Here is a 127,643-nt window from a genome sequence, read left to right as displayed (position 1 = left end):
CACACACACACACACACACACACACACACACACACACACACACACACACACAGCAGAAGTTGGTGTGTGAACCCTGCCTGACTCCAGCCATTACTCAAACTCTAGTGGTAACTCTGATGAAATAGGTAAATCCCAAAGTAAAAGGATTTATCTCTTCCACCTCCTTTGGTAACTCTTGCTACCAGGTATAATGGGTAACTTTCTGGTGTAAAGACAGAAAAAAAAAACCTTCTTTTTAAAGACTGGATTTTTTTCTCCCCACTAGGGTGAATCATAGGACTCATTTTACTTTTCTCTGGCAGCACCTTGCCCTGATGTAGCCTTCCTTCTCTAGCAATCAATCAACATTTATTATGCACCTACTATGTGCCAGGCACTGTGCTAAGCACTGGGCATACAGGACTTAGGTTTACCAGAAATTTATATTTTACTATAGTATGAAGGAATTCTGGTGGTACAACCTATATATTGATAAGGTCAGTGTCTCATTATTCACCTTGGCACAATCTTAAAGCATTTAACTGTCACTTCTAGGCTGTTTCAGTACCCTTTCATTTGTTAGTTACTCCTAGCTTTGCCCATTGGGGTCACTGTCCTTTTGTTCTTTTATTCTTGATAATAGGTCCTTCCTATCTTTGGACTTAAACTTAACATTCTTTCAACTCGTTTATTGTCCTCGCTGTTCAGTCTTGTTGCTTCTGACCCCATTTGGTGTTTTCTTGGCAAAGATATCAAAGCGGTTTGCTATTTCCTTCTCCAGCTCATTTTAAGAGATGAGGAAACTGAGACCAAAAGAGATAAGTGACTTGCCACATAGCTTGTAAATGTCTGAGTCTAGATTTAAACTCAGGAAGATGAGTCTTCCTCACTTAAGGTCAGGCAGTCTATCCACTGTGCCACCTAGCTGCCCTTTCAACTCTTAAGTTCCTGGAAAAGCAGTCTTTCTTTCTTTCTTTTCTTCCTTCCTTCCTTTTTTGGTCTGGACTTAGGTTTTACTTCTGTGACTCCAGATTGAAACTGTTCCCTTCAGAGCTACCTGAGTTACTTTGACCATAGAAATTCTCTGACCAGACTTTAATCAGTATCTTATCAAGTTTCTCTGAGGTGGATCTCCTACCTTGGTAGGTATATGATGAGTTCTTCCCAAGGTGAATACTTTTCCTCCTCCTCTTTTTCTTCTCCCTCTGTCTCACCACATTCTTTCTCTACTCCCCCTTCTGAAACTAGAGAACCTCTTACTGTCCCAGGAATTTTTTTTATAATTATCTCTCTTCCTCTCCTTCCCCCATCAAAAATAGCTATTCTTAGAGAATTGAATTCATAAGACCCAATCTCTGAACATTTGCACATCTTCAACTCAATTACTTAATTCTCATGGTCCCAATGTGGACAGAGCTCCAAATCCACCGTTCTTTTCTTTTCTTTTTTAGGGCAAGGGGTTTACACTATGGTGTCCTGTAGGATTTGCCTACTGCTGTGGTAAAGCATTTACCACAAGAGGTGGATTGAAGGGAAGTTCTGGGTGGGACCTGTTAAGTTAGGTGTTAGTCCAGGGGCCAGTGTGGCCTTATGGGGGAGGAGTTCAGATTGCTAGCTAAGTCAAAAATAGTTCACTTACTAGACTGTACTGTGGTAGGAAAAAACCAGGAAGTGTGGTGAAGTTGTTATGTGGTCACATAGTTACATCAGCACTTTCTGGTTCCCACATTTCATAAGTGGGAGTCATTTTGGACACAACCCTATCTAACTCAGGAGGCAAAAATCCCCTGATCTTATGCAAATGAATTAACAGTGGGTAGAACAATAAAAATCTAAGGGCTTATAAACTTGATGTAATAAGAAAATTAGATTTTAAACAAAGGAGTGTGTGTGTGTGTGTGCACGCATGTTTGAGAGACAGACAGACAGAGACAGAGAGACAGAAGAACCTTTAGCATGAGAAAAAAAAGGAAGTGAGATGATTACAGGTTTTCTTTCCAAAAGTGATTGCAACCTGCCACTCCTTGAAAATGAATATAGTCTTTACCTAAAGTTTTTATTTAAGTCAAATTCACCAGAGCAGTCCCATCCACATTCTTAAAGCTAATGTCTCCCTCTGTTAGAGTAGTAATAAAAGACAGTCACTGTATATACTGTAGAGGAAAAGTTAGCTAACCTATGGAGGAAGGTAGACTGTTATATCAAGAATTTTTATTCTGCATGGATGAGGTAATATTAACATTACTGTAGATAGAAGGTATTATGTAAAGCTGACTTGGATTTTTCAATGCCAGGTTTCTTCCTGGAGTCATTGAGGTCCCCAGCCATTGACCTAATAAGCATGTACTTATTATTGAAAGCACCTGCATTGCAGGAATGCAGGATTTGGAATTAGAGGATGTTGATTCCTGACTCTACCACTTACTATCTGTGTGACTTTGGATAAGTCACTTGCCCTGTCTAGGTTTCAATTTATTTATCTTACTGTAGCTATCTCCTCATATGACACTTACCTGTTGGATCCCATAGAGCACTACTTCTCCAGTTTCAAAGTACTGGAGTACCTTATGGTCCTCACTTCTAAAATCATATGAGCTTCTACCCATGTATTATTAACCTTTGATATTCAGCTAGTTGACCCTATTATTGCAAACAAAGGCATTTACTAAAATGCCACTGAATTAGCAGTAGTCAAAAGACATTGATTATTCCCATAAATCTGAGGCACCTTTTCCCATAAATACACATGGTGTCATTGGGCAGAATTGGGTGCACACATAAAGAGGACACAGATTTAGCAAAGGCAGCTCACATTTCCAGCCCTACAGGGCCCTAATTTCCTTCCTCTTCTTATGGTTTCCTCATGCTACCCTGGGTGCATTTTCTCTACTAGGCTCCATGAGACTCTTCCTCCTCATGACTGTACTCCCTGAACCTTGTGTCTCCTACTAGGAGACAATTGCTCTACTTCAAGACACCTTTGTCAGTGAGAGGAGAGAGGAGAGAGAATTCCCTTCTGCCTTCACTTCCCTTCCAGCTCTGGTAGCATAAAGGAAAAGGTAAAGAGGGATTCCCTCATAGCAGCTGGGTTCTTCCTCCATAGCTGACTCTCAGCTTCAGAGACAACACGGCTGTACTGATAGTGTTCCCCTTGTATTGATGAACAAGGACTGCAACCTTGCTTTTTAAAGACCACCAAAATATTTCTGCTCCTATAATTCTGCTCTGATATTCCTGATATTTCTGCTCCTATAATTCCATCAGGTTTGAGGAATTCCTTTATACCTCTTAAAGGTGCAAAACAAAAGTACAAATATTTTATACTTCCTTTAAAAGTTATGAATGGGCCATTCCCATTTGGATACTTTATAATGCATGAACAAGATCATTTGGAGTATGAACCACTCAAGATTTCCTGCCTTTCCCAAGCTGTGAATGCAACCACTCATTCATTGCCTCTGTTAATTTAGGAACCAATTGATTCCCTGATCAATCCTCTCCTACTCTCATATACATTAAAATGAGGGGGTTGGACTAGATAATCCTTAAGGCCTATTCTGGATCCAAATCTGTGATCCTGTGTTCTCCCAATAGTTTTTCATTACTATCTCTTATTCCACCAATCACCAGTGGATCCCTTCTTGTCTCTATAAGTTTGGCTGGGATTGGAGGTATTTGGCTTAGTAGGAAAACTATTTACTTCCTCCTCTGGCTAGACAGTATAATGGAGAGAGTACTGGGACTGGACTCAAGAAGGTCTGAATTCAAATATAGTCTTAGATACTTATCTCTCTGTGACACTGGGCAAGTAATTTCAACCTCAATCTGCCACTGTAAAATGGGGGTAATAATAGCATCTATCTCCCAGGGTTTTTGTTAGGATCAAATAAACTTTTCCCTTCCACAAAGTGATTGACATATACTAAGCACTTAATAAATGTCCATTTCCTTTCTTCCTCTCACTTTTTTGTGACTTCCAACTCTTTCCCAACTGCTCCCTTAGGCCAAGGTATAGTCAGTGATTTAGGCTATGCCTTGAGGGGGGAGGTGTTTCCAGATCTGGGAAATGGGACCATAAGGAAGATAGATATAGATATATATATTATGCTGGAGACCACTAAGGTAACTGCCTCCAAGAGAATGACTACACCTCCCTGTCTCCCAATCCTCTTTTACCCTGACATGAACATCATCTCGTTCTTTGCCCAGGGGAATCCACAGTCTGGATTAATTTTTGAACTGTTTGTAGGGAGTTGAATAATATCCTTTCAGTAAAATTCATTGTTTCGTCCAACTCCCAGGCAGATATTCTGGAAAATTGGAAAGAAAATCTTGCTCTTGCTCTCAACTGCCTTTGAACAAATGAAATATATGCAGACTAATAATGCTTTGAGTTAGCAACAATCTTTGAAAGATTAGATGAATAGTAATGAAAAAAATATCAACTTTAAAGAAACAGATAAGCTTTGGAACAAATAAAAATTCCTTTTGGGAGGGAGAAGGGTAGTAGAAGAAGGAGAACAAGCAGTTATATAGGGCCTACTGCATGCCAGGCACTGTGCTAAGCACTTTACAAATAGCTCATTTGATGCTCACAACTCTGGAAAGTGCTATTATTACCCCCATTTTACAGTGGAGGAAACTGAGGAAGACAAAGTAAAGGGACTTGCTCAGGGTCACACAGCTAGTAAGTATCTGAGGCTGTATTTGAACTCAAGCCTTCATGACTTCAGGGTCAACAACTCTATCCATGGTACAACCTTCTATTTTCTTCTCATTGTCTCTAGCTGAAGAGGGTTGAGGGACATGTAGGGAAGGCAGTAGCCTCCCTTGCTTATATCCTTATCTTAGAAACAATTTCTTTCTGAGGCCAGCAGCCACATTCTACCACCCCTCCAGCATGCAGCAAGGCACTTCGGATCATGGATTTAGAACTGGAAGGGACCTCAGGGGTTATCCAGTTCAACTTCTTCTGGAGGCCAATCTAGCACTCTTTATATTGATTGTACCATGTTGCCTCCCTTCTGCTCTCTTATTCTCAGTTTATTGTAAATATAAATGTAAAACTAGATGATTGCTCTAAATGATCTCTAAGATCCTTTATAGCTCTAAATGTTTTGATCCTATGCTTTGCAATTTTAAGTGTTATATAAATGCCAGTTATGGCTCCTAAATAAAGTGATCTCCGAATCTGGCTCTTTTAAGAAGAGTTTTTCTGCATAGGGAGTATAGTCTCTGCCTTTTAGAGATGGAGTTCCTATGGGCTTAGGACTCTCTCAACCCTAACTTGGACTAGCAGTTTGGGTCTTCAGAGCAAGGCTAGATATAGGTCTCCTTGGAGTTCTAGGACTTAGCCTGAGATGTTGGGATGTCTTTCTCTAGTGCCGTCACTCATAAGCCCCCACCTGATATGTTCTGCCTTTATCATTTACCTAGGTAACATCCCTCCATTATCCAGTAACCAACCAACCTCTCTATATCTTCTACATCAATTAGATTTTACTAGGTAGAGACATTTACTGATTAAAAAAAACTATTCTTAGAGTAATAGGAATATTTACTGATAAAGTATGGACAAAAGTATAATAATTCTGAAAGTAAGAGTCTACTCCCCTCTATGACACCAACCCCTGCAGTTTGTGGGGAGAGTGAACTCAAGCTTAAAATCGTTACTATCAGTAAGCCCCTAACTCCTACCCAACCTCCAGCCAAGTAAGTCCCATTCTAGGACTGGAATAGCCAATCCCTTGCTTATGGGGTCTCAGGACTTTTGATCACTTCATTACTGGACTAAGTCAAGCTGGTTGCTATTCACCAGGCACAGCTCTCTTATAGGTTCAAGTTATTGGTGAGACTTGAGAATTTTTGAAGTTCATGAGGTTGTACTGGGATACAACACAACAGGGATAGAAAAAACATAGGTTTCATTTGTTCGTGGCCACATGATGACCTGATTAGGCAGCTCCCACCCAGGGGCCTGCAGCATTTTTTCTTCCTCACTTGAGAATCAGAGACAGAGAGAAGACAGATTGTGGCTTTTGTATACACAATCAGTTTCAACTTAGGATCCAGTTAAAAGGCTTTTTGTTACCAAGCTACAGGTCAACAGGAAACAGGAAGCCTGTGCATGATGTGAATTAGGGGGAAGGCCTTCCGATATACATGCTCAGAAGCAAGCTCTTGCTAAGCTTTCATTTGTATTGGTACCAGGTAGAGCATATTCTACATGCTGCAGGCTTTCATTAACCGTCACCCTGTTATAGAAGTAATGGGATGAAATAACTTTCTCCAAACAAGTCAATCAAATAGTAAACCTCAGGGTTCTGGTCCATTGTGTATATTGCTATTCTTTCTCCACCTTTAGAACAATTTTTTTTTTAAATTCTGTTTATTCCATAAGCTAGGAAGCAAAAGTCCTATTGTTCTCTGGGTAAATTCTACAATAAGAGAAATATTAATAATAACAAATCATAGCCAACACATATAGTGTTTCAAAGTTAATGAAGCATTTTCTATAATTCTCCCCACAGCAAAGCTGAAAGGGGAAACATATACAACTGGCATTATTATTCCCATTGTATAGATGATTCAGAAGAAAGAAATGAGGGCCAAGATTAAGATGATACAAAAGCCTATACAGAGGTATAATTACCTCTGGGTCATGAATGAACCCTTACTTCCAAAAAAAAAAAAAAAAGACTAAGTATGCACTGGACATGATGAGTACCAAATAACATGACAAAGAATAATACTGACCACATTTTAAATGACAGAAGAGACATTCATTGACATGGTTCCTGATTCTGCTATCTGTACAATCAGACCATAGATTTGTCAGAGCTAAAATGAGAATTTATAACAAAAATGGAGAAAGATTAATAATGAGAAAAAGACATGGCTTAGAATTAAGAGAGTTTAACAATGAAGCCATTTAAACAAGTTACTGAAAATAAGAAATGGGAAATGGACAATAGGAATGATATTTGCTCAATTATGATAATTTTGTTCAGAAATTTATCCAAAATAAATTAATTAGCAAAACGAAGAAATCAAAAGAGCCCAGAAACCACTTTAGCAAACATTTGACTTGACTTGTTTGCCAAATGGAGAGAGATGACTACTAAGGGCAATGCCAAGTTAGAATATTAACTCACTATAAAATTTTGCAAAGGCTGGTAGACAATTATGAGCAGTATTATAATGCAGAGAGAAGCAGTAGAGGGTAAAATCAGTTTAACAAAAGTTTAGCAAGATATATAAGTAAGCTAGATCATCCCAAGGATGTTCAAGCATGAAAATGGAATAGAAGGAAAATGGAAAAGCTTTGCAAAAACTATTTCACCAGACTGATTTTTTCATCTAGTGGTATCACCATCCTTGGAACCTAATGTCACCTTGAGGTAGGAATAGAACTGTAGAGAACAAGGATGGAAAAAGTAGCAGGATTAAATCAAATAAATGTGTGTATGTATGTGTGTGTGTGTGTGTATATATATATATATATATATATATATATGTTATATGTGTGTATTACCCAGTTGTGATGGCATTAAGGGGTCTTTCAAGTAAGGAAAGCTATGAAAGACATGGAAAAAATTTTCAACCTTATTAATATCTCTTCCCCTGAAAAAGCGAATGAAAGAACATCAGTAATTACTGACTTATATGCCTACTCTCCAATTCATATGAAATCTCTGAAGGCTATCTGTGCATGAACTGAAGCCATTCTCCATGAAAACATTATTAGGGAATAAGCAGGTCTTCACAAGTGATTTTCAACAATGGCCAACATATTTACCATCTCACAATTGACTCAAAGATGTAGTGAATAGAAAGTTCTGTTGTGCTTATTGATGTCTCTGACAGGCTCTTTTTATAACATGTCTCCATTTTTTATATATCAAGATAATTCAAGATTTCTTGGAGGATGTAACAAAGAAATAATCCTGTTCAGTGATCCCCTGATAATGATCATCAGGCAAAGCAAGAAACAAGGAGATGTTATGGTCATCAAAAGTATTTGCCAGCGTGCTGGTAGAGATCCAGTGCAGAATCCAAGTTGAGGTGAATGTGGATGTGAATGATGATGTTCTGCAGAAGTTTATTTTTGCAGATGGGATTGTGTTTTCAGCATCAAACTCTAAGATATTCCAGAGTCTCTTGGAGGAAATCTGTAATCAACCAAAGGAATATGGCCTGTCCATCCATAAGGGAAAGCCTAAAATAAATGAAAAATGTTGGTTACCCAGATTTCAAAATGCATCTGAATAGACACTCATTGGTGCTTGTCCAGTAGCATGTATATCTGGGACAAGGCAATGATCTGGGCTAAGAGTTGAAAAGTACTTTTACTGACCCCCAAGCTTCCCATAAAAGTGACCCCCCACTATCTTTTTTAATGAAACATTTTATGGTGTTGCTATATGGTAGTGAGACCTGAAACACCATGGTCCACCAAAAAAACTAAAAAATTAGTATCATACCATGTTTCCCCGATAATAAGACCTATCCCGAAAATAAGCCCTCCCCTTACTGTGTAAGATTCCTCTAAAATAAGCCCTCCCCCGAAAATAAGCCCTATTGAGATTGCTACTGCGCTACACGCTACATTACGGTACCCTCTGTATGCACCGTCCCAGTCCCCCCCCCGTGAAACGCACGCCGCGCTCTGAACTGCATCCAATCAGAGCTGCAGCAGTAAGCGCGTCATCCTGTTCTTCCCCAGTGATTTGCTTATTGAATAAAGGTACATTTTTTTGTTCACATTTACCTGTTTATTAAAATTGCTGTCAATGTTCATTAAAATAAGCCCTCCCCTGAAAATAAGCCCTCTGGTGTTTTTCTGTCCAAAAAAATTAATAAGACAGTGTCTTATTATCGGGGAAACACAGTACAGAGGGGGAAAAGGAAGAACACACGATAGGTATGGATAGACTGCAATATAAAATCAATGAGGGGCTCAGAAACACAGAGTAGAGAATATCATTGAGGAGTTTTATGGGGGCAAGAGAGGATGTGCTGGTCACTACTGTAAGGAATTACAGGTAGTCAGTGTTACTCTAGTCTCTTGAGATGACAGGGGAAGGGGGCAGCTAGGTGGCACAGTGAATAGAGGACCAGCCCTGGAGTCAGGAGGACCTGAGTTCAAATCCGGCCTCAGACATGTAACACAAAAACTAGCTGTGTTAAGCAAGTCGCTTAACCCCAATTGCCCTCCCCTCCCCAAAAAATATGACAGGGGAAAGTGGGGAAGGTCTCCAAAGTCACACAGGATGGCCTAACATGGAGGGGTTGCTCTTTTTATCATTGGAGAGAATTCCCAAATCAATGAGAGAATGGATCCATTTGAATATCTATAAGGAAACAGAGGCTAAATAAGAGTAGTTAAATGATTTCTCTCACTGTCACACAGCCAGTATCAGTGGAGGGATTTGAACCCAATTTTTTCTGATTCTACTTTCCTTCACTGGCTCTCTTATGCATTGTTGTTGTTGTTATTGTTAGCTCATTTTTCAGTTGGTCCAACTCTTTGTGAGCCCACCTGGGATTTTCTTGGCAAAGATATTAGAGTGGCATGCCATTTCCTTCTGCAGCTTATTTTACAGATGGGGAAATTGAGACAGAGTTAAGTGACTTGCCCAGGGTCACACAGCTAATAAATATCTGAGGCCAGATCTGAACTTAGAAAGATGAGTCTTACTGACTTCAAGGCCTGGTACTCGATCCACTGAGCCACTTAACTGCCCCTCATGCATACAGAGTTTCTTAACCCTTCCCTCAAAAATGCTACATCAATCCACTAAGCTTCAGAAGGATTCTTCACATCTTCAATTGTCCTTTCAACTGTGATGCTTCCCTTAGTGAACACACATTGTAACTGTCTCAGTTCAGTTGTCTTTCTCCCTCTTGTTTACTTATTCCCTCCTCCCTGCCCTTCTACTCTGTCCTTCTCCACCCTCTTCCCTCCCCCGTTCTGGGGTTCTGGGTTTTGCAGAGTCAAACTTGGCTACACCACTAGGGTCTTGGCGGAGAAAGTGCAGAGCAGCACTTCCCTCCACAAAGCTGCAATGTTCAGAACAAATCCTCCCAGGACTGGGATGCATTTTTAAAAAATGAGTCAGTAGCACGTGAGTGGAAAAGGTTAGAGCCCACTGCTTCAGGAACCACCACCAAGCTCTCTGGCAGTGTAATAGCTGCCTGTCCCACAGGGAGGAGGGCATTCATCATCTTGGGCTAGCTGGAGTGTCTCACTGAAAGCAAAACTGGAAGGGAAGGTTATTGGAATCACCAGTGTCCCTGGGACTCCAAGTAGCCAAGAAGCTAAAGAGCCTTATTATATCATTATAGTTTGGGGGTGCCAAGGGATCAGGGAAATATCACTCTCTGTAGGGAAAAAAAGAGAAGTGGCAATGATTCTCCATGGTAACCAGGAAGCCTAGTGAGCAAACAGCTTCCATGTACATGGTAAAAATCCAAGATGGGTTAACTTCCATGAAACTGATTGGGAAAATCTCAATTTTAGACCACTAAGTGGAGTATCCTTCCTTCATTTTCTCCCGGAAAAGTTCCCATTACCCTTTGGAAGGCCCTTGACATCTAATCAGTGGAAGCAGAAAGAGAATTAGAAAGCTGAAAGGGTCTTTGGAGAACAACCGGCCTAATTTATTAATTTTTACAAAGGAAGAAACAGAGAGGAAGCCCACTTCACCCAGGGGCACCCAGTCATTCTGTGGCAAAAGTAGAACTAGAGCCCTGACTAGATCTCCTGATTCCCATGCACCCTCTAAGTACCTCCCTGCTTTTTATTCTCAGCTTTGAGCAATCACTGTTTCTGGCATTTATAAATATTGGCGTTCATGCTGGCTGACTGACTGACTCTTCTTAACTCGCTAGGCACAAAAACCCACTGACTTCACCTCCTTCGATTTCACTCTTTGTTCAAGCCTTTGTTCTCTTCCAAAATAATGTGCTACTCCTTCCTAGTAGCCTCACTAAGTGGAATATGGAAGGAATCTTGTGGCACAGTTTCTCTTTTACAGATCCAGTAAGAAGGGAAGAGCTTCTCCTTAATAAACTACAGAGCTGTTTTTAATTGCTAAATTACAGCCCTGCCCCCACAGACCCTTTTTCTTTCCCTTAAAGGGGAATGAATTTGGAGAGTCCATAGGTCTGCTCCACCCACTGGCAAAAGCCTGATCCCACTATGAAGAACAATAAAGGGCAGAACTAAGTGCTCAGAAAAAAATCCCCATCCCTCGACTCACCCCCAAATTCTACGAGTGCTAAATTGGGGAAAGAACTAGGCAGAAAGTTAGGAAGAAGCAGCCTTTGGAGAGAAGCAGTAGTGGGACACACCCACAGAGATAGCACTAATGTAGCAGCAGATTTAACTTTCTCCCTTCCTTTCTCTATCCTTCTATAGTCTCTCACCTATTTCCTTGTACCCTTAGATGAAGAATCTAGAAATTAGCTCTGAGGAGTCGCTGGCTTCCTAAAGCCAGTTCTCCTTTTTGGTCACTATAGTCACCACTATTGTATACCCTAAGGAATGTTTGGCAATCTCTTAGAAGCAGCAGGGGCTGCCACATCGCCTAAGGGTGGGTAAATGAGGTCAGTATGTCCTATTTGAAGGAGTTAACTCACTCCCTAAGTCAAGATTTTAGCTGTTCTTTATTTTGCCTTAAAAAGCTTAAATTAAATTAATTGTTTAAATTCAAGCAGTTGGATGTTCAGCAGTGATTCCTGAATTTAAGCTGTGTCTTGGACTGATGGAGATACTTGGATCTTTATAGCTTTTATGGGGTCAGACTAAAAACTGACTTTCTGGACATCTGGACTATTTTCAAGGTTCTAAATGACTTGGAAGTTGGGAGGCTGGACATATAGGGATAGAGAAGAGAGGGGGGCAGATCCTTCATGACTGCAAGTGTTATTAAATCCTTGAGATGTTGCTGACATTGTTTCTTGCCAGCTAAGCAAGGTCTAAAGTCCATCCAACTGCCTAGATTTAATTTTAACCTAATGTGCTCTCAGTGTCCACCAAGGACAGGACAAAAAGGAATATACTTTAATTACGCTGAGACATTAGGGTTAGACATGAGAAGAGCTTAAGATGTAAGTGCTATAAGAAACTGAGAGAGTGTGATGTCTCCTGGAAGTTTTTAAGGAAGAGTAAAATACAAAATATAGGTTCCTTGGATCTCAGCGCCAAAAGGGACCTTGAGAAGTCATCTAATATAGTCCTCTGCCTTCAGGAAAGTAAAGGTTTGGTGACACTTTCTGAAATGTTGACTTTTTAAAAAATTTGACTTTTATTTTATTTTTTGCTTTTTGGAGGGGGGAAGGCAAGACAGTTGGGGTTAAGTGACTTGTCCAAGGTCACACAGCTAGTAAGTGTTAAGTGTCTGAGGCCAGATTTGAATTCAGGTCCTACTGACTCTGGGGCTGGTACTCTATTCACTGTGCCACTTAGCCACCCCATGACTTTTATTTTTATATCATTTCCACCCTTCCTTTATAGCAAAGCAAAACCAAGAAATGTCACATTAACATCTAACACTATATGCAATATTCCACACCCATAGGTAGCCCTCTTCCTCTTTTTATGCATTATACAGTATTTGACTTATATTCTACTGATATTTTCATTCATTCATAGTCATAATTACATGGCATTTGAATTCTGTTTTATCACTATTTTCATTTACATTATTGTAGTCATTCTGTATATTGTTTTCCCTGCTCATTTCACTCTGCACGCAACATTTCATAGGAGTTTTCCTGTGCTTCTCTGAAATCCCCCATATTCTCATTTCTTATGGCACATATGAAGTACCCACCCAGATTTAAGGAAGGAAGGCTTTTCCAGCACTGACTTCTTCTTAACTTATAGCTGTGTATGTGTGCGCACATGCACACAAGTGTATATGTATATGTTCCCTGGGTAATAGGGATTTGAGACCTGACTGGTATCCTGAGATTTGTAGTTTAGAAAGACAAGCATTTCCTAAGAGTGATGTGGATTATTGCTATCTCTGAGCTGAAAGGTGGACTTGAATCACATTCTGGAACTTTTAAAGGAATATACCAAATCTATACTGAGACATAGTGGAATGGATGAGGACTAAAAGGAAATCAGGAGACCTAGTCAGGTCTCTAGTCCCATTTTTGTCACAGAATGACTGGGTGCCCCTGGGTGAAGTGGCTTCCTCTCTTAGTTTCTTCCTTTGTAAAAATGAGCAGCAATAGTGGGAGAGAAAGCATCTTCATTCCAATTGAAACTTGAGGTGCCCAGCTAGAAAGAATCACAGGAGCAAGATGCAAGGGAGAAACTGAAAAAAGAGCTGAACCATGACCGAGAAAGGCAAGATAGAGGCTGGTCTCATCTCAGATCATTAGACTCACAGAGAAGCTACCAGGTGAATACATGTCCTTAAGGACTAAGACAAGTTCCAAATGATCTATTTCCCACCCCTCACCCCTAATTTCCCTCTTTGAGTCTATCCAGTAACAGTTACTATTACTATAATATACCCTTCTTACTTCTGTCTAATAATTTCCCTTATCCTGATTTTTGCCTCAAATATGTAAAAGATGGTAGAGGTTAGCTGTAAATATACAAAATTTAAATTAGGGGCATAGTGCCCCAACTCTCTGTGAATATTAAGGATTTTTCCTGAGGGTAAAGATTTGAACTATTATTAACTATTAATTACTTTAAGTACTATTGCTATTAATAACTTTTTGTCTTTTCACCAGTGGACCTGCTCCTGGGATAAATGTGAGCTAATTGTTGCAACTGGAAGAGAAAGGAAAAATTAGTGACCTACAGAAAGATCACACTTTAAGCCAGAGGAAGGAGATAGGCTACAGGCAGGCTTGAAATACATTCATCTCCAGACCCTTCCAGAATAAAGAAAGGAAAAGAAAGGATTGAGACCCTTCGCCAGTTGCACCTATAATAAGCCCTGTTTGCCTAAAATTTAAAACTATTATTGGTCTTAATGGAACATCTAACTTCATTCTAATGGGAATAATGTGATCACTCATTGGTTCATTTTGTCTAGCAAAGTCCTTAGCTAATGCTGAGAAATTGAGATCTCAATACACTGGCACTGGTATAAAGCCTTGGGAAGAAGTGCTTCCATAACTTTCACTGAGGGAAGTTGGCTTACATTTTCCCTCACATTTTCTCTGGTGCTATGAACAAGATGCCCAGTGCATATTAGAAACAATAAATGGCAAATGCAGATCTTCTTGTCCACTTTCACTTTTCCTTCCAGAACAGAGGCTGGAAATTGTAAGATGAGGTGGAGTTAAAATCAATGAGTTGACCCCAACTGGAAATAAATCCCTTGATTTTATCCCAAGGATATCCTACCCTAGGATCCTTTGTACCTAGCATTTGGACAGTCACCAAATCTGATTTGGGTCTTAAACCCAGCTCTGCAATTTCCAAAGGGGATACCATAAAAAAGTAAGGTAGAAATGTCCCCATCCTGGAATGAATTTTAGATTTGGGAGGTCATCAAATCCAACTCTTCTCTTTTTGTGAGCTAGCAAGACTTGCAAGTGATTCTGTTTCATCAGAGTTCTCTTTCCCTGTGAATTTTTTTGTGGGGGGAACAGGAGGAAGGTTTGGGCATATGATTCATTGATATAGTTAATTCCTGGTTTCTTCCACTAACACAGATGGCAGTTTGTCTATAATATGTAGTCATGTAGTCTTAGAGTTTACTGGGACATAGAGTGATCAAGAGACTTGTCCATAATCACACAGCTAATATGTGTTAGCTTTCCCTGACTCTGCATCTGGTCTCTGATGTGCATTCATAGCAGTCTTGAGTATCTTTTAACCTTGCCTTTCTTGGCCTTTCTCCCAGATGTTCATACTCTTGCCTAAGTTAGCAGGTCAACCTCCTGAAGATTATTACATTGCCTTTTACACCTGTCTTGGGAATAACAGAATCTTAGAGTTGGCAGGGCCTTCAGGGGCAATCTTGTCTAGTAAAGAAAGCATGCTAAGTCCCGGCCCTGGTAAGTATAGTTGAGTTTAGGGGCATTTACTTCTGCTAGGGTCTCATGGATTGATTTGGAAGAACTATCTAGCCAGTTATACAACAAGGGAAGGTCTTCAAACTAAACTATGTGTCTGTCTTGGTCCTTATAAGGGAGAAGCCTTTCAGAGAGCAATTGGGCCTTTGTGGCCTGTAGGGGGAGGATATGTTTTTTCAGGTAGGGTTAGTGTGACTTGAAAGAGGGCCAGTGACTTCTGGGATCTCGTTCCCATTGACTTAGCATCATTGGAATCTGTTTGGCTGCCTAACTGCAGTTTCTTGCGGTGGAAAGATCACTGGAAATATCCTGTTTGTAATTTAAAGTCCCTCACAGTCTCCAACCTGTCTTTCCAGGTTGATTAAATATCACTCCCCACTCCTCATTCTAGTTAAACTAGCTAACTTTGTGTTCCCCATATACTGCTTCTGTACTTCTGTATGACTGTCCACCATGCTTGGAACGTTCTTCAACTTTTGGAACCCCTAACTTCTTTCAGGGGTGAGCCCAAGGTCAACCTTTTTCAACAATCCTCTTCTGATTTTTCTCAAAGTTGTTAATGCCCCCCAGTTTTTGTATATTTGAGGGGATTTATAGACTGCATTTAGGGCAGTTAGGTGGCACAGTGGATAGTATGCTAGGCCTGGAGTCAGGAAGACCTGAGTTCAAATCCAGCCTCAGACTTACTAGCTGTGTCCCCAGGCAAGTCATTTAACCCCGTTTGCCTCTTTTTCCTCATCTGTGAAATGAGCTGGAGAAAGAAATGGCAAACCACTCCAATGTCTTTGCCAAGAAAGCCTCAAACGGCATCACAAATACATGACTGAAATGACTAAACAAATATCCTGCATTTACTCATCTATGAGAATGATTTAGAATTTAGATTTAGAATGTTAGCTCCTTGAAAGCAGGGATTCAGTTTTGTGTTTGTTATCTCATATGGTCTAGGACAGTGCCTAAAATTTAGTAGGCATTTAATGCTTAAAAATGATTGATAAAGTGCACTTGGGTAAGGCAGCTAGTGTGGTGAAAGGTCTTGGCTGGTCATTCCTGGCCTGGAGTGCTGAAGAAACTAGAGATATTTAGCCTGAAGAAGTGGAGACATAAGGGAGACATGCTAAAAGAATTTGAGGGGTTTTTATGTGGAAAAAAACTCATTCTGCTTTGCCTAGAGGTCAAAACCAGGAGCAATTGTTGGAAGCTGTCAACAGACAAATTCAGACATATTTCCTAGAACCAACGAAAAGGTTCCTTACTATTAAAACTGCCCTAAAGAGGAATGATCTGCCTCAGCAAGACTGTAGGTTGTCCCTTCATTAAAGGTCTTCAGGCAGAGGCTGAATAGATCATTAATTTGGTATGCTAAATGTAGTAGGAATTCCCTTTAGGTATGTATGGGTTGCCTTAGTACAGTGCCTAGAACTTAGTACGTTAACAAATGCTTCCTGTTGTTGGGTTAGTTTATATATCTGCTGAGATCTCTTCCCACTCTGATTCTGGGTTTTGTGGATCATCTTCCCTGGACTTTTGAGTCTCCACCTTCCTAGTTCTTTTTTTCATTTCAAGTTCTGTTGGCTTTGTAGAAATTGTTTTTACAGGCTTCTTAAGGAGGGAAATGACATCATGTGGTCTTTCTTCAGCTGTGCCAACCCAAAGTGGTGGAGGGGAATGGGTTTCAGTAACTTGTGCTTTTAATTCAGTTGGCGTTTGGCATTTCAACAGCAAACATCTGGCAGTGAATTTGCCAACCAGTGTATCACTCTTGATCTCAAAGCCAGATATTGTGTTAATGGCAAAAATAAGATCTGAACCAACTAAGGGAGAGGTTGTGTTTTTCTGGCTTAGTGCAGCTGTAACAATAGATGGGTTAAGAATACCTCTCTTCCTTCCTGCCTCTGGTTTCTAAAATCATATGGAGCAAGGATTCTTAAATTTGAGTGTGTGTGTCATGGATCCCTTTGGCACTCTGGTGATGTTGTGGACCCTTTATCAAAATGTTTTTAATGTATAAAATAAATACACAGAATTACAAGGAAACCAATTTCATTGAAATAACAATCATAAAAATATAAAAAAAAAACAAGTTAATAGACCACAGGTTAAGAATCCTGGATGTAAAGAGACCTCCCCTGCTTTACCTGTTTTAACTCTGCTCAGAGTTGCTCAACTCAGAAGACACAGTCATACTCAGTCTGGCACCCTGTCTATACAGTTCAGAAGTTCTTGTGAATTGACATCTCCCTGGGTACTGGTGGTTGTTTTATAAAACCCCAGTCTCACTCCTCTGCCAGACACATAGAGGGACCTTTGCACTGTCCTTTCTGTCCTCTCTGTTCTTGTCAGCCTGTTATTCTGGGTTTATAAATACTTGTTGATTGATGGGGCTTCACCTTGTGAGTACCTCTGCATGCACCAAGATTTTCTTGCCTCTGACTCTTTCCTGCCTAATCTGTCTCTCTCTTTTTCTGTTTTATATATATATATATATATATATATATATGGAAATCATAGAAATACAAAATTTTAGAACTGAAAGGGACCTTAGAGATGACCTAGTCCAACTCCTTCAGTTTGCAGAACAAGAAATTGAAGCCAAGATGGGGGAAGATGCTCAGTATAAGGTTATGAAGCTTGCCTTTCTCATTGCTTTCTGAAAGCAGCCTCAAAAATCAGTCTGCAAATTCAACATCATAGCAATAATATGTTTCATAGTCAGTTTTTCTAGTCGATATCTCTTTCACACATATACCCATACTTTCCTTTGTTCTTTCCTTTGTTCCTATTTCCTCACCATCTCCTAATTCACTGATATCTCTTCTAGTAATTCACTACTACCTATCTAACATGCAGTGCACACAAATCTATTTCTCTTTTCATATCCACTCAGCTAATACCTTCACAAATGAGAGAGGCACCATGTTGTGCAAGGCCCGTTGAGTTAGAGGAGCCTACCCCTATGGGCTACAGAGGCAGCTAGATGTCACAATGAATAGAATGCTGAACCTGGAGTCAGGAAGACCCGAGTTCAAATCCAGCCGCAGACACTCGCAGTGTGACCCTGGGCAAGTAACTTAATCTCTGTTTGTCTTAATCCACTGGAGAAGGAAATGGCAAACCATTCAAGTATCTTTGCAAAAACAAAACCAAACCCATATCCAGTCACAAGGAGTCAAACATGACTGAAAAACTGAACAACAACCGCTATGGCCTGCTCTGCAGACCTATGTTTACATAGAAAGTGCTTGGACTACCTATTCTAATACTGTACAGTAGAATTCCATACAATTTGATTTAACAAACATTTACAAAGCACCTACTATATACACATGTGCAAAGTGGTAAGGATTCAAAGACATAAAGAAGTCTGTTCACTTGAGGAGTTTTTATTCTACTGAAGGATATAACATATACACAGATAAAAAATAATTTCAAGGTGATAAAGTGCTAATAATTGTAGTAATCAGAAAAAAAACCTAATGTAGGAGCTGGTACCTGAGCAGCATAAGGTCATGCAGGAGTAATGGGTAAGGGGGATGACCAGGATGGAAAGGATAGTCCTTTCCCTTCTTTTAACTCTTCAGTTCTAGGATTTTATATCTCCAAAGCTTCCCATATGATATTCTGGATAAAAACAGGTAATTAATTAAGGAGGCACAGTAGGTATACCTTCAAAATTAGAAACACTATCAGAGCTAGCACTAGCCAGATACCTCATCCACAAATGGTCAGTTCAATTAGCTTGGGCCCAACCTTGTCCTTTCTAAGCCCTGGCTAGTACATGCCAACAATATCCAAGATCCCCTTATCAGGTAAAAATTTGAATAGTAGTTTTTCCTGTTCTTTTCTATTCATGAATTTTCCTCCTTTGACCCTATTTTTTTGTAGATTGGAGCAAAAACGTCTAACTCTAAAAGACAACCAGAGGATTATCAGGAAGTATCAAGACATTTGAATTGTAGGTCTACCAGCAAAGCCCAGGCAATGCCCACAAGCTACCCAAGATCAACATGAGATTCCTGTTAGGTCAAGGCTGGCCAGCCAATGAGGGAGTGCCTGGATACCCTCAGCTCTAACTATATTTCAGACCTGACTTATCACAGAACCCATTAGTGGAGTGACTAATTTCAGTTTGTTTCTCTGTGTCTCTCAACATCATCATAAGGAAGCATGTGTGAAAGTATAACCTGGGAACAAGAAAGCTCCATTTGTTCAGGATGTTGCCTTTCCATTGTCTATTAATAAACTGTCATTAAATAACTGTCATTAACCTCAAAAATGTAAGCTAGCCCAGAGGTAAAAAGGAATAATTTATTATGCTTGTGGACTCTGGCTCAGTGATCCTTTGCAGAGCTGATTTTTGTGTAATAAAACTTAAGCCATATGGAACCCTCAGGAAATGAGTGAGTTCTCTTAATAGCTAGAGGTTTACCTCTTTAAGCACCAAAACTTTTTCATCTCTTTAACCAATATAGAAGAAAATCTTCCAAAATGTATCAAGTGCTGCCCACCTTTTCTTCTTAAACAGAATATACTGAACAAAATTTAAACTTTTCTTGATGACTCAGGAATCTTATTATGAACATCTTTTTGTACTTAGTTGGAATATGGTTATGTCTCCATGGCCTACTGAAGTGTAGAGAGTCATATGTACCTACCCTGAATGGTCCTTTCCCACTGTGCTTTTTGAGTTCTTAAGTCTGTAGTTTACAGTTTTCCCTTGCTGTCAACTGTCACTTCTTCCTATCATCAGCACAGCTGCCATAGCAGTCCTTCTTCCTTCCCACCCCTTTTAAATTTACTACTTCTAATATGTTATGGGATTGGAAACCTCAGAACTAAGCTTATTTGAATTGTGTGTAAAGTAGGTGTAAACAGGCACTGAGTGAAGGCTTGTCAGGCTCTCCTTTGGGCAAAATGAATGAGCTTTCTTAGTATATAGATATTGTGTCATCTCTTTTGGCTGCCCAGAGGCTTTTCCACTTCCTTCCTGATTCATGCTGAGTCAGCTGGTATTGTCAGGAAGGTGAGTTCCTGATAGGTGATGTGTTACTCCATAACCAGTATTATGGTTGTAATGCTATGTTTATTATCTGATAAGCAATGATACAGGAACCAATGACTATGCTATATGAATAATACATCATGAAGACTGATTAGACAATTTGAAATAAAATAAAATGTCGAGTCCAACACTTTATTCAGTTACAATGCAGCATACAAATTTATTAGGCATTTAATTAGGCATGGATGGTAAAGGAAATAGAAGAGCCCACAGATAAACTTCACTTTGTAGATAGTCAATCCTGCTGGTTTTTAGTGACTCTGAAACATTATTTGGTGACTCAGAACTGTCCTGCTGACAGGCCATTAGCTAAAGTGATCCCAATCAAGCTTTTAAGGCATAAACCTTTTGTTTTAGTAGAGGCACACCCAGACTAGGGCTGGTACTGAAGAGTCACAGATTACTAGAGCTTGAAATGCCCTCAAAATTAGTCTCAGAGGAGAAAACTGAGACCCAGAATGGAGAAGGGACTTGCCAATGTCATACACTTTGTTAGAGGCAGAACTGGGACTCAGGTATGATGAATCTTAGTCTCCCCAGGGTTCAATCAGGGCACCATGAGGAAGGAGTTCTTAGAGCAGGTGAGTTGGTCCCCAGAAACTTGAGGAGTTCCAGAAATTAAAATTATGCCACAATTTCATCCTTTTTTACATATGTTGCTGCTAATCCTCAACCTCCTGAATTAATGATGATCAAATTGTCTCTGATGCTCTTAGACTTAGTATTTTGATCCTTAAATCCTCCTCCAAAGCTGCTCGAGGATTTATGTGGCATCATACAAAGACTGCTAGATTTGGAAAAAGACCTGGGTTCCATTGTCAGCTACCAGGTATCAGGTGGCAGGACATGTGCCTTCAGATTTAATGAGGATGATTTTTTGCCTGTTACTCATAGAATCTTCAAGTTGGAAAATACCTTAGTGCAAACATTCTTATCTCTTTATAATTATACTTTGTATTCGGGGCTTTTAAAAATTACATCACCCATGTTGGTTAGCTTCCTAATTGGACTCTAGTCTGTCTCTCTTCAGTCTGTCCTCTATACCAGTGATGTCAAACTCCAATAGAAATGGGGTCACCAAACCAGACATAAGGATCTCTGCTGGCTGCATATTGACTTAGAAAATTGCATATTAACATATTCTATTGAATTTTTATTTATTTTGTTAAACATTTCTCAATTACATTTTAACCTTGTTCTAGCAGCAGTAAGAGTGTTGCAGGCCTCAGCACAGCAGGCTGGCTTTGTTATGTTCTGGCTGACACCTTTGCCCTACATATCTGCCACTAGTTTTCCCAAAGCATAGATCTGATCTTGTCTCATTCTCCTCCTCAAGAGACTTCAGTGTTTTGCTGTTATTTCTAGGATAACATACAAACTTCCCACCACAGAAACATAGATGTCGTTTGACATCAAGAGACATTGATGCTCTATTGTGTCTCAGATGGTGGGCAAAGAGAGGTAAACTACCACTGCTCCTCGTTTCTCCCTCCATCAGCTGTTTGAACACCCAAATAAGACCTACACTGCTTCTTCCAGCCATCCACCTTGTTGATAGTTTCAGATTTCTAACTATCTCTTTGTCTGTCTTTTGCAGTGATCAGAGCCAAAGCTGTCAGTGGGAAAGAAGTGGACTCTGGAAATGATATTTATGGAAATCCTATCAAAAGGATTCAATACGAGATCAAACAGATAAAGGTAACCACTTTCATAAGACTATACTTCTACTCTTTTTTTTTCTAGCATAGTTGTTAAAAGAAAGGTACTCTTGGGTCTTAGGAAATGGGAAATTAGAAGAATTTCAGAAAACAAGGGGTCTCAATATAGTGGTATTTAGCCTTTTATGAACCCAAAACACTCCCCATGTGATGAAACTCTAACCTCCACAGATAGTACTGTATATAGTTGTATTTTAGGGAATATATGTTATTTCGAAAGATCATTGTTTTCTTACATCATAGGTAGAGCCCTGGACTTGAAGTTGGGAGATTTTTAAAACATTAAAATGCTGTAGAAATGTTGTTGTTGTTATATTTACCCAGCTGCTACCAATGCAATTCACATTCCTTTCTCTTTTCACAATTTGCAAGAACAAAATTTGTCACTTGGTTCTTAACCTTATAGATGGTTGTGGGTCTTCATTTATGTAATATATGTTAAGAAGGGGTAAAGGGGGGTGGCCAGGTAGCACAGTGAGTAAGAGCACTAGCTCCAGTGTCGGGATGACCTGGGAATCGAATCCCGGGCTCAGACACTTAGCACCCACCCAGAAACACCTGGCCGTGTAACCTTGAGCAAGTTACTTAACCCCGAATGCTTTAAAAAACAAAGAAGGGGAAAAGGGAAGGAGAAGGATAGTAGATCACATGGTTATTAGCAGGATTGAATTATGGTATTTATTTTTTAATCAAGGAGACAGGTATATTTGAATGCAAGAGGGAAGAAGATATTGGCCAGAGGGATTGAAGGAAACTGGAGAGGGAAGGGGAAAGTGTGTATCTCTCAGGGAGAAGCTGGGAAAGGATGAGATCCAGAGCAGATGTCAGGAACATCAAGCCCTGCCTCAAACACTTACTGGTTAAGAAACTCTGAGCAAGACACTTAACCACTCTCAGCTGCAGTTTGCTCACCTGTGAATGGAGATGATATCCTTACAAGGTTGCTGTGAGGATCTAATGACAAAATGTAGGTATAGTACTTTGCAGTCATCAGAGTACTATATAAAGGCCAGTTATCATCATTATTGTTATTATTATAGATTATTATATTATACAACCAATCATTGAAGTGCCATCTATGTGCCAGGGAGGCAGCTAGGGGCTCAGAGTGCTGAGCCTGGAGTCAGTAAAACCTGAGTTCAAATCCAACCTCAGATAATTACTAGCTAGGCGAGCCTGGGCAAGTCATTTAACCTCTGCCTTAGTCCACAGGAGAAGGAAATGGCAAACTACTTCAGTATCTTTGCCAAGAAAACCCCAAGGATACCATTAGGTGCTATGGTCAACAAGGTCACGAAGAGTCAGACGTAACTGGAAATGACTGAACAACATTTCCTCTATAATAAAATACATATTCCTCTGTTGGCTATTTAAATACCTTCAGTTCAGACTCTATCTTCTCTTTCTAGAGTTAATTCACATAATTCCCCCTTACTCTGTGTTCCAGTCAACTAACATACTTTCTATTTGTGTGGCATTCCATTTCCAATTTCTCTGCCTTTGGTACAGGATGTACCCCATGTCTGGAACATTTTCCCACCTCCTGGAAGCCCTAACATCCTTCAAAAGTCAGCCTTTCCTGATTTCCCAGCTGTTAGGACTCTCCTCCCACCCCATTGCATGACATACAATAACATGTTAAATCTATTAATCATAATAAAGATAATAAGCTTATATTTATTTTGTGCATACTTTGTGTTACTCTTCAGTGTACATTGTATTTCTCCTGCAGAACATAAGCTTTTTGAGGATGGTCTGTTTCATTTATGTCACTGTGTCCCTAAAACTTTGCATGGTGCCTCAGCACAGAAAATTTGACCCTTGGCCATAATTTGCCAACTCCCTGGACTAGATGATCTCCAAGTTCTGTTCCAGGTATAATAATCTGTGATTCTCATGTGTCTACACCTCCCATGAAATCCTATAGCAATCCACTGAATCTGAGAATAAGTTTTTTTATTTCTTCTGCTTATTCTGTGATCCAGACAAACCGACCTACCAGTTTTCCACCTCCATGCCTTTATGTAGGCATGTAATGCTCATACCTGCAGTGCATTCCCTCCTCTCTGCCTCTTGGAATCCTGAGGTCCCTTTAAGGTTCAGCTGGAGTACCATCTACCACTTTTCCCAGGAGTTAGTGCTTCTTTACCCCTGAAATTACTTCATATCTACTTTGCATTCTTACTAAGTGCATGCTCAGCCCCCACTCCCACTCCTTAGCAGGGCAAGGAAAGGATTGGTTTTGTTTTTGCCCTTTCCTGGTACCAAGTAGTAAATGTTTAGTGAATTGATTGCTGTCTTTGAGGGTTGGAGTATTCAGGAAATATGAGGAAAGCTTTGTGGAAAAACTGAGATCTAAGTTCAAACTCACAGGAGTAGGATACAGGGGGGTAGGAGGGCAGATGTTCCATGTGGGGATAATGTCATGAGGAAGGCAAGAAGGTAAGAACAAGTAAGAGACTGACCTACCTACAGTAGAAAGTGGGGGTTTGTGTGTGTGTGTGTGTGTGTGTGTGTGTGTGTGTGTGTGTTTTTGGAGGGGGAAAAGCAAGGCAATTGGGGTTAAGTGACTTGCCCAAGGTCACACAGCTAATAAGTGTGTCAAGTGTCTGAGGCTGTATTTGAACTCAGGTCCTCCTGATTCCAGGGCCAGTTCACTATTCACTATGCCACCTAGCTGCCTCAGAAAATGTTTTTAGGGAAATCAATGGAAATAAGGGTGGATAAGAAAAGTTGGGCTAGATGATAGAGGTCTCTGAAGGCTAATCAGATGAGTTGGGACTTGCTCCGATAAGAAATAGGGAGTCATTGACAATTTTGAAGCAAGGAAGTAACATGGTATTGTCAGTAGTATTGAAGAAAAATTAATCAGTCTGGTAGAGCTTTGCAGGATGGCTTTGTGAAGGAATAACCTAGAATCAGAGAAGCCAGCTCGGAGGATGTTAAAATAATCCAGGAATAATGTGATAAATTTATATAATACCTACTGTGTATCAGTCACTGTGATAAATAGTTTACTATTATCTCATTTGATCCTCGGTGCCTTAAGGCAGGTGTTATTATTATCCCCACATGAAATTTGAGAAAACTGAGACAGACAGAGGTTAAGTGACTTGCCCAGAGTCACACAACTAGTGACTGGTCTGAGGCAGGATTTGACTTTAGGTCTTCCCAACTGCGGGCCCAGCTCTCTATGTACTGCACCACCTAGTAGTCTGAATCAGTTATGAAGATGAAGAGATGAATGTGAGAAACATTTTGAAATAAAAATCGACAGGACCTGGGAAGTGACAAGATATAGAGAATAAAGAAGTGTGAGCAGTCAAAGATGACCATGAGGTTTTCAGACGGAATAACAGAAAGGCGATGGTGTTAACAAAGATGGGAAAATTGGGAGAGTTATTTCATGGAGGTGAGGAAGGAGGATGACTTTCATTTTGGACATGTTTAGTTTGAAGCAATTGAAAGGTATCAAAGTAAGAATGCCTAGCTGGCAATTAGAGATAAAGAACTAGTGCTTATGTGATTATGATGAAATGATTGTAAGATTGTATTTATTTATTTTTTAAAAGGGTGGGGGGGTGGCTAGGTGGCACAATGAATAGAGCACCGTCCCTTGAGTCAGGAGGACCTGAGTTCAAATTTGGCCTCAGACACTTAACACTTACTAGCCATGTGACCTTGGGCAAGTCACTTAACCCCAATTGCCTTGCCTTCCCCCTCCAAAAAGCAAAAAAAAAGGGGGGGGGGAAGCTAGGTGATACAATGCATAGAGCACTAGCCCTGGAGTCAGGAGGACTTGAGTTTAAATTTGACCTCAGACACTTACTAGCTGTGTGACCCTGGACAAGTCACTTAACCCAGATTGCCTCCAAATAAATAGATAAATAAATACAAAGGAGGTGAGATGGAGATATAATATTAAGAGTCTAAAGAGTGGAAGAGAAATTAATAATCATAACAATAAATTAAATGAATAATATTACCAGCAGCTTATATAACCATAAACAATAAGGTTTGTCTCTACCTTAGTTCTTTCATTCATTAAGTAGGAAGGAGAATCTCTTTTCTTCCTGACCTCACTGAGGTATTCTATGAATGAAGGTAATAATGTTTGGAAAGTACTGTTGGCTCTTGAGAGAGACATCATGTCTAATATTGTTGTCATCAACAACATATTAGCATGATATGTTAAAGATTTGCTATATAGATTTCCTCTGCTTGGCCTCAGAGGGTAGAACTAGGAATGAAACTGCAAACAAGCAAATTTAGGCTTGATTTCAGGGAAAACCTCCTGTCTATTATTATTATTATTATTATTTTCCCATTGGTTAAATGATCATTTCAGAGATTTATTTTTCTAACTTTGTTCAATCATCTAGTAATAATTAGGTATGAAATAGCTAATAGTTAGTATTTATATAGCACTTTAAAATGAGTAAAACTCTTTTCGTATGTTTGCTCATTTGGTCCTCCCAACAACCCTGTGAGGTAGGTTCTATTATTGCCCCTATTTTAAAGATGAGGGAACTGAGGCTAGGAGAGGTTTAGGTTAACTAACTTACCGGGGGCCACACAAGCTAGCAAGAGCAGGAGGCACTCCCCTGCAATGCTGAGCTCTCAGAAGTGCTCTGTGCTTCCCTTGGGAGGTGGTAGACTCTCCCCTCCCTGGAGGCCTTCAAAGATGGGGTACTTTTCAGGTATGTTATTGAGGAGATTTTTGTTCAGGTGTGACTTAAACTAAGTGCCCTCTGAGATATTGTGATTCTGATTATATAATGTAATCTATTGTCAATTTAGAATTAGTGCTGAACATGGTTAGAACCTTGTGGAGCAGTGGATAGAGTGCCAAGTGCAAGACTCTTCCCAAGTTCAAATCCAGCCTCGAATACTTACTAGATGCGTGACCCTGGGCAAGTCACTTAACCTTGTTTGCCTCAGTTCCTCATCTGTAAAATGAGTTGGAGAAAGAAATGGCAAACAATTCTAGCATCTTTGCCAAGAAAACCCCAAATGGGTTCACAAAGAATCAGACGTGACTGAAAATGACTGGACAGCAAAAAAAAAATAAATAAATAATAGCTACATTCATATATTTACTTTGTACCAGACACAATTATCTCGTTTGATCCTCATGACAACCCTGGGATGTAGGTGTGTAATCCCCATAGTACAGATGAGGAAACTGAGGTAAACAGAGGTAAAATGACTTGCTCAGAATCACACAGCTAGTGTCTGAGGCCAAATTTGAACTTGGGTCTTCCTGACTCCAGGCCCAGCTGCTCTACCTAGCTGCCTGCCTAATAGGAATGAGGAAAATCATAGCAGTTTTAGTTCATGAAGGTTTCATGACATGCACCCCAACAATGGCTCCAGTTCTGCAACTGTACAATACAACTGTAACCATCACATGAAGTTCATCTCTTGGACAACTCCAGGACAGTCTCTTAGCTTCTTTCTGCCTCAGTCTCCCCCCGACTCCAAAATCCTTGTGCCACGGGACTGCTTGAACAGAATTTACATTCCTTCCTTTTGTTATGCCTCAGTGTTGAGCAACATGGATGTTTTTGCAGCAGGACCTATAACTATGACTCCAAAAGAAGGATCTGTTCGCTTTGTACAGGTTTGCCTCACTTTACACTATAACTGAATCCCCAAAACATGGCATAAATCAAAGCTGTAACTAGGTCAGGACGACCATGGATGGCACCTAAATTCTGAGGGGACTGAGGACATTGTCCCTGAGTATGCTCCCTCCCCACCAGCAACCATATCCCCAGTTCTTCCTAACCCTTCCCTTGCCCTGCCCCTGCCTTCTTGGAATTACCCACCCAGTCCTTAAGTAACTTAAGAAACTTGTGATGTATGCTTCCTCCCCCTGGTGGCCACATCCCTCAGGTAAGGCCCCTTGCCCAGACCCAACATTCCTAGTAATTCTTCTGCTTTAAAGTTTTATATATCAAATCCTATTTGAAGCAGTTATATGGACTAGGAGTCAGAAACAACGCCTCAGGAAGGATTACTCACCAGCTTCATGACCCTAAGCAGAGTTCATCTCAGTTTCCTCATCTTTGACTTCTCTCTTTAAAAAAATTTTTTTCTCTATATTTTATTTTTCCCTTTTATTTTATTTATTTATGCTTTTTGGAGGAGGGAAGGTAGGGCAATTGGGGTTAAGGGACTTGACCAAGGTCACACGGCTAGTTTTGTATTAAGTGTCTGAGGCCAGATTTGAACTCCAGTCCTCCTGACTCTAGGGCCAGTGTTCTATTCACCCTGCTACCTAGCTGCCCCCCTTTTATTTTTTTATTACAGTAATACATATTTATGGAATAAAACAAGCATTTCTGTAATATAGTACAATATAAAAGATGGGATTGCACATGAAACTGCAAATCTACTATGTACAACTTGCTATTTCAAATATACAGTAAAATTATCATGTAAATTTCTTTGACTTCTCTTAATCTGTTTCCTCCTCTTTAAAATGGAGATAATAACACCACCTAATTCACATGGTGGTTGTAAGGATCAAATGAGATAGATAATGTAAAGTTCTTTGCAAACCTTAAAGCACCATATAAATGCTAGCTATTATTATTATTTTCCCATTGGTTAAATTATCATGTCAGAGATATTTTTTCTAACTTTATTCAATCATCTATATATTCTTTCTTTTTTTTTTTTTTTTAGTTTATCTTCCCTACCCCTTGTTAAGTTCCTAAATACTAGCTACTTCATAGTCCATAAGTATATACTTCAAACCTACCAGAAAAATCTCAAAACCTGTGGGCAAATCCATTGTGTCTCTTGGTAATGTTCACCCCTTAATTTTGTAACCCTATTTTATAAGTTGTATTTCTTTTAAATCTAATTTTCTTAAAGTAAAATACTAATTGTGATAAGAGGGCAAACTGGAGAGGATTGGGCTTGCCCCATGATGGGTGGATATAGAAGTCTCTGATGAGTTTCTTTAAAAGGAGGCCTGGGAAATCCCTCTCAAAGCTTCGCTTTTTTTTTTCCTTCTTTTTTTTTTCCTTCAGATGTTTAAAGGACCTGATAAGGATATTGAGTTTATTTATACTGCTCCATCCTCAGCAGTATGTGGAGTCTCATTGGACACCGGAGGAAAAAAGGAATATCTAATTGCAGGTACGTGAGGCCATTAGTTGGAGAATGGAAGAGACCATGGAAGAGACTTTGGGATAATAAGCTCTAATGTCTGCTACTTCAAAGGATTATAGATCCAGAGCTAGAAGAAGGTCATCTAGCTTCATTCTGAGGCTACCTAGTTTAACCTCTTCATTTTACAGATGATGTAACTTAGGCTGTAGAAGGTTCAGTGACTTGCCCAAAGTCAGATAGGAGAAAGCAATTTAAACACAGGTCTTCAGGGCCAATATTTTGTCCACATACTTAAAATGAATAGAGAAAAATACAAAGCAGTGAGGTGTCAAATATCACAATAATGTCTTTTATTTTTTATTCTTATTTATTTTATTATTGCTTATATATGTACTTATATGGTGCTTCTAAAAGGCTTAATTTACTTAAAAATTTGGAGCCACCTAGCTGCTTTCAGCTAGAGTATTGGGCCTGGACTCAGGAAGTTCTGAGTTCAAATCCTACCTCAGATATTTAATAGCTGTGTGACCTTGGGCAAGTCACTTACTCTCTGCTTAATTTTCTTCAACTATAAAGTAGAGGTAATAATAGCACCTATCTCATAGCGTTGTTGTAAAAGAGCAAACAAAATAATATTTGTAAAGTACTTAATACAATGCCTAACACATAGTTAATAATAAATTATAATATAGTTAATAATAAATGCTTCCTCCCTTCCTTCTTAAATCTTACTGTAACAAAGAACTATATTAGGCATTAGAGATACAATACCTGTCATACATTCTAGTGGGAGCATTCAACTGGAACACAACTAAGTATAATATAGGGTAGGGAGTAAGAGGAACAAAGGAATGATTGAAGAATGCTGGGAACATTTGAGAAGAAATAAAGCACTGATAATTAGGAAAGGGGAGAAGGGAGAATTCAGGAAAGACTTCTCAGGATGCAGCATTTGAGTTGAATCTAGAAGGAAGATGAAGATTCGGAAAGGCAGAGGTGAAAAATGAGTAAATTTCAAGCATGAGGGACAGTTTTAAGTGCAAGTATAGAGGCAGAAGATGTAATCAGGAATTTATTTCTTTACAGCATCCTTTGAATTTAAGAATTGAGATTTGAACCCATATCCCTTTAGTTGAAGTCTATGGTTCTTTTCACTAAATTAAGCTGCCTCTTAGAATGTATGTGTATACTACATAAATGTATACTTATATACATATGTATGTACATATATGTGTGTGTATAAATACATATATTCATACACACAGAGAGAATAAATGTTGTAGGACATCAGATAAGGAAGAGAACATTGTAGCTGAGGCAATCAGAAGGCTTAATGAAGGAAGTGTCTAATTGAACCCTAAGAGGAGTAGCGTTTGGGTAAGTGTACAGGAAGTTGAATCAACAAGATTTACTATGTGCCAGACACTGTGCTGAGCTCTGAGTATACAAACAAAGGCAAAAAAATTGTCTCTTCTGCCAGGGAAGAGGGAGGGAAATTGCATTTATCAGAATGTACAAGCAGAATGAGTATGACGGGGTGCCTTTTTTTTTTCCTCCAATTTCTCTGCCCTTGGAGTCATTTAACCTTTGCTTCTTTAAGGTTTTCTATCACAGTTTTCCTTCATTCAGTACATTAAGTTGGCTTAAGGATCTCTTTCACTTACTTTCTTACTGTCATCCCATCCTGGGAAAATTCAGAGAGACCTCTGGGAAAGGATTACACCAGAACCAATCTAGACTCTCTTTTTCAATACTGCAAAGAATTGAGCTTTTAAATGAAAACTAGAGAACTTTTGCCATCATTTTTACACCTTATCGTGTTGCCCTCTAATGGCTTCTGCAAGATACTGCTTTGCAATAAAAACTGGGGCAGGATGATGTGAGAAACAAAATATATCAAGTCATTGGCAATAATAAAAGTAGTTTATATTATGTAATAGTTATGTGTTTGTACAGCATTTTATGGCTTAAGAACTTTTACTTTGGTTTTCTCATTTCATTCTCACAACAACCCAGTGTGATATTTCTATTTGATATATGGTGGAACTGATGCTCAGATGAATTTCACTACAGTGCAACAGTAGGTATCTTCACTATGTGCAAAGCAACATGAATGGTAGTTGGGATGCCAAGACAACCAGGGAAAGCTCCTTCCTTCAAGGAATTTATAGCTAGTAACTGGCAGGGCTTTATCTTTCTGGTTCCTTACTCTGAAGTTGGAATCCTGGAGCTTAGAAGGATCTTAATGGGGACATTTGGTCAGATCCCCTATTTGTAGATAATCAGAGAAAGTAGAAAGTCCATCCCATTTTTTTAAGTACCCACTCTGTTTTTAATGGGAGATCTTCATCAGCCACAATTCACTTCCAAAACAAAGACTCCTAAGAATGATTTCTTAAACAGCTGCCAGGTCTATAAACCTCATGTTTAGTACTTTGTACCTCTCTCATGTGCTTATCATGGCTTCTTTTACATAATAGTTGTTTGCATGCAGACCTTATCTCTTCTACTACCTTGTAAATTCCTTATGGGCAGGGAGGACCCATCCAGAGATCATAGGACAGAACAGAAAGGGCCTGGAGTCCTGGGGTAGGCTCCAGCTCTACCATTTCAGCATGAGCAAGGCAGGCACTTCACCAAAAGTTATTAGAAAGAAAGTGCTTTGTGAGCCTATGAACATGACTTGAATTTTTATTTGTCTTTGTGTCTCCCATGGCATTCAGCAGGAATTCAATAAATATTTATTCATTTATTGAATTGAATTGAAATAGTCCGTCCCTAAAAGTCTCTGCCACAGTACTCAGCTACCAGTTCTTCATTGCCATGTGTTAGCTGATCCTGTCCTTCTGCTGAGACCTGGGAAAGACCTTAACTTAAAAAAGCCACAGTCTCCCATTGTATCCAGGGCCATCTCTAGTTGTCCTGATCTATAACTTGCCACTGGACCCAGATGGTCTAGAGGACAGAGTGAGGCTGGTGACTTTGTACACCTCACCCTCATTTAAATCCAATTCACTTGCAAGTCATGGTATCATCTTCCTGATGCCATAGTTGTCTTCTAAAATGAGGGACAAACAATTATCCTTCTATAAATTTACAGATCTGAACACTCAGGAAAAATAGGACTGTCAGAGACACACCCTTTCCCAAAGCAATGGTACAGTTGATCACTGTTTCAAATGATCACAGTTCTAAAGAGGTGGGAAAATGATGGCTTCAGGTCAGAAAAATGTCTTTTGTGAAAGAACTTGATTGGGTTGGGCAGGCTAGATTTAGTGAGGTCTCACCAATCCCAGCAGTTCAGATTTGAGGTAAAAGTTCCCGAATTCATCCAGCTCTTTTGTTTCTGGAATTTGAGGAGGATTCAGCAACAGGAGGAGATCAGATGGTCAGGTTGAAAGAGCATGGATGACTTCTTGTTGGATAAAATATAAAGGGAATTCATATTTAGGTGTGGGGTGGAATAGATGGCCTCTAGAGGACCATTCCAAATCACATGATATGATTGTGGTCTGAAACACATTACCAGGGTCTGCCTACCTTTCAGAGCATCTGCAGATCTCTGCCTCTGTTTGCTTCCCTAGAGGAAGGAGTCTGAAAAAGCAATAATAATATATATATATGTGTGTGTGTGTGTGTATAATGTACAAAATAACTAAATAATATATAGCTATATATTTATTACTACATATAAAATATATAATAACTAAAGAAAGTTGGTTCAAGAAATATGTTGGGTTTCTTAAGTTAGATGCAGCTTTTTTTCTTTTTAAAAATTTTCTTTTTATTATTTATAAACTTGGCAGTTATCAACAAACACAAACATTTCCATATACAAAGAAAAACAGGAAAAATAAGAACTGTGTAGTGAAACTGAATTTCCACTACGTTCCACTTGAGTTTTGTTATTGATTTTTTTGCCTTACTTGTTTGTTTCCTTCTAAAATGTCTGCTGTTCTCTGCTATTTACTTTTTAAATGGTTTTTAATGCCATTTTCTTTCTTTCAATTTTTAGTATCACTATGACTACTCTCAACTATTAATTATCTCAGCAGATACAGAAAATTCTGTTGACAAAGAATAATTCTCAATTATGCTAAAAATCCTACCAAGTGTAGGCATGAAGAAGGGGTTTCTAACTTGAGGTCCATGAATTTTTTGGAAAAGTTATTTGATAACTGTATTTGAATATAATTGGTTTTCTTTGTAAATCTTTTGGTTTCCAAGTATTTTATTTTATGCATTTACAAACATTATTCTGAGAAGGGATATGTGTGTTTCACCAAACTGCCAAAGGGATCCATGATTTATCCCAGGATAGGGAGACCTTATTTTACTGTATGACAGAAAGTATCTATCCAAAACCAAAATCAAGCATTATAATCAGTGGGGAAATATTAGGAGCTTTCCCAATAAATGCAAAAATAAAGCAAAGCTGTTCCCCTTCCTTGCTATTATTTGATATATTTCTAAGAAATGCTAGCAATCAGATAAGAAAGAAATTAAAGGCACTAAGCTAGGAAAAGAGGAGAAGAGAATCATCCCTATTTTTTTTTTTTTTGCTTTTTGGAGGGCAGATGGGGTTAGTGACTTGCCCAAAGTCACATGGCTAGTAATTGTGTCAGGTGTCTGAGGCTGGATTTGAACTCAGGTCCTCCTGACTCCAGGGCTGGTGCTCTATTCACTGTGCCACCTAACCGCCCCCAATTATCCCTATTTTTAGATGATATGATTGTTTACTTAGAAAATCTGAAGGAATCAACAAAGAAACTAATTGAGATAATTCAAAGCTTTAGCAAAGTTGTAAGCTACCAAATAAACCCACAAAAATCAACGGGAGTTCTCTATAATAAAGTGAAATTCAAGAGGCAATAATAGAAAGAGAAGTCTCATTTAAAATAACTAGAAATGCACAAAATGCCTTAGGGTCAATCTTTCAAAGCACACTCAATGCCTACATGTGCACAGTTAAAGAAAGAAGAGCAACTTTAGTGTTCATGGCTGACCCTATCAAAATAGTAGGAGATCCTAAAGATATCTATATTAATGGAAATTTAGATATTTCTCTGTGGAGATGTGTATGTCTGTGTCTGTGTCTGTCTGTCTGTCTATATTTGGCCCCAAACCATTCTTAAACACATAAGTGGTCAAAAGATAGAAACAAATAGTTTTTGATAATATTTTTAATAAATTTAATGAATTTTAATAAATTGATAATATTTTTAATAAATATAAAACATAGCTACTTGATACAAAGTATTGAAAATATAAATGTTTTTGTATATATGGATCCTTTCTCTTTTTTATCCTTTTTGTGCTTTGAGTCTAAGATTGATAATACTGGGTCAAAGGATATGCACAGATAAGTAACTTTGAGGGAATAGTTTTAGATTGCTTTCTGGAATGGTTGGGCCACTGCACAACTGCATCAGCAGTGCATCCATGGTGCCTGTGCCACACTAACCACACTACCACCACCCTACCCCTTCAAAAGTTGTCATGGCTTTTTTTGTCATCTTTGCCAATCTGATAACTGTGAGGTGGAATCTCAGAGCTCTTTTGATCTATATTTATCTTATTCTTAGTGCTATGGAGAATTTTTTTCATAAGTTATTGATAGCTTGCCTTCCTCCTTTTGAGAACTACCTCTTCACAACCCAAATGTTCCTCCAAATGAGTTTCGTTAGTATTTTGTTCTAGTTCTGTAAAGTAACCATTTGGGAATTTTAATGGTATGGAACTGAATTTGCAAATTAATTTAGGTAACATTTTCACTTTTATTATATCAGCATAGCCCAACCATAAGCAATTATTTAGGTCTCTGCTTTTGTGAAGTAGTTTGTATTTATATTCATGAAATTTCTGTATATATTTTTGTAGTTGGACTCCAAAATATTTTATACATTATAGTTATTTTGTAAGGAATTTTTATGTCTCTTCCTGCTGTTTTTTGTTGTTAATATATAGAAAGGCTAATGGTTTTTTAATAAATTAATTTATTATAGTTTTCAACATTCACTTCCATAAGATTTTGAATTCCAAATTTTCTCCCTACCCCAAGGTAGCATGTAATTTGACATAGGCTCTATATCTATATTCATATTAAACATATTTTCACATTAGTCATGTTGTAAAGAAGAATTAGAAGCACTGGGAGAAACCATGAAAAAGAAGAAACAGAAAAAAAAGAGAGAGATAGAGCAAATAATATGCTTTGATCTGCACTCAGATTCCATAGTTCTTTCTCTGGATATGGATAGCATTTTCCATCATGAGTCTTTTGGATTTGTCTTAGATCCTTGCATTGCTAAGAAGAGATGAGTCTCTCAAAGTTAGTCATCACACAATGTGCCTGTCACTGTGTACATTGTTCTCCTGGTTCTGCTCACTTCACTCAGCATCAGTTCATATAAGTCTTTCCAGGTTTTTTTGAAGTCCATCTGCTCATCGTTTCTTACAGCACAATAGCAGTCCATTACAATCATATACCACGACTTGTTCAGCCATTCCCCAGCTGATGGGCATCCCCTCAATTTCCAGTTCTTTGCCACCAGAAAGGCTAATGATTGTATGAGCTTATATTATCCAATTTCTTTCCTGAAGTTATTAACTGTTTTGTTTATTTTAGTTGAGTTATTTTTTATTTCAGAAATACTTATTGAACATTTAACAGGTGTATTAGACACATCACAAATTGAACTTTTTGTCTTTCCCCCAAAGCTGCTTCCACTTCAATTTTTCCTAAGTATTTTTCTGTAAATTTTTTTAATTCTAAATTTAAATACCAAAAAAGATATTCCCATACACATAAAATAATAATTTTCTTTGATTCATTCATCTTGAATGAAAGTTCTTACAATAAGACATTGTGCTAAGTAAGGGCAGACCCTTTGTACTTTTAGATGGAGTGATCAGTGCTGCGGTTTGACCTCACCCTGAACCCCGGGATTCTTGCACTCGTTTCTACTTTGTGGGGTTTGGCCCTCCCCACTTTGTGAGTTTCACAGTACTGGGTCTCTGATTTCTCAGGAGGCGGCTCTGAGTCTTTGGGCTGTCCTGGCCTTGGTACTATGATACTAAATGGTTCAGCCACTTGTTGCCTCTCCCTGCAGCTTCCAAGTTACCTATGCTGACACTCTCATGGGAGCTCTTTGCTCTTAGTAGAGCATATCTCATCAGCAGTTGTGCTACTACTGGTTTTGCTGAAAAAGTTCCTTTTCCTGTTGCCCCTGGGCTTCTTGGATAACCTCTGTGGTTCGGGGGAAGAAAAAGTCACTTGCTGTATCTTCTCATTGTATTTCTTTTTTTTTTTTTTGCTTTTTTTATTGGAGGGCAATTGGGGTTAAGTGACTTGCCTAAGGTCACATGGCTAGTAAATGTTAAGTGTCTGAGGTCGGATTTGAACTCAGGTCCAGGGCCGGTGCTCTATTCCCTGCGCCACCTAGCGGCCCCCCTCATTGTATTTCTTTATATCATTATACAGTGGGTAAGAACTTCAAGGGTTTTGTTGGCGCAGGTGTGTGAGAGGATTTCTTAATAGTATCCTAAAAGGATTCGCATGTTGTCTCCTCATTTTCTTTGATGAAATTATCTATTGTTTCTATTTATTCTTTGACCTACTAATTTTTTAGGATTAAACTATTTCATCCCTGAAGATACTCTCAACATAATCTGTGCCTAAATAGTCTCCTTGCTATATAGCCAAGGTAGGAGTTCTCAGAATTCATTTCTAGGACTAGATGTCCAGCTGGATTCTCCTACCCCTACACTCATTGTTTTGAGCTTAACAAAGGCATGTGAAAGAAATTAGTCTACATCTGAAAACAGAACCAAATTAAGAAGTAAGTTAACATAAGAGAAACACATTAAATATGGGCAAGCTTTTAGGCTTTTAAAGTCTGTGAAGATGATTTTTTTAAAAAATTCTTAAGCACAAACTGCTGGTGTTGACAGCTCAGAAAATGAGACTAATTAGGAAAAAACTGCATATGGCATAAGTTATAGTCATTGAGGATTTGGAAATGGAAGAAGCACCTCTTTTTCCTCAGATCCTCTTTTAAAAATGATTATAACTATATCTTATATAGTACCCTTCACAGTTTTTGAAGTATTACACATACATTATTCTCATTTAATCCTGTTCTCTTCATTGTCTGTCCTTTCTTCCTGAGAAATCTATTTCTTATCTACCTGGAACAGTGCAAAGAGATCTGAAATCAGAGACAAGCTGCCTCTGTATAACCTTGAACAGGACACTTAGTCCTCCCCCCCCAGCCTCATTTTCCTTATCTATAAAATAAGAGGATTGGACTAGATGCCTCTGAGGTCCCTTCCACCACAGTCTATGATCACCTACCATGATTCCCAAATCCAGATCTCTCAAATCTCCATCCTTTTGAATGATAAGATAATGTAAAATGGTATTATTGTTCTCCCAGAAACTCATTCCCTACAGTATTTGGTAAATGTTTTTTCTTTATCAAATGGTACTATGTTTGAATTTGTTTATCTCCCAGAGGGTCAGAGCCTATATTCTGGTACAAGTGAGATGAATCTTATTCTTATGTTAAAAAGGCTGTGAATGATAGGAAGAAATCCCAGCCTTGGCCTAAGCTGGTAGGGTTGCTAAGGGCAGCATGTACTAATAAGAACTGGCCTCAAATTAAGGTCATTAAGCTCTGTAAAGTGTAGTGTCCTAAACTACGGGTCATGTTCTTTCTTAGAACTGTTTCTGAGGACCTTTGCCTTCAGACTAGTAACTTTCTTCTTTATTTTATTCTAAAGTTTCTAAACTTTCCTAATCTCCTAACTCTCTAGGCACTGAACTTTCTACATAACCTTGGTCCTTGAGCCTACTTGGATGATTCAGAGATTTGCTCTCCTATTGACCTCTTGCCCCTTTTGCCCCTAACTCTATAGAAGCAAACCGTTACTAGTTTTATTGCACATGCTTCTTTATCCCATCTTGCAGCCATATAATCCAGACAGTGTGTGTGTGTGTATGTGTGTGTATTCTATGGTTTATTCACAGGAGAAATGAGTATATTCTGAAATATCAAGAATTGTGAGATATACATATATATATATATATATATATATATATATTGTTCATATAAATGATCCTAACACAGTATAATCAAAATAGTACCTGAAATTCCTAAGAGGGACAATGTAGGATAGTGTGGAAGGAGCCTGCATTTGGGGTCTGGAAAGATTTGGGGTCTGGAGAAGTCTGGGTTCTAATGTCACCCTTTATAACTGTTAGTTTATGTGACTATGGGCAAAAGTATTTAACCTCTCTCTGTGAGCTTCCATTTCCTCATCTGTGACATAGGAATGAGAATACTTGAAGTATCTACGCCATAATCAGGACCAAATGATATAATACAGGGGATCCCAAAAGCTAAAAGCTTAAAATGCACTAAGACTTTGGGGATCCCCTTTATATGTAAAATTATTAATCAACTCTGAGCTACCAAAATGCTGGCTGTCATTATTCTCTGGCTAATATTCTCCAAAAAAAGACCCAAACTTCTCTTTTGAACAAAGGCCTGTATTTTTACCACCAATATTCTTCTAGTAATGCTCTTTAAATGTAAAGCATGGAATATCACAATCTCCAAAGAATTAAAGTTACAAGTCATGCAAAGAACATTGAAGAGACAGACATTAAGAAAACTGGATTCTACTCCAGCACATCTCATTTGCCCTTCAAGTCACAAGTTTGGTTATGTTATATGTAACAAATCAATCAACAATAAGATCATCTAAGAAAAGTGAGTAACATGGTGCTGAGATCTCCATTTTGTCCCAAAGTCTGCTGAGTAATTATTTTGTCTATACATATAATCCCCTGTTTAGAACACATGACCTAACACAGAAAGAATCTTAGTGTATTTTAGAAGTGTAACTGATGAATAATAGTATTTATTTCCAAAGTTACCTTTTGTACCCATAGTTATACCAAAAGAAAGCACAAATTTCCAATATACTTCTCTCATGGAAAAAGTGTTATTGGCCACCTCAGAGGGCAGAAGCAAAACATGAGTTGGAGGTATGATTTGAGAAGTAGAGGAAGACCTGGAAATGACAACAAAAACATACAACTAACTAGGGCTGGGACAGATTAATGCTCAGTAAAAGTCACAAATTGTTTCCCAAACAATTCTTAGGGAAATGCCTACAGTTATTCATATACTGCAAACCACTAGATAAACAAAGAATATGGGGTGAAGGATACTGTATATATTTTCATATGACTTGTACCTCTCATTAGAATGTAAGCCCATTTTAAATTGGGAATGTTTAATTCTTTGTCTGCATCACCTAGCACCTAGCACAGTTCCTGGCACCAAGGAATGCTTAATAAATACTAGCTGATCATGATTGAGGAAGGTCCCCAGCACACTGAGTACTCTATGAGAAGACATGGACAAGAGGATGAAAAGTCCTCTTATATATAAATGAAGTCCATGCCCAGTCATGCTGTTGCTATTCTGGTCTACCCCCAAATGGCATTTTCTTACACCAGAACACCCTCATATTGATTGGGATTCAGTTTCCTGGGAGCCATGGACTGAGATCATGCTTCCGCCCCTCAAAATCAGGATGCCTCTTCATTTCTGGAAGGCTTTTAGCATTCCATCCACATTTCCTATTTAATCACTGCCCAGAAAAGATATCTGCTACTTTAACACCCATGTTCAAATGTCAGAGAGAAAAATAACTCAAAAGATATTGCTATACTTTTTGTCCTGTCACTCAGTTGAAAGACTAATTCAAATTGATCAACCCCAAAGTTCACAAGGCATCCTGTTTTCCTCACAAGCTTTTACCTGAATGTAACTCTGAGATTCCCTGTGGCTCTAAGGAGCTTGAACTTGGTGTCAGAAAATCTGAATTTGTGTCTCACCTCTACTCTTTACTTGCTATGTGATTCTAAACCACTTGGTTTTACCTCTTTGGGTCTTGTTTTCTTCAGTCACTACCCTAGTTCACCCCCTCATCATCTCTTGCTGAACTATCCATTAGCATGGCATGCCTGCATCAAAGAAGGCACTGTGCTCTAGGAGTGAATCAGAATTGCCGTAACTCAAAAGAAACATGAGATGTGCAAATTTAGATATCTTTGCTCCAAATGTTCATATGAACTCTTTGTGTTCCATCTATGTGTTTTTGTGTTCCAGCCTTCTGAGCTCATATTAGTCTGATCAGCCACAAATGGACACACTGTACCTTGACCCCAACATAGTGATGTCATTTTGTTCCTCTTTGAGAATGAAGAATAACAACCATTGCAACAGTCTCCTAATTGGACTCCTAGCTTCCAGTCTCTTCCCTTCTCCAAGCCATCTTTCTGGCAACAAAATCTCCCTAAAACATATTTCTGACCAAGTCACTCCCCCAATTCAGAGTTCTAATGCCACTAGAATAAAATAAAACTCCTCAGCTTGACATTTAAAGCCCTTCAAAGTCTGGCTGCAATCTACTTTTCCAGACTTATCACATACATTATTATTAAGCTCTTGCTATGTTCCAGATATTGTGTGAGAAGCCTTGGATATGATGTATTTTGTTTTTGCTTTTTTTTTGGAGGGCAATTGGGGTTAAGTGACTTGCCCAAGATCACATGGCTAGTTTTTGTGTTAAGTGTCTGAGGCTGCATTTGAACTCAGGTCCTCCTGATTCCAGGGCCCTTGCTCTATTCACTGCGCCACCTAGCTGCCCCATGGATATGATGTAATGATGTAAATGATCAATGAGTAAAATGATCCCTACTCACAAGAAGCTTATATTCTATCTGGAGAGATAATAAATACATAGACAAGTATAAACAAAATAAATTTGGGACTGGACCTATGATTTTATTGGCATAGAGAAAACTACTTTTACCAAGCAGATCAGCACCTTTCCTGCAACTTATCTTCTTAGAGGATTGCCTAAAACATTGAAAGTTTAAGTGACCTGTCCATGGTCACATAGCTATTATGTAAGAGAGTCAGACTTTCTAGGTCTTCCATACTACAAGGCCTGCTATCTCTCTACTAGACCATATGCCTCTCTATATGACACAAATATAAAGAGAATAAATAGAAAGGAGTCATATACAAGGTAAACTGAGAGGGAGGGGACTAGCAGTTTTAAGGATCAGAAAAGCCTTCATATGGAAGGTGTTGCTTGAGTTGGGTCTTAAAGGAAGGAAACCTTTAGTTCATGTCACATCCTATGGTTAGCCTTTCCTAATACCCTTATTTATTAGTGCTCTCACCTTCATCCTCAAATTATCATTGTATATACTTCTCTGCTTACACATTGTTTCCCCAAAGTAGAATGTGATCTCCTTGAGGACAGGTCCTGTATTTTGTTTTTTCCTGTTTTCCCATACTGTATTCTACCACAGTGACTTTCACCCAGCAGGCTTTTAATAAATAAGCACTTATGGATTGTATTTCTAAAATGAGTTGGATTTAATAATCTGTAAGGTTCCTTTCAGCTCCAACATTCTGTGATTTTTTTATGATCGAAGAGAAATACCTGTGGGAGAAGGCAGTACTCTGTCATCATCTTCCAGTGTCTTACCTGTACTAGGGGCTTTAAACTGAGAGAGGTCTGTGGATAGATTTCAGAGGATCCATGAACTTGGATGATAAAAAAAAAAGCATCGTTATTTCAACCTAGGGCAGCTAGGTAGCACAGAGTGACTAGAGTGCCTGTCCTGAAGTCAGGAACACTCATCATCCTGAGTTCAAATACAGCCTCATATACACTTACTAGCTATGTGACACCCTGGGCAAGTCATTTAACCCTGCTTACCTCAGTTCTTCATCTGTAAAATGAAATGAAGAAAGAAATGGCAAACCACTCCAGTATCTTTGCCAAGAAAACCCCAAATGGGGTTATGGAGAATCAGACATAACTGAAATGACATTTCAATATAATTGGTTTCATTGTTAGTCCTATGTCTTTTATTTTTTTTTATTTAAAAGCATCATTCTGAGAAAGGGTCCATAGGCTTCACCAGACTGCCAAAAAAAGATGAACAATTCCTGATATAGATTATGTCATAGTTCTGCTATATTGTTGACTGCCAATTAAACAAGGAACCTGAGGCATCATCGGCATGTCTACCAATCAGGGAGCATTTTATCACTTGTGGCAGAGTAAGAAAACATCATAGAAAAGACAAGACTAACTTATTCTGTTGGAAATTCAGCCCCGCTTCTCACACAGTGACTTATTTAACCTTCTTTCCCAGGTTCAGTCAGATGACTCTAAATAGAATCTGTTGTTTACTTCCTAAGTAAGTTTTGGGAGACAGTCTCCCAAGTGCTTGTGGCATTGGGACACCCCCTTAGCCAAGGATTAACCAGAAATCATAGGAAACAACAAAACCACTTAGCCAGAACTAGCTGTACTTTAGTGAATGACTGCATTACTCTGTAGAGGGCATCTCCTCTTGGTTTGAGTGACTCAGCTTCACATATTTGGTTTTGGCACTGCACGAGACAATCAGATTCAGTGTCTCTTTAAAGTATTATCACTTCTGTGTTTCACTCCTGATTCTTCCCATTAATTTACAAATTGAAAAATAAGTAGAAAAAAAATTTTCTGCTGTCAGTCAGCCAAGAAGCATTTATTAAGTAGTTTGATGTGCTAAATATTTAGGATACAAATACAGTAGATGAATCAAACCTTACAAGGAAACAAATCTTCTAACTAGGGTATTAAATACTTTATCTTTTTTTGCTTTATGGAGGCAGGAAGGTAGGGCAATTAGGGTTAAGTGACTTGCCCAAGGTCACACGGCTAGTAAGTGTTAAGTGTCTGAGGTCAAATTTGAACTCAGATCCTCCTGACCTCAGGACTGGTGCTCTATTCACTGTGCCACCTAGCCGCCCCCACATTAAATACATTTAAAAGTATATACGGAATAAATACAAATAATATAAGGTACTTTGGGAGAAAAGATACTAGCGATTGCAGAGGTAGGGAAAGATCATATAGAATCTTCATGTAGATGACGGTACTTGACCTAAATCTTGAAGGAACAGAGAGATTCTCTGAGGTAGAGGTAGTAAGGGAAGTACATTCCAGGCATGAGGGACAGCTGCTATAAACTGGAGGTAAGGGTGTTGTGTAGGAAGAAAATAGAGAAGGCCAGTTTGGCAGGATTGGAGAGTAAAGAAATGGGACTAATGTACAAGCAGGCAGAAAAGATGGGAAATCTTGGAAGTGCTAAGGAACCGCTGGGATCGAGTATGTAGAGAAGTGACATAGTCAGATCTACCCTTAAGGAAAATCACTTCTATAGCAGTAAGATGGAATGGAAATGGGGAGACACTTGAGGAAAGGAGGCCATTGCCATAATTTAGGTGATGAGAGATAATGGGGGGCCTGAACTAAGGTGGAGGAAAGGGATCAGATCCTAGAGATTTTGTGAAGGCACAAACACCAAGATTTGGCAATTGAATAGGTGGGGTAAGGGTGAAGGGAGAGTGAGGAGTCAATAATGCTGAGAAAATGAACTTGCATAAGATAGAAAGAATGGTAGTGCCTGTGGCAGAAGTGGGGAAGTTTGGTGAGGGCTGTGATGGGTTAAAGATAATGAGCTCTGTTTTTGACATGTTGAGTTTAAGAAATCTCCTGGGCATCCACTTTCAATGTCCAATAGGCAACTGGTGATGAGTGATTGAAGCTCATAGAAGAGACTGGGGCTGGAACTGGAGTGTAGAAAAAGAACAGAAGAAGGCTTAGGACAGAGCTATAACAGACACCCACAGACAAGGCACATGGTTTGGATGATGAACCAGAAAACCTCAGAATACTCTCTTTTCTCTTTAGTGTAGGTACCCAGTAAGATGTCACAATAGGATCTCATATCTGCTATCGCCAGCTTTCATTCATACCAGAGAAATGTTAAGCTCTGATAACTGCTGCAATTTCAAGGATGGTTTCTAAATTCTTTTTGGCCTGCCAATCAGTGTTGTTTCTCCTTTTTTTTTGCTTTTTGGAGGGGGGAAGGCAGTACAATTGGGGTTAAGTGACTTGCCCAAGGTCACATGGCTAGTAAGTGTTAAGTTTTTGAGGCCAAATTTGAACTTCAGGTCCTCCTGACTCCAGGGCCAGTGCTCTATTCACTGCACCACCCAGCTGCCCTTGTTTCTACTTTTTTTTAAATTATTGCTTATTGACCAAAATCGAAATAATTCATCTTCTTTTCTGGAAATGTTGTAGAAGAGGTTGGACCATGTGGTCTTTAAGGTTCCTTCTACTTCATAGATTCTGTACTTCATTGCTCCTGTGTCTCTTTCTATTTCTGAAGAAACTACTACCTGTCAGTGAAGTATCCAAAAGGAAAGTTGAAGGAAAAAGAATTCTCCCGTAGACCTAATTCCAAATCTCTTCTCTCTTCAAGTCTCCAATTCCATTCCTGTCTCCCATACTTTCAACATGTGCTGTGTTAGCTTCCTACTTTACTGAGATCATGAACAGCTAAAGGAAATTCCTTCCATTCCCTTCCTCTTTTCAGTACCTTGCTGCCTCATTGCCATTTTACCCGGATGTTTTTGGTCACACAACCATATCAGTAAAAAAATTTTCAGCACATACCCCTAATATGTATATATCTCAATCCCTGTGTAGAGGTAGACAGATAGATAATTCACATATGAATACCTAAAAATTATACACATTTTACTCTGCTGATAATTATATACATTATAAAACTTTAAAAAATTAAAAGGACAAAATAAAGAGTAAATAATATTTGATCCTAGGGTTGATAGGAAGCCACTGAAATTTTAATAGGGGGGTGGGCAGTGACATGGACAAACTTGTGTTTTAGGAAAATTGCTTTGGCAACTGTGTGGAAAATGGTTTGGGGAGGGGAAATGATACAGGAAACCTTATTAGGAAGCCATTGTGTGGGGGCCTGAACTAGAGTGGTAGCTTTGTGAATAGAGAGAAGGGGACAGATGTGAGGGATGTAATGTTAATGACAAGATTTGTCAACCAATTGGATATGCAGAGTGAACTAGAATGAGGCGTCAAAGATGGTACTGAACTTGTGAACCCAGATGACTGTAAGAAAGGTGGTGCCAAATATTTTCAGGGAAGTTTAGAGGAGGGGGAGAGGATGAGTTGAGTTAGAGGAAAAGATAATGTGAAAGATGTGGAATGTAGATTGTAACTCATCCAGACTTGCTTATTCTGAGCCACTCATTCTTGTCCCACTGAAAATGAAAAAGGGTTGGCAAGGCCCTTACTTACCAGCCATTGCCCCAGAGCCTCTGTAGCAGGGGGTACATCATGAGGGAAGGTGAGAATGAGGTTGTTCTATGTCTTTCATTCTCAAAGAGGACCATGACATCAGGAAGGTGATGCCATGACTTGCAAATGAATTGGATTAAGTGAGGGAGGGCAAAGTCACCAGCCTCACTCTCTCATCCAGAGCCATCTGGGTTCAGCAATCAGGATGACTGGAGATTGCCCCAGATACAGTGGGAGACCTTGGTCTTTTAAAGCTAAGGTCTTTCTCAGGTCTCAATTTGACTGAGGCAATGCCCAAATATTTAGTGATTAAAGCTAGGTAAGAAATGAAGCAAAGAATGGTCTCTTTTACCTAGTTAGAAAAAAAAGCGCTATAGGAATTTGGGAGAAGCATTGATTGGAAAATCAGCTCTTACATAATCAAGAATTGGCTGAATTTAGAGAAATATTAGGTCTGATGTCTTTTTCCCTTGAGTCAGTACACTTACTGGGTAGGATGCTAAGCTTGGAGTCCAGAAATCTGAGGTTCAAATCTTGCCCCTAACATTTACTAACAGGACTGTGAGCAAGTCACTTATCATCCCTATCAAGGAATTGTCTAAGATTCTAAGTCACAGAAGGGTTTCAGAGTTCTCAAACCAATGAAAGCACAAATTCTTGATGAATGACATCTTTATATATGGGGAAGAGCAGAAATTTGAAGGTCAGTATAAAGAAAGGGATTGTAAAAACAAAGATAAGGGTGTAGGTTAGGTATCATTCATCACTTCTGTTTCTTTCAGTTTTTTTAATCCTCTTTTTAAGACATAACTGAGCCAGGTAGAGGGCACAAGACATCTTATATCATTTAATATATAATAGCTATTATGTATATAGCACTTTGAAATTTGCAAAGCACTGTATAATCTAATTTGATACTCAATAACTCTGCCAGGTGCTATTACTAACCCCATTTTATGAAGGAAGAAACTGAAGCTTAGAGAGGTTAAGTGATTTGTCCAGGGTCATGTTGCTAGTAAGGATGTTAGAGGTAGAATTTGAACTCACGTCTTCCTAAATCCAAATCCGCTACGCTGTGTGTGTATGTGTTTTCTATTTTTTCTCTCTCTCATCACACTTCAGCAAATATTCAGACATGAAAAGAAAAACACAGTGATAATAACTCTTTCACTTAGGGTCCAACACCCCTATGGGGAACCAGATGAAATAAAAATGTTCCTGGAAAGTCAAGCAATTAAAATAAAAACCAAAATATAAGAAGTCCAAATGCCAAGAGAGAACTGCTTGAAACAATGATTTTCACTCATAAAGGGTTTTATTTAATTCAGGCACCCAAGGTTTCTCTCCCACGGTAACTGGCCACAGTTCATTTATTTGTGATGTCAGCATACTTTTCACCAGCTACTCTATTGTTTTGCTATGCTATATTTCAGTTCATGATTTCACTAGATGAAATTTGCTCCTAAGATTACTGAAGTTTGGTCTGTTAAAATCTTGTCAAGTAAGCTATGCTTAGATAACAATTTGAAGGGAAAATGCCACCTTAAAAGCTACTCTCCTTCCATTCCTAGAAAAGCTTTTCTAGTCAGTCTGCCTGTCAGAAACTCTGGCTGCTTAGCACTTGGACATTTTGACAGGGTACATTTTAACAAGGGTGAATACAGTAGTTTCTAAAATGACCACCCTGCCTGAAGTCAGATTCTGTCATTCACTGAATACAGTTGCTTTTTTCTCCTGCTTGTCCAAGACATTGGATGTCACAGGTTTGATGTCTTTAGCAGAGAAAGAAAGAAGGGAGCTGAGTCAGAAAGCCACTGAAAAGTGTGAGAAATTGTTAGGACTCAACCTATGTCTAGTTAGGGATATCACAGTAGATTTTTCTACCCAGTAATCTATTATTAACTTAAATGTCTTCATGATCTCTCCCTCCTCTAAACTCCTGCTGCATACCTCATGTCTTGTCTTGTCTGATAGTAGATGCTTAATAAGAAATTATTGCTTTTCTTTTCTAATTTGATATATGGCTATTTGTGTAAATCACTTGCCTTTCCTCCTATATTTATTGTAAGTTCCATGAGGGTAGGGATCATTTTAATTTACCTCTACATTTCAGTTCAGATAGACCAATACTGATTGGTGCTTACTTTAGAGCCTTACACTGAGTAGAGGTGCTTAAATATCTTTCGGATTCAGTTAAAGTTTGCACTCAAGAGTATGTTGCTCACCCTAGGAAACCCAACAGTGAAACTAAACTTTCACTCTTAAGTGAGTCAAAAAGTCAATGAATGATGGGGAGTGGGAGGAAAAGACAAGTTCACTGTTTTCTTGGGTCTCTTCAGGAAAATCAGAAGGAAATGGCAAAATGCATGTTACTCTCTGTGACTTCATCGAGCCCTGGGATACCCTGAGTACCACACAGAAGAAGAGTCTAAATCAGCGATACCAGATGGGTTGTGAATGTAAGGTAAGCAGATAATTCTGTGACCCTAGGGATCTGATGGGTATGGGCAAGAAAGATTTTAAGTTTTAAAGGTTGTACTTCTGATAACTAGTCCCTAAGTTCCATCACCACCCTGATGGCAGTGTTGGGGCTAAGGGGGCAGGATCCAGGTAGATGCATTTTTAGCCAAGAAGATAAACCTGAAGAAGTTGTTCTGTATTTTTGGATAAGGGAAAGGGTTTGATTAAAAGGAGTCATTTGCTGGTCACAGCAGTACACACCTGTAGTCCCTGCTACCAGGGAGACTGAGGCTGGTGGATCACTATCTTAGGAGTTCTGAACTTCAGTGGGCCAAGCCAGTTAGGTGTCTGCACTAAAGTTGGGCATTAATAGGGTGAGGCCCCTGGGAAGTTGGAGGAGGGGAGAAACCTGGCTAACACACAAGGTAAGGGGGCTAATTCAGCCCAGGTTAGATAAACAAAGTAAGTTAAAGTTTCTGTGCCAATCAGGTGGGATCTGACTCATGAGTGGCCATTATATTTCTTACCTGGATAAGATAGGGAGAACCAGGTTCCAGAAATAAAAATGTATTTTAAAAAACAGTAAATTTCAACATTTGTATATTTTAATTAAAGTTTAGTTGTTAATTTTCTTAAAATTAGGTTTAAGTTTTTGTTTTTCAGTTTGATGAATAAAAATAATTTACTTTATGATTACTCAATAAATGTTCACCTTTTTAAATAAAATGCCCTGGGTGTATATATACCCTTTTGAGATGTGCTGTGCATACCTATGCTATATGGTATCACTCATCTAAATTCAGCAAATTTGCTCCTAAGGCCAGGTTTTTTGTAAGGAGTGGTCATGGGGTAGAAATGGTGGGGTAGCGGCAAATGATGGCTATAAGGAATATAATATGGCTACAGGATTCCAAGGCTCAGCTTTGCCAGGTCATCTTTTAAGGGAAATGGGTATCTTTGGATAGGTAATATAGACAGATCTGGCCATATGGTCTGCAGCTGATAAAGAAGAGACCTGGAAGGGAATTCAGTAGGAAGATGGGAATCTTGTAGATGTTTTTGCACTTTGGTTAAAAAAGATAAGCACATGTATCTTTTCTAACAGAACCACATGAATTAGACCCTTGCCAACATTCAAGTCACTTCCACCTGTAGGCATGTATAGATCTAGGGTCTCTACCTGTTTGAAATACTGTCATGCCTTCCTCAAAATCAGTCCAGAGATGTTTTCACAAACAAACAAACAAAAAACTGACATCCAAACTCAGTCTTTGGTCTCTAAATCCAAAGTTTTTTCTACTTGAGAATACCAGATTGGACTTTTGTAGTACCCTCCAGTAAATGTATTAGTTGCCCAATTGTTTAGCAGGTATAGAGAGGGTCCCTGGAAGGAATCCTTTAGATCTTAGAGCCTCCCCCAGCCTTGGACCTTTGGTTTCTTTTCTTATACTGCCACTATGCCAGTAGGGGCAAAAATGAGTCACAAAAAGTGATGGTAACTACTGCAGGCAAGACAGTAAGTTGAACACAGAGGGGCTAGGACTAAATTTATGAGCTGTGGCTTCCAAGCCGTTTTGTTGTTGTTGCTGCTCTGAAGATCATAAGTTCTTTTCCCATTTCCTAGTGTACCCCCCCACCTTAGCCTTTTGAAATTCAAAAAGGCAGAATGCTGATGTCCCAAATTTAAGCCTTTAACTTTTAATGACAGTTTAGAATGTTATCTATCACCTAGTATAAATTAAAATCCAGTCTTCCGTGATCTATTGGGTTTTTGACATGGTAAAGTATTCACTACCTTGCATAGCCCCAAGTTGCTCTATAAATAGGATGATCATCATCTAATTTCAAGCACCTAGGTTCAACACTGGATCATAATAACAATCTTTTACATTTATATAATGCTATTTTCCATAAAACTTAATACATTTTCCCCCTTTTTCATGCTTCCAATATGACCAGTCTGGAACAGAGGATTTGGAAAGGGAGACAGGCCATATTTATGTGCTGCAAGCACACTAGTAGGGGAATGAAGCTCAGAAAGCCAAGGTATTTGTCATACTGCAAATCACTGACATAGAGGACACTTGGCTTCAGGTTTTCTCAAACAGACCAGACTGCCTCCTTTTGCATTTCAAAATGGATTCAAAAGAGGTAGCCTATCTAAAAACAGTGTGATAAGAAGAGCAAGTGAATCTAGTTCTAGTAGAAAAGTTCAAAATCCCAATTCTGGGACCTGTGTGGCCTTAGACATCACTTAAATTTCTCTGGGCTACTCTTTCTTTATCTATAGAATGAAAGATCTTGGCTACATAGTCTTTTACAGCTTTAAATCCTAGAATCTTCTTCACTTAATTTGGACATTGCCCCTAAATCTATCTTGTGATCCTGTTTTTATTTTCTCCCTAGATTTCTCGATGTCCCATGATCCCATGTTATGTATCTTCACCAGATGAGTGCCTGTGGATGGACTGGGTCACAGAGAAGATCATTTATGGGCATCAGGCAAAGTATTTTGCCTGTATCAAGAGGAGTGATGGTTCTTGTGCATGGTACCGTGGGGCAGCACCACCCAAGCAGGAGTTTCTTGATATTGAGGACCCATAATTGGACTGGCAGAACCCTAACAGCCAATAGAAAAGCCTCCAAGAGTTTAGACAGGTCCAACTCTGACATTACTTCCAAGAAACAGCATGAAAATATAATCATCCAATTGTGTCAAAATTAGGTGTGATTTTTATTTTCCTTTTTTTTTTTTCAAACATAATACTACATCTCTAGGGAAAGGGAGAAGGCGGGCACAGAGTTCCCATCCTATCTAGACTCAGGCTAAGTGCTGTATTTTTCAGTCCTCATTCCTCAGAATGGTTACCACCAGGAAATTCCCTGGAAATCTCTACCCCACCAGCACCCCTATTTTGGAATGTTGCATTTAGCAGAAACCAATGAGGTTCATTGCAAGATTCTGTGTAGCAGGCCTACCAGGTATCTCTCGTCTTGAGTAGCATGTCCCTCATTTCATAAAGTTTCTTTCCCCTCTGTTCTCCCTATGTCAGTCCCTACCTTTCCCAAAAGCCCTTCCTGTTCTTCCTCCCCACCCCCATTTCCCTGTGTCTGTGCCTTTTATAGGTTCTCAGAATCTCATGTCTCAGTGAGTGTCCATGAAATGCCATTTGTACAACCAGCACCCAGATTTCTTGGTTTTGAAGGCACCTAAAAGTTATCACTCGACAGAAAGGACCCCCAGGGACCCTGGAAATATGCAGAGGCAACAACATTTCCAGATGAACACAGTTTTAAGCTTTTGTCTGTCTCCCACAGTGAGAATCTGTTAGATTCCACTCTGAACATCAAAGACTTAGGAGGGAATTGTAATGAAGAATGCTCTGGTCTATATTCTCAGCTTTGCATCCTGAGAGTTCCATGGCATGCCTTTCAAAAAAGCATCTGCAGTTGTGCAGATGACATGGATATCTAGCATTACTATTAAAGTTCCTGTAAACTCCCAAAGAGATTGACAGTTGCCATTTTGCTCTCGGGTTTCTGCAAATGCTATATTTGGCTAGCATCATAGAACTATGGATTCTTATATAGGGAGGAAAGGGGTTTTGTAAGTAAGAAGGCTAAATGAAGCTCTTGTTTCTGCCTGGGTTCCTCTAGGACATCATGGTCTGCTTTAGAGGCATCTCATCTCAAGGTTTAATTCATCGATCCAAACACCAGGTATACCACTATCTGCTTATATTTTCCATGTCAGAAACACAGCATAGTACAGAAAATCAGATGACCGCCAGGGTAGAATATGACTTGCTGTTTCCTAAAGATGGTTCATTGTCCCTAGTAATTAAAATTAAGATAGGCAAATATCTTTACTGACGGCAAAAGGAAGTTAGTCATCTTCTTTTTGCCTTTGTTGTAAAAGTAACCTGCTTCCAGAAGGACATGTATACACACACACACACACACACACACACAAATTGTAATTAAACTAAAATCTGGCAGCCTATGAGTGGTCTTTCTTCTGTAAAACTGCTTCACCAAACTGTCATCATTTGAGCCTATTCTGCAGGGACCCCAAAACAATTAGTGACCCCTGAGTGGCATGGAGCCTCTTTTGCCTGGGATCCCATCAGCACAGGCCTTGATAATTTACCTTTCTAGGGCAAATTATTAAGAGAACATCTAGAAATAATCCCCTGCAGACACACTTTGGGGACATTTTCATACTCTACGTCAGTAGAAGATGTTATATTGGACCAATGGAAGTGATTTCACTCTAGTCAAGCCAATATAACATTCCTCATTTCCTTACTTTGTGGTTAAATCATATGTGACATGTGACATTTACTTCCTTCTCTGATTTCCCCTTTCCTTTTTTTTCCCCTTCTAATGTTTCTGGTTGTTTTGGGCATCAGTTATATCATTACTGTGCTGTGTTTCCACCTCCTAACCACCTCCAACCCCGTTGTTAGGTGTTAGAATTGCACTTTCTTTTAAAAGGTTTCTATAATGGAAGCATTTGACACAGAGTGGAAAGAGTGTCAAGTTAGCCTATGAAGATAGATTCCTCTGGACCTTTTCTTTAGCTGTTTAATTGCCTTTGCTTCTTTCCTTTCCCCTCTTTTTATACCTTCTTGTTCAAATGCCTGCAAAGTCAACAGGTCTTTGAGAAAGTTGTCTTGGGGGGACAGGCTATATATAAATAAATATATATATATATATATATATATTTTTATTCCTTGCTAGTTAGTCTTCTTTCCTTTCTTAATAGGAAAGAAAAAAAAAACCTCCAGTTGCAGGTGAGATAAGGAGCCCTTCCAGTAGCTTTACCACATATATACATACATACACATACATACATACATACATACCTATATGTGTGTATATATTGTTTATGAAGGATCTTCATTTGGCATTGCTTTAATTTATATGTTACACAATCTAAGCACTGTTCTTTCTACCCTTCCTCCATGCTCTTCTTTCTGCAAGCAACTCAAAATATTTTTAAAGAAAGTTTACATTATAGTTATTTTCAAATCTTTGCTTATAAGTATTAAGAAATATCTAAATGGCTGCCATAATTTAAAGCTTTGGGGGGTTTTGTTTTGTTTTGTTTGGATCTTTTTGGGCAATATGTTTTTGCTGGAATATGAAGTCTGAAACCTTCTTGTGCTGGGAACACATGAAAGTTGTTGAAAAATGACAAGCAGTCTGTGCATGTCTCTGACGCTTTGTATCATTCTTAAGTGAACATTCAGTCATTGGACAATAAACAGTATTATCAAATAAAATTTTGTCTCCACTGTATTCAAGGTATCTATCACACAGCCAGTTGATCTCTAACACAATCACAGAATCTCAGTTAGAATAGATTTTATGTCCAACCCACATCCCAAAAAGAATGCTCTAAAATATACCTGACAAATGGTCATCCAGCCTTTGCTCAAATATCTCAAGTGAAGAGCAATACACTCCTTTCCAAAGTAACCCATTTCCCTTTTGGATAGCTCTAAATATAAGAAAAATTTTCTGTATCAAAGGAGCCATTTCACTAAGGAAAACTTGCATTAAATATACTTGGTGTTGTGTACCACTAACTAGGAACATGTATAGTAGAGTTAACAAGGTTTTACTAAACAAGAAACAAGTCATTAGTAATCACAATGATCTATACTAAAAACAATATTTGTATATGGTAGACCAGACCACAATAATGCCTCACTTATCTGGTGTTATTTTAATTAGCAAACTTTATTCTTTGAATATAGACAAGGCCATAAAGATAAAGTGAAAAGAGCTCATGAATAACCAAATCAGATGCCATAATCACATGCCAAGCATTAAGGCATGTGTATTTTATTCTTACTTTAGACCACTGGTAAACAAGGGTATGCTGTAAAGTTCAGAGGCACCTCAAAATGTTGGGGTACAGGGTAGTCTACAAAGTGTTCACTCAGGCTGTCTCTGAATCAAGTAAAGGAATTAAGGAATTTATTGTGGGTAACACAACACACCAAACAGACTCTTCTGCCCCTTAAGGGAGACCCTAGCTTAAGGGGAGGTGTAGCTCCCTTAATGGAGACAGCAGCTCCTTTAGAGAGATAGACCCTTCAGGGAAAAGGGGCAACTCCCCCAAGAGAGGGGGGCAGTATAGCAGCAAGCACCCCTGAGTCCTCAGGGTTTGCTGCTACCACAGGTTCTTGGATCTGCTTTGTTAAAGGAAAGCAACTCAAAATGGGTTAACAAGCTTACTTTAATCAGTCAGACATATATCGTTTACCTTGTTCAGGGGAAAAAGGTCAGCACCCCGAACTTCAAAGCATACAGGCAGAATTATCAAGACAGAAACAGATCAAGTAGACAGATTTCCAAACTGTCCAACCATTACATCCATACCCAGTCAACATCTGGGTTTCCACATCTGGGTTTTTTTTCAAAGGGGGGGGGTGGCCCTGGACAACGGCTTCCCAGAATACAGATCAAATCACAGAACACTTCTCAAAGTGAGCCCCCAAAACAAAGCTACACATCAGGGCTTATATAGCCTTCTCCTGGCTCAGAGAATGTAACAACTTTATTGACTCACTGGCCAATCAAAAAGTATCTACTGAAAAACAAGCCTCCCACCCCAGGCTTCTGGTGCACTTTAGCCTAGGGGCAGGGAAGATCTTCCAAATTTGCATTCCCATTACAGGCAGTTTCCCACCAAAGGAGAGTGCTGCTTCAGGAAGATGGATCCTTAAGGTAGACCACTAGCCAGGAGAGGCTAAAGATTCTTATACCAGGAAAACCTAAGTTAGATGGGGAGGTGAGGTTATTTACCAAACTTTCCCCCACCAGAACACTAGTAGGCTTATTTGTGCCTAGGTATGAAATCAGATTAATTTGATCTCTTCTCTGCTTTGGGGAAGCTAAAATATTGATTATCAATACTATCTCTTTCATTCAACTGAAGCTCCCAGCATCAGGACATCTCCCTCTTTGTGTCCTTAGATGATCAGTCTCTCTCAGCTACTTTTCTAATCCCCTCAGGAACACACACACACATAACAAAGACAGAATAATATCTTAGAGAAACCATTTCTTTTTTGAGAACATATGGAAAATACAGAAAGAAAATATTTTTCAAGAATTGAAGAATGGGTTATAGGTTCAGTCAGAGCAAGGTAAGGGATGGAAACATAGTATAGTAAAGTTTCATCACTGCTATTCTCAGTAAACAGAGACAGAATATAGTCTTTAGTATTTTCCCAGGAGCATTCTTGCTCTTTTGTGGCTTCCTTCCCTTATACTACCACAGGTCCTCAGCATTTTTCCTTCCTCTGGACACCACCCCTCTCCCTGTCCCCTGGACTTTCCCATAAACTTCAGGAACCCAGCCTCTGAACTCAGATCCTTGGCATCAGGCTCCTCCAAGTATAATGCTTTCAACTGTACTTTCATTGTGACCCCCATCCAGTCCAAACCTCCATTCTCTGTTACCTCTTAATCACCTCCAGGCTACTTACCACTCCTAGATCGCATCCAAATCTTCCCACAATCTTCTTCCCTATAAAAATATCAGTCTTGTCCCTATCAAATTCATACTGACTAGGAGTCTGGGCAGCTTGGAAGGCTTGAGTCGAATTCTTTTGAGGCAGATCCGCATCCTGTACCCTTACATTTCAGGGTGCCCAGCACCCCTAGACTGTAACACTATGATATTTAATTCAGGGAGGATGTCATATAGATATACCTGCTACTCTTCACCTTAACCAACTTAGTATCATACATTGACTGAATTGGGTGGTTAAGAAACTGTCCTGTTTTTAAAGTTGCCCCTGCCCCTCCTACTTTCTTCCCAAAGAGAACTACAAAATCTCTTTTCTAACCAGTAACAACATTCTCCAATAGCCATTGTAAAAAAAAACAAAATCCTCCCCATTAATCTAAAAGATAATCCTTCATTTTACAATTTAGACAGTTCTTTCATTATGTCAGAAAATATCACCAATACCAAATCATAAACTTCATCATGGAACGTGGGCTTTTGCCACACAATTTAGGTCACATGGTAAGCCCATCCCAATGATTAACTAGTCTCTTCTTTATGACAGTTCTTCTATGAAATATATACATAACTGTTCCTGATTCATTAAATAGATTTAAGAGATACCCTTTGTGATAAGGTGGTCTTCCTCATACTCACCTTTTGGGATAAAAAGCAAATTGTAAGGAAAAGAGAGGATTGATAACAGGGAGCTTGAAGATAGAGGAGCCATGTGAACTTGAGCCAGTGACTTTATACTTCTTGGCCCCAGTCTGTAAAATGAAGGGAGTTGAGGTCCCTTCCAACTCTAAAGGATCCTCTGAAAACAGTGATTGAATGATTTAGAGTGAGTCCTCATTTCACTCTTCAAGAAACAGTATGGTGCTGTGGAAGGCACTGAAGGGGGGATACCTGGGCTCTAGTATGGACTCATGTACTAAGTAATTGTTTGGTCTTTGGAAAGTTATTTAATAATTAAAAATGATATTTTTATGGTACTTTTAAGTACTTTGTAGAGTATATATGATGTATGAGTACCTCAAAGTATTTATCAAATTCAAACCTTACAACAGCTTTATGAAATGGGTACACAGATATCATTGTGACCATTTTACATATGATGAAAATAAGACACAAGTTAACTGACTTGCCCTAAGTTACACAGCTAAGGAGTATGAAAGGCTGGATTTGAATCTTCCTGACTTCAAGTTCAGCACTTGATTCCTTGATTTGTAAAAAACTGAAGTGTGAATGCATGTTGGAAGAGGGCAGTGTTGTTCTCTAAAGCTCTTTCTGGATCTGACATTAATAATACATGAAATAATGGTGAAGTAAGAGGCTATATTTTTGTAAGTGCACTTTGGAAACATTATTTTTTTTACTCTTAACCAAGACTTAATTGTTCATCACTATCCTGGAAGAGGCAGTGTTGCCCTCCTATCTCCTTTAAGCCTTGCCCAGAATCTGAATGATCAGGAATTGGAATTGAAATATGCTCTGTCATTCCTTCCTTCTAAAACATCTGTGAATTCTTCCCAAAACTGCTGCTGTAGTTTTCCTTACAAGGTTTTCACACCGTGTGAAACACTGACCTTGTATGGAGGGGTGCTATGTGAGTCGATCTACTAAGCATCATTACAGCCTGTCAGCCTGATACCAACTGACTCTAGAAGAAGCACATTCTTCTAATGACTAAAATGCTTTATTTGGAATGGACCATATGACATAGTCAGCAGCCCAGCATCTATGAAATTAAACTACAGTGGAAGAAGGTCAAGTCAATGATTTTTCTGCCAATTTCCTTCCTGGTTGAAGCTGAGATGTTGCTACAGCAAGCATTTCAGCAAGATTCAGTGACACTAACTTGGCCAAAATAAGCAGGTTGTGCTGGCAGCTTGCCAGAGCTCACAGGCTGCATCTAAATGTAAAAAATGATGTATGCAATTTGCCTCTCTACATAACAATAATAACTAGTAATCATTAGTCTCTGAGACTATAAATACATGTTCCTCAAAGAACTTTTAATATTGATGAAATCACAAGTCTTGTAAAAAAATTGATCTCTTAGATTTTGTATACCATTTTAAAGTTTTTACTAAACACCTTACATACATTATCTGATTTATCTAACAAACTGTGAAGTAGGTGCCAATTAATACTAGCACTGTTGTTACCACTTACAGATGAGGAAACGGAGGCCCAAATAGATATAAATAACTTGTCCAGGATCAGAGAGCTAGTAAGGAAGGATTTGAGCCCAGATATATATTGTGTATTTCTGGCATGCTAAAGTCCTAATCTCTGAAGTAAGTGAAATACTGCTAAAAACCCAATTTTTTCCCTTTGTCTTAAGTTGAAAAGATGCCTAGGCTTTGGGGACTGACATTTAAGAAGAGGGAGAGTGGGACATGGTGGCCCTTACATAGTCAAATAATTTCATAGTTAAAAAAGAGACCCTAGAGACATCTTGTCCAACTCGTACCAGAAGCCTATTCTCTTTATTCACCCTTTCCTTTAAGACAATTAGGAAAGACAAAGACAAACTGCCCTATGGCAGTCAATTCCACTTTTGTATATATATAAGCACACACATATACATATATACATAGTGTGTATATATAGTTGCTGACATTTAACCAAAAGTTTTCCTGACATCAAACTAAATTCTGCCCCTCTGTAACCCTCTACAGACTCACTATCACGATTGATTGATTGGGAGATTGGCTGGCTGCAGTGTGAAAGATAATAAACAATTTGAAAATAAGGACCTTGCTTTCAAAGAATTCATAATCTAGTTGTGGAGTCTGAATGTAGATCCACAACTTCAGCAAATATTGTGCATCTACTAGGGCCAAGCACAGTGTTAAATGCTAGTGAGACAAAGAAAGGCAAAAGACAATTACTCTCCGAGAGCTCACAATCTAATTCAGGAGACAACATGGAAACAATTATGTAAAACAAGATATATACAGGATACAAAGGAGATAATGAGCAGAGGGGTGACACTCGCATTAAGCAGGGTTAGGAAAGTAGAAGGTAGGATTTTAGCTAAGATTTGATGGAAGCCAGAGAAAGCAAGACGAAGAAGTAAAATAGTTAGACATGGTGGATAGCCAGTGAAAATGCCCAGAGATGGAGATGAAGTGACTCATTTGAGCAATAGCAAGGAGGCCAGTGTCACCATACAGAGCATATGGTTGGGAGCAAGGGAAGTCTGAAAAGGTAGTTCCTGGGAAGGGAAGAAATCCAGGAGGACACTGGCGTAGAAATCACGTGCTCTGCGGCAAGGAGCAGGAAGAGGCGGGGGGAGAATAGGGGAAGGAGGAGGAGGGGGAGGAGAACTCCTGTGACAAACACGGAGAACGGAAGCGAGTGCGAAGTCGAGCTGCTGACCGGAATGTGAGAAGCTCCGCCTCTTAAAGGAAAACGTACTCTCAAAGTTGGCTGAAGAGCGCTCGGAGGGCACGGCGTCTTTAAGGCCCGCCACTGACACGTGTTTGAAGCGCCGACGGAGCCCCGGATGGTGCGTGTGAGGGCCCGCGAGCTAGTGGAGCGGGCCGTCCCGCTCCTGACAGACTGACAGACACTCTCCCCCCTTCCTCCCCCTGAAGCCTCTGGGGTAGGTTGGGGGCGCGGGGAGTTGGGGGTAGAACGAGGGCGACGGTTGGCCGCGGCGACGGAGGACAGTTGGGGGTCTGCAGCGGCGGGAAGGGTCGTTGCTGTGTGTGGTGTGGGGCCGTGGCCGCAGCCTCTTGCCTCCGGAGGTCGGGGCCGGGGGGTCGGGTCGGTGTAACCTCAGTCCCTGATCTGTATGTGAGTGGCAGCGGTGGAGGGAGAGGATCGTCTCGGCTACGGGGCCTGGGCTCTCGCTTCTTCCCCAGGCCGGGGGATCCAGCGCTGGGGCCAAGTCTGAGGTGGGCGCCGGGGATGCTGAGCTTGGTCCCCGTGAGGGCTGACTGGGGATGGGGGAAGGAGGGTGGAACAGGCCGCCCTTGCAGGTTCTGGGGTACGTGGCGCACACTCGCCCCGGGGCTCCGGGCATCAGCTTGAGCTGGGGGGCGTGCGGGTCTTGGGTAGAGTTTGCGTCAGGGGACAGTGACGATGGTCTGCGTCCCCTTGTACTTCCCTTCCCCCCCCCCCCCCCGGCCCTGTGCATGCGGGTAGGATGCATGGATGGGCCAAATTGCCCACGTGCTCCTGTGATGGGGGAGGGGATTGTCTTTTTCGTTCTGCACTTGGGGTTACGTGAAAGACTCCACTAGATAACCTGGTGGGGAGTCACTGCTGCCTACCAGCGAGGCTTCTGGAGTGCCCGTGTTTCAGGCAGGTCAGATGCCTCCTTTCTCGGTCTGCAGGCCTGCTTTCTAGACTTGGGGTTTTGCTGCAAGGTTTGCTTTTAATACTGTTGTCTAGGCACCCAGGTCTGAAACTTATCTCGTTGCCCAGATTCCCTTCATCCTTCAATGAAGATAAGAGCTAAAATCGATTCTAGGGATGCTGAGGTGGTAGAGAGCTCACCTTCTTCGGGGTCTGAGAGAGACAGCAAGAGGAAAAGCCTATTTTTGGTGCTTAGCAAGACTGCGCCTGTAGGAACATTTCTGGGAGCGATGGTGTTTGTATTTGTTTCTGGGAGGTGACTTCGATCAGTTAAACAGAATAAAGTTGTCATTTTAATGTGCTTTTGGGTAAATGTGAGAAGAAATCACTCCTTTTAAAAACAGGTATTTTGAGGAAGGGAGGGAATAAGTGTTAAGCGCCTGCTAAGTGCTACTTTTACAAATATTTCATTTGACTTTAGAAAATTATTTTCTCTGGGAGAGTAACCTTTCTCTCATAATAAACATTTTTTTCTGAGTACATATTGCATATAAGGGGTAGTATTCAGCTATTTTTAGGATGAAATGGGTTTCTTCTACTTACCAGAGTAGCTTCTTAGGGCAGTTGTTAGCAAACCAATATAAAATTAAGATCCAAGCAGCTTTTTGTTGGAGTGGAAGGGAGTCTTGATTTGCGCTCCTCCTTGCACAGTGACTGGCCCTCTCTTGTAAAGTAGCAGAGTTTCGAATCTCTTAAAGCAAACCCTGGATAGGGTTTGTGCTTTTTCCATAAGGTTAATCCTCCCCTTGACTGCACATAGCAGGTGGAAGTATTTGACACATGGCAATTGGAAAGGACCAAGAGGTGTCAGGCTTGAGTATATATAGTTCACCTCTCTGTATACCCTGGAAAGTAATATAGTCTTGAAAAGAGAATTGTTTGTATGTTTAAATGGTGGATATTTTGAGTATACGAAGTGAAGCAATTTACCATTGGTTACTCAGGACCACTGAGTTTTTCTTTTTAAAATTTTATGCTTTAGTGATAAAGTGACATCCAGTATAGGATAATAGGATACCTTTATTTAAAACAGAACTCTTAAAATGTGTTTTCATAAGTTTTAACACCTAAAATTAAAGTGTGTAATTTTTTTTAAAGCAGTACTCTTTTGGCTTTGCAGTCTTTAGAGGGTGGTTGGTCATTTGTTGCTTAGTTGCTAAAGCTTCTGCTATAGTTTGTGAAATAAATATTGAAGTTGGATAATCACCCCAGTTAAGGCTCTTAAATCCTATGTTTGGAAAGGAAAACAATCTATCCTCATGGTAATGGGTATATGGATTTATTTACTTATTCTTGTCTAGAAGTCAACTGACTCACCTTTCTGAATTGTGTTGCTCAAGTGAAACAACATAAAATGCTTTGTAAATTTTAAAGTAGCCACAGTAAACGTCAGCAGATAATATCCTTTGATATTCTTTGTATTTTCCAGGTACTCATTAATGGAAAGAAAAAATTTGTTAATGTATCTGTTACCTCTTAGTCTTTTCAAGTGATTGATGGAAGATACCAGATTCTGGCTAATGACCTTGTCTTTACTTTTAGGATCTTTTCATCTGAGACAGCCTTCTTGAACAAAAGTTGAGATAACCATGGCAAGAATTCGTATCCAGTCCCCATTGTGCTCATGTTTCATCCTCTTCCTCAGTTAATCTCTAGATTGCCCTTTAGCTTTCATGACTTTAGTTTTCACATACATGGTGAATGATCAGTAGTACTTCTGTGGTCTGAAATGGAAGTTACTGCTAGAAGGGGGTAAAGGCAACGGAAGTTTGTTTAATAATTTTCTGAGCGTGTCTTGGTTCTTCATACTCTGGATTCTCATGGTTGATAATGTTCTGTTCACCTGGCAGTTTTTGCTGACGTGAAAGGAAAAGGAAGAGGAGCTTCCTAATTCAAGGACAGAGGACAATTTTTGACTTGCTGGAATATTCCTTTTCCTCCATAACCTGATCAGATGCTGCTCCAGCAGCTGGTCTAAATCCTGACATCCCAGGTGAGTTTGCAAAGGTTTCTGCACATCCAGTTATAGCTTCACCTTTTTCATGTGTGAATTTGTACTACTGAGTGCTTTTGAAGCCTTTCCTCTAGACCACGTATCTTGTTTTTAGTACATTCAGAGAACTCAGACTTAACAAGTTTTAAATATATGTATATACAGACACAACACAGATACCATGTTTATACAGGGTGTTCCAAAAGTTATAGTGTGGGTTTTTTGGGTTTTTTTGGAGGGCATTTGGGGTTAAGTGACTTGACCAAAGTCACATGGCTAGTAAGTCTGTCAAGTCTCTGAGGCCATATTTGAACTCAGGTCCTCCTGACTTCAGGGCGGGTGCTCTATTCACTGCGCCACCTAGCCACCTCTGTAGTGTGGTTTTAAACCAGTAAAACTCCACATTCATTTAAGACAGTGTGGGAAAGGAAATCCATATAAAAATAGATCATCTATATTGCTATATTCTAGCTTGACCTTGAGGCGGCATTGAAATGGAGGGTGTTTAGTTGAGGTTTATAATATCAAGCTAGATTCCTGAAATTCAAAGGAATTTCCTAGTATAGATTTTTCTCATTAATTTTTCTCTAAATGTAATTCAAGGAGTTTTTGAATCCCAACTAGTATGGCTCAGCATAAGTGACAAAGTTAGTTGATAGTTGGTAAGTTTGGTTGTTCCCTTCATCACGTTAAGGAAAAGAGAAAGACAAAGAAATAGTACCATGAATGTAACATCTCTAGAGTTTATTTAGTCATGGCTATCTGAATTTATTTTATAAGTTACTATTTAACAAGGAGGTTTTTGATAGATTTGTTTAAACATAGCTATTTCGTTGTTGGACCCTACTTTCCAGTCCACCTTCTTCCTTATTCCCATTCTTTTTTTGGTGGGGTAGTGATAAATAACTTTATAAACAGACTTGTACTTTTTTGTTTCATATTGACCAGTTTCTGCCCAGAGATCATTGATTTTCTTGTGTTCACTACAGTCTAGTTTATATTTCTGGAAATATTGCAAGATTTTAGATGTTCATTTTGTAATCTGTTTTCTTTGGGTTATTTTTCTTCCCTACTTTTATTGTGTCTCCAAATTAGTTTGTTACTCTGGTTTGCATTTCTTTATGATAATTGATGATCCTTGGTAGCTTTTTTAAGTATTTCCTTAGTGATCCATAATGATCATTGAGGAAAGTTTAAAGAAAATGACTTTTTATTATCCAGGCATTATTTATTTATTACTCTACCTTTATTTTCAGTGATGCACCATGCCAATTGTTGATAAGTTAAAGGAAGCTCTGAAACCTGGTCGGAAGGATTCAACAGATGATGGCGATCTGGGGAAGCTCTTGGCTTCTTCTGCCAAAAAGGTCCTCCTACAGAAGATAGAATTTGAGCCTGCAAGCAAGAGCTTCTCTTACCAGTTGGAGTCCTTAAAGAGCAAATATGTGCTGTTGAACCCCAAAACAGAGGGTGCCAGTCGCCACAAGAGTTGTGATGAGGCACAGATCAGGAGACAGGGTAAGTAATATATTTGGGAGCAGAGTATGGGTTAGAGGATGGTGGATTTGAAATAATTATTTGAATTATTAGAAATAATTATATAGTATTTACTACAAGGGAAAATGAAGAGATAGAAGTCTAGGTTTCTCAGAACCCCTACACTTATTCAAGTGTATTCAAGATGGGTGGGCTCTTGTCAGTTGTTTTCTTTTTTTTGGTAGTCTAGTTAAGATGCATTACTTCAGAGGTATCATTTCAGAGGATTTTCTTGTGACTCTGTATATCAGTCATATCCTCTTCTTACCTTTGCTTTTTCAGGCAGTGATCATGGGTTTGAAAGCTGTAGTGATGGTGTCCCAGCTCCACAGAAAGTCCTCTTCCCTATAGATCGGCTATCTTTGAAGTGGGAGCGCATTTACCGAGTTGGAGCAGGTCTCCATAACCTAGGCAACACCTGCTTCTTGAACTCCACCATACAGTGTTTGACCTACACTCCTCCTCTAGCCAACTACTTACTCTCCAAGGAACACACTCGGAACTGTGAGTATAATTTTGTGGCACAAAAATGACTTTTCTCTGAATTTGCTACATTGAGGTCATAGCTCTGTGATTATGTGTTAATGGTTTGCAATGTGGCAGTGATCTGTCTGGCCAGAATCAGTATTTAGATTAACCAGAATTTATCTTTGAACATAAGTACTTTTATTTTGTGAAATCCAGAAAATATTTAGTAAAGCAAATTAAATCCCATTATCTTTTTGTTTATACTTTCTTTGCACAAACTGTTACTTGTTCTATATGAGAATGACTGTTCATCTGAAAATCAGGAAGATGCTTAGAGGACTGACATATATAATGTTTTATGGTAAATTGAGGGCTTTTTTTTTCAACTGGAGTTTAATAATTGAGAAAGAGTTACGCTTTTTTTTAAGTTGACCTCTTTAATTGAGGTTTGTGCTCTGTTTATAGGATTTTGGGAAACTGTTCTAAATAGGTTAAAAGTTTTGAGGGTCAACTTTGAAATCTTTGTTGTAGAACTTATGTTCTATGTCTTATGTCCAGAGTTAGTTGAAAGGGTGAATAGAATGCTGTGTTGCATTTGGAGCTTTAAGACCTCAGTATACCTGTAGCTGCTCATAGTAATAAGGAGTTTACTGAAAGTATCAGGTAAGATACTCCATAAAATTCTCTCAGTGTGAATAGTAATCACTATATCCTGACCTATTATAACCCATCAATCAAGTAAATTAAGAGAGAACAAATTTTTTTTTATCAGCTAATACTTTATTGTTAAAGTTTTTTTGAGTTCCAAATTCTCTCCCTCTAGCCCCTCCCTCACCCATTGAGAAGGCAAGTATTATGGTACCTATTATTCATGTCAAGTCATACAAAACATATTTCTGTATTAGCCATGTTGACAAAAAAGTAAGAAAAATAAAGAAAGTGAAAAACAGTACACTTCAATCTGCACTCTGAGTTCATTAGTTCACTAGAGGTAGATAGCATTTTTCATCATGAGTTTTTTTGAAATTGTCTTGAATCATTGTATTGATGTGAGTAACCAAGTCTTTCACAGATGATCATCCTTATAATATTGCTGTTCCTGTGTATAGTGTTCTCTTGGTTCTGCTTACTTTATTTGTATGAGATCATATAAGTCTTGTCATGTTTTTTTGAAACCATGCCCCTAGTCACTTCTTATAGAACAGTAATACAGTAATATTCCATTATGTTTGTATAACGTAACTTTTTCAGCCATTACCCAGTTGATGAGTTTCCCCTCAGTTTGCAATTCTTTGCCACCATGAAAAGGGCTGCTACAAATATTTGTGTACATATAGGTCCTTTTCCTTTGTTCTCTTTGGGATACAGAATTAGTAGTGATATTGCTGGATCTAAGACTCAGCACAGTTTTATTTTCCTTTGGGCATAGTTCCCAATTGATCTCCACAATGGTTGGACCGGTTCAAAACTCTACCAACAGTGCATTAGTGTACCCATTTTTTTCTCATCCCTTCCAGCAGAGAACAAATATTTTTCTAAGATTACTTTTGAAAATGACTTTAGAAATTCATTAAACTAAAAGAAAAAGGACCTGATAGAAATGATAATCTTTTTTAAAAAAATGCTAAAGTGTAAGAGTACTAGAATCAAGGTTTTCATTAGCTCTAATGTCTGTTTAGCACAAAATAGGCTTCTTTCCATAGTGATCATTGATTCTACCCTTTTGGTTGTCTTAGTTCTCAGTATTCTCTTTGGGATTCCAGTTGCTATCTACCTCAATCTTTTGTCATTTATCATAGGACCATCACAGATGATGTTGGACACTAGTCAGCAGTCTTTTTCTCTTTCATATCTGCAGGTCACCAAGGAGGTTTTTGTATGCTATGTGTTATGCAGAATCACATGATCCAGGCCTTTGCCAATAGTGGCAATGCTATCAAGCCAGTCTCCTTTATACGAGACCTGAAAAGTAAGAATCAAATAATATGAACAAATATTTATTTAGATCTAATTGCCAAGAACTATGCTGGGTACTGTGGGGAATGTGCAAAATATATAAGAAATAGGAACTATTCTTAGGAAACTTATGTTCTTGTTGAGGAAACAAGACTTGTTCATATCAAACTGTTAGGAAAAAAATACAGTCATATATAAAGTGCTAAATTTTGTGACACAGGCAATATTTAGCAAAGGCTGCAGAGACAGAAGAGGCTCTAATAGAGTCTTTGGGGGAGACTTAATAAGTTATATTATTTGAACCAGAAGTTCTTGAGAGATTATCTAGTCTAGGTTCTTTATTTTACAGATGAGGAAACTGAGACCCAGAGGGGTAAAACGATTCCCTCAGGGTCATAAAAGTTAGTTAAGTAGCAGGGCTATATCTACAGGTTAGATTTTCTGACCTCTCTAATCCAGTGTTCTTTCTATTACACCATGCTGCCTTTTTTTTTAAGAGGGACATAGCGTGAATAAAGGAGTGGAACATGTCGATAGGTGTAAACCCACTTCCATTCACTGTCTATGGCCATTTACCATTGCTACATACTGCGTTACCCTCTATCTCTGCCATAAGCAGTGGATAGGTTGGTTTTTAGAACAAATTGCAATGTCATAGAAAAATTGCTTTTTAACTTTGTACTGACTTTTCTGAAGATTAATAAGTCAGTAGACTAAATGTTCTTAGTTCCTGTTTAGTTTTGTGGTGTATCTCTGCTTTTCTCTGAAGTTTTAAGAATTAGCCCGCTATTGAGGCTTTGTACTTATGAGTTATTAAGTAATGTTGCAGAAAACAGGAAATAGAGTAGTTGTTTGAAAGGTAAAATTTCAACCTCTCACCTACCTGGCTGACTTTTTTTCTTTCCTACTCTCTCCTTCCGTAGAAATTGCTCGGCACTTCCGCTTTGGAAACCAGGAAGATGCACATGAATTTCTTCGGTACATTATTGATGCTATGCAAAAGGCCTGCTTAAATGGCTACACAAAGTACGTACTTGATTTCTTCACTTTCTGCTTGAGAATTTGGAAGCTGATTTCACTCTACCTCAGCCAAAAATAGAGATGGTTACACACTAGATTTCATTATCACCCAGAAATGTTCCATTTCCTGAATTAAAATCTCTTGACGTTCCTCTCTCCATCCATAACTTCCTATCATTTTATGTCTCCCTAGGCTTCACCCTTCTTAAACATGTTATTCTCCCCTGCCCCCTTATCCCCATCTAGTCCTCTATTGCTTTCCTCTACCCCACAGTTTTTTCTTACCCTTGGTTTGACTCCACTTCCTTCTCTCTAATCTTAACCCTGTAGCTAGCCATTAGTTAGACAATTTAACTCTACACTGTTCTCTGTTTTCCAATCCCTTGTTCCTTCTTCTATTGCTACTTATCCCTTGCTAAACCTTAACTCTAGACTACCCACGACTGAACTCCTCTGTTCCAACTTATATGTTGCTGCATAGAACTGGAGGAAGTTACACAGTTGTGCTGACTAGGTATTTATAAATTCATGTTCAACTTCAACTGGGTTCTCACTGCAGGTATTTTTATTTCTTTTTTAATTAATTCCCTATCTTCCCAAAAAAGCTTTTCTAAACCTCTTCAAACCTCCCACTCTTCTCTCTTCCCATTCTCTCTCAGATGAGGAACTAGCTTCTTACCTTATTGAAAAAATTGAGGCCATTCAACATGAGCTTCTATTCTCTTTCTCTTAACTCAAAACCCCTTGACATCATCTTTTCCTATTCTCTTCTTTCCTCCAGTTTGTAGCAGTATGGTAACCCTTCTTATTACCGAAGTCAGCCCTTCTATATGTGCTCTGGATCCCATCCCCTCACATCTTCGCCAGCAGATTGTAACTTTAGCCATCCCATCCTCTCTACTCCTTAGTTTCTCCCTATCTACTGGTTCTTTCTACATTACTTTCACATATACCCAGGTCTTCCTCATCCTTTAAAAAAAACTTTTCACTAGACTCTACCATCCCCACTCTTTGTCCTGTCTTTCCTAACTGAAGTCCTAGAAAAAGTTGTCTATACTCAAATGTGTCTACTTCCTCTCCTTTCAGTCTCAGCCCTTTGCAGTCTGGCCCCCAACCATATTGCTCAATGGAAACTGCTCTTCCCAAGTTACTAGTGATCTCTTTAATTGTTAATTATAATGGCTTTTATTCAGATAGTACTGTTGACCACATTCTTCTTTTGGATAATGTTTTCTCTATAGGTTTTTTTTATGTTATTAGTGTCATCCACCCACCTTAGCCTCCTTTGCTTACCTATACTAAACCCCCTAAATCTGTGTGTTTCTGAAAGTTCTATCCTAGGCCCACCACTCTTTTCTACATTCTCTTGGTGACCTCATCAGCTTCCCTAGGTTTAACTATCATCTGTATGCAGATGACTTCTTGATCTATTTATCTTGTTCCAGTCTCTCCCCTGAGCTTCAGTTCCATATTACCCACTGCCTACTGAGCATTTCAAACCGGATGTCCCAGAGATGAACTCATTATTTTTCCCCCTAAACCCATATTTCTTCTAAACTTCTTTTTTTCTGCAAAAGCACCACTGTATCTGAAATTCTAGATTCATAACTTTGGTATTATCCTCAACTTCTCTCCCCAGATAGCAGCTGCAAAATCCAGGCATTTCTTTTGTCTTCACCATTTCTCATTCAACCCCTTCTTCTCTGCTCACATAGCTACCTTTGTTCAGACCCTAGATTATTGCAATAGTTGCAGTAGCCTCCTGATTGGTCTTCCTGCCTGAAGTTTCTCTGCACTCTGATTCATCTGCCAAAGTGCAAAAGTCATTTTCCTTACCGATCTAACTATGTCACTTCCCTATTAGTAAACTCTGGTGGCTTTCTTTTGCCTCCAGAATCAAATATAAGCTCCTCTTTTTGGCTTTTAAAACTCATAACAACCTGGCCCCAGCCTGTCTTTCCAGGCTCATTATACCTCACTCCTTATCTTGTACTCTATGATCCAGTCATATTTCCCTTCTTACACATGACACTCCAGCTCCTGACTCTGTGCCTTTGTACCATCTGTCCCCTTGCCTGAGGTACATGCATGCCTCTCTTTTGCTTCATAGTGTTCTTCTTTTCCTTGTGTTACAGATACAGCTTAAGCACCACTACCGACATGGTCGTTCTTGATCCACTCAATGACTAGTGCCTTCCCTCTGAAACTACCTTGTATTTAACTACTTTTTAATTTATTTGTATTTTATTCATTTATATTTATTCCATACATACTCAAATATATCTTTGTCTTCCCCATTAGAATGTAAACTCCTTGGGAATAGGGATAATTTCATCTGTCTTATTTGTATACTCAGAGACTGGCATAGTGTAAGGCACAGTGTAGTATGTACTTAGCAAGTAGATTCTTGTTGATTAATTACTTTGAAGGGAACATAAACTTGTGGTATTTAGAAAGATGTTTTTGTAGTCAGCACCTTTATTACTATATAGACTTAAGTCGTTTTATATTTCTCAGCCTGAATCCAAAAGATCTGTAATATACTCCAAAGAAAGACGCTTCTATAGCCTCTGCTGGGACAACAGTTCTTTAGTATCCACCTTGTAGAGCTGAAAAATTAGAACTGTTACTCATGGAGTTTTGAAGGTGAAGGAAATTTATCTCTGCAGTCTGATTTAGAGAGAAAACCTTAGCACATTATGCTGTTTTGAAATCTAGATTTGTTTGTCAATTATTTTTCCTGCCTTATTTGCCTCTTGCCAGTGATTCATTGTTTTGAGCCCCTTTTAATTCTGTTTTGTAATAATACTCTTAAGTTCCTGCCAGACTTGTTATAAGAGGGAAAAACTGTAAAGAGGCTTATCAGAAAGAATTTCAAATCTACAGAAAATTGGGATCAAAAGTAGCATTTAAATGATATAACTTTATTTGACCCTGTTCTTTATTTCTTTAAATACTCTTAGATTTGGCAGTGTGAAATGAGTAATTATGAATTCTGTGCCCTATGGCTCTTCTGTGCAAGGCAGGAAAAATTCTGTTTAAAAGCCGTCTTGGGTTATTTAGCTGTTTTTAATAAAGAAATTAACTATCTTTTCTAGGGTGAATTTAGAGAGGGGGTAAGTTAAGAAAAGGCCTTTAGAGTATCCTACCCTGTGTTCAATTAGTATACCAATACACATTTATTAAGTGTCTGTTTTGTGTCAGGCACTGTCCTAAGATTAGTAAATAAATATAAATATATGAATAAAGAAAGACAGTGTTTGCCCTCAAGGAGATTACAATCTAATGGAGAGGCAAAAAACAAAAACTGGAAAGCTCCTGTGTTCATATGCAAGAGAGAGTTAAGTATGGCATAGTGGATAGAAAGCTGGCCTTTGAGTCAGAAAGACCTGAAGTCAAGTCCTACCTTTCACACATATTAGCTTGGTGATTCTGGGCAAGTCACTTAATTAACTTCATGCCCTGGGCAATTTTTGGTTTTTAAGGCTACAAGTAGTTGTTGATCTGTATTGATAGAGTTTTCCTTGCTGGGAGTTCTCTGTACCAAAAAAAAAAAAAAAAGCCCCAAAGTACCTTAAATATTTGTGGCAACAAAATCTAATTGCTATTTATGAAGGTAATCTGAGCAATGACTCTTTTAAGTGTGGGAAAATGTTGCTATCAGTAGAAATAAATTAATGTTGTTCACTCCTGCACAAAAGACAATGTTTTGGGGATTAGAATGTTTTGCCTGGGTGGAATAAGGTGACCTGGTCTGTCATGAGAACATTGTAAGAGACTTAAGATAGTCTACCCACAATGCAGGTTCTAGCTGTTTTGTAGGAGTTGGGTGTTACCAGTTATATACTGATCTTGAAGTCTCCCATCGGTGGGTTATGTCATATGCTGTTGATGTCTGTTTTGCAGATTGGATCGCCAAACACAGGCAACTACTTTGGTCCATCAGATTTTTGGAGGTTACCTTAGATCTCGTGGTGAGTAGAGACTTTTTATTCCCATCTTTCTTTGCTGGAGCTTGTAGTAGTAACCAAAAAATCCCTGCTATTTCTTATCATTTCCTAAAACAACATAAATAAACTTTACCTGGAAGACAATAGACATCCAGGATGTCTTGTTTATCAACAGTACAGAAAGCTATTTATTATTGGAGAAAAAGATTCCATTATTCTATTGGAGGAACTCAATTGCTCTGGGGTGCTTTTGGTTGGTTCTCTGTCTTTTTTGTCCTTGAATGAGGTAAGTTCCAAATGAGATCTCTTGCCAAATATAATGATACTTGCAAAGCTAGTTTTATCATAATCTCTTGCTAATATTGTCATAGAGTTGTTTTTTTAAAGGAGCATTTGCATGTTTATTAAGCACAACCCAAACATTTTAACACATCCCCTAAAGGCAACTCAAGAAATCCTTATCAAAAACAATAACTGAACTTAAATATTTGTGTTTATTTACTCAGTAATTAAATGTCTCCATGAATACTAAAGAGGAGATATTTGAATGTTTCTATTATACAATATATTTATAAAATATATACTATTTATATATTATCTATAGCAGTAAAATATTAATATTAAATAACAGCTAGTATTTAAATAATGCTTTAAGGTTTGCAAAAAGCTTTAGTGAAATCAAGATTACCTAAATTTGAATACTGTCTCAGACATTTATTAGTTGTGCGCCCCTAAATCCCTTAATTTCCTCAGGCTCAGTTTGCTAATCTGTAAAATGCAAATAATAGCACTTTATTTTCAGGGTTCTTGTGAGGAAAAATGAGATATCTGGACAATGCTTTGCAGACCTCAAAGTGCTATATAAATGCTATTATTATTATTACTATTTTATAACCTCTGTTAATTTTCCCCTTTTTTCACCCCATTAATAGAATGTTTCATCCAGTAGGATGTAAATTCCTTGAGGTCAGAGACTGTTTTCTTTCTCTTTTGTATGTCCACTGATTAGCACAGTGACTTTGAGATCCAGTCACATAAGCAAGCACATAACATAGACTGGACACCCTAAGAGAGAGCCAGACACAAAGACAGAGAGAGAGCACAGAACTCTGCTTTCTTCAGATGTTCTTCAGGTTTGAGGAGTTTCTTCACTCTCTTCCATCTCTTTGGACTCTGCATTAGCTTCAGGAACTTCTGGCTTCCAATTTTAAGATAGAAGATGGAAGGGGCGACTAGGTGGTGCAGTGAATAGAGTATCAGCCCTGGAGTCAGGAGGACCTGAGTACAAATCTGGCTTCAGACACTTAACGCAAAAACTAGCCGTGTGACCTTGGGCAAGTCACTTAACCCCAATTGCCCTCCAAAAAGCCAAAAAAAAAAAAAGAGAAGATGAAAAATGCCAATCCCACTTAAGTTTGCTGAAGGAAAACACTTCTCAGGCTTCTCTTGTTTCTTGTATCTGAATATCAGATTTTCTATTCAACTCTGGTTTTTTCAAGAATTCTTGAAAGTGCTCTATTTGATTGAATGACCATATTTTCCCCTGAAATATGATACTCAGTTTTGCTGGGTAGGTGATTCTGGGTTTTAATCCCAGCTCCTTTGCCCTCTGGAATATCATATTCCAAGCCCTTTGATCCCTCAGTGTAGAAGCTGCTAGATCCTGTGTTACCCTGATTGTGTTTCCACAATATTCAAATTGTTTCTTCTTGGCTGCTTGTAATATTCTCTCCTTGATCTGGGAACTCCAGAACCTGGTTATAATATTCCTAGGAGTTTTCTTTTTGAGATCTTTTTCAAGAGGTGATAGGTGGATTCTTTCAACTTCAATTTTGCCCTTCTGGTTCTAAAACATCAGAGCAGTTTTCCTTGAGAATTTCTTGAAGCATTATTTCTAGGTTCTTTCTTTGATCATGGGTTTCCAATAGTCCAATTTTTTAAATGATCTCTCCTGGATCTATTTTCCAGGTCAGTGGTTTTTCCAGTGAGATATTTCACGTTGCCTTCTATTCTTTCATTTGTTTGGATCTATTTAATAGTATCTTGATTTCCCATAAAGTCACTAGCTTCCATCTGCTCCAGTCTAATTCTGAAGGAATGATTCTCTTTAGTGAGCTTTTGAGATTCTTTTTTCATCTGGGAAATGTGACTTTTTAAGGCATTCTTCTCATTGCCTTTTTGAGCCTCTTTTGCCATTTGAGTTAGCCTATTTTTTAAGGTGTTATTTTCTTCAGTCAGATTGTTGACTCTCTTTTCCTGATTTTCTTGCATCATTCTCATTTCTCTTCCCAATTTTTCCTCCACTTATTTGGTTTTCAAAATTCTTCTTAAGCTCCTCTATGGCCTGTAAGCAGTTAATATTTTTCTTGGAAGCTTTTGGTACAAGAGTTCTGACTTCATTGTCTTCCTCCTGTTCCATGCTTTGATCCTTTTTGCCCCCAAAATAGGAATCTAAGGTTTGACTGTTGTGCTTGCTTTGCTTCCTTTGCTTGCTCATGTTGCCACTCAATTACTTGACTTTTGAGCTCTTTGCTACAGTGGAACTCTGCTTCCAGAGAAGAGAGCTTTGTCCCAAATCACTGGGGTTTTCTCATCTGCTGGAGCTATTAGTTGGATGCCCTCTCTGAAGGCTCCACTGGATCTGTCACCTGGTGACCTCCACCCTAGACAGTGATCCAGATCCAAGCAGGTTAAAGCAAGAGCAGTTACCTCTCAGATTGGTCTCTTGGTCCCCCTACAATCTGCAGGCCAGGAGCTCTGAAACAGCCACACGGCAGTGGCCACCACACCTCAGCTCTTCTCCCTCTGGTGGCAGAGGCCGGACCGTACTCCTGGACCCCCTGTTCCCAAACTCCACACTGACCTCTCACTTTGTCTTTGGTATTTATGGGTTGATAATTCTGGAAACCGCCACAGCTGCTGGTGCTCCACTCTCCCAAAGTCCCTCCAGCTGCTGCTGGTTGGGGCCACCTTGGGGCTAAAACCTCAGGCTCACATGGGGCTGGGCTCTGCTTGCAGCACACTGCAGTGGACCCTTCCTGCCAGCCTGCTGGGCTGCCTTCATGGTAAGATTTATTTCTCTCTGTCACTTTGTGGGTTCTGTAGCTCTAAAGTTTGTTTAGAGTCATATTCTATAGGTATTTGAGGGGTTATGGGGGGGAGCGCATGGGAGTTCTCCTGCTTCTATGCCACCATCTTGGCTCCGCCCCCCCATCATAGAGTTTTGAAAGATAAAAAAAGCTTGAAGCATAGTAAGCCTTGGGAAAAATAATAAAAAATCTACATTAGTTACAATTAGCTGTATTGCTGATTGACTAATTTCTCTCTGTTTTATTACAGTTAAGTGTTCAGTATGTAAGAGCGTCTCTGATACCTATGACCCCTATTTGGATGTTGCACTGGAGATCAGGGTACAATATTATAATATTGTCACTTACATGCCTGGGTTGGGAAAGTGGGAATTTTTAACTTTTTATAGAAAGAGCTAAATGGGAAATAAGAAATATGTTGCTATTGTGGGGAGGTTTGTTGACAACTTTTCACAAAATTTGGGGGATATTGTAAGTTTTACTATTTAGAAGAACATTCTTTGCTATATTATAACTTTTGTGTTGTAGTAGAAAAGCTGTTATCTAGTCTTCAATAGGATAATCTACAATTTAGAGCAAACCTGAAATCTTTAAGAGCCAAAATACTTGACAGTAATCTTTGACAATTCTGATAACTGATGAAAAGGAGAGAGAGAGTGAGAGACAGAGAGAGAGCGAGAAAAAGAGTGTGTGTGTATAAAATCATTATTAGAGTTCTGTGACAGGTGGAATCTGAAATGACTGAGGAAACAAAGGTTTAAGCTTCTGGGTGTATCAGTTTATTAAGCAGTACATGCAGATTGCATAACAAATTGGGACTAGGCCTTCTTCATCTTGGCACCGGACCCCAAATACAGAGAGAGACAGATTTTTTATGCATTAAAAACAATCAGATAAGACAGATTAATTAAAAGCGAACAACAGGATACCAACCAAGATACAAAATTAGGTAATCTGACTTCTTATTGGAGGAAAGATTAAGGACTTTTCAAGTTGAGGGGGGAGAAAGCAAACAGGTGTAATTCCCTGAAATCAGAAAGAGATGTCTCACTCCTTCCTAACTGATAGTGTTCGGTCAGAGAAATATAGAAATAGTAACTGATTGACCATTACAGAGCCAGTTTTCAGATGAGACATATGGGTTGCTTGAGATTAATGTTTGCATTAATCTTTGGATCTGACTGGGTTTCTGGTCAGCGTAACCTTGGTTAAGCATATCCTTAGTTAAGGATCTCTAAGAAACAGATAGAGGTAGTTTAGCTTCCCAGCCATGTAGTGCTAGGTTCAAACAAGGCAATAAAGTTTTCTCACAAGACAGAAATTGGGCTAGATCCATAATTGAATAGAAACGGAACTTCACTACATCCAGAATTGAGCCACAAGATGGAGTCATTGTGATTCACTGTATTCCCATAATTCTCTCAGTTCACAAAAAAAGGTAACATTATTAGATCTGCTATCTCTCCTGATACTTACCATTTGACCTTGTTAGCCTAGAATTTCAAAACTCAGATTCTCATATAATATAACATGTTAAAAAAAAGTTTTAATTTTGGTATTTCTTGTGTATCTATAAGCTTTTCTTTCTTCTACTTGTCTTTTACAGCAAGCTGCAAATATTGTACGTGCCCTGGAGCTGTTTGTAAAACCAGATGTCTTGAGTGGAGAGAATGCTTACATGTGTGCTAAGTAAATCAGCTCTTGGCTCTTTCTCTGGGGTATTTTTAGAGTCTGTCATCTCTCCTGAATGCAATAATAGTCTTTTTAATTCCACATGCCAAGATGGCTTTCCTCACCTCAAAAATCACTTACTTATTGTATGAAGCATATTTACCATCCTTTTCTCCCTCCTTTTTGTCAAATATGTAGACAATTACTCTGCACATTTTATATGGATAGGAGTCATATAGACTAACAGTAATTGGTGCTCTTTTGGTTATCTTTTTTCAATATCAGAAAGGCCCAATATTTTTTTCTATACCTTTGGTGTCTTCCCCAAGTTTGCATACCTTTTGAATCAATTTATAGTCTTAGAGAATTTATAGTCTCAATTTATAATCTCAGAGAACTGCCAAGAAGACTAAAAAGTTAAATGACTTGTTCAGAGCTTGCTGGCTTTGAGACTTGCTCTCTCTCTATTATGTCAGGCTGCAAGGAAGGGAGGGGGTAGAAGAAGGGAGGTAAGAATTTTACCTTTCAGTCCAAAGGATAAGGGGAGCAGGAGAGTGGGAGGTCATCAACTTTGGATTATTAGGGGAGATAGAAGGAGAGGGAAAAATCAGTTGATTTGGGGTACTGGGACAACTGGGCATGATGAGAGATGGAGGAAAAAAGTAGGCAGTTAGTAGAGGTTCCTATCCCCTGGGCTTAATTTTTGGCTTCCTGACTTCTGGGCTGAATTCACACTCAGTGGCAGGCTAAGACATCAAGGAACTCCGTTAGCACCCTAAGTTTATATTTTATATCAAATATAAACTCCATTGTTTGGTATTTAAAGCTATTTGTAAATATATCTTCCCTGCACATTCTATGGTCCACTTATGCTGGCCTGCTTATAGTTCTCAAACACCACTCCATCTCCCATTTCTATCTTCTGTTTCTGGAATGCTGTGCCTCCTCACTTCTGCCTTTTATTTTACCTGGATTCTTTCAAAAAGTCAGCTCAAATCCCACCTTTTTCAGGAGGTTTCTCCCAGTCTTCCCCCACCACCATCCTTCTCCCTCTGCTACCTCCCACTCATCTGCCCCCAACAAATAGTGACTTCCATTTCAGGTACCTTTATCTGCTTTGTATATAGGTTATATGTACCTGGTTGTTTATGTATTTGTCTCCCTCATCAGATTATATGTCCCTTGAGAGCAAGGACTATATTTTTCCCTTCTTTGTATCCCCATTGCTTAGCATAGCACCTTTTATGCATAGTAAGTGCTCAATAAATACTTGATCATGATAGCTATAGTATGCCAGCCTTCAGGTCATTAGCCCTCTTTTCTCGAGGAGTTCAGTGTCAGGTTCACTGTCTTGTTTTCCTCCTTAACTCCTGCATTTATATGAAAAGACTTTGACTTTTATGTTGACATTCTCTTAAACTCCCTGAACTAATTCCTCAATCTTCTCATTCCATAACTTAGTCTAGTAGGTAATTTTGTTACTTTCTCCTGTATCAGAACATAATCTGTCATTCTATATTTCCCCAAACCCTATTAGCCCTCCTAAACTCAGGACCCCTCTAAGCTCTTTATTCCTTAGTACTTTCTCAGGTCATTATACCTACTATGATTTTGCTTTCTCTTTACAGTCTCTACACTCTAGTTAATCAATTGGACCCCAGATTATCCTCTACCAAAATCCTTTGCCCACTTAGCCTCTTGCCAGACCCCAACCCTATATTGTTCTACTCTGATCTTGTCTGAAGCTGGAAGAAGTCACATACTAGTGTTAAGTATACGACACATTTATATTAACCAACTTCATTTATATTGTCTGAGGCCTCACTGCAACAGGGCATTTTTTATGTTCCTATGCAATTGATTCCCTAGCTCATGCCCATTCTGAATTTCTCCTTAAGCCTCCCTCACTGAACCAGGCTCCTTTCAACCCCTACCTCACCTTCTTGAATAAAGACCTAACCCCTAACTCTCTTGTTTCCTTCTCTTTATCTATAATTATTTAAATATCATCCATCTTTCCTTCTCTCGAGTCTTCTTGCCAAGACCATCCCTACTGCTTTGAAACAAACTCAAGTTACCCCCATGGCGGCCCCCACACACCATGAATGTAGAGCCAGAGTGGACTGCAACCCTTTAGATTCTACTAGTTTCGTTTTCATCTTCTTGATCTGTTTGTGTATCTGATGGTATTGACTGTCCTATTCTGGATGTGTTTTAGGTGACCTCATCAGTTTCCATGGGTTTAATTATCCTCTATGCATATGACTCAAAGATTTATATATTGAGCCCCATTCTTTCCTCTTTGCTTTAATAATTCATCACCAGCAGACATTTCAAACTGGATGTTACATCTCAAACTTAACATGTCTAAAACTAAGTTCATTCAACTACCTCTCTTCTAAACTTCTCTATTCTTATCATTTTTCCAGTCTCCCAGATTTATAACTTTGGAATTGTCCTCTATTTTTCATTCTCACTCATTCCTTATGCTTCATCAGTTACCAAATCCCACTTTTTCTACCTCTGCCACATCTTATATCCAACTCTCTTTCTAATCATACAACTACCACCTCAATTCAAGCATTCATTATCTCTTGCCAAGGCACTTGTAGTGGTATCCTAATTGGTTTCCTTGTCTTAAGTCTTTTTTCCACTTCAGTCCATCTTCTGCACTGCTGCTGAAGTGATTTTCCTTAAACATACACCAGATCTTGTCACTTTCTTGTTTTAGTAAACTTAAATGGAATAGGTGGTACAGTGGATAGAGTACCAGGCCTGGAGCCAGGAACATTCATCTTCCTCAGCTCAAATCTGGACTCAGACACTTAACTAGCTGTGTGACCCTGGGCAAGTCACTTAATCCTGTTTGCCTCAGTTTCCTCATCTGTTAAATGAGCTTAAGAGGGAAATAGCAAAACACTACAGTATCTTTGCCAAGAAAACTTCAAATGTGGTCACAAAGAGTCAGACATGACTGAAAAATGACTGAAAAACAAATTTAAATGACTCCCTCTTGATCCTAGCCAAAAATATATACCCTTCTGTGTTTTAAAGCCCTTTACAATCTGGCCCAAACCCATCTTTCCTGCCTTGTTAAATATTACTTCCCTTTCCATACTTTTGCCAAACTCACTTCAATTCTTTATTGGCAAGGTAGGGTCCTGTAGATGCAAAATGTTACATATATGCTATCAGATGTTGGTTTTGCTTAACTTTTTCTTTGTTACTAAGAATAAAGTGGGACTGGGGAAAGGAGCTATGTACCTGGAAATGACAGTGATGCATAAACAGCATCAATAAAACTTTATAAGTGTGGAAGGTGAAGATTTTATTTTAACTCCATGGTTTGCACTATATTTAATAAATAACCTCCAGTTCCTTATGTGATAATAAGCTATCCAAAAGCAAGGGATGGCTTTGTGGTGATTTGTCCTTTGTTAGTGAAACATTTTATATCTTCTCTACTTATGCATCACTTCTAAATCACATAGATGAGAGGATAGTTCTTTATAGAGTATAAACTAATAGAGTTTTTAATCTGTTTTCCCTATAGATGCAAGAAAAAAGTGCCAGCCAGTAAGCGCTTCACAATTCATAGGACATCCAATGTCTTAACCCTGTCCCTTAAGCGCTTTGCAAACTTCAGTGGGGGGAAGATCACCAAGGTGAGTTTCCTATCAAGAATTATTCAGTAAACATTGGAACTTTGGAAGCTCTACTAGGTACCAGCCATCTGCCTCTCCATTTGAAAAGCAGGTACTAATGACAGATAATATGATTTTAGACAAATATCAGTAAAATTACTTATTATATAACTCTTAAGTGGAGAGTGCTAGGCCTGAGTCAGGAAGACTCATCTTCCTGAGTTCAAATCTGGCCTCAGATACTATGTGACCTTAGACAAGTCACTTAACCCTGTTTGCCTCAGTTCCTCATCTGTAAAATGAGCTAAAGAAGGAAATGGCCAACCACTCCAGTATCTTTGCCAAGAAAATCCAAATGGGGACATGAAGAATTGGCCATGACTGAACAACAACAACAAAGTACTTGGTTTCGAAAATGAAAGTGACTGAAGTTTTGAAATATTTTTATTTTATTTTTAAATAATCAAATATTTTTATTGTGTTTTGAAATTCAGTAAAATTTAGGGAAAATGTTGGTATGTTTTATTTCCAGTCATTCTTTAGAGAATACTTTTTTACTATAATATTCCTAGGATAAATTGCAGTTTTTTTGAAGTCTCCATTTTTCACCTCATTCTGTAGAAAGCGATTTTTTGTGGAATGAACTTAGTCCTGATCCATTCTATAAAAATAGGATTTACTAGAAAAAGTAATAGTAATCCATTTTGTTTTAAACAGCTCAGGTTAGCTATTATTATCTTCATAATATGTCTATAGAATAGTAGAGAAAAACAAGGCTTATTCCCATTTTGCTTTTCAGAAAAGAGGTGGTGAGAACTGTTGCTTTATATCAGGACCAGGAATAAAACTGAAATCTGATGTACCGTGTTTCCCTGATAATAAGACCTATCCCGAAAATAAGCCCTCCCCTTACTGTGTAAGATTCCTCTAAAATAATCCCTTCCCCCCGAAAATAAGCCCTATTGAGATTGCTACTGTAGTGAAGGTGATCCCCTGCGCTACACGCTACACGGTACCCTCTGTATGCACCGTCTCCCCCCCCTCTCCCCACCCCGGAAACGAACACCGCTCTCCGAGCTGCATCCAATCAGAGCTGCAGCAATGAGCACGTCATCCTGTTCTTCCCCAGTGATTTGCTTGCTGGCGCCATTGAGAGCAGTGCTGCGGAGGAGAGCTGAGGCAGGACAACATAAGCCCTCCCCTGAAAATAAGCCCTCTGGTGTTTTTCTTTCCAAAAAAATTAATAAGACAGTGTCGTCTTATCGGGGAAACACGGTAGCTATAAAATCACATCTTAAACTAAGGAAGAATTGTTTTATTCTTTTAAGCTTTTACCATAAATTACCGCATGCGCAATTGGATTTGAACTATTTAGTTGTCATGATAGAGATAAAAGAGAAAGTGACCTTTTATCTTGATATGATTTCTAATTTCTAGTTTCTTTTATAACAGGATGTGGGATATCCAGAATTTCTCAATATACGACCATATATGTCACAAAGTAATGGTGACCCTGTCATGTATGGGTTATATGCTGTACTTGTCCACTCAGGTTATAGCTGCCATGCTGGACATTATTATTGTTATGTGAAGGTAAGTCGGTCTTTTTTTAGGTACAGCCAATGTAGTTGGTAATAGATTCTTGATAAATAATCATTGATTTTTGGCACAAGGACACCGTCTTTAGAGGTTATATAAGCCCTACTTTAACCTCTATAAAACTTTTCTTTTAGGGAAAATAGGAAATCTTTCTAGCAAATACATAGACCCAATTAGAACATAGAGGAAGTGAGTAACTTTTTTTTAAACATCTATTAGAATCTATGCTATTATCAGACATGTAGAGAAAGAATTGGGAAGGTAGGTGCTCTAAAGGTAGCTATAAAAGGCTTTACCTGATAAATATTTAGAAGAATCTTAGCTAAGGGAAGGTATTTGCTTGTGGTAGACAGTAAAGAAATCAGTCTTTCATATCTTTGGAACAGAGAACCTGAGGAATAATGAGATGAAAGAATTAAAAATTATTGTTAAAACCTTTTAGGGCTCACCATTTGAGGACCGCTTCTTTAAATTGTTAATATTTTCTGAGCACCTAGTTGCATATACTACAGATAGTAGATTTTATTACTCAAAACAGAGAAGGGAGTCTAACACCTTTAGTGATCTTCTTCCTTTTTATTATTCATGATTTTAGGCTAGCAATGGGCAATGGTACCAGATGAATGATTCTTTGGTCCATTCTAGTAATATCAAAGTGGTCCTAAACCAGCAGGCCTATGTTCTGTTTTATCTCAGGTAAGTCTTTTGATGTTTTGCTTTAGAACTTTCCTTTAGGTTTGTCTAAGTCCTTTTAATGGAAATTAATTGGAAATTCCCCAGGGGAGGGCAGATATTTTAACAAAAAATTTCATTTGTTATCTCTAAAAACATGCAATTTCAAATTGACCTCAGAAGTTCTAACATGTATCCCAGATGTAAAGAGCCTCCTAGGTACCAGTAAAGTGGGATATTAGTTTTAGTTTGACCTAGAACTTCAAGGGCCATTCCCAAATGGATATACCTTAGAATTTCCCTATATTCTAGGAGTATCCTTTTAAGCTAAAGCTATGTCAGAATGTACCCTTTCAAAATTAAGCTAACTTATGGGGCAGCTAGGTGGCACAGTGAATAGGGCACTGGCCCTGGAATCAGGAGGGCCTGAGTTCAAATATGGCCTCAGACACTTAACACTTACTAGCTGTGTGACCTTGGGCAAGTCACTTAACCCCAATTGCCCTGCTTTCCACCCTCCAAAAAGCAAAAAAAAAAAAAAAAAGCTAACTTGTTTGTGAGCTAAAGTCAAAACATTACCTGGGGAATGGCATTTAAGGCCTTGAATTCTGAAATAATCCAGCTTCCTTTTTAGTTCCCATCTTTAAGATTTTTGGTGCCTATATGTACTTTGCCAGAGAAGGATATAGCTAACAAAATGATGGTGAATTGAAATACTTAGCATCTAAATTTAGGATGCAACAGAAAAAGTTATCGTGTAGGTTTTCTTCCCCATACCCTGTTACCATATCCCTGGCACACAGGATCAGCAATCAATCAGTTGCTAAGATAAAATGAGGCATTTTAGAATTATATTAAGTACCTTGGAACTCAACCATTTAGAAAGTTATCATTTGATAAAGGGTCTTTACAGGTTGCTATGCTCTGCATTCAATTAAACTCATATATCTGAGACTGTACGAAGTCACATTGGTTTATTGGTTTATAGGACAAGGTAAGATTTATCTAGTGATTCTTCTCTCTATATGGGGCATTTAGCAACCTTAAGGCCCTCTCTGCTGTGGCTCTGTTTCTTGTCATGATCCTTTTACTTAGTATTTACTTAGTTTGTCATCTATTTTGTTTACTGTTTGTTCAACTTTATTACTAACTTTCTTCTCTTCCCAGAATTCCAGGCTCTAAGAAAAGTCCTGAGGGCCCCATTGCAAAAACTGCCTCTGCCCTTCCTAGTCGAGCAAATAATGTAGTTCCTGAACACATCAAGAAAAATATTAGTAATGGTGTTGTCCCCTCACCACTAATTGGAAAGGTAAGTAATTTGTAGAGCATAAAAACACTTCCTTCCAAGGAACAAGGGTAATCTATATCAGTGCTTATGCAGTTAACTGTCAAATTATTATCATTGGGGAAAAAGAACTCTAGTACAGGTGATTCTGACCTGGCCATTTCTGTGCTGTTGAGAGCTTAGCAGAGAGTGAAATAACTTTCAAACACTTTGTGTGATTTTACTCTATTCTTGTATAGAAAAATGTCAACATTAGTTGAGTAAAGGATGGGGATGGGATGAATTATAAAAGGTGAAGGTTGAGTAAGCTGACTTAATTAAAAATTGCATAGTAGGCTTTGTTTCTTCTTTCTCCGACAGATCTTCTTAAACTGTGGGTTGAGTAAAAGGTTTCTGAATGCACTATGACAAAAATTTAAATATCAAAGTGTAATAAATCCAAGGTGTTTGTGGTAGCACTTGCCAATGCTGAATTGAGCAACTTCAGCCTTGGTTCTGAACACATGACGTGCACACTGTGCTGTGCAGGCTCTCATGCTCACAAAGTGCCAACAAACACTGCCAAAACTTGAAAAGGGGTCTCAAGTGGAAAAAATTTAATAGGCCTTACTCTAGAGAAGATCTGTCCATAAGTTTGAAAAATGTATTAGCTCATCTCCATAGGAATTACAAAAATAGTAAAATAGAATTAAATAAATCTTTTTTACTATATTTGGCTGTGTAAGGAAATATTTCTTCCTTTGGATTGTCTGCAATAAGCAAAATTTCTTTTTTGTAGTTGTGAGTTAGTTTAACCTTTCTTATATAGTGCCTTGCTTGTTTGCCCTTATATTTACCTCAAAGTCCTTAAACTGTGCTTTCTTCTTGGACTTGCTTTAGAAACTGGACTTGGTATCAGTGAAAAAACATCAGACAGCAGAAGAAAATGGTGTCCCAATTTCCAGGAAAAGCTTTGTGGTAGGCCCTAAATCACAGAATGGAAGTGTTCAACTAAAGCTGCCCCTGGGATCCCTGTCCCCAAAACTTTCTGCAAAGGCCATTCACGGACCCATCATACTGGATAAACTGGGGAAAAAAGTCAAGAAGCCTCTCTCCCTGCAACACCTTTCTCCATCCCTAAAAGTATCTCAGGGGTTAAATGGCATCAGCAGCTTAAGTGGCACTAAATTTGAGAGCTGTAGGCAAGGCTCATGGGAGAACAAGAATGCCATGCTAGCTACCTCACCTAAGCTCCTGCACGAAGTGACTGTCAATGGCCATGGGCCAAAGGGTAATGGTGAGTGTTCAGATCCGAAGAGGAAGGATTCCATCAGTTCCAGCCCTGAATATTCTGCCAGTAGTGAGACAGCCAGGGGGCCTGAGACCATGAAGAATGGAGTTGGCTGTTTCTATACTTCTCAGGAAACAGACTATTCTGCTGGTGAGCGTACCAAAGAGCCACCTGGTAGAGAGGATTCTAAGATGGTGAAGTTAAAGTCCCCTGTCCTGACCAATACTGCCACTGAGCCTACAAGCATCATGTCCCCTCCACCAGCCAAAAAACTGGCACTTTCTTCCAAGAAGGTGGGTATGTAAGGTCTCATTCCCTGCATGAGATCCATGGGGCTAGAGAGGCAGGTTTGATTTGCTTTCCAATCTTAGAAATGTAGAATGACTGAGTGTGAGAAGAGAAACTATAGGGATTTGGGCCTTAACTCAGAAAAATGGAAATTATTTGAATTAATTCAAGTAACCTCTTGAGTTGTGATAATGGTAGCAGGGGATGGGAAGATAGGGAGCAGAGGTTTTAAGGAAGCCTTGGGGTTCTCTCTTGTATTAGCTCATAGATAGTTATTATTAATGGAGGTAAAATTCATCTTGGGAATTCTAGGAAGGGAGTTGTCTTTTAGCTCTAGCTAATGTCCTCTTATTGGATGACAGATGGATGCATAAGCTAAATCCCAGTTTCTTATTCTTAAAACTTAGGGTGAACATCAGAAATGGGTTAGGGTCTTTTGCTCAGATAGGTCTCCTTGCCTCTAAATCCACAGGAAGACTGGGTGTGGTGAAGTTTGACAGGGAACCATCAGCATGGAAAATGGCAGCCATCTCCTTCATGGAGCATGAGGAAGTGACAAGAAGATAGTAACTGTTGAGATTTCTGTTGAAAATTCCTTCTTTTTTTCCTTTTTGTTTCTAACCGAAAACACTTCTGATTCTTCTTCTATCATTCCCCACCCCTTACCTCTTTTGTTTGTTTTTTGTTTTCTCTTCCTGCCCATCCCAACCTTCCCTCTTTCTGGGCTCTTCTTTCCCCTCATTTTTATTTTTTTTCCCTCTTCACTCACGGAAACCTTTTTTAGACCACCAAGTTTTTATTTATGTCGATAACTACAGGCCAGCACCCTACGGAGGGCGACCGGCAATGACCTCCATTCACCTCCCCATTCATCATTCGCTGACCACACCTACCCCATGAAAATCACCCACCCTGTCTTTGCCTCTTCTTGGCCTGTTAGTAAAATCAGGTGAGTTGTACGCATAGAACTGTAGTCATAGGGATGCCTATCTATTCTAATCTGGGGCTAAAAGAAACAACTAAACAGTCCTATGAAGGATATTGTATTATTAGATATTGAAGTGAAAATAATTGATGACCAAACAAGGGATGATAAAAGTGACAGTAATACATGTTCCTCATTGTTTCTTCTTTTTACCTATTAGAAATTTGAGAGAGGATCCTTCCTTGGTAAAAGAAAAGCTGAGTTCCCACAGCTTGCTTTCGTCATTCTTATTTTTCTGAGACTGTGTTCCACGTGCATATATGATAGTAGACATAAATATATGTTCTATGAACTATATACTAAGACTTCCCTGAGTAATCTTGTTATACCTTGAAAAAGGAAGAGAAGATCCAAAATAAAGGTTATGTAAAGAAAAAAAGATAGCAGTAAGAATAAGAGCCTCATTTCAAAAGCTGTTTCCACCCTTCTTAGCCAAACAATATAATTCCAGAGCATATCAAGAAAAATATTGAAATTGGTGCTGTCTCCTCACTACTAATTGGAAAGGTATGTTGATGTATGGATGTCAGAGCCCAAACCAGAAAACCTGGGAGTGTGAGCCCTATGCAGCTTGCTTTTTTCCATTTGTCTTTTGGCATCTGATGCTTTGAATTCTGAAATTATTTTGCTCCTTTTGTAGTTGCTGTTTCTTTAGATTTTTTTTTTAAGTGTAGGGTTTAGGATTTATACATTAAGAAAAAAAAAGAAACTAGAATTGTAATATAAAAGGATCCATTTGGGGTGGCTAGGTAGTACAGTGAATAGAGCACCAGCCCTGGAATCACGAGGACCTGAGTTCAAATGTGACCTCAGACACTTAACACAAAAAAATAGCCGTGTGAACTTGGGCAAGTCACTTAACCCCAATTTGCCCTACCTTCCCCCCTCCAAAAAGCAAAAAAAAAAAAAAAAAGATCTGTAAAAAATTAAAGGAAAAGTCCCTAAAGGCTGGATAGAGACCGCAAAACATTTGACCTTTTTGACTTAGAGAAGAAAAAAGGATAAGGTTAGAATACCTAATTCAACAAACTTTTCTGTTAAACATTGTTAGTTCCTTTTCTTCTATCTGTCTTAGTTCCAGTGCTTGAAGTGTGTAGTAACACTAATATTGAGACTAAGCCTTTCAATTCAGGACAGAGGTTTGGAGTGTTGAATAGACATTTCCTTTCTACTTTTTCTTCCTAGTTCTGTTTCCACAAAAAGAAAATTCTATAGAAATATGACCAGAAACTTTTGTGGTTTTGTTTTGAATTGGTTATCTTTTAGTAATTCTACCTAACCCGTATAAGTCTATCATTTAGGTTTCTTATTCCCAGTTTAAGTAAAGAAAGACAATAGGAGATAAGTGGACCTTTTAGTTGACTTTCTTACATGGTTCCTTTATTTCATTTGTGTACAACCTGATAGTTTTGGGCTGGGAAATGGAGCCCAGTGTTCACAGATGTAGGCATTCAACTGTTTGCAAGATTTTCTGATTGGGGAAGTTCTCTATTCATTTTCAAATTCTGATAGCATTTAAATTAAACAACATTTCAAAATTTTCAGAAGTACTTTAAACTTTTTGAAGGCAATACACTATGTAAGTAAAATAAAATAATAGTTTTATTACATATTATTTTATATATTACATATTATAATAGTCAGTTGCTATGTTGACATGTTACCTTAAATTTATTCATACATCTCAAAAGCAATTGCATTAAGATATTTAAGGGGAAACAGTGTTTAAGATTCATGGCTAAGTTGTTTGATATTGAATTTTAGGAAGGATGAGCTCAATTTGGGTCTTTTAGAGCTAGTTTTTCATATGCCTGCCTTTCTGTTTTTAGGGCTGTTTCACCTCCCAAATCATCAAATCCTTTGAAGTCTGCCTTCAATTCCTACTCAGTCAAAACTTCACCACTCCCCACTAGCTTCAGGCCTTCAGGGATGACTGAACCACATAGCTGCTCCTTTGCCTCCAATCCCCTGCCTCAGGTAAATGGGGACATCAAGTCCCCTTCCCACCAGCAGCAGGGGGCCAGCAATCCCCCTCAAAGCTTCTCCAAAAAGAGAAGGAAAAAGCATATAGGAGAAGATAGACCATACAGAAGTCCAGAAGAAGAAATCTCACAGGGAAATGGAGAGTCAGCAGACCTTTCACATGTAAAGAAAAAGAAGAAGAGGAAGCGTACAGAAGGACACAGATCCTGGACAGAAGTTGCTGCATCTCTTTTGCAGGAGGAACAAACACAGAGACCAACTTGGAATAGAGGGATAGAAAGGAAGTATGGGTTAGATGTGACTGTTGATGGACTGGAGGAAGAGAGCAAAAACCAAGAGATGAATGGCAGTCACATAGGAGATGTGACTGATGCCCACTACCTTAGCAAAAAGAAAAAGGAGAAAAAAAGAAAGAGAATGGAGGAATGTAATGAGGAGCATTTTGACTATCAGAAATCATCTTTGGACAGGTGAGGATAGGGATAAAAGGACATCAGTCATCAGTACACCTTTTTTTTCTTTTTTTAAAGCAATCGGGGTTAAGTAACTTGCTCAAGGTTACACAGCCAGTTATTTCTGGGTGTGGTGCTGAGCATCTGAGCCTGGATTTGATCCAGGTCATCCCGACACCAGAGCCAGTGCTCTTACTCGCTGAGCCACCTGGCTGCCCCTAAGCAATTGGGGTTAAGTAGCTTGCTCAAGGTTACATGGCCAGGTGTTTCTGGGTGGGTGCTAAGTGTCTGAGCCCAGGATTCGATCTCCAGGTCATCCCAACACTGGAGCCAGTGCTCTTACTTGCTGTGCTACCTGGCGGCCCCGCACCTTTTCTTTCTTTAATGTATAAGTCCTAAGTCCTACACTTAAAAAAATAAGTTTTAAGTCTTACATTCTAGGATTCTACTGTTTGACCACAGTCTTTATGGAAAGTAGGAGTAGAACATACCCAGACCTAATAGCTTCAGGTGTCTCAGTCTGGTAGATCTAAGCTTTTAAGTTATAGTATAATTGATGGCAGCCTTCCATACATTTATTACTTATTTTAACTATGTGTGTTAAATAGTATGAGCTCATTTAGGTCCCCTATTTGATTTTTTTTTAATCCTTCCTTGATGTTCCTACTTAGATTACAAGAATTTGAGTGATAGTTTGTGGGGAACAGCCTCTTGCCAAATTATAGGTAGATGGAAGAAAAGTGCATTTTGGTTTTTTATTTAAAATGAGGTTTCTTTAAAATGAGTTTCTTTTCATTCTTTGTTTTGAGTAAGAGATTTAACTACTTCCCCTAATTCTACAGCAGCTACTCTATTTGTGACAAGGATGAGCCAGAGTCCATTACAGAGTCCCCAAGGAAAAAGAAAAAAAAGAAAAGAAAGCAAAATTCAGAACAGGAAGTAGAAGAGAATAAGCACCAAAAACACCAGAGAAAGGACTGCCAAGATGACTACAAGATCATCCCTAAGGAAAACACTGTTTGCAAGGACAGCAATCAGTCTCAAGCTGTGAATGGCCAGCATCCTGGAGATATTGCTCCATATTTGTTTTTGGGTGAGATGAGGGGTGATTAGGAGGTGGGCAGTTTGAGAGAATAATGTCTCATATGATTGATGAGTTGTGGCTAGTATTTCTTGTTCTGCTTTATCTTTTATTTCTAGTTTTTAAGCATTCTGATATTTGAAAACTAAAATTTCTATTTTGGAATGATTTGTGGCTTTCTAGCATAATTTATCCAATAACACTTGAAATGAAATAAGAAGTGGGGAGAGGAAGTATTTAGAGAATTCCTTATTTTATTCAAGAGGAAACTGAGGCTCAGAGAGAAATGAGTTGTACAAAATAATACATGTAGTTAATAATAACACAACAAATTCCCAGTTCACTGTCATTTTCAACATACTACCTGTCATGCTTCACTACTGATACAATGCATTGGATGGCAACCGTGATAGATTTAGCTATCTAGGTTATCTTAGGTTAGAGTTAAAAGTTGTTAAAGAAAGAGATACTGTCTAATACTCCAGTAGGAGCCCCAGGTGTGAAAATACTTTGGGAGAGATTACCTCAAGTATAAGATATAGATGATCAGAATCTGGAGGATTGATTCATGCTAACCAAATTGACATTATGGCACCAACATTGTGCCATATTAATTTGCACTCAGAAAATACAACTGCCAAAATGACCAAAATAATCATGTCAACTGATCAATTAATTCTCTTTCTAGTCTACTTAGGAAATCAGTATCAGATGGTTGCTTGGTAAATAGGAAGTTGGGCAGCTTAAAGGCATTAGACATTTTTATTGCTTACTATCATCAAATTTTAATGACCTCCTCTCTATATTGAGATGTCTTTGCCAAGCAAACTGAAATTTTCATGTTAGTTGGGCAGGACGCTCCTTTCTCTTGAAAGTTTTGGAAACTTACTGACAGATTCTTGGTACTCATTGACATTCCTTCTAGGTTTCACATAGATTAATGGTGTCAAACGTAAATAGAAACAGGCCACTAAACTATACTTAAGGATCCATCTATGTGTATGTAGACACACACACATTTTAATCTAGTTCAGGCCATGCTTGGGTGTGTTGTGGGGCCACATGTTTGATACCTCTGATTAATTTCCTTGAATGTATTGCAGTTAACTAAATTTTATAGCTTTTCTTAAATTTAAGTATCCTTGATGAGATTTGGTGATACTATTATGTCATTAGTAAAATGTTATTTATTTTAAAAATACATTTTACATCACCTACATTTTACTCCCCATTTCCTTTCTCTTCCCAGAGAACCAACTTTTTAGAAAATGTTAGCATATACAGCACTAGATTAGAACCTCTGCAAAGGAGTAGGGGGAAGTTCTCATATCTCTTATATGGAGTCGGGTTTTTTTTCCTTACTTCATAACATTTAGAGTTGATTGTTTTATGGTTGTTTGTCTATTCATTTACATTGTTTAGAGTCATTGTGTATGTTGTTTTCCTGGTTTTGCTTACTTCACTTTGCTCAAAAGTCTTTCCATGCTTCTCAGTATTCATCATACTAAATTTTTCCTATAACACATTGATATTCCTTTATGTTTTTGTACTACAATTTATTTAACCATTCCCCAGTCAGGGCATCTAGTTTGTTTCCAATTCTTTGCTACCATAAATATATGTTGTTATATATGAAGATTTTCTTTTTTGTCAGTGACCTCTGTTGGCTAGCATACCATCTCTGGATCAAAAAATGTGTATATTTTAGACACTTTATTTTTGTAATTCCATATTGCTCTCCAGAATGGATGGACTTGAGAGCTCCACCAACCATAACTCCACCAATTTTGACTTATTTCATCTTTGCCAACTTGCTAAGGTGTAAGACCAAACCTCAGGGTTGTTTTGATTTACATTTCGTGTATTAGTGATTTGGCTCATTTTTTTCCTATGATGATTAAAATTTGTTTTTAAGCTTGGACCCCAAATTCTGCAACTATATCCTTTTTGAGGAATATATCTCTTCTAACTATTTTGAAGGTGTATATTAGGATTTGAAACTTATTTAGTTTCTTTTCACATCAAATATATAGTTCACATTAGTGACTCATTATCCGTCTTTTCCAAGAATGAATTTCAAATAACTGCCTTTTCTGTTAGCTGTAAATGGTATTATCTTTTTTCTTCTCACATTGTTTTATTGATGCCGTTTCTTCTTTTTTTCCATTATTGTTACTTCTTATTGAACAGATCCTACCACCAATAGAACCATCCCCTTGTAACAAATAAGTACAGTTAAAACAAATCATTACATGATCCATACCTGCAGTTCAGTGCCTCATTCTGCACTTACTTCTTGAAGTGTACTTCACTGGCTATCCTCTGAAGTTACCTTTGGTCACACTGAAAGCTGCATTGACTAAAATTCTGAGTGCTGTTTTTCTTTATACTATTGTAGTCATCATGAAATTGTTATCTCCTGATTCTGCTTTAATTGGGTTAATTTTCCTCACTATTCTCATCTGTGACAGGAAGAAACAGCATCATAATAAGTAAAAAGATGAAATGAACTGGCTACTCACTAATCGAGGAAATGGTTGAAAAAGCTTTGCCATATGAATGTAATTCAGTAGAATTGTGCAGTAAGAAAAAGTGGAAGATTCATATTTATATAGCACTTTAATATTTCAGAAGTTCTTTACATATTTATTTGATCTTACAACAGCCCTATTATCCCCATTTTTTGGATGAAGAAACAGGTTCAGAGAGTTAAGTGATATGCCTAAGGTTATATAGCTAGTAAGTATCTGAGGTGAAGTTTGAACATAAATCTTCTTGACTCCTAAGGCCAGTGCTTTTATTCGTTTCGAAATGCCAGCCTCTCAGATGAAGAGTTTGGAGAAATATGGGAAGATTTTTATGAAATGATTGAAAAAGAAGCAGAACCAAAGAAGAATATATACAGTTAATACAACAGTGTAAATAAAAAGATCACTAAAGGGAAGCCAAACTCTGGATAACTGAAAAGCTAATGATGGTCCTGGATAACAAATAAGGAGGCGTATCTTACTCCTCACGGGCCAGGGGAGAGGGAGGGACTACTAGGGCCAGATTTTGTATGCATCGTCAGATTGGGTCACCATATTGGGTATTTTACATTAACTACGTTTACGTGTTACGAGAGAGTTCCATTGTGAGGGGAGGGGATATTTTTCCACAAATGACTGTGATGTAAAGGAAAAAGTGTTGCTGAAATGTGTTTTAAACACAATATTGACTTGTCCTTAATGGTTTAACATGAAGATGCCTATAAATATAATTCTTATTGTAATTGCAGAGAAGAAACCAGCTCCTCTTCAGCTCTGGAATAAAGAGAGAGATTCTAATATAGTACAGGAATTGCTCGAATATTCATCAGATAAAGCTTATGGGAAAAAAGGTACTGCCTTTGAGACCAAGCCTATTTTTGTTTCTCTGGCTAAGATTTTCCAAATTCAAAAGTACTTGAGATGAAGAAGATCTGAAAGGGGGTGAGGGTTTCCTGGAATGTTGTGAAAGGCCATAAATCATTAAATTAGAGAAAACTTAATTATAAAAATTGAAAGTGTGTTTACAAAATTGATTCATCCTTAAGCAACAGCAGACTTTCTGTACTGCTTATAAGTGAAGACAAAAACTTGAAGTATAAGTGTAATGATACAGATAGTTTAAAATTTGATTTTATTTTTTAATATTCAAACAATGCTTACTAGTTTTTTATTAAAATATGAATCTAGGCATATGGGATATTTAGCCAAATGATCTTTTATCCCTTTTTTCCTCTCATGGCCATCTTTGTTGAGGAGGATTCACTTTTTTTTTTTTTGAAGCAGTAGGCTTCAATTTGAAGCAATTTGTCATGGCAGATCTTAACTAGAGCACCAGAGGGAAAGTGGGGGTGACAAGGAAAGGATACTAGGGAGACCAGTAGTGGGCAAAATAAATGAAGGTGGTGGTCATCAGGTGAAGGTAAAAGGATGGGATACAAATGAACATTTTGCCAGGTAATCTTGGAGAAGTGAGAGAACAGACATTTATTTAAGTATATACTGTGTGACACACGCTGTGTTATGTGCTTTACAAATAGTTATTTTGATCCTCACAATAACCTCTGGAGGTAGGTGCTGTTATCCATATTTGCCTGGGATTATACTGCTAGTAAGTGTCTAAGGCAGGATTTAAACTCAGGTCTTCCTGACTCCAGACCTAGAATTCTATCTACTGTACCACTCATGGCAAGAGAGAAAGGAAAAGAGCTCTTGTTACTTGCCATATCTTTACATCAAGATTTTTTAAGGACTACTGGGTCTATTTTCCATGCATAAAGCCAGATGCAGGGCCTGGACAACTCAAAGGATAGAATTCTGCTCCAGTGAATAACACTGGTTTGTAACTTTTGAATTCACAGCCAGAAAGGAAACTGACAGTTTCTAGCTTGGAAGATTCTGCAGAAGGTCAGGAGGAGGGGATTATGACTAGGCCATGACAACCTCTTAGACAAATTAAAAGTATGCCCAAACCTTGACCACTCACAATTTTCCCCTCAGTAGGCTAATTATGTCCCAAGGTGACTAGGAAGAATCATATACAACTGGGAACAGTTGGACATACAGCCTCTCCTTACCAACAGGTCAGAGATAAGAAAGAGGTATAAAACTAGGCACACAGAATAGATAAACTGCATAGTTAAACTTAACAATACTGAAGCAAATCCCATATTCAGAAAGAGTTCTTTTCGTTCAGTCATTGCTTCTGGGATAATGGGACAAAGACCATAACCTGTTTCTTAATTGGTTACCCAAGGCACAGTGGAGGGATAACAGGAAAAATTTTAAAACTTAAAGAATTCCGTTCCTGGAATTCTCCTCTTTTTTATCTCCATCCCTTGACTTTCTTGACTTAAAGTCCCAGCAAAAGTCCTCTCCTCTTCAAGAAGCTTTTCCCAGTTCCCATAATGTTAATTCCTTTTCTCTGTGACTACCCCTAATTTATTCTGTATATAGCATATAAATGTATGTCTCTATATATATGTTGGCATGGTGTCTCCTCTATTAGGTTGTGACCTCCTTGAGAACAGGTCCTGATGTTTTTGTTTTTGTTTTCATCCCTAGTGATTAGCACAGTACCTAACTACCATCTATTCATCATTCCTCCACTAAGATGGAGGTCTGACTGTGTCAGTCCCCTTTAAATTCTAAATTTAATAGAATTTAATAGGCTCCTTGTTAACCTCCAGGATCAGACAAAAGTCATCTTTGGCATTTAAAGCTTTCAAAACCAGGCCTCTTCCTACTTTTCCAGTCTTCTTGTTATTCCCTTCAACGTGTTTTATGATCCAAAGACATTGATCTTTTTATTGTTCCTTGAATTTAGTGTTCTATCTCCTGTACCTTATGCTTGTAATGCTCTGTCCTCTTCTCCCTCCTGTCTTCCCTAGGTTTCTTCAAGTCTCAACTTAGATCATTACTTCTAAAAGAGGATTTTCCTGGTCCACCTTAATGCTAGTGCCTCCCCTCTATTGATTATCTCCAATTTATCCTGTATATATCTTTTTGGGTTTTTTTCCCCTGTATGTATGTGTATATAGTTGTTTGTATATTATCTCTCCCATTAGACTGTAAGCTCCTTAAAAAGAGGGACTGGTTGGTTTGGGGTTTTTTTGTTTTTGTCTTTGCCTTTCTTTGTATCCCCAGCACTTAAACAGTGTTTAACATATAGTTGATGTTTAATAATGCTTGTTGACTGACTTAACAGTTCTGTATCTCTCTAATTTCTACTTCTCCATCACTTCCCTGCATATCCACACTAGTGGATGGGACTATAAAAGGGCCTTTACTTCTCTTTGTCAAGCTATTTGTCTAATTCTACTGCTCTGGTATATTTTACCTATGAACAAAGATAATGACTGGATCTATGATTTCATTGATATAGGGAACTCTCAGGTGAGGAGACTCCCTCCACCAATTCAGATCAACACCTTCTCTGCAACTTACAGTTTTAGAATTGCCTAGACCTATGCGTTTATTCATATAGAGAACTCCTAGGTGAGGAAACTTTCTCTACAACTTTTTTGTTTGTAACTAAGACTCTTAGAACCTTGCCTAAAACACTGATAGGCTAAATGAAATTAATTTTAACTGGGACCAGTTCAGTACTCAACTATGGGCCTGTCATTCATGAATTCTCATTAGAACAGCCTGTTTATAGTTTTCCTTTTTTGAGGAGGAGGTAAGTGCTAGGTCATTAACTTACCTCCTTATCAGTAATCCTTAATACCAGTTTGGTCTTAGCATATGAGTGTATGAGGTCAAGATCAAAGCAGTATTAATTAACAATACTCAGGGTTACATACTCTTTAAATAGGTCTTCAAGGAAGGGAGTGAAAAATAAAATGGGAACAGTAATGACTACTTGACCTTGATACAGCAGAGGCTTCTATAGCAGCATTATTTACCTCAGACAATTTAGCCAGCTGGGGCATCAGGTGTACAATCTGCCAGAGGGCCTAAGGCATCATCTTTCTGTTTCACCAAACTGCAGGAGTCTAATTTCTTCTGCCCTTTAAACTATTGGTTCTATTTTGTGCTACTCTTACCTTTTTCAAAGAACATTCCAAAGTCAGCATTCAATTCTTTCCCCAGTTTGACAAGTTATTTAGGAAATTGTAAAAAAGCTTCTCCATTCAGTATCACCACCCTGTCCCCCTCAGCAAAAAAGGTGTAAAGATTGTATTCAGGAAAAGGGAGTGGAGGCAGAATCTGGCTGCTTCTATCATCTGTTTTGACAGGGTCTATTGCTGTTACTAACTAAAAGGACTTCCCAAAAGAATTTGGCAAGCCACTTAATGTTAAAAGAATCACTTTTCCTGGCAGCAAGTGATGAGAGAAATGCATTAATGCCAGTTGGTGAATTAGAAAACTTAGGTTTCTGAGTTAGCTAAGCCTACCTAAGTATTGACAATTGTGTCTCTGTTTTGTAGTTTTGACATGGGATGGTGAAGTGTCAGCCATCAGTCAGGATGCCATTCAGTATAGTAGATTGGCCCAGAATGAGACAGTGATTGATGACTGGGACAAAGAATTTGACTCTGGGAAGGTAAGACATGGCTGGGAATATGATTCTGATTATGTATTTTTAAAAATATATTCATAGTGCTATAGAAAACCTTAATTGATGTTTTTTGGTGAATGAAGCTAAGTCCAGACCTGGTAGATAGGGGGAACTTGAAATTAATCTAATGAAAAGACCATGATGGGATTTGGTGTCTGTTTTTTGTGAGATTTTGACTTCTGTATCTTTCAGGAAAAGAAAACAAAGAAGTTCAAGCAAGAGAAGAGGAGAAACTTCAATGCCTTCCAGAAACTTCAGAGCAGGCGGAACTTTTGGTCTGTGACCCATCCAGCTAAGGTTACAAGCCTTAGCTACCGCCGCTGAACCCTGCTGCTACTAAGAAAGGTAAGTTTGAAATATCTTAGAAACTAAACTTGTTTTTGAATGTTAGTACTAGTAACTTGAAGAAAGAAATTCTATCTCGTTTCTTCAGCTGTTGAAATACATTTCAACATTTGTTCCATTTGTTGATAGAATGTAATACAGGGACAGTAGCAGAAAGATGAAGTGTTGAAATTTAATAATTGTAATGTGTGCTGCTACTGACTGTGGGACCTCTTCTCTCTTTTTTTTTTTTAAAAGCAATCGGGGTTAAGTAACTTGCTCAAGGTTACACGGCCAGTTATTTCTGGGTGTGGTGCTGAGTATCTGAGCCCGGATTTGATCCAGTTCATCCTGACACTGGAGCCGGTGCTCTTACTCTCTGAGCCACCTGGTCGCCCCTAAGCAATTGGGGTTAAATAACTTGCTCAAGGTTACATGGCCAGGTGTTTCTGGGTGGGTGCTAAGTGTCTGAGCCCGGGATTCGATCTCCAGGTCATTCCAACACTGGAGCCGGTGCTCTTACTCGCTGTGCTACCTGGCCGCCCCTATGGGACCTCTTCTCATACTTCACTGAAAGCATTGAAGGCATCCTTCTCAAGCTCCTTTTCTTTGCCAGTTCCACACTTCAAATCACTTCTCCAGCATCCCTGGCACCTTGCCCCTTGGTGGATCTACTATTTCTCCCTAATTCTTTTTTTTTTCTTTTTGGAGGGGGAAGGCAGGGCAATCGTGGTTAAGTGACTTGCCCAAGGCCACATGGCTAGTTTTGTGTTAAAGTGTTTGAGGTTGAGTTTGAACTCAGGTCCTCCTGACTCCAGGGCCGGTGTTGTATTCACTGTGCCACCTAGCCATCCTATTTCTCCCTAATTCTTAACCTTTCCTAATCCAGTGACTATTTCCTGCTACTTTCAAACATGCCCAGATCTCCCTATCCTTATAAAACCTTCCCTGGAGCGTCCCCTCAAACTATTACCTTTCATAGCCACACTCATAAAGCTTTCCTTCTCCTTACTCATCATTCATTCACTTCTCAACCCCTTGAAATCTAGCGTTTGTGTTTATCACTTGACTGAAACTGCACTCCAGAAGGTCACTTAATGATCCCTTTATTGCTAAATCCTTTGTTCTTTTATTAGTTTTCATCTTTTTTGAGCTCTCTGCAACATTTGACATTGTGACCACTCCCCTCTTTCTGAGTATCTTCTCCTTCCCAGATTTTCATGATGTTTTTCTGTCATGGTTCTTTTCTTTGCAAGATCATTCATATCCCATCACATAAATATATCCCACCCCAGGACTCTGTCCTCGTCCCTCGTCTGAGTGAATTCGTCATTTCCTATAGGTTCAGTTATCTCTATGCAATAAACTCAAAAATTTACATATCTAGCCTTCCATTTCTTTCCTGAATCTCAATCCCATATCCCTTAAGTGCTTGCTGGACATCTCTTCTTTGGTGTTCTATAGATCTAAAATAGGACCCACTCTCAACTTGACTGTTCTGTTAAGGATACCACCATAAAATTTATTTTCTTATTATGAACTTTATAGTTATAAACATTAACATTTCAGTTGATAACAATGAACAGAAAATAGATTTCTATATGAAACTGTTTTCTATTAGGTATAGTTTGGTTCTTTTTTTAAAGTGTATATTGAGTTTAACATGGTAGTAGCAGAATTACTCTGTTTTATATCACTTTCTGAATTTTTTGTTCTGCATATTCTTAAATGTTTGGTTAATACTTTTTTCTTTGTGTTTTGCACTTTTATCACTACTCAGACTCCTCATACCACATAGAAGTCCTTTACCAAATGAACAATACAGATTGGCAATATGGTCAAGCATTACAAATCAGCACATTGGCCATATCTGAAGGTGTGCATCATTCTGAACTTCTAGTCTATCATTTCTCTGCCAAGAGATTGGTGTAATGCTTTGCTATTAACTAGAGGTGAAGTCAGTCTTCTGAAGTCATTGAATGGTGTCTGCATCTAACAGTTCTTAGCCTTTCATGTGACTATCATGCAAACTGGTCTTTTACTTATACACATTTCCCTCTGCATCAATTCATATATGTTTTACCAGGTTTTTCAGAATTGCTTAATTTGTCATTTCTTATGGTGTAATGATACTCTGTTATGTTGCTATATCACCAAATGATGGATACTTTTTGCTACAGCAAAAAAAAAATGCTTCCATAGATATTTATGTACATATAATGATACCCATAAAATTCTTTATAATTTTAAAGCACTATCTAAATGTTAGCTCTTACTAATACTTTATGAGTCTTAGATTTCTGTCTTTGACCTCTTTGGAGTATGTGCCCAGTAGTGATATCATTGAGTCGAAAGCATGCATGGTTTAGTGATTTTGGAGCCACAGATCCACATCACACTTCAAAATGGTTGGACCAATTTAAAGTTCACCAACATGGCATTAGTGTTCCTGTTCTCTTTCAGCACCTTTTTTTTTTAATTTAAATGCTTTATTAACTGCTGATTTACATCATTCGTTTCCGCCAGATTTTGAGTTACAAATTTTCTCCCCGTTTTCTCCCCACCCATCCCCCCAAAACAGCAGTCCCACAGGATATCCCCACCTCCAATCTGCTCTCTCCCATATTTTCTCCCATACACGTTTCAACTTTTCCAGTGGATCTCTATGCCTCAGTGCCTGTATATCTTTTTTCTTAATTACATGTAAGATGGTATTAATAATAGTGTATATATATATATATATATATATACACACACTCACATATATATATTTGAATATTTGATTTAAACTTTCAATTACAGATTCATTCCCTTCCCCCCCCTGCCACCCACCCCCACTGGGGGGACAAGCAGTTCAGTATAGGTTGTACATGTGTGGCTAATGCAAAACAATAACATAGTAGATGTATTGTAAAAGACTGACTATATTTCCCTCCCTCCTATCCCACCTCACACTTGTTCTATTCTCTACTTTGATCCTGTCCCTTTTCAAAAGTGGGTGCTTCCAACTGCCCTCCCTTCCATCATCCCCCCTCACATCCCCTTCCCCCCCTATCCTCCTGGAGGGTGAAATCCCCTATTTAGTGTGTATTTCCCTCCCTTCTCAAGCCAGATTCAATAGGAATAAGGTTGATCTATTCCCTTTTGCCTTCCTATTCTTCCCCTCCATTGTAACCATTTTCCCTTGCCTCTTCTGTATGAGATAGTTTGCCCCACTCTGTCTCTCCCCATCTCCTCTCATTATATTCCTCTCACCTCTTAATTTCACCTTTTAAGTATCATCCCTTCCTGTTAAATTGGTCCCGTGCCCTCTATCTATGTATACCTGTAAACATATATACACACATTCACATATGTATTCATATGCCCGAATACCCTCATATAAAGACATATATATATTTCTAATCCCTTCAACTATTGAGAAAAGTTTCATAGGTTACAATTATTGTTTTTCCATGTAGGAATGTTAATAGTTCAACTTTGGCCAGGTGGCTCAACGAGCAAGAGCATCGGCTCCAGTGCCGGCACGACCCGGATCAAATCCGGGCCCAGACACCCAGCACCACACCCAGAAACAACAACCGGCCATGCAACCCCGAACAAGCCACTCAACCCCGATTGCCTAAAAAAAAAAATAGTTCAACTTTGATAAGTTCCTTATGATTTCTTTTCCCTGTTTACCTTTTCATGCTACTCTTGCTTCTTGTATCTGAATGTCAAATTTTCTATTCAACTCTGGTTTTTTCAGCAAGAATGCTTGAAAGTCCTGTATTCCACTGAATGACCATATTTTCCCCTGAAACATGATACTCAGTTTTGCTGGGTAGGTGATTCTTGGTTTTAATCCCAGCTCCCTTGACCTTCGGAATATCACATTCCAGGCCCTTCCATCCCTCAGTGTAGAAGCTGCCAGATCCTGGGATCCTGGGTTATCCTGATTGTGTTTCCACAATATTCAAATTGTTTCTTCCTGGCTGCTTGTAATATTCTCTCCTTAATCTGGGAATTCCGGAACCTGGCTATAATATTCCTAGGAGTTTTCTTTTTGGGATCTTTTTCAGGAGGTTATCGGTGGATTCTTTCAACCTCTATTTTGCCCTCTGGTTCTAAAACATCAGGGCAGTTTTCTTTGAGAACTTCCTGGAGGATGCTTTCCAGGCTCTTACTTTGGTCATGGCTCTCAGGCAGTCCAATAATTTTTAAATTCTCTCTCCTGGATCTATTTTCCAGGTCAGTGGTTTTTCCCATGAGATATTTCACATTGCCTTCTATTCTTTCATTTGTTTGGATCTGTTTAACAGCATCTTGATTTCTCATAAAGTCATTAGCTTCCATTTGCTCCAATCTAATTCTGAAGCAATGATTCTCCTCAGTGAGCTTTTGAGATTCTTTTTCCATCTGGCAAATTCGACTTTTTAAGGCATTCTTCTCCTCATTGCCTTTCTGAGCCTCCTTTGCCATTTGAGTCAGTCTGTTTTTTAAGGTATTATTTTCTTCAGTCAGGCTGTTGACTCTCATTTCATAATTTTCTTGCATTGTTCTCATTTCTCTTCCCAATTTTTCCTCCACTTCTCTTATCTGCTTCTTAAGGTCCTCTATGGCCTGTAACCAGCTTGTATTTTCCTTTGAAGCTTTTGGTGCAGGAGTTCTGACTTCACTGTTTTCCTCCTGTTCCATGCCTTGCTCCTTCTTATCCCCAAAATAGGAGTGTAATGTTGGAATCTTCTGTCTGCTTTGTTTCCTTTGCCTGCTCATTTTGCCACTCAGTGATTTGACTTTTGGGCTTTTTGCCACAGTAGGACTCTGCCACCAGACAGGGGAGTTTTCGTCCCAAACGCTGGGGTTTTCTCAGCTGCCGGAGGTATTAGATGGGTGCCCTCTCTGAGGTCTCCACATGCTCTGGCAAGCTGTACACACACCCCAGGACCTCCACCTTAGACTGCAATCCAGATCCAAGCAGGTTAAAGCAAGAGCGATTACCCCTCAGACTGGTGCTTGGTCCCCCTACACTCTGCAGGCCAGGAGCTGAAGCCGCCACGTGGCACTGGCAGGCTGTGCTGGCGTCTCAGCGGTTTCTCGCTCCGGGGGTAAAAGCCACGCACTCCCACTTCCTGGGTCCCAAAGTCCAGACTGCACTGGCCTCTCACCTTGTCCTTCGCATCTATGTATTGATAAATCTGGAAATGGCCACAGCTGCTGCTGATCTGGAGTCCCTCTGGCTGGCGGCTGGTCAGGCCCGCCCTGGGGCTAAAGCCTCCGTGTGGTGCTGGGCTCGGCTCCCAGAGCGCTGCGCTGGCCGATTCCTGCCGGCCTGCTGGGCTGTCCTCAGCGGGAGGTTAGCTTCTCTGTGTCATTTTGTGGGTTCTGCAGCTCCAAAGTTTGTTTAGAGTCCCCTTTTTACATGGATTGGGGAGGGTGGAAGCCGGAGCCGCGGGAAGGTCGTGCTTCTACTCTGCCATCTTGCCTCTTTCAGCACCTTTAACAATTACCTTTGTCATCTTTGTCCATCTGATGGGTGTAAAAGGGAGCTAAGCCACACCTAGGGAGTCATACTTGACTCTTTACTAACTTACCCTTCCCTCCTCCAATATCCAATATGACCTCTGCATCTCTCATTCATCTTTGTTTAAATCTTCATACAGCCACTTTGATTCAGGCCTTCATCACCTCAAACCAGAACTGCATCATCCAATCCCTCCTTTCTCCAAACAGCTACCAAACTGGTATGCCTGAAGTGCAGGTCTGATCATGTTACTCAAGGAGCTTCAATGACTCCACTTGAAGATAATATACAAACTCTTTTCTGGCTTTTAAAAAATTCAATTTTACTTTATTTTCAGATCTGCATTCTCTCCATCCCACCTTTCCCCTCCTCTGAGAAAAATAAAACCCCTGTTATATACCTATATATGTGTGTGTGTATAAATAAATATGTATATAGAAAAATGTTATGTGTATGCATGTTATATACATGTGTGTATGTGTATGTGTGCATGCATGAGCCTGAACACATGCGTAATGAAGCAAAACAAATTTCCTCATTGGCCATGTTCAAAAATTACGTCTCAGTTTGTACTGTGAATCCATTACTTCTTTATCAGGAGGTAGGTAGCATGTTTCATCTTAGGTCTTCTGAAATTGTGGTTGGTCATTAAGCTGATCAGTCCCTAAGTCTTTCAAAGTTATTTGTCTTTACAACATTGCTGTTATTGTGTAAATTGTTCTCCTAGTTCTACTTACTTCACCTTGTATCAATTCATATAAAGGCTTCACTGAAGTCATCTCGGTCATTATTTCTTACAAGACAATAGAATTCCATCACATATGTGTACCATGACTTGTTTAGCCATTCTGAAGTTGACAGGCACCCTGTCAGTTTCCAGTTCTTTGCTACCTCAAAGCAAAAGCTGTTACAAATATTTTTGTACATATGCACCCTTTTCCTTTTTATTTAATCTCTTTTGGGTATAGAACTAATAGCAGTGCTACTGGGTCAAAGGGTAAGCACAGTTTAATAGCTTTTTTAATACAGTTCCAAATTGCTTTCTAGAATGGTGAAGTCATTTCACAGCTCCATCAACCATTCATCAATATGCCTGTTTTCCCACAGCCCCTCCAGCATTTGTCATTTTCCTTTTATGTCAGCTTTACCAATCTGATGAGTATGAATTGAAACCCTAATGTTGTATCAATTTGTAGTTTTTTAATTTTTAATGAATTATAGCAGTGATGTCATACTCAAAGAGAAAAAAAAATGGTATTTAAGGACCCTCTGCAGGCTGCTTATTGAGTTAGAAAACCACATGTTTACGTTGTGGGAAGTGGGTTTGACAACTCTGATTTAGAGCATTTGGATTTTTACCTCTGAAAACTGCCTATTCATCTCTTTTGACCATTTATCAATTGGGAAATAACACAAAATTTGAATTAGTTCTCTGTATATCTTAGACAATGTATTGCGAAGATTTTTCCCATGTACCTCCTTCTCTCCTAATTTTATTTGCATTGGTTTTATTGGTACAAAAACTTTAATTTTATGTAATCAAAATTGTCCTTTTTACCTCTCTTTGGCTTTTAAAGCTTTTCACAGTATAGCTCCATTCTTTTTCCAGGCTGATAAACACTATTAATGCACTCCACTCCCTATGTATGACATTCTATTCCCTACTTCCATGTCTCTTCACAAGCTACCCTGCTCTTTTGGAACCCCTTTAAGAAGCCTTTTTTGGGGCGGCCAGGTAGCACAGTGAGTAAGAGCACCAGCCCCAGAGTCAGGATGACCTGGGATCGAATCCGGGCTCAGACACTTAGTACCCACCCAGAAACACCTGGCCTGTAACCTTGAGCAAGTTACTTAACCTCAATTGCTTAAAAAAAAAAAAAGAAGCCTTTTTTAATTCTGATGTCAGTGCTTTTCCTTACTCTCCCCACTTCCATTCCTTCCCAATCACCATGTACTTGTTTATATACATCTTGTATTGATAACGTATTCACTTATCTGTGAACATGTTGCATCCACTGAGTATATTTTAAATTCTCGACTGCCTCACTTTTATCTTTTTTTCTTAGTACCTAGCATAATACATAATAGTAGGAGCTTAAGAAATGCTGTTAATTTATCAACTAATTCTTTCTTCCACAGCTTCCAGGAAAAAAAAGTATCACTCTGTGAGCTGTAGCTGCCTATCTATTGGATCTAAAGAACAGATATTGTGGACCTTAAATAACCCTGCTACTCCAAGGGTATTTACACTGTGAACCTACCTTGACAGGAGATGTCTCCCTCTGCTACTGTTACAGATCATCCTGGAATAGAGTCTTATGGACCATTATTTTACAGAGAGGATAAAGGCTTAGAGTCTTGGTAACTTCAAAAATGGATTGTAGGAAAAGCCAAAGTCTGATAGTACTGTAGAGATGGCAGTTCAGTGGGCTCACAGTGTGGACTGAATCTAGTTCATTAAATGAATGTGAGATAGAGATTCTTCTACAGCAAAGACAATCCAACCAAAGGAGATCTAGGTACTGGTATATATAAAAGATGCAAGATGAAGGGATGGATTAGGTAGTTTAATGAAAACTAGAACCTCCTTCCATTGTATCTGAAAGGAAACTTAAGAGTCAGGAACTTAAAAGAGGGTACACCTGAAATTTTACACCTTCATGGTGAAAAATCATCTGCACTACAGCTGCTGGCATTTTACATGCTTCTGCTCACTGTCTTTATTTTGGGTGTGGAGCTGGCATTTCTCTGAACCTGAGTGATTTGTCTATGCCTTTCCCACCCATCTTGCTGCAGTAAGCAGGAGTACTGCAGCATTTCTCCTTTGGAATGGAGACTTTAGTTAATATTTCTCTTTTTCCTTGAAAATTGCTGCTATTGATATCTTCATAGAGTAAAAAGCTGATTTTCTGCAGTCTGAACTTTTATTGAGCTGGAATTATCTGCCCTTTGCTTCTAAGTATGCTATTTTTCTTGCTCCAGTGTGACTGTGATGTAATTTACCTTACAGCTACAGTGACCCATGGAGGTGGTGGTCTTGGGGGTGAAACTCTTCTGTTTTACTTTTGATATTTGATGTAAGAAAATGTACTTATTACCTGGCCAGTGGTAACATATTTTCCTTTTGCCCTTTTTCTGTAATGCACACCCATTTTGATACTATTCATAGAAGTCCTTAGTTTAGACGATACCCAACATTATTTATTGTGCCTTCAACATTAGCAATTTGAGAAATAAGAAAAACTCAGTTTATTTGGCATTTTAAGAAAACATAACTTCCTCTATAGGTAGGAAGAAGAAAGGTAATAGAAATTTCACATTTGGTATCAAATAGGGAATTTATATGTGACTTAGATTCATTCCAGCAAGTGATTATTTTGCACAGGATCTCCTGTTATTTGTTTGTGGCACTTCTTAATTTAACTTTGCCTTATACTCTGCTATCACCTTAATTGGGGTTTTAATGTTGACTGTAGACAGAACCTGCTTTGGGGAAATTGTCAGCATTGTAGACCTTTATTTTTAAATGAGCTCATTCATTCAACAATCATTTATTAAGCAGCTACTATCTGCAGAATACTTTATGAGAATAATAATACATGTGGTCTGTCCTCATTAGTTACTTCAGGTCTCATGAAAACAGAATTGTAGGGTTTGCTAATGCTAATTAGGGGATTTTTTGCTCTCCTCTCAGAGTGCAGATTTCTGAATGTCAATTTATACTTCATTCTCATGAAAAGAAGAAGCAGTCATCAGTGTTTCTGTGGCTTAATTATCTATTGCCATGATTGAGGAGAAGCAGCTGCTTTTTTACAGTAATCACTTCTTCCTTAAGTTGAAATTTACTCCTCTACAGATTATCTCCCAAGCCATTTCCTTGTAATGCCCTATAGTTGAAAAAGAAAATTTAAGTCTTCTACTGGCATAATATTCTCTTTTATTTTTTTTCTTCCCCCACTCATCCTATTCCCTATTCCTAAATCCCTCATATATCCCATCCATACTACAATTATGACATCTTTTTCCCATAATCTTTGAAAATTATATGTATGACTTTCCAAAGCATTTTATCATTGTCCAAATGTAGACTAGCCATTTCCTTTTACAAAAAATGATTAACCAAATTGGGAGAGGGAAGGGATAGTGCCCAGAAGTAATTTCATACAAATTCTAAGGTGACATGTACATATTTACATATATATAATATATATACATATAAATATCTATACATACAAACATACACACACAAACATATATATAGCTTTTATAATAGCAGTCATCCAGTTGACTTAGAATGTGGATTTTATTTAACTTTGCATTTAGGAGGTGATTTGGGGTAGAGTTATAATCTGTACTGTAAAGTCCCTACCCCACCCCTTTGGGTGATAAGGTATAATGTCACTCACAAATGAATTACCGTTGATCACCTTGTTTTATTAACGTGGACTTAATTTTGACGATTTTTAAAGTCTCATGTTTAATGGTTGTATAATCTCTCTAATGTACATGCGTGGATAGATATGTCATCTCCTTGTATTTTGCACCTCCAGCTGAAGGGTGCTCGGTAGCCTCAGATATTGCCAAGATCATGGTGCAATAAAACAATGAATTTTTGTGAGTTTTGTCAGTGTCTCAATGAATTTTTTTTTTTTTGCCAGTTAGGGTGAAAAGTTCCAGTAGCAATTCATTCAGTGGCCATTGGGATGGTAATATTTCCTTGAAAATTGATGATTTCAGAAACCTGTGGCTGGAATAATTAACATAGCTCAAGGTGATATACCTCTTTAAAAATGAGGTAAACAGGAACTTTTGATAGTTTGGAGAAGATAAACTTTATATAATGGCAGATTTGCAATGAGTACTATGCTAAAGAATTCTAAAATAAAAGTTATTACAATTTTATATTAGAAAAATAGAATTAATATAGAGACATGAGAAAGAAATAGTATGTTATACTATGATAAATTTTCTCTACAGAATGAACTTAGTAACAAGAATTTTTCAGACTTTTCAAAACTAGTACACATGTACTCAAAGTCAGCAATATTCAATTCAGCAAACATTAAGGGTCTACAATGAGCCAATGAAACAGAAAAGGAATAAAACATTAAAACATAATCTCATCTCCCAAAAAATCTGTAATAGATATGACATACAAAATTGAAAAAGATTCATTATTTCATCTTTGAGGAACTACTACCACCAAAGCAGGTTGGAATCCCTCCATGCTATAGTGTCTTGTAGCAATATTAATAATAATAGCAATTATTATTGTTTAGGGTCCAACCTGATTATGAGGCTTTCCAAAATCAACTAGGAAAATCCTTAGGTCTATTCTTGGTTATATAATCAAAGCTTTTCCAGCTTGGTGTAGGACCTATCAAAGTTTAAACTGTTGGCATAGGGTCATTCTAAGATGAAGTATAAGAGAAGTAATTCAGTGAGGCAAGACAGATACATAACTAAAATCTATATAACTTGTAAACTAGTATACAGGGAAGATCTAAGCAAAGTCCTATAAATTTGAGGCAGAATAGATCACTTATAACTGATTGCAGAGAACACTGATTAGATGTGGAGAGGGAAAAGTCATAGTAGCCTGAAATTTACCATCTGAATGTTTGAGAGGATGGTGGTACTATGGACAGAAATAGAGAAATTAGGGGGAAGCACAGATTAGGGGATTATTTAGTTTTAGATGTGTTGATTTTTGAGATATAGTAGGACTTCCAGGTTGAAATCAGCAAGTAGTCAGACTTGTAGGACTAGAGTTCTCAAAAGGAATTGGGGCTAGCAATTAAAGATTTGGCAGTCATCTACATAAAGTTGGTGATTGAAGGTACTGGAATAAATGATTCTCCAAGGAGAAAAAGGTCTTGGTTACCTATTTAGTAGACCTATGTTTTGTTTTGTTGTTTTTTTGAAACTCCCTCTACCAATGCAGATTTGAGCTGCCTGAGACAAATGAGATTTTAGGTACTTGCCCTAAGTTATACAATCGGTATGTTTTAGAGGTCAGACTTAGGCTTAGATCTTTCTGACTTGAGGTTGCCTCTCTGTCCACTAAGCTATTGGTTTCCAAACATTTTTTGAACACAAACCCCAATCAGCAAAAAAAATTTTTCCTCTATTATGTTTATATTTATTTATGAAATATCTATGTGCTGCTATACTAATAATTACATTATAAAACACATGAAAATTGAGATGTTTAAAACATGACAAAGATTAAAAATATTTGATCCTAGAGTCAATAGGGAACTGCTGGAATTTATTGAGTGGGAGAGTGACATGGTAAAATCTATGCTTTAGGAAATCATTTTATCATCTTTGTTGGAGGTATTGGAGAGGGGAGAGAACTGAAGCAGAGAGACTAGTTAGGCTATTCAGAAGTCTCTGTGTAGTAATGAACTTCTAAAGTAGAGGGGTAGCTTTGTGAGTGTAGAAAAAAGAATAGGATAAATATGAGAGATGTTGAGGCAGAAATAAGATTTGGCAAATGATTGGATATGTGAGTTGAGGGACAGTGAGGAGTCAGGGTTGTTAACCTGAATGACTGGGAGAAGGATGACACCCTCAGCAATAATAGGGAAGTTTAGAAAAGTGATGTTTTTCCAGGAAAGATAAGGAGGTAGACAAGCTCTCACAACCATACTTTCTTGTTTGATTTACTTTATCCCACTCAAAATGAACCAGGGGAAGGTGGGGCTCTTCAGAGGTCTCAGGAGTCCAGAGCTCTTCTTGAGGGGTGCCTGCTATGACCATGGGATGATCTTGGAGGAAGGGGTTGGTTATGCTATAAGAAAGAAGGAGGGAGATTCTCCCAATAGTACTTGGAAAACTGCTTCTGGGAGGTTGGTCTTCGAAGGGATGATTGGAAGCTTGCACTGTGGAAGGAGGGAGCAGAATGGAGAATAATGTTTGGAGAGAAAGGTAGGTTTTGGTGGTGTTGAAGATAAGCCCCATGTTTTGACTGTTGTGAGGAGAGTCAGTCACAGACTTTGGGATCAAGTCACTGTAAGGGTTATGGGATTTAAAGATCTCCCATGCCCCATGGACGTGCTGACATAGCAGAGCAAGAGAAAGTGAAAAGCCGAGCTAACGGTCCTGCGGTTGGCAGTTGGCGGCAGTTGCTTTTTTTTTTTTTTTTTTGAGTTAGGACTCCAGCTGAGCACTGCCATGGGCCGGAGCTGCTGGGAGCGCTCTTCCAGGACGCTGGGTGGTTGCTGTGAGTGGGGAGAGGAGGACCTTTGCCTGAGGTAGCCTGTTCTGTTTTAAAGGCTTGAAAATGTGGGTGCTTTCTACTTTATCTACCTGTGCCAATGTCATAACTACTCTGATGGCTTTCACTTTCTGGTTTTGGGACTCAGTCTTTTGGTATCTTAATAAATTTTCTAGTTTATTTCCCCAAATGGCAAACCTGACGTATTTTGTGATGGATAATTATATCAGCATATTTGTAATCTCTATAGGCATTGTGAATATGGCATTGCTGATACATTTGGCGACGAGGATGGGATCACAAAATGTCAGGCCTCTATTTGGAAGCAGTGGGGCTTTAGAGGGAGAAATGGCTATTCCAGGAAGGGAGGATTTGCCTTATTCCTCTCTAGCCAGAGAATGGGCTAAAAGCACAGGGCCCTGTGAAAACTGGGAACCAAGGCTAAAAGAGGGAGAACCTGGAGATTTGGAAAGATGTTTGAAAGCAATACCCATAGAACCAGGCAAAGAACTGGCAGGAGTGTGCAGGAGAGGCTGGGTGCTGCTAACAAGTTATCGCCTTATGTGTAAAAGTAGGGATAAGCTGCTGAAGGAAAGAGCTAGGATGGCTAGGGAGTCAGCTGGTTTGCCTGAGGATTCTTCTGTGTCACAGTACTCAAAAGAGCAAACTGGAGGGACCCATGTGGTCCAGGAGCAAGCTACTGTTCATGTAGCTAAAAGGAAGCAAAAAACTAGCAGAAGGAATGTGCATGCAGCTTTTGTACAGGCTGGGCAGCGTTGCCCTGACAGCTTCCAGGAGAATGTGTGTGAGGAGAATGGAACAAGGTTAGATGAGGAGTCTCCTAATGTAGAAGCTCTCCCCATACGAAAAAGAAGGCAGGAGAACCACCGAGGCAAAACAGAGTCCAGGAAGATAATTGAGGATTTCACTCAACAGGAGATCACTGATATATTGAGTAGATTTACCCAAAGAATGGGGGAGTCTTTAGTGTCTTGGATAGTAAGAATCACTGATGAAGGCGCAGGAGGAATAACACTGGACAATGAGGACTGTTTAAAATTCATAAGTATCAGTCAGAATCCTTTTGTACACCAGGCTTTTAGGGATCACCATATGCAAGGAGGAAATAACAAAACGAATCTTCTAGCTTTAGCTGCAGAAGGTTGCAAAAAGCAATATCCAACTGAATCTATGTGGCCTAGGGGAGACAGACCCTGGTACTCACTTAGAGACTGTATGAGAAAACTAAAGGAGGAGGTAATGAAAACTGCTATCCTGATTGGAGATGCAAATGCATATTATGATACCCCCCTAGGAGTTCCTCATAGAAATATCATAGTGAAGACGGCTCCTCCTGCATATAAGCACCTAATTCTGACTCTTTTAATTGGAGAAATAGGGCACCCTCTTTCAGAGGTGCTGGATAAGATTTCACAATTAAGCGATTTAGGGGAATGGGAAAAAGACAAATTGCCTCCAGAGAGAAGAGTAAACAGCCAGAGGATTCAGAGACAAAATAGACCCACAAGAAGGGAACTGTTCACTGCTCTATTAAGAGCTGGGGTGGATTTTAGAAGAATAGATGGTATTCCAACTGAAGAGCTGCATAAGCTGTACCAAGAAAAGGTACTTAGCATCAGAATGAACAGGGAAGCAGGAACCACCCCCACAGGTATTTCTGAATCTGAATCTTTGTATCCAAGTTTGCCCCACCTTCAGGGGGAATAGGAGATAGCCCAGCCCAGATAAAAGAAATATGCAGAAGAGATTGCAGACCCCATATTGGCTTAACAATATATTGGAAGAATGGATCAACTACTGTGACTAGGGCACTGATTGATACTGGGGCTGAGGCCACACTTATCTATGGAAACCCTGATAAGTTTAAACATGGAACTCCTATTACCATCACAGGTCTAGGAGGCACTGAAATATCAGCCAGACAGGTTAAAATAACAATGAAAGTTGGGCAGTTACCTAAGAAGGAATATGCTGTGGTTGTTGTACCCATTCCTGAATACATCATTGGAATAGATGTATTGAGAGGCATGACTCTGAATTTACCTGAAGGAAGATACCAATTTGCTGTGAGGAAGATAGGAATTAATACAGTTTTAGTGGGAAAACTAAAAATGGACCCAATCACTTTACCTGAACCTTCTGAAGTAATTACTTTAAAACAGTATCGTGTGCCAGGTGGGCAAGATGAAATTGCCACTACTATAAAGGAATATGTTGAAGCAGGAGTGTTAGTCCCTACAACCACAAGATGGAATAATCCTGTCTGGCCAGTAAGAAAATCAGATGGGATGTGGAGAATGACTGTGGATTATAGACAGTTGAATAAGGTGACTCCTTCTTTGTATGCTGCTGTTCCAGATACCATCACCTTAATAGAAAGGATCCAGAAATATGATGGGACTTGGTATGCAGTTATTGACTTGGCAAATGCCTTCTTCACCATCCCAATAGACTCTAAACAATGGGACCACTTCGCTTTCACTTGGCAGGGTAGACAATATACTTTTACTCACTTGCCACAAGGGTACATACATAGCCCCACTATTTGTCACAGGATTGTGGCTGAACAGTTGGATGAATTAAAGCTACCTGGTGTACAGCTTACCCACTACATTGATGATATCAAGATACAGGGAAAAGATGCGAAAGTAGTGGAAAGGAGTTTGACCCTTCTAATTGAGCATATGAAAAGTAAAGGGTGGGAAATTAACCCTGCAAAGGTTCAAGGACCAGCTCAGAATGTGAAGTTTTTGGGTATACAATGGAACAAGGGGCTAAGGGAGATTCTTCCTCAAGCCCAACAAAAGATTCAGGATTTTCCTACCCCTACCAATAAGAAGGAGGCCCAAAAGTTCATAGGATTGTTTGGATACTGGAGGCACCACATTCCACATTTGGGACAGATTTTAAAACCTTTATATAGAGTCACACGGAAGAAATATGAATTCGATTGGGGACTTGACCAGAGTAAAGCTTTTGAAGAAGCCAAGGCTGCCATACAATTGGCCCTAGATTTGTGGCCCATGCAAAATGGTCCAGTGGAATTGCAAGTGACTGTACAAGATGATTATGCAAACTGGAGCTTATGGCAAAAACAACAAAGCCGAAATGTACCTTTGGGATTTTGGTGTAGGAAACTCCCTTCATCTGGAGTCCAGTGCACACCTTTTGAAAAGCAGTTGTTAGCTGCATATTGGGCTTGGGTGGAGACTGAACAACTGACTGTGGGCCATGAAGTGATATTAAGACCTGGAATCCCAATTATGACCTGGGTAATGAGTACCCCAGCTTCTCACAGAATTGGACATGCCCAAGAGGCTAGTATAATCAAATGGAAGTGGTATATTCAAAATAGAGTGAAAACAGGCAAAAGTGGAGTCTCTGCTCTGCATGAATCTATAGCAAACATAGAAATTGAGAGGAATGACACACCCCCTGAGCCAAAGCAACAGTTGGTACAGTCCACTGTAAAATGGAATGAGGGATATGATGTATTAACTGAGGAACAAAAGAGACATGCATGGTTTACTGATGGGACAGCAAAATATTTGGGGCAAAAAAGACATTGGAAAGCAGTGGCCTATAACCCATGTACTAGAAGGACTTTGGAAAGTACTGGGATAGGTGCAAGTAGCCAATATGCTGAACTTATGGCAGTATATCAAGCCATCAAAATAGAACAAGGAGGACAGTGTCATATATTCACTGATTCATGGGCGGTAGCTAATGGGTTAGCTACATGGATGCCCATGTGGAAAAATGAAAATTGGGAAATTCATGGTAAACAAGTCTGGGGCAAAGAATTATGGGAAGATATCTGGAACATGTCTTTGGTCACTGACTTGTCAGTTTTTCATGTAGATGCTCACGTGGCCCCCACCACACCAGAACGTGAGTACAATGCTCATGCTGATCGACTGGCAAAGATTGCTACTGAACATATTGTCCCTACTTTGACAACAACTGATGATCCGGTATTAGCAAAATGGGTCCACCAAACGGCAGGCCATTTGGGGGTCCAGGCCACACACCAGTGGGCACAAGATCGAGGTATTAGTATCTCTCATTCACTGTTAAAACAGATAGCAGAAGAATGTCATATATGTCAATTGGAAAAGGAGCGAACTGTTCCTTGGGTAGTAACTGGAGAGATAGCAAGAGGAAAAGTCCCAGCCCAAATCTGGCAAATAGATTATATTGGTCCACTACCACTGGATAAAGGATGCAGATTTATATGTACTTGTGTTGATACCTATTCAGGTGTACTAGTAGCTTGTCCTTATAAGAATGCAACCCAGAAAAACACTTGTAAAACCCTAGATCTCATAAGTCTATATTATGGAACCCCAATGCAGATTCAAAGTGACAATGGGTCACATTTCAAAGGCAATGAAATGAAGAAGTATTGTATACTAAACAATATAGAATGGATATATCATATTCCATATTATCCAGAAGCATCTGGGTTAATTGAAAGAATGAATGGATTACTGAAAGAACAGTTGAGGAAGTTAAGTTCCAATAATTCATATCAACATTGGAAGGATAATTTGTTCATGGCTTTGCGTAATTTGAATAATAGACCATTGGGAGGAAGTACACCTCTAGCCAGAATGATGACCCCCAATCTGCAAATTACAAAACAACAAACACACAAGATCCCAAATATTGAGTATTGGACCTTGAGGCCAGATGTCCCAGCACCGTACCCAGGACCACCTGGTTCGGTGGGGTATGATTTACATTGTTTAGAGGACTTTTGGTTGGACAGGAAAGAAGTAAGAAAAATTTCCACTGGGATATGCATAAGAATCCCTAAAAATCACTTTGGACAGATTTTACCCAAATCAGGATTAGCAGCTCAAGGAATACATGTATTGGCTGGAGTAATAGATTCTAATTATCAAGGAGAAATTGTTGTAACATTCCAGAATTTAGGTGAAGGGCCCATACAGATTCACAAGAATGATAGGATAGTTCAAGTGATTATCGTTCCTTGTAAAACAATGCCACTTGTAAAAACTGACCCTCCTTCCAAAATAACTGTCACAGGAACTGAAGGATTTGGTTCTACTGATAGAATAAAATCAGGAGCTAAAGTATGGGTAAAACGGAAGCCAGATGATGTTCCAAAGGCTGCAGAGATTATAGCATATGGGAAGGATAACACTGTAACTATTGTTTATTCTGGAGAAGATGATTACAAAATTGTACCCTTAAATCATTTATACTACCGTGAGTGAGGCTACAATAGTCTGGTTATTGTTCTTGATTTTTTTGTTTGTTCACCTTGTTTGTTAGATTTGTTTCCACAGGCTTGGTACCCTCCATCTGTAGATGCCTGATAGCTTAAGCTGGATGTCACCCCCTGTCTGCAACTGTGATGTGTCACCCTTGGACCTGGCATCAAGCATATTAAGAACTGACCTCTCAAATGGGACCCCTTAGGACAGGGACAGCTCTACATCCGATTTCAGCAGCAAGTAGCCATAGAAGAAGAGATCTTCACCCCTTACCACAAGATTTTGGGGCCCCATTTGTTCGGGGTGGGGGAATGATGGGGAGCTTGTGCTCAAGCCCCACCCTAAAATATGGTTTTTTGTGTTTATTGTGTGCTATTCTTGTTATATTGTTGTGAAATTTTGTTGACACCAGTTATTCCTACTGTATTTTTGCCAAGTAAGGGACATGAAAGATCTTGGGGCCGAATGTAAGGGTTATGGGATTTAAAGATCTCCCATGCCCCATGGACGTGCTGACATAGCAGAGCAAGAGAAAGTGAAAAGCCGAGCTAACGGTCCTGCGGTTGGCAGTTGGCGGCAGTTGCTTTTTTTTTTTTTTTTTTGAGTTAGGACTCCAGCTGAGCACTGACAGGGGCCGGAGCTGCTGGGAGCGCTCTTCCAGGACGCTGGGTGGTTGCTGTGAGTGGGGAGAGAAGGACCTTTGCCTGAGGTAGCCTGTTCTGTTTTAAAGGCTTGAAAATGTGGGTGCTTTCTACTTTATCTACCTGTGCCAATGTCATAACTACTCTGATGGCTTTCACTTTCTGGTTTTGGGACTCAGTCTTCTGGTATCTTAATAAATTTTCTAGTTTATTTCCCCAAATGGCAAACCTGACGTATTTTGTGATGGATAATTATATCAGCATATTTGTAATCTCTATAGGCATTGTGAATATGGCATTGCTGATACAGTCACATCCTCCTCTTTGAAAACTACTTTAGGCCATGTTGCATAAACAATATTAAAAGTGTGCATCATATTGCACTCATGAACATTTTGGAAGGTAGAAAGTTGTGAAAAAATTATTTCCTAAACATTTGTTGAAGTTACTTCTGGCCCACATGAAGGAATTGTTGATATCACCATGAAATTATTAGGCTACCAGGGAATCCAGTTATCCAGGAGAGTCACAATTGTCAAGGGGGGACTACTAGTCAGATTCTCTAGATCTAATCTACTAGATATCGCCTATACTAGGCTAGAAGTCTAGTCCAAGAAAGCCAGTGAAGTGAGTCAAGGACAGGGTGCACAATCCAAGTCTGTAAAAGGAATAGCAATACTTCCTTAGCATGGGTGGCTCTGAGCTCACAGGCATTCATTGTAGCCAGAGGGAGGTCAGAGGACTTGGTAAATCATACCTCTGATTAGAGGCAGGGTAGGGGTGCTAACTGATCCTGTCTTAACCTTTTTCTCCTCCCTTTTTATCATGCTAATTTTATTAACCAAGGTTTAAAATTTTATTAATAAGGTTTAAATTTACTGTCCTACCTTATAAGCATAACATAAACTTGACCCTGACTTTTCCTCCTGTAGTCATTTGACATTTCCTTTGTCATAGCCTGGAAGGAATTTTGATTAACTGTCAATCAAGATCAATTTATAACTCCTTTTTGAGCACCTACTATGGACCTGCTATGTACCCCAGCCATTTCTTCATGGAACTTAAAATTTAATTGGAGAGATAGAACAACTGTGGAGAATTAAATAGCAAAGCAACTTTAACAGACAACAAAAATGAATGACAAGTGGTTATGTAAGATGAAAAGGATAGATGACCATTTTTCAGGAATACTTTAAGGAGAGTTTTTTTTTTATTATATATGAAACTGGATTATAAACAACTTCCAAATTTTCTTCCACCTTTCAAAGCTATGATTTTACTCTGTTCTGCCTTATCTGACTTCTCTTTATCAGGTTGGAAAGTGGGATACTATGAAGTCCCCAAGTTTCAGGTTCTCCCTAACCATACTAGTATCACTTAGTCTTATTGTTCATATCCAGTGGTTGTTAGCATAAATGCAGAGCTGGAATGGACCTCAGAGCTCACCTTAGTTCAATCCCCTTTATTCTACAGATGAGAAAACTGTGGGGTACAAATCCAGGTCCTTTAATTCCAAATCTAGCACTCTATTACACATTGTTGGTCTGAAGATATACTCTTGCATGCTGTTTTATTTAAAAGGTAGTAGTGTTTTTTCATCATGACTCATATCAGAAAAAGCATTAGACCAGAAATTAGGAGACCTGTGTTCTAGTTCTAGCCCTGCTATATAACCCTAAGTCACATAAAACTGAGCTTGAGTTTTACAGCTATAAAAAGGATGACAATTGGACCAGGTATTAGATGATTTCCAAAGTTTCTTTCCCTGTAATTCCATGATTCTGTAATTTGCCATCTCAATTTTCATGACTTGAGAGTGCTGTACCCAGTGTGCACTGTATGTGTTATGTTGTTATTTGTTATTGTTGTACATTGTCATATGTGTTTCATTCCCTGTGAGATGATCTTGGCAATTAGGAGAATACATTTGTAAACTTAAGTTAAATCTGGTTCTAAAGGATAGATCTTGGTTTGTAGCAAATACTTGCAGAGGTAGAACTAATTTTTTTTCCTCAGTATGCAAATAGAACCCCATTTCCTTCTAAACCTGAGGGACCACAATGTGTGGTGCTGCATACATGCAGTGAGGGGGTAGGGAAGGAGGAGATCTGAAAGACTGGTGAGCCTACAATGTTGAGTACCTTTGGAATGGTGGGCAAAAGATCTCCCTGGAGCCACAAGTGTATACAGAAGCTATCCCCCAACATGTCCCTGAATTCTCAGTGCTTGCTATCCTAGAAACTGCCAAGGACATATTTCCCTGGTGAGATCATTCTATCCCTAATTGTGTCAACATTTTTTATCTGCTAGCGAAGAGCTCATCTACTCAAATAGCCTTTCACCTACTCTAATCTGTATAACTTTCTTGGGCTTCCATTTATTGCTTACTATGATAAAAAGGCTTATCAACAATTTATGATTATCTTTTGTGTGCCAAAGGGTTTGTTGGGACCAGCCAAGCTGGTGAGCATAAGCTGACTATTATCCTCTCTGAGAGTGATAAAGGAAAAAAAGGACTTTTATCTTGAACCCAAAAAATATTATACTCCTAGATTACCAGTATTCAAGGTGTGATAGGTATAATGTCCTTTTGGAGGGTAGTCCACAAAGGCAAAAGTCACAGTCTCTCTTAGAGAAAGAATGGGACAAGTCAAGATCAGATCCTGCCACATTCGGGCCAGCTGTTTTATGTTAGAAGCATCCATATCTATAATATATATGGGCTAGGAGAGTAAGTCCAAAGTCTGACTATACTTATGCTAATACATTTAATTGACTAGCTTTATTTAGCATTCCAGCTTTGGTTTTCTCCTCCTGAATGTTGAGGATCATAAAATTAATCTTGTAACTATTTTTCAAGACTGAAATTTTTAGAAATTGGTAGTATACAAAGTTGCCCATTTCATTTTCTGTTACATTAGGCATGTACAGTTCCTCTGGCATATGGCTATGGCTTGACACTTCCATTAACACAGCACTTAGGTAGTTAAACCTTGAAAATCTCCGTTAAGGAGTTTCTGATTTAGAGACCAGCATTCCTCCAGTTATCCAGGAGAGTCACAATTGTCGAGGGAGGAGGAGGGGGGGACTACTAGTCAGATTCTCTACATCTAATCTACTAGATATCTTCTATACTAAGCTAGAAGTCTAGTCCAAGAAAGCCAGTGAGTCAAGGACAGGGTGCACAATCCAAGTCAGTAAAAGGAATAGCAATACTTTCTTAGCATGGGTGGCTCTGTTATCTGATGTGATAACCTTCATCGTATATACCAGTTGCTCTCCTTGTTGCCTTTTCTAAGCCAGAATGTGGGGCTTTTTTTCACCATATGCAGCCATAGCCATTTAAGTGAATTAGAGCATAAGCTAATACAATAACTACCCTATTTGAAATAAGAACTTGAACCTTGGCAAGAGACCAACTGGATGGATATAATCAGGTTCCATTCCAGTCTTACAGTGGTATTCAAATTTAAGTGAAACAAAGTAAAATATTGATCTATATAATAAACCTTAAGACTTTATGTCATTTAACAAACTTTTAATATTCAATATGTCCTTTTGCTATAATCACTTGTTTTACACAATTTTGTTTTGAGTGCATAAGATTTTGACACATTCTTTAATTCTTCATCATGAAACTACACTTTTATCCCACTGGACATTAAAGTCTACCTTTGACATGGTTAGTCTTGAGAAGAGCCCATAGATTTTTTTCGAAGGGGTTTAAATCAAGCAAGTTCTCAGACAACCAAAACATGGTTATCTCCATCTCTTAGATGAATTTCTTAATTATTTGTGGCATGGTAAAGAGCATGTGCAATATTCCATTTCCATTTAGGAATTTCTAACATCAGATATAATTCTGCATCTCAAAATACTGATACATTTATCAGGGCTCATAATTCCCACTAAGGAACAAGACTTACAGGCCCACTGCAAAGAAAAATCTCCAACATAGGACTTTTTTTTTGGGGGGGGGGGTTTGGGAAGGAGAAAGGATATTTTACAGTTTGATGAAGATACCCAAATCTTACAGGTTTATCTGGACAACTTCTGGCAGTTTTGGCATAGCATTCAATGAAAGAATGAGTTTCATCAGTTAACATTACCTTTCTTCAATCTTTGTCTTTGTATTGTTTTGCCCATGACAAGCATTTTTTTCCTTCATATCAACAGTTGCTGTTTTACCTTTTCTCTCAGTCATCTTGCTGGTCTTCCAACTTTAAAAAACTTGATGTTCCACTATAGTGGAATCAATAACAATTTCTCCAGATGCCAGGTCCTACTGAAGGATTTTTCATGTTTTCTGAAGATTATTTAGGTTGTTTTGCAGCAGTAGTTGTAGTTTTAAATTTTAAACTAAAGATTTAACCACAGAATTAAAAATACAACAAAAGAGAAAAATGAAACAGTATGGCACAAAATCTGACACCTAAACTGACAAAAAGCTAATAAGAGTAGAGAAATCTGGTTTTATTTGGTCAAGGTCTGAGTCAGTGTCAGTTGTAGCTTATGCACATATAACTATTACTATAACATAATGAAACTATATAAGAATTACTGCTTGTCCTGAGTAATTTGTGTACACCACCATAAGTGAGTACCTAAAATAGAAAAGTTAAAAATCTTAGAAAGTAAACTTGGAAATCATCCAGTTCAACCCCCTTCATGTACTTGAAGCCTTAGACAAAGTGATAATTGATGGCTTTCAAAGCAAGGTGTTGTCCAAGCCTTATCACAAATCTGTTTCAGTATAAGCAATTTGACAGGATCCTGAGGCCTGTTCTTAGTTTCCACGCAGTGACATTAATAAGCACCATATTTCATTCACCAAAAAGACATTTTCAGATTTGGGAAGCCCATCCATACCTGCATTGCTTCTAGACTGGCTGCCGTTTTTATTTATTTTAGGATCCACTGGATGAAGAAACACTGTACCTTATGTAACCTTCATTCTGCTTTCAATATAGAACAGTTTCTTCCTGTTGTCTTGAAGACATTCTTTTCCCTGTCCATCTTCAAACTCTTCTCAAGAAATTGGGGGTCCTGGCTAAACATATTATTAAGAAGCCTATGGTACCAGTTCTATTTTTCTTTTTAGTATATAGATAGAATCTAAACCACTTCTCAGTTCTTTGGACTCTTACCCCTAATCCATTCGGCATGGCTTTCTTTGGCTCACTCTTTTATTGGGCTTTGTTGTGCAATTCTGGCCAGAACCAACCTGGACCTGGTCATGCAGCAAACTCCACATGCCACAAGATCTTACAACATCCAGTTCCAAATTCCTCAAAAAGCTTTCCTCACAATTGTTGTTCAGTTATGTCCAACTTTTCATGACCCCATTTGGGGTTTTCTTGACAGAGATACTGGAATAGTTTTCCATTTCCTACTCCAACTCATTTTACAGATGAGGAACTTGGGTAAACTGGGTTAAGTGACTTGCCCAGGGTCACACAGCTAATAAGTGTTTGAGTCCAGAATTGAACTCAGGAAGATGAGTCTTCCTGATTCCAAGTCCCATACTCACTCTATCCACTGTGCAACCTAGCTACCTTAGATTCCCCACAATAGTAAACTACAACCTCCCAGGGGGTGATGCAGTTTGTTCCTGGAATCCTGCCCAGGGCCGGCTACATCCGTATCTTTTGTTTTTATATCACCTCCCAGAGAGGTGAGTAAACCTATAAAGCAAATGATAAAAGAGGGTTGGGGAGGGGGAAACCACAGTTCAGTAAAACTAACCAACATGTCAAAGAATTTTTACTTTATGTGCAATGTTCCACCCCCAGAATCCCCTACCTCTGCAAAGACAGGGGAAAGTGCCTTCTCATATCTCTTTTTTAGCTTAGTCATTGTTATTTGACAACATTCAGTTTTGTTATCCAACTTAGAATTTTTTAAAAAGATATACAAGATAAAAGTCAAGGCAAGTCAAAGAAGAGGAATATGAAAGTGTGTCACAGTCCTTTAACAATAGTATTAGGAATGCTAAAGCTCAGAGGATGAGAACAGACTTTAAAAAAAAACTAGAAGAGGAAAGAGGAAAATCAAAGAAGGGAAAGCATTCGTGTTGAGAGCGTTCAGGACAATGATAACAGGGAAGGCAAAGCTGCTCAATTGTTATTTTGCTGTTCTAAGAATAACTGGTGTCATGAGGTTCAAATGCAATAATGGATGTAAAGCGATTCACAAACTTTAAAGCACTATACAAATGCCAGTTCTTGTTATTGTTATCCTACACTCACCAGCCTCCACTTCATTCCTTAAGCCTTGTGCTACACTCCTGCTGGGATCATACCATGTTTATAGAGCAATACAGAGATGTGTTGGTAAATGTTTAACAAGAAGGCTGGGGGGGAGGGGATGTAGGAACACACACTTTTCAATTTAATCTGCATCATTAACATTTAAGTCTAGACTATCAACAATAAATCAAGCTCAGATTTGAATCTTGGTTTGATGAAATGTAAATGTTCACATCGAAAATTTAGCTATGGGCTCTCAGAGCTAGCTACAGCATAATAACTTTTTATTATGGCTAATATGGGAGTGGATTCCCAAGATAAGAAAGCACCTAAATGCCTTTGAAGACTTGGAGTTCTAATCTGGCTCATATAAACAAAATCCTTGTGTTTTTAAATTAACTTTCTAATTATGAACAAATATTTCCATCTGTACAGAACAGGAAGAGATGATAGATATGACAACATGAATCTCTATTATGTATAGCATGTTTTTCTTTTTTAAAAATATATTAGCTTCCTGACAGGATGACTGCCTCTGTGAGAGGCAGATTACCCAACTCCCATGTACCTACCTGTTCTAGCAAAACTCTAAAGTTATCACCAGACCAAATGATGGTTAAGAAATCCAGTGAGAGGGGCAGCCAGGTAGCACAGCGAGTAAGAGCACCAGCTCCAGTGTTGGGATGACCTGGGGATCAAATCCGAGCTCAGACACTTAGCAGAAACACCTGGCTGTGTAACCTTGAACAAGTTACTTAACCCCAATTGCTTAGGGGCAGCCAGGTGGCTCAGCAAGTAAGAGCACCGGCCCCAGCGTGAGGATGACCTGGGGATCAAATCTGGGTTCAGATACTTAGCACCACACCCAGAAATAACTAGCCATGTAACCTTGAGCAAGTTACTTAACCCTGATTGCTTAAAAAAGAAATCCAGTGAGAAACTTGTGACTTCTTGTATTCTAGGATTCACAAAATATTCCTCTATCCAAACAAGCTCCAAGTGACCAGTGATTTGACAAGTTTAGCTACAAGGCTCTGTAGCTGGTGGCAAAAAGAATGGAGGAGTTCCCTGAGTAAATAATACAATGGAGATCTTAAAGCCTTGAGGAATAGCACTGGGCAGCAAATAAGGGACCAGTGGAATGCCAAACAGCATAGTGCTACAGGGGTCAGGCTAGGACAGCCCAGACCCAGGGGACCTGACATCCCTTACATTCTAGCCTGAGATATCAAGGGAGAGCCTTGAAGATCCAGTATTCTGAACCTCAAAGATCCAGAAGATCGCCTGCCTGTCAACACTGTCTGGGAGGTGACCCTCCTTAGGAGGGTAGAGGCCTTTGAGCATCCCAATGTTGTCTGGCTGATGGATGTCTGTGCCACTGCCTGAACTGACTGAGAGACCAAGATGACCCTGGTGGTTGAACACATGGACCAAGACCTGAGGATGTATCTAGACAAGGCCCCTCCATAAAGGCTGCCCTTGGAAACCATTAAGGACCTAATGAGACAGTTTCTTAAGAGGCCTAGACTTTCTTCATGCCAACTGCATTGTCCACCATGACCTGAAACCAGAAAACATGCTTGTGACTAATAGTGGAATGGTCAAGCTGCCTGATTTTGGCCTAGCCCAAATCTACAGCTGCCAGATGGCATTCACACTTGTGGTAGTCACTCACTCTGGTACTGGTCTCCTGAGGTTCTATTGCAATCACCATATGCAACACCTTTGGACATATGGCGTGTTGTCTGCACCTTTACAGAGATGTTCCATAAGAAACCTCTCTTCTGTGGTAACTCTGAAGCTGACCAGTTAAGTACAATCTTCGACCCGATTGGGCTCCCAGCAGAAGATGATTGGCCTCCTGATGTTTCTTTTTGCCCCATGGAGCCTTTACTCCTTGTAGTCCCCAGCCTTTATGGTCTGTTATGCCTGAGCTGACCTTTAGCCCCCACAAACAAATCTCTGCCTTCTGAGCCCTGCAACACACTTATCTACAGACAGCTGGGAAAGAGAACCCAGAATGACCACTGGAGGGACTGTATCCAGGACCAATACAGAAGATGAGCTGTCATTTCCCTTCTTCACAGACAGATGTACAGCATCATAAGGCAGGAGGGAGTACATGATCCTCCATACACATACCCTTCCCAAATCCTTAACCATTTTACACAGAATCTTTTACTGCCTTAATGACATTCCCCTACCACCAATGCCCTTTGTGAGACATCCCTCTGTCCTACCCTAAACCCCTAGATTTGGGGGGGAGGGGATGTGAAGAGACATTTATACATAAAAAAAAATCTTGAAGCTGGTCTAGTTTTTAAAAACTCATAAGAGGCAGGTCAGGACAAGAACCCATGAGATCCACCACCCCACCCAAAACTTTATTAAATTAAAGAGTAGAGCATGGGGGCAGCCAGGTAGCACAGCAAGTAAGAGCACCAGCCCCAGTGTTGGGACGACCTGGGGATTGAATCTGGGCTCAGACACTTAGCATCTACCCAGAAACACCTGGCCATGTAACCTTGAGCAAGTTACTTAACCCTGATTGCTTTTAAAAAAAAAAAGAGTAGAGCATGGCTCAGGCACAAAGCTCCAATTCAGGAACTAAAGTTGGAGGTGTGAGTAAATCAAAGACAACATTCAGTAATATCAAATTGACTGCAAACCTAGAGATGTCAAAAAAAAAAAGAGTAAGAATAACTCCATAATAATTGCAAGCAGAGACTCAAAGGGAAAAAAAATGGATTTTCTACAAGGACTACATGAATATTTAGAAGAAATGAATTAAGTGATTTTTTTTAAAAAAGTGGAACAAAATCTCTGGAGGAAAGAATTGGGAGGAACAAGGATTTGTGATTAGAAGACCAGAGAGGATTAGGAACCCTGAAATACAAACAAAAGTGCAGAGAAACTGAGAAAGATAAATTTATTTGAGCAATTGTAGAGATCTGTATGACATCTCATAATTTGCATACATGAGAAGAAGAGTATACCCATGTGGGGGGAGTGTGGGAGAGGATGGTATCAGGTGAGACTGTTATGTGAAATGGACCAAGGATGGTTGAATACACACATATTTTTATATAAAGATAAATAAACCTTAATAAGGAAACAAGTGGGAATGGGTTAGGGGGAAGAGGTTTAGGAGGATAGTGAGGAGCTGGAAATAACTGCAAAGAAAACAAAATTCCAGATCCTGAATGGAGGAGTAAAAGGGAGAAAAAGAAAAGAACCAGAATCTAAGGGGTTGTCTTAGATACCATTTTTTTGAGGGGAGGAGGCAAAGCAATTGAGGTTAAGTAACTTGACCAAGGTTACACAGCTAGTGTCTGAGGCTAGATTTGAACTCAGGTCCTCCTGTCTCCAGGGCCAGAGTGAGGCTAATGACTTTGTGCAACTCTGCCTCACTTAAATCCAGTTTATGGTGAGTCAGGACATCACCTGTGATGTCATTGGTCTTCTTGGAACACGAAGGACGAACAACAACTATCCCTTCTCTTCGGCCTAGTCCAGTGCCAGCAAGTTGAGCAAAAAAACGCTGGTGCTTAAAAATAATCTTTGTTGCTGAATTGCTAACGTGCAGTAACTGCCACAGGGCAGGAAGGGTGCTGAGCCTGGAGTAAAGACGTGAATCCAAACACTCAGACACTAGCTGTGTGACCCAGGGCAAGTCATTTCACCTCTGTCTGCTTCAGTTTCCTCATCTGTAAAATGGAGACAATAGCATCTATCTTGAAGGAATGTTGAGAAGATCAAATAAGATAATATTAGCACGGTCCCTGGCACATAGTAGTTTCTATGTAAATGTTTAATCGTTTTCCACCTTAGCTCCAACCACTTAATTGGGGTATCCAGGTCAGGCTTGTCTCATTCTTCTCCAGGCTTCACTTAAGCTTCCTCTGCCATCTCCCTGCCTTCCGTTAGAATGTAATCTCCTTGGGGACTGGAACTATCTTTCTACTTTTATTCTGAGTTCTTAGTAGAGGGCAATCACATAAAAAGCATTTAACAAATGGCACTGGTAAAGTATAGAAGTATCAGAGGAGTGATCCATTGGCTGCATCACTGCTACCGTACTTCCAAGTGCCTCACAAACCAGATTAAAACGCAATTGGAAAATATTTAACAAAATAAATAAAATTTAAATAGAATATAGATAATGTTATTATATGATTTTCTTATTTATTTATTTATTATGTGGTTTTCTAAGTCATCATTGGTATAGTGGATCAAGGACCCAATCTAGAAAAATCACCAAGTCCCAGCCCCTACACTTACTAAAGTATAAGATGACCATTGGGGAAGCTAGGTGGCACACTGAATAAAGTGTGGGGCCTGGAGTCAGGAAGGCTTGAGTTCAAATTTGGTTTTAGACACTTAATAGCTGTGTTACCCTGAGCAAGTTACTACTCTTTTTTTTTTTGCCTCAGTTGCCTCATCTGTAAAATGAGCTGGAGAAGGAATTGGCAAGCCAATCCAGTATCTTTGCCAAGAAGTGAACAACAACAAAGATGGTCATAGCCTTGACCTTGCCACCACCCACAAACATACTACCTCCATGTTTAAGAATTCTGAAATCCCCTTTTTTTTGTTGTTCAGTTGTTTCAGTTGTATCTGACCCTTCATGAACCATTTGGGGTGGTTGGCCATTTCCTAGCTCATTTTACAGATGAGGAAACAGAGGAAAATCAAGGCTAGTAACTAGCTCAGGGTCACAAGCTAGTAAGTGTCTGAGGTCAGATTTGAACTGATGAAATCCCCTTCTCTGGCTAAAATCTATTGCCTTTCCACCTTTCCCTCTGCCTTTCCTTACAAAACCATACTTTCTGTCAATATGTGAATTCTGATGCTTTAACCCCTCAGTTCTCTCATAAGCCATCTCCCCTTCACTAGCCACTCTTTCTTTTTTTTTCCTATTTGATTCCTTGGTGAACCAATTAAACTCTGTCCTCTTGAGTCCCTACTCCCTTTATCATTTTTTCAATTATTCCTGCCAAGCCTTACCTGTAGATCATTCCCACCAGCCTCCTCCTTTACTCCTACATTGTTGCTAGATAAAGGTAAAGAAAACCATAAAACCATTCTGATTGAGTCACAACCTCAGTTGGGCCCTACCTATTGATAGGCAATCCTGTTATACCTCTTTCATCAACTTCCTATCCCACTTTCCACAGAGGGTCTTCAAAATGTTTTCATCCCTCCTCAAACCTCCTGTGGTTCCCGTCTCTCACATCCTCACAGCTGAGAATCTTGTTTCATATTTTATAGAAAAAACTGAAGCCATTCACACCAAGCTCCCTTCTGTCACTTTTTCCTCCTTTATTCCTTTATCACATGAGATGACTTTACTCCTTACCAAGACTAACTCCTCTACCTGCTAAAGAGTTTCCAGTCCATCATGTCTTCAACAGATTGTCTCCTCTGTCACCCTAACCCTATCACTTATTTTAAATTTCTCCCTGTCTACTGGTTCCTATTCTACTGCCTAAAAACATGCTCATGTCTCTCCCATTCTTAAACAATCTTCACTTGATCCTTCCATTTCCAATACATAGCATCCTATATCTCCTCTCCACTCTGTGGCTAAGCTCCTTGAAAAGGCTGTCTAAAATTGGTGCCTCTGCTTTCACTCTACTTAATCTCTTACAATCCAGCTTCTAAATGTATTATTTCCCCCAAACTACTCTCTCCAAAGTTACCAATGACCTCTTAACTGCCAGATCTAATAGCCTTTTCTCAACTCTCACTTTCTTGATCTCTCACCAGTCGTTGACACTATTGATCACTTCCTCCTTCTTGATATTCTTTTCTCTCTAGGTTTTCAAGACACCACTTTCTTCTGGTTCTCTTCCTACCTATCTGACCACTCCTCAGTTTCTAATCATGGGTGTACTCAGGGTTGTGTTCTGTGCCTTGTCTTCTCCCTCTATACTACTTCACTTGGTGATATCATCAGCTCCCTTGAATTGAGTTAACCATCTCTATGCTGAGGATTCTCAAATCTCCTTAATCTGCCTTAACCTCTTTGCTGACCTCCAATCTCAAATCTCTGATTTCGTTTCAGACTTCTTGAACTAGATGTCCAGTAGACATATTAAACACAATGTGTCCAAAACCAAACTTATTTTCTTCCCCACCCCTCCTCCCTATTATTAACCCTATCTTCCCTGTTACTGTAGAAACCAATATGATCCTCAGACCCCAAAGGAATCATCCTTGACTCCTCACTATCTCTCACCCCCCCCCCCATATCCAGGTTGTTGCCAAGGCCTACATGTTCTACCTTTGCAAAATCTCAAGTATGCACCCTTATCTCCTCTGACAACCCCTCTGGTTCAGGTCCTTATGCCCTCAGGACTCAATTATTGCAATAGCCTGATGGTGGGTCTGTCTGCCTTATTGCTCCTCACTCCAATCCATCCTCCATTAAGCCAACATAAGGATCTTCCTAAAGCACAGGTGTGACCATGTTGCCTCCCCCCCCCCAAAGTGGCTGTTGTCTCCACGATCAAATACAGAATCCTCTGTTTGGGGTTCAAAATTTTTCATAACTTAGTCCCTTCCTGCCCTTCCAGATTTCTTATACCATATTTCCCACCAAGTATTCTGATTCAGTGACACTGACCTTTCTACTGTTCCAGGAACAAGATATTCCATTTCTCGGTTCCAGGCATTTTCTATGGCTGTTCCCCAAGCCTGGAATGATTTCTCTCCTCATCAGCACCTACTGAATCCCCTGGCTTCCTTTATGTCCCAAATAAAATCCCATCTTCTACAGGAAGCCTCTCCTGATGTTTCTCTTTCTCTCTCTCTCTCTCTCTCTCTCTCTCTCTCTCTC

The 127,643-nt window shown here is 39.0% G+C and overlaps 2 protein-coding genes and 1 pseudogene across 5 annotated transcripts in view; all 3 read left to right on the top strand.

Annotated features, from left to right (window-relative positions):
- Positions 1-52,955, top strand: part of TIMP2 (TIMP metallopeptidase inhibitor 2) — a 321,405-nt gene extending 268,450 nt beyond the window's left edge. For both annotated transcript variants that reach the window (XM_069076064.1, XM_069076063.1), the window contains 4 exons: positions 21,693-21,793; positions 28,857-28,965; positions 47,547-47,671; positions 50,074-52,955. In XM_069076064.1, the coding sequence (XP_068932165.1) occupies positions 21,693-21,793; positions 28,857-28,965; positions 47,547-47,671; positions 50,074-50,271 (533 nt within the window). In that variant the 3' untranslated portion in view covers positions 50,272-52,955. The remainder of the gene's footprint in view (positions 1-21,692; positions 21,794-28,856; positions 28,966-47,546; positions 47,672-50,073) is intronic.
- A 5,692-nt stretch (positions 52,956-58,647) lies between these two features.
- Positions 58,648-106,049, top strand: USP36 (ubiquitin specific peptidase 36). Of its 3 annotated transcripts, none has more exons than XM_069076048.1 (21): positions 58,648-58,811; positions 61,420-61,562; positions 62,819-63,080; positions 63,381-63,602; positions 65,425-65,535; positions 66,446-66,548; positions 70,449-70,516; positions 73,832-73,902; positions 75,188-75,270; positions 78,806-78,917; positions 80,349-80,489; positions 81,091-81,191; positions 82,335-82,476; positions 83,332-84,015; positions 84,829-84,959; positions 86,825-87,448; positions 88,276-88,523; positions 91,789-91,890; positions 95,470-95,585; positions 95,793-95,945; positions 103,567-106,049. In XM_069076048.1, exons 3-20 carry the CDS (start codon positions 62,828-62,830, stop codon positions 95,922-95,924), a joined length of 3,444 nt encoding a protein of 1,147 aa, XP_068932149.1. In that variant the 5' UTR covers positions 58,648-58,811; positions 61,420-61,562; positions 62,819-62,827; the 3' UTR covers positions 95,925-95,945; positions 103,567-106,049. The 3 variants fall into 3 exon arrangements, with proteins under 3 accessions (XP_068932149.1, XP_068932147.1, XP_068932148.1); XM_069076046.1 differs by having other exon boundaries at positions 58,650-58,811; positions 88,273-88,523; XM_069076047.1 differs by lacking the exon at positions 58,648-58,811 and adding an exon at positions 58,871-59,106 and having other exon boundaries at positions 88,273-88,523.
- A 14,103-nt stretch (positions 106,050-120,152) lies between these two features.
- LOC138152747 (cyclin-dependent kinase 4-like) lies at positions 120,153-124,956 on the top strand (annotated as a pseudogene).
- The last annotated feature ends 2,687 nt before the right edge of the window (positions 124,957-127,643 follow it).

The sequence above is a fragment of the Petaurus breviceps genome, unplaced genomic scaffold (genome assembly GCF_028583685.1).
Source record: "Petaurus breviceps papuanus isolate PSGF00001 unplaced genomic scaffold, PetGlider_PUasm1.0 90925, whole genome shotgun sequence".
NCBI lineage: Eukaryota > Metazoa > Chordata > Mammalia > Diprotodontia > Petauridae > Petaurus > Petaurus breviceps.
The sequence above is the reverse complement of the archived record's forward strand: the minus strand, read 5'-3'. Positions and strand labels throughout refer to the sequence as shown.

Coding starts and splice junctions, on each gene's coding strand:
- USP36 (XM_069076046.1), top strand. CDS start 62,828: ATGCCAATTGTTGATAAGTTAAAGGAAGCTCTGAAACCTGGTCGGAAG. Junction 65,536..66,445: donor CTTTATACGAGACCTGAAAA/GTAAGAATCAAA, acceptor CTCCTTCCGTAG/AAATTGCTCGGCACTTCCGC. Junction 75,271..78,805: donor AATGCTTACATGTGTGCTAA/GTAAATCAGCTC, acceptor TTTTCCCTATAG/ATGCAAGAAAAAAGTGCCAG.